At 38.3% G+C, this 138,135-nt stretch overlaps 7 protein-coding genes and 1 pseudogene across 11 annotated transcripts in view; 4 read left to right on the top strand and 4 right to left on the bottom strand.

Annotated features, from left to right (window-relative positions):
• bsnd.L (barttin CLCNK-type chloride channel accessory beta subunit L homeolog) overlaps positions 1-5,048 on the bottom strand; it is an 8,028-nt gene extending 2,980 nt beyond the window's left edge. The window contains exons 1-3 of the mRNA XM_018258467.2: positions 4,872-5,048; positions 1,629-1,717; positions 1-73 (exon numbers count right to left, since the gene is read on the bottom strand). The exon at positions 1-73 is cut by the window's left edge and continues 179 nt beyond it. Of these exons, the coding sequence (XP_018113956.2) occupies positions 1-73; positions 1,629-1,717; positions 4,872-5,048 (339 nt within the window). The remainder of the gene's footprint in view (positions 74-1,628; positions 1,718-4,871) is intronic.
• An 11,467-nt stretch (positions 5,049-16,515) lies between these two features.
• dhcr24.L (24-dehydrocholesterol reductase L homeolog) lies at positions 16,516-35,673 on the top strand. Its single transcript, NM_001092790.1, is given in 10 exon segments — positions 16,516-16,592; positions 22,329-22,577; positions 23,239-23,394; positions 24,582-24,687; positions 26,317-26,435; positions 26,522-26,785; positions 27,774-27,917; positions 31,564-31,761; positions 32,873-33,051; positions 35,209-35,673. Coding segments are annotated over 9 exon segments (1,551 nt in total). The 5' UTR covers positions 16,516-16,592; positions 22,329-22,346; the 3' UTR covers positions 35,363-35,673.
• A 3,762-nt stretch (positions 35,674-39,435) lies between these two features.
• On the bottom strand, positions 39,436-56,065 carry lexm.L (lymphocyte expansion molecule L homeolog). The gene is made up of 10 exons (XM_018258464.2): positions 55,575-56,065; positions 53,949-54,036; positions 46,346-46,516; positions 45,995-46,117; positions 45,115-45,252; positions 44,902-45,045; positions 43,275-43,430; positions 40,601-40,729; positions 39,842-39,972; positions 39,436-39,659 (listed from the first exon to the last, which is right to left on the bottom strand). The coding sequence occupies exons 1-10, from the start codon at positions 55,622-55,624 to the stop codon at positions 39,575-39,577; spliced, it is 1,215 nt and encodes a 404-aa protein (XP_018113953.1). The 5' UTR covers positions 55,625-56,065; the 3' UTR covers positions 39,436-39,574.
• A 4,120-nt stretch (positions 56,066-60,185) lies between these two features.
• ttc22.L (tetratricopeptide repeat domain 22 L homeolog) lies at positions 60,186-72,279 on the top strand. Of its 2 annotated transcripts, XM_018258463.2 has the most exons (7): positions 60,197-60,837; positions 62,609-62,664; positions 64,301-64,413; positions 64,665-64,783; positions 68,452-68,613; positions 69,007-69,159; positions 71,702-72,279. In XM_018258463.2, the coding sequence occupies exons 1-7, from the start codon at positions 60,274-60,276 to the stop codon at positions 72,230-72,232; spliced, it is 1,698 nt and encodes a 565-aa protein (XP_018113952.1). In that variant the 5' UTR covers positions 60,197-60,273; the 3' UTR covers positions 72,233-72,279. The 2 variants fall into 2 exon arrangements, with proteins under 2 accessions (XP_041446417.1, XP_018113952.1); XM_041590483.1 differs by lacking the exon at positions 69,007-69,159 and having other exon boundaries at positions 60,186-60,837.
• Positions 72,280-75,869: 3,590 nt separating this feature from the next.
• On the bottom strand, positions 75,870-78,521 carry pars2.L (prolyl-tRNA synthetase 2, mitochondrial L homeolog). 2 transcript variants are annotated; one of them, XM_018256434.2, is made up of 2 exons: positions 78,410-78,521; positions 75,870-77,361 (listed from the first exon to the last, which is right to left on the bottom strand). In XM_018256434.2, the coding sequence occupies exon 2, from the start codon at positions 77,339-77,341 to the stop codon at positions 75,941-75,943; it is 1,401 nt and encodes a 466-aa protein (XP_018111923.1). In that variant the 5' UTR covers positions 77,342-77,361; positions 78,410-78,521; the 3' UTR covers positions 75,870-75,940.
• On the top strand, positions 78,499-87,314 carry ttc4.L (tetratricopeptide repeat domain 4 L homeolog). 3 transcript variants are annotated; one of them, XM_018256667.2, is made up of 11 exons: positions 78,499-78,625; positions 80,517-80,661; positions 81,070-81,181; positions 81,597-81,758; positions 83,103-83,180; positions 83,636-83,760; positions 84,316-84,402; positions 85,022-85,233; positions 85,350-85,431; positions 85,814-85,896; positions 86,472-87,314. In XM_018256667.2, the coding sequence occupies exons 2-11, from the start codon at positions 80,557-80,559 to the stop codon at positions 86,578-86,580; spliced, it is 1,155 nt and encodes a 384-aa protein (XP_018112156.1). In that variant the 5' UTR covers positions 78,499-78,625; positions 80,517-80,556; the 3' UTR covers positions 86,581-87,314.
• Positions 87,315-91,333: 4,019 nt separating this feature from the next.
• LOC121403154 lies at positions 91,334-97,947 on the top strand (annotated as a pseudogene).
• A 664-nt stretch (positions 97,948-98,611) lies between these two features.
• LOC108714336 (acyl-coenzyme A thioesterase 11) lies at positions 98,612-119,791 on the bottom strand. The gene is made up of 16 exons (XM_018258460.2): positions 119,536-119,791; positions 115,085-115,232; positions 114,537-114,606; positions 113,365-113,425; positions 111,010-111,111; positions 110,599-110,734; positions 109,498-109,657; positions 107,566-107,685; positions 104,478-104,622; positions 103,787-103,842; positions 103,402-103,468; positions 103,222-103,305; positions 101,860-101,993; positions 101,036-101,167; positions 100,698-100,824; positions 98,612-100,332 (listed from the first exon to the last, which is right to left on the bottom strand). The coding sequence occupies exons 1-16, from the start codon at positions 119,635-119,637 to the stop codon at positions 100,189-100,191; spliced, it is 1,788 nt and encodes a 595-aa protein (XP_018113949.1). The 5' UTR covers positions 119,638-119,791; the 3' UTR covers positions 98,612-100,188.
• Between the last annotated feature and the right edge of the window lie 18,344 nt (positions 119,792-138,135).

The raw sequence follows: 138,135 nt of genomic DNA, 5'->3' as shown, positions 1-138,135 counted from the left end.
AATCTGATCGTAGGATGGCAAGCCAGTTTCATAGACTTCAGCTTCTTTACTGCTAGTATATTGAGTACTAGAACTAAAGCAGAAATAAAGGAGACAATTAGAATTTTACATTTTAATCAATAAATAATTTATTATTATATCTTGTGGTTGCTACTATAGACACCTTGTTTCTCTCCCCTACAATATGCTTTATGCTTGTCTCATGAAGAATTCTTGCCTTATGTAAATTATGCTATGCAGCACACTATCTTCAAGTCCATGTAGTGGCATTCTGTGTGGTTCCTAGTACCACTATCAGCCCTTCAACTTGTAGTGTTCAGCCTTACACAAAGGAGTCTATTTATCATGCTGTATAAAAAGTGGAGTGAAACATTACTGGTGATTTGCTCATACCAACCAATCAGATTTTTGCTTTCTTTTTCTAACTGTTGAAATCTAATTGTGATTGGTTGCATGACAAATAGGCAGAAAAGTATCATAGGAGAGCAAAACAGAAAAGTATCATATGAAAAACACCTATTTTTTATTTAATGACTGCTGCAGAACAGCAGAGTATTTCAGGAAAAGAGAATCATAAACAGTATTGATTAACTGTGGAATGTTTTGCATTATATCTGCACATAATGCTTCATCGATGATAACTGTAAGTCTCCCTTTGTAGGCCTAGTCCAATAGCAGCCCTAGAACAGTAGACTAGAGTCCTGCACGGGTCCATTTTTTGGAACTGCTACCCGACCCGCAAGTACCTTATACAGACCCGCGACCCGGTGACCATCAATAATCAGGAAGTGCTGTCATTGTAAACCGGAGTGACATCACCAGAAGTAGACATGCTCAGAAAAAAGGAGTAAAAAATCAATATTGAGAAGACCCGCGTCCCGACCCGCGTCTATACCCACACGTGGAACTTCTACCTGCAACCCGCAGGGTACCGCAGGTTTTTGTGGGTAACCCACAGGTACCCGACCCACTGCAGGACTCTACAGTAGACAGCTGGTAAAGCAGGCATACATATGAACCACAAGGGATCACTTGAAAACCAACACAGCGTGCCTGGCCTTAGAGTGACTAGTGGAGAATTAAGAGGAGGAACATTTTTTTGAAGTACTGTACATCTTGTGAATGGTCTAGCAAAGGAAACAGTAGCTGGCAGCTACTCAGCATCTGACCTATAACCCCAGAGTAACATATAAGATATGCAGATAAAGACCCAACTATACAAGTCTATACTACTTGTGACTAATTAGTGATTTCACCATAGTGAATAACAGTGTTTCAAAACTTTACAATGCAGACAAATGTTTTTTCAGGGAGTCTGATTCAAGGGATATCGGAATCACACAACCCAACCACTTCCTGCATGACTTCTTTGACCTATTTGTCCCTGATCATTAATGATATATTTTCTTTCAAAGGAGATGGTTTTAGTGATATGATAAAATCGTATTATTCTTTTATTTAAAGATTTACTTAGCAGATATGAATAAGGAGCATATTTTCCATTTTATACAATGTAATAATGTCTGACCTTGAATTAAAAAAAGACTTGATGAGTGATGAGCTATCCAAGTACAATGTTACAAGTCATGCACAGTGACAATGGCAGCATTGAGAGCCTTGGGACGTACCATTGCTTGTCAGGGATAAAGTCATTTGGGAGCACTGGAGACTTCTCTGTAAAGGAATCATCTTCCATATCAATTGGAGTAAAGGTTATCTGTAAAATAATGTAATAAAGTAAGAATGTATGATCGTATATACGCAAATACATTATTTTCAATGATTTTGAAGTTGTCAACATTAATGCAAATTAAATCAGTATTTGTCTGTCTCTTTCTGCACTGCTGGTTCTGACTTTAAAACAATATGGCAAAATTCAGTTTTCCTCCAACCAAAACTCCATTTTCCAGGTCTGTTAATCAGCTGGTATCTGCTACATCTATACTTCACACTATATAATACTTATTCTTGCAAGCCTTAACTGGCCAAGGTGCCAAATAATTATGTAAAGCAATATAAATATAATAGTTTTATTAGTATACCACCTGTATTAAAAATCACACCCTAAACCACAAAAACAGGGCAATGAGATAAGGAAACCGCTCAATTTGCAGTATTTAATGTGTATGCAAAATATAAAATGTGTTCCAATTAGGACAGTCAAAATGGTGTACAGCAGCACAGAGGATATAAAGGAACAGAGATACAGATTTTAATGACAATAAAATGTACATTTAACTAAAAACACTAGTATTTTCCATTTAAAGAGCAGTTATTATTAATAGAAGGTATTATTCTAAAATGTCACAAAATTATTTAAGAGATGCATTTCCTTACGCTATATGGAAGAACTCATAGGAGCATATTATATACATTATTCAGGGTATATAACAATAACATATTAATGTAGTTGAACACTTTGAAAATAGCAGGTTACAAATATTGCAGCAGAGATCAGGTCAATATTTTGCAATGGCATTTAGGGGGTTACTTATTAAGGATCGAATAGTGTTTTCCATGAAAATACAAGTCTGCAAGTTTATTTTTTTGTGGTCACAAAAATTCACATTAAAGGGTTTAAAAAAAATTTGAATTTGTATACCTTAACCCTAAAAATAGCTTGAATCCAAAAATACACCATCTGAAACCTGTCAAGGTCATGGTGGAGTCAATGGCAGAGGTGCCCTTTTTTTCCTGCTGAAAACTCCATTCATGAGTTTTCGGGTTGTTAACCCCAAACTCGCTGATTCAAGTTTTTTCGTAAATAAAACTAAAATTCGACCTTTGATAAATAACCTCCTTAGTGTAGGTTTTTTTTTGTCTTTTAGAAACTTTAGGGCCTTTAGGTTACATACTTCAACTCCCCCAGTCTTGAGGCTTTTTTAGTTAATTAGTTAGTTAGACATGTGTCTTTTTCAACCTCATCTACTACGTAACTTATGTAACTATATTTTGTCAAGTGGATGATAAGATCAGTTCAGTGCTCAGTCGTTTTTAGGGAAATCTATGCATGCAAATCTTTCCCTGCTGGCATCCACTTCCCATTTTCCCATTCACTGCCAGTGGCAGATGCTTGTGCTGGTAGGCAGGTGTTGCCTGGAAATACAAACTTATACTTCCTACCGGCAAAAGTTAATGGGAATCAGTTATAAGTGGAGTAGGATGTGTGGTTCCTAGAAATCATCTGAAGAGACATAGGGGCAAATTCACTTACCTCCGGAAATTCGCCAGCTACGGCTTTGCTCACATTGCCACACTTCGCCAGGTGAAAATTCGCCGGGACAATGCTAATTCACTAAAATGTAAATTTGCGTCCAGGGCGCCGAACGATGGCAACGTTTCGCTAGCATTAATTTAGGCAAGCAAAGCGAAGTTGCGCTAGCATTAGCTAATTTGCATACGGCGGGAAGTTAAATTTCAATGGACGTATATGTTGCAGCAAATACATTACACTACACAAGCCCAGGGAACTTTAATAAAATAAAATAGAGTTGTTATAATACCCTACACATGAGCCCAGTGTATAGTTTATGTGCCATATGTAAGGAAATATAGGGGGGAAGCCGGGTACTTAGAAAAATTTTAATTTTTTTTGAGGAACTCCTATCTACTCTATTGCACTTTGCCTGGTCTGAGGTGGAAAAGTAGCTAGAAATAGCGATAGAGTCTATCTTCTTTGCTGGTGAATTTTCGCCAGTGTTAGTCCCCTAGTGTCCTTGTGCCTCTGACAGAACAAATATTCTTCTATAAATTGAGTGGTAGTTCAGCCAAAAAAGACCTATGAGTACCAAAAGGCATGTTATGGGTTGCAATATTGGCTTAAAGGAGTATTAACTTTTTATAAAATATGGACACTTGTGGGGTAATTTGCAGTTGGTCTTCTTCATTTCTCTATTTTTTGTAGGCTTTAAGGGAAGATTTTATTTCTATTCAAGCCCCCTTATTCATCTTTCAATGTGATATGGTTAACTGGTCCTTAAAAAACAAATAATGGCTTAAATTCCAAAGAGAGATTTGGAAATTGTCTTATAAAACTGTCTTTATTCTAAGAAAAGTTCATTTTCAGAGAGTCATCAGCTTTAGCATTTTACATTTACTGCAAGGAAAAGTGATCAGCTATTTCCCCCCACTGGATCATTGTGATTCATCCCAGATCTCTAACTGGTTTAAATCACAGAAAATACAACAAGAGGAGTGTTTTTTCAGTCACTTCCGTTAACTTAGGGCTAGTCCACATGGGGAGATAGCGACGCGTTTGCGGTCGCGGCGACAAAGCGCCGCGACAGTCGCCGCGACCGGCGCAGGCGACAGTTTTGTATGGGCGCCTATGTAAAAACGCCTGTGCTAACCACACGAGGCGATGCGCTTTTCAACAGTCGCCTGAAAAAGCCTGGCGAGGCATTTTCAGGCGACTGTTGAAAAGCGCATCGCCTTGTGTGGTTAGCACAGGCGTTTTTACATAGGCGCCCATACAAAACTGTCGCCTGCGCCGGTCGCGGCGACTGTCGCGGCGCTTTGTCGCCGCGACCGCAAACGCGTCGCTATCTCCCCGTGTGGAATAGCCCTTAAGGTCTTATTATCATCATTAGATACTGAATAATCTATTCCATGTACATTTCACCTTTACTGCAGATTTTAACGTTTTAATTCCCCCATTGCAGTCAGTACAGATATACAGTAGTTTTCTTGGTAATCAGTCATACATAAAAGACTGAGGGCAAAAAGCTCTTTAGTCCTCAAAACTTCAGCAAAACTTTATTTTGCTATAGTGACATTGTAGCCCATTCATGTTTTTGCCTTCAAGATACACCACTAACTGGAAAATGAGCCTGATTTCCTGGTTCTTACATACACATTGCATTGAGACCTACCTTTGGGTAACACTGACAGATACTCCAAGTGATTCCAATAAAGATCATAAGGACCCCCATAGAACAAAATGTAATGTACACCTGGGGCTTATCTACACTCATAATGAACATGCCAATCATCACCAAAAAGAAACCCAGGATAATTAGTCCATAGCGAAATGTTTTATCTTCTGCCATAGTTGTTGTGTTGCAGGAAGCTGAAATTAAAATGGTGTCCCAAGCAGCGCCTGTCAAACAAACAGCTGCACATTGAAGAGCATCAGGTGAGGCGTAGAAGCAGAAATATGCAGCTCTGCTTGTCATATACTCAGTTTTCAGCATTTATTCAGCTTGTGATTTTCCCTAAACAGGCTCAGCCCAATCCTGCCCAAGGTCGATTAAGCCAGTTCCAAAGGTATTCCAATGTATGCAAATGGAATCCCTACATTTCCACCTCATTGAAGCTGGACTGCACACCTCTGTTTAACCTTCCCTGGAGGTAAAAATACTTAGCAATATCTACACATCACACAGGGAACCACTGAATCTGCTCTGTTTAAAATTAAATCACCTCATAAACCTTCTGTTGAGTTTAAACCATGTTCACCTGTTCACTAGCCATCTGAGGTTTCTCAGTTTGAATTCTATATATTTGCTGGTATGTATGTATGTAGTATTTATGAAATCATTTTTATTACACAGCACATTTATAAAAAGCATGTTTAATGTGTTTTTATTTTATAAATCCATGTGACATCCATTCACAAAAAAAGATACTATTTAAAATGCTTTGATACACAACTTGATTTATCTTTGTGCACATTTTGGAAGCTTTTATACCTACCCTGTCTTCCCATAACCCCCATGCATATAGACAAAAACATATAGAAACCGTCATTTGTAAATTGACATTTGTGGTAAGCTCTTATAGCATTTTTCCAATTTCCTTCCAAGTAGAAGGGGTATTAGTTCTAAACAGAATACACTGTATATAATACAGAATTGCTAATTTGAATATGCACATCATATATGATGGTATAAGGCCATAGTTGCATACTAGTAATATTTAATACAATTCTGGTTGTGCCACATTCCCAAATCCCCTCAAATTCTGAATGAATTATTGAACTCGAATAGAATAAACATTTTCATTAGAATAAACAAAACAGCAAGCGACAACAGAGGCTGATATGCATGGAGCATTACCTGGGGAAGAGTGTGAAGATGAATTGGAAGAAAAAATAGTGAAGTGGAGAAAGGACTGATGAACTGTGATATAATAATGTGGTCCAGAAATATTTATTGGACAGGAACTTTTCCCTAGCCCAGATAATAAAATACAGATTTTGCATCGCTAAGTATCTTCTTTTCACCTTAATTAAATAAGAGTATTCCTGAATATACTCTGGTCTGTGGTCACCAGTGTCGGACTGGCCCACCGGGATACCAGGAAAACTCCCGGTGGACCCAGGTGTCAGTGGGCCCTCCTGCTTCTAATCTTTAGACCTATTTCATGGTCATTCCCTATTTCTTTATGGGAATAAAGAGGCTTAATAATGGAAGAATAGAGGATAGTATGTAGAGAAAAGAGACTAGGAGAATAAAGAGGTTGAGTGAGGAGAGGAGATATAATAGTTTGGAAAGTGGGCCCTCAACCTAAGGTTTTCTGGTGGGCCTCTGGTATCCCAGTACGACACTGGTGGTCACAATGTTTTTACTTTTTCTAATAACCTTAAAGGGGTTGTTCACCTTTGAGATAACTTTTGTATGTATGGATGTATGTAGAGAGTGATATTTTGAGACAATTTGCAATTTGTTTCATTTTTTATTATTTAAGGTTTTTGAGTTATTTAGCTTTTTATTCAGCAGCTCTTCAATTTGCATCTTAACCAATCTGGTAACTAGGGTCCAAATTATCCTAGCAACCATGCATTGATTTGAATAAGAGACTGGAATATGAATAGAAGAGAGTCTGAATAGATAGATGAGTAATAAAAAGTAACAATACATTTGTAGCCTTACAGAGCATTTGTTTTTTTAGAAGGGAGTCAGTGACGCCCATTTGAAAGTTGCAAAGAGTCAGAAGCAAAAGGCAAATCACTATAAAACTACAAAAAAAACAATTGAAAAGTTGCTTAGAATTGGCCATTGTATAACATAATAAAAGTTACCTTAAAGGTGAACCACCCCTTTAATTTTGTAACCACAGTTTTAACTTTTTATGTATCTCTGATTTGTTCAAAGCTCAAATAAAAACATTTTGGAAAAAAAAACAATTTGCTTGGCTGATTTATTTTCAAACTTAATGAAACAATGTAATCAAACAAACTGCATTATTATAGGGCTGCTTAATAGGATGACACTTTATAAACAACTAGAATGCGGTCGGACGGCATACCGCCCCTGAAAATTTGCACATACCTCCCAACATTTTAGAATTAAAAAGAGGGATAAAAAAATTTGGCACGCCCATTTTTGTGGCCACACCCCTAATTATCATGTTCATTTTACAAAATTTGTCAGGTTATGAAAGTTTGAACATATTTCTGGTTTTTTTTTCCAGTTATTAAAGCTTTTCCGAAGGGGCCTCCTTATCTAAATTGTTACAATTACTTATTTGCTTATCTCAAAATTGTTACAAAGTATTTTAGTTGAGCCTGGTGGCTGTTCTGGGCTCTCTGCCAAAAGTCAATTAAATTAGAAACTTTGTTTCTTTTTCTGGCTGTTCAGTGCAGAGAAAGTTGGGACTTTTCAGAACAAACACAGGACTGTGGGTTGAGATGTCAGAAGCGGGCTGTCCCGCTGAAAACAGGACAGTTGGGAGGTATGACTATTTATTTTATTATTTGGGCCGATGTACTTGAAATGCCAGGACCTATTATGACTTTCAGTACATACATGGTACATGTTGGCATAGCCCACTGCTCAAGAGAACCAAGTGACTGATGGGTTTATAGCTGGGACTCCCAGGGGGGAGGGCCCTGCTAACATTGGGTGCACTAGTCAACCTGGCTGGTCACCTCATGCGTGCCTGTGTAAATAAGCTGGTGCGCATGTAAACAACAGGCATGCATGCTAGTTGCCAATGGGATGGGAAATCCAAATTTTGGGCATTAAACGGACAAAGTCATGCTCTAGGACAGTGGTCCCCAACGAGTAGCTCGCGAGCTACAAGTTACTCATCAACCCCTTGGATGTTGCTCCCAGTGGCCTCAAAGCAGGAGCTTATTTTTGAATTCCAGGATTAGAGGCAAGTTTTGGTTTCATAAAAACCAGGTGTACTGCCTAACAAAGCCTTGTGTAGGCTACCAGTCCACATAGGGGTTACCAAACAGTCAATCACAGCCTTTATTTGACATTCCCATGGACTTTCTCATGCTTGTGTTGCTCTCCAACTCTTTTTACATTTAAATGTAGTTCACAAGAAAAAAGGTTGGGGACTCCTGCTCTAGGACTAGGCTGCATATGAGAAACGTGCCTAGCACCCCCCCCCCCAAGTTTTGCACCCTAGGTTGTTGTATTACTGATACCAGATAAGCAGGTAAGGCTAGCCATACATGCCCAGATTTGGTCTTGCAGTTTGGTTGATTAGGGGCCTGTTTAGACTGCAAACCCTGCTATTCTGGTGAAAATAGAATTATTGGTCCCAATGGAAAATTCTCATTGGTCAAGTTAAACAAATGGAACAATATAAAAGGTGGCCATACACGTGTATAGTCTCTCACAAGATTTTTGTCCATTTGGCATGAGGTTTCCATATGGTCTGTGTATAGCCACTATAAGCATACAGATTGAAAATTACATTTTTCTTAAATGGTAATATGCTAGTGTTATACTGTGCATCTGATGTTGTGTTCTGATTTAACGAAGAACCAGAACATTGTTTTGTTTTTTAATCAAGCACTAATAAGCCAAGTAAACACCAGATTGTAATGTCTAAATCCCATTAACCTTTTATCAAAGATCATTGAGTCCCTCCACAAAGGGTTGTTTTTGGTCCTTTCACATTTTGTGTTCATGGGGCCCATTGTGCCCTAGAGATCATTGCAAGCCACTCAGGGTTTCCACCCCTGCCATTGTAGTAGGAACATGCACCTTTATCTTGTGTGATAAGACCAGTGGGATATTGACAAAGAGGTACCTGAATGACCTATTTATAGAGACAACGTTGCAGTTGACAGGAAACAAAAGTCTACAATGATTGCAAAATACTGTAAATAAAGTGTAAATGTCACACAATTTGCTTTGTATATTGTGGACAACATGAAGCAATTGGATGTGCCAACAGACTCAGGCCATTAAAAACAAATCTATAAACATTTAACTTATATTTATAACTTATATTTATTAAGCCTGCCAGCAGAAGGTAGGCGCTTTAAGCAGGTACCCATGCTAACCTAAATTGCACTTAGTTTAGAATTTGCATTTCTAATGTATAAGTTGGCATTTGGTTTAATCCCTTGTTAAAAAAAAATAACCATTGGAGGCCAGTGTTCCCTCACACAAGTAAATAAATTGCAGGCCAAGCCCCCCCCCCCCACACACACACAATTAAAAATCCATTGGTGGCTAGAGCTCTCCCTACAATTAAAAAAAAGTCCATTGGTGGCCAGAACCCCCATCCATATGTAAAAAAAATCCATTGGTGGCCACCCCCCCCCCTCTTTCACACACATTAAAAAAAAAAAAAGCCCATTGGTGTTCATTGGAACTTAACTTGAAATTTGTCCTTGGTGATGGAAGCTTCTTGTTGCAGCTTTCTGTCTCTGCAGTGGATTCAACAGCTCACGTTCTGTAACTTCGGCTTCTGTCAGAGGATTCAGCTTGTTTGGCGGATTCAGCTCCCTTCGGCTGCTTCTTCAGCTCAAATGCAGGTTCAAGGGGGGCCCAGATAATCCTGGAAGAGCAGCATACTAGGCCTTTTTTTAAAGTTATAATTTACCAGACTCCACATGACTGTCCCACCTGTGCCCCTGTGACGCCCTGAACATCAGTAAAAGTTTTCCAAATAAAAATAGTTTAAGAAGTCCATAAATACATAATATGTCCTTTAGCATTTACTTGTTCTTATTTTCTAAATGCTCTAAACCTGACACTATTTTTAGCTCAATAATTCTCTCAGAAATCGCTAATGACCTGTTTTGTTTTCAGCTCCTTGGTATGTAGCCACGGACTAATAATTAATCAGCTTGTATCTTTATATAGCAGAAATAAAATTGGCGTGGTGCCTTGTGGGAATGCCTAATGGACAGTTCACACGCATCGCCTGGTACTGTTAAAGGGGTGCTTCGCCTTTATGTTATCTTTTGGTATATTATAGAATTTGGCCTTCATTTTTTCTTTTTTATAATTTTTTAATTATTTGCCCTCTACATCTAACTCTTTCCATCTTTCAACTTGTGTTACTGACCCAAACTAAAAAAGGAATGCTCGGTAAGGCAAGAAATGTATTGTTATTGCTACTTTTTATTACTGATCTTTTTCTTCAGACCCTCTCATATTTATGTTCCAGTCTCTTATTCAGATCAATGTATGGTTGTTAGGGTTATTTGAATACTAGCAACCAGATTGCTGAAATTTCAGACTGGAAAGCTGCTGAATAAAAAGCTAAATAACTCAAAAACCACAAATGATAATAAAATGAAAACCAACTACAAATTGTCTCAGATTATCATGCTCAACAGCATACAAAAATTTCATTCAAAAGAGTACAATCTCTATAAGAATAAGGAGTCCCTTAGGGCTCTTACAGACGAGCGTTTGAAGCTGCGCTCCGTTTTTACGCGTTCAGCCGCAGGGGAGCGCAGGAGTAGACACAGTTTTTTCAATGGGGCTGTACTCACACAGGCGCACGTAGGGGCCGAACGCAGGAAAAATGCAGCATGTTGCATCTCAACCTGCGTTCGGCACCTACATGCGCCTATGCGAGTACAGCCCCATTGAAAAAAACTGAATGCGTCTACTCCTGCGCTCCCCTGCGGCTGAATGCATAAAAACGGAATGCAGGGGAGCACATAAGAACGCACGTCTGTAAGAGCCCATAAGAATGTTTCTTAACATTTACTGAAAGGGTTTCAGATAAAATCACAAAATCAGCCTTGCATCCCAACATTTGTTCTAAAGTTAGCTTAACATATGGGAAAGAGCATTTATCAACCAATGTATTGTTTCTTTCCCATTGTGTGTGGCCATGCTGGGGCACTTAAATGCTCATAATGAGTTAGTGTTCCAGCTTGCTTAATATACACATGCCTATGACATGAAAATCATTAACTCATTATGCATATGCCTTTGGCCCAGTATGGGCTCCAGGTAAAGGGGACATAGCGTATGAGTGAAATCCATATACAGGTATGGGATCCGTTATCCGGAAACCCGTTATCCAGAAAGCTCCGAACCTCTCATAGGCTCTATTTTATACAAATAATTCTGATTTTTAAAATGATTTCCTTTTTCTCTGTAATAATAAAACAGTACATTGTACTTAATCCAAACAAATATACAATTAATGCTCATTGGAAGCAAAACCAACCTATTGGATTTATTTAATATTTACATAATTTTCTAGTAGACTTAAGGTCTGAAGATCCAAATTACTGAAAGATCTGTAACCAGAAAACCTCAGGTTCTGAACCTTCTGGATAACAGGTCTCATACCTGTATATTGAAATTGCTCATTAGAGGAGTGAAAGTCGGATATAATCACGATAGTACCATAAAAGCTGGCTTAAGTGTTTAGGAGTGGTGAGTTTAATGAGTGGTATGAATCACCTGAGTAAAGATGTTAAAACAGAATTGTATATAACTGGCAGGTAATATTTCAGCCTCCCAGTGCCAGATTTCACTGTGCACACAGGAAAGATTTCAACCAAAAAACATCAATGTTTGCATTTTCTTGCTAAAATTTGCCCGGTTGCAGTTGGATTGCATTAACTCCTTTCAGTTCATATATAGGTCAGATGCAGGACAGACTGTTCTGTTGGAGAAATGTACTATGTGACAATATCCTTAGGGATGGGTTCTCCAACATGATATAAATGACCATTTATATCATGTTGGAACCACCACTCCTTTATGCCTCTTTCAAATGAAACACTTTTGCAATTTTCTGTTTTTAGATGTTTCAGAAACATTAGCAGTTTTAGACTGCTAATACCAAGCTTTTGGTTTACAGCTCTCTTCGAAGACAAACACTAGTGCCAGCAACCCTGTCTATGTGGTACCTGCGTAGTCAGTTAAGACTAGAGTGATTGACACCCTCGCTTTGAAAGAGGGTTGTTGAGTTAAAAGGTAAAAACTGGCAATATTTTAGAAATCTCTAAAAACAAAAAATATACAGTAAATTGCAGTGCTCAGAAAAACACTCTCAGTAAGTTTATATCAATTATATTTTTGGGTTTAGATCCCTTTTAAGAAGCGCTTTCAGTAAGTTTATATCAATTAAATTTTGGGGTTTAGAGCCCCCTTAAGTATGTTTTGATATAAGCTTTCCTTTAAAGGAGTTGTTCACCATCAAACAACTAGTTGTTTTCAGACAGTTCACCAGAAATAACAACTTTTTGCAGTTACTTTCTATGTGTCACCGTTTTTCTAATATTGAAGTGTAAAGTGTAATTTTTCACCTTCTAATGCAGCTCTAAATTGAGTCTAAATTGAGTCTACACTAGAATTACTGAGCTGTCAGACAGAAACACCAGACACAGGAACGTTCAACTTTGATTTTGGAAAAACAGTAAAAAATAGATAATGGAAAGTAATTTAAAAATGTCTTTATTTCTGGGGAACAATCTGAAAACAGATTGAACTGAAAAAATTGTTTGGAAGGTGAACAACCCCTTTAATAAATATGCAGAGACACATGCTGCTATTTCAGGAGATTAGTAGGCCAGCGACAAATCGCCTCTTCTTCGGGTAACTAATCTCCCCGAACTGCCTTCCCGTCGGCTAGAATGTAAATCGCCGGCGGGATGGCACTCGGAACGCTTACTTTTCCGAAGCCGTCCGAAGTTGCCTCATGAGGAAACTTCCGGTCGACTTCGAAAAGCTGAAGTGATGCGAGTGCCATCCCACTGGCGATTTTCATTCTAGCCGATGGGAAGGCTTTTGGGGGAGATTAGTCGCCCGAAGAAGAGACAATTAGTTGCTGGGCGACTAAATCTCCTCAAATCTTCCTGTGTGTCTCTGCCTATGGACACACAGGCTGTTTTCAGAGGCTGTTTCCAGCCTGAGTAATTTTGCAGGCTGAGAGAAGCAGATCTGCTCAGTGCCCCTGCTCCATTGATTTGAACCCCATCAGCCTGTGTGCAGCCATAAACAGGCTGAGATCAGCCCAAATATGGAGGCTGAAAACAACCGCTGAAAAGCCTGTGTGTCCATAGCCTAACAGAGAACTAAACCATAAAACTGAATATGTTTAAAAATACCATCCTCATACAGTGAGATGTTCCACAATGATCATATTTACATAAGTGCAAAAGCTGACATTTGGGGGGTTGTTTATCAAAGGTCGAGTGTTAGAGTTTTTTTTAATGAACTCAAAACGTGAATGGTTTCTTATTTAAGAAAAAACTCGAATGTGAAAAACCTGATTCTGAGAGTTCAAATCCCACAACCCAAAAACTTGTTCGAGTTTTCAGCAAAAAAAACCTTGAATCACTCAAATCATTGGAGCAAAACCTCTGAAAAAAACTCTACCATCAAGCAGGCTATTAACATCTTCAAATGGTTCAAGGGACGTCTGCCATCGACTTCTACATGACCTCGATGGTGTATTTTCTGATTTGAGCTATTTCCAGGGTCGGGCATAATAAATCTTTTCTTTTTTTAAAACCTTAATTCAAGTTTTTTTAACACAAAAATGTGTTTTGGCCAAAAAACATAACTCAAAAACTCAAATATACGTGGAAATCACAACTTGAACCTTAATAAATCTGACCCTTGTTGTACTTTCACCAAAATTCTCCAAAACATTTGCAATTTACTAAGATGATAATACAACAATTTTTAACAAATTAACTTTGCATAGACAAACATAAATATAGGGAAATTTTAGGTGGGTGCATTCCTAGCTTTTTTTTTTTTTATTAAAAGGAAACTTTTTGTTTTGAATCAAAATTATACAATAAACCAAAAAAACAAAACAAACATATTATACATAGATTTCAGGTATATCCCTAGCTATTTTTCTATTTTTAATTGTTTAATTGAGTCTGTCTAATGCTGAAATCATTTCAGGCATTTGAATAACAGGGTGGTGAAATTACATAATGCATTTTTACTAGCAACATTTTGCGCTTGCAATGGTAAAATTACAATATTTACAAAATGAGCAATGTGAAAATACAACTGAGTTGCATCTTAGTAAGTTTGCTCCATAATATCAGCCTTCGTTTGTACACGTCATTTCCACTGCAACCACTGTTAATGACACCTACTGGACTTTCAGTGCAAATGCATTCAATTTGTATTGAACTGTAAGTGCTGTCACATTAATGTGTCAGCTGCAATTGTATCTCCCCTGGTGTGTCAGCTGCAATTGTATCTCCCCTGGTGACGCAGTGATAATGAAGTGGTTTTTTTTTCAATAGTTGTTGTTGTCATTTTTTATGTGTTACAAAAAATGTGTTCAAACAATCAAATCGTGAATCTGCATAATAAGTTCCCACACTGTCAAATGTCACAAAGAATTGTATCGTGATCAAGTACAATTACAAATAAAACAATCATACAAAACAAAATAGTATAACTGCTTGGTTCGCAATTCTTTGTTACCATTTTCCCTGAAAAGTTTGCATACAATCCAGGGGCTATTTATGGGTTAGTTATGGAGACCAGATATTATTAAACAGCTTTTACCTGTCCTTAAAGGGTTTGTTCACCTTAGAGTTAACATTAAGTTTTATGTAGAGAGGGATATTCTGAGCCAATTTACAATTGGTTTTAATTTTTTATTATTTGTGGGTTTTTAGTTATTCAGCAGCTCTCCAGTTTGCAATTTCATCAATCTGGTTGCTAGGGCCCAAATGACCCTAGCAACCAAGCACTGATACGAATAAGAGACTGGATTATGAATAAGAGAGGCCTGAATAGGACGAGTAATAAAAAGTAGTAATAGCAATAAAAGTGCAGCCTTACAGAGCATTTGCTTTTAGATGGGGTCAGTGACCCCCGTTTGAAAGCTGTCAGAAGAAGGCAAATAAATCAAAAACGATAAATAATGAAGACCAACTGAAAAGTTGCTTAGAATTTGCAATTATATAACATACTACAAATTAACACAAAGATGAACTACCTCTTTAAGTGTAGAGGTTAGTTTCTCAATCACCATTATATTATGAGAAAATGATGGTGATTAGTTTAAGTTGAGAGTTGGTGAAGCCTTCAATTGGCTTGATTAAAAGGGCATCATAGTGGTCCTTTCTCAGTAGGAAGGCATATCCAGATTTCATTGTATAAACCCATATACACAGTGGCTCAGCAGTGGGACAATCCAACCAAATATGCCCCATTGAGCCCATTACATTACAACCTCTGATGCAGTTTAGGGAGAGACAAGGAAACCATTTGGCTTATTTAACTGGGACTAAGTAGCACCGTAATAATAGCCTTAAATGAGGTTTCCTGAGTGAGAGCTTGTTTTCATTATTTTAATTGCATATATGTTGCTAAAACCTTCAGCTTTTTAGCTTTTTAGTAGAATGCACAACTCAGCTCACTACCAATTCATTCATACTAGTATTTATCGCTTTCTATTTGGGTGTAAGCGGTACCAAACCCAGCCCTGGGTGCATACCTCCCAACTGTCCCTTTTTCAGAGGGACAGTCCCTCTTTTTACAGCTCAACCTGCAGTCCCTCATTTGTACTGGAAAGTCCCTATTTTCTCTGCACTGAACAGCCAGAAAAAGAAATAACGTTTCTCACTTAATTGGCTTTTAGCAGAGAGCACAGAACAGCTAACAGGTGCAAATAAGATACTTTGTAACAATTTTGAGACACAAAAAAACGGTTTAGATAAGGAGAAGTATTTTCAAACTTTCATAACCTGCCAAATTTTGTAAAATGAACGGGGCGTGGTCAAAACATTTTGCTGTTCTACGTGTGAAAAACATTTTTGTCCCTCTTTTTTACTTCCAAAATGTTGGGAGGTATGTGGGTGCCACTGAGGTGAAATCTCTGACAAGAATTAGCTGTACTACACACATTTTAGAGCATCCCCCGGGCCCCGCCGTTTACCAATTAACTAAGGCGCATGCGCACACCTTACTCCATTGTCAAGAGCAAACCTAAGGGGTCCCCACGTTCATTCATGTTATAACTGTACAGCCACGCTCTAGGTTCCATATAGTATGTGCAAATATAACCCCCTACTCTAACGCCCATATGCATTAAGATCGAGAAGTTCAACCAAGGAGGAAAAAACATTTTCCAGCACCACCTCCAAGCAGCTGATTGGTCAGTCTGTCTAGACCCCCGCTTTCCACTCTGTTCCGATACAAAGCTCTGATTGTGATTGGCTCCCTGCACTTAACTCACCACCTGAGGTCAGAGCCACTGTCCTTGTTCCTACCCAATAATACACAGGGGGCGGGCTTAAATCGAGGTGGGCGGGGGTTTGTTGTTTCTACTCGGCTTATGGGCGATAGCTCAACTGACAGAAGCCGGGTAGTGTGGTCGCTACACTGGTAAGGAAGCCGGAGAGACCACTGGAGCGGAACTGACAGGAGACAAGCATTTCTCATTGTGTGAGTGTGACGTACTACATATTGTAATTGCCATTTCAGAAAAATATTCGATTTCATATCGTAGGAATACCATTTGGTACATGTGTGTACAAGCTATTTGTAAGAAATCCTGTTGTGCTTTGCAGCAACCATTCCAATGTGACAGAAGCTGCACATGTAATAATGAGTGTCCTCATCCCTGGCATATAATGTATACATTGCATGGTGATTGTATAGGCAGCACTGTGCCCCTTGCACAATATAGGGATGTTAGGATTCACTGACAATCTCCATGACTGTATAAAGGGACACAGGGCAAGTGCTACATCACGGGACTCAGAGGTGACTTGTAATTCCCTCATATTTAATAGGAGTGGTACAATATTACTTATAATAAACACAAACTTCAATGGAAAATGTGACAATCACTGAGCAATGTTTAAAACTGGTGATCACTGAGCATAGCTTATATAGTGAATAAAGTGCCCCCTCTTGTAAACTATAAGGATATTATGGAGTTCATGAAACTCATAGGGGACATCTAATATTCTTATATTTTGCAACATTTATTATAATACACAAGTTTCAGAGAGTCATGTGACATACATGACATCACTAAGCTCCATTTATAACTAAGCACTGTTTATATAGTGAATAAAGTTCCCCCTCTTGTAAATTATAAGGATATTATAAGTTACCGAGGCGTTTCATGACCATATAGAAACACGAGGCTGAAGGCCGAGTGTTTTTATACAGGTCATGGAACTCCGAGGTAACTTCTATTATCCTGATATTTTGCAACAGGGTGTACTTTATTTATTATAATACACAAGTTTCAGTGAGTCTTGTGACAGAAATGTCATCACTACTCACCGTTTATAAGGATATAATTTACAGGATATTCATGGCTTTTGTGTATTATATACTTATAATACACAAAAGCCATGAATATCCTGTAAATTATATCCTTATAAACGGTGAGTTCTGATGTCATCAGTTATAAACGGTGAGTTCTGATGTCATTTCTGTCACATGACTCACTGAAATTTGTGTATTATAATAAATAAAGTACCCCCAGTTGTAAAATATGAGGATATTAGAAGTTACCTCGGAGTTCCATGACCTGTATATGGTCATGAAACTCCTCGGTAACTTATAATATCTTTATATTTTACAAGAGGGGGTACTTTATTCACTATATAATACACAAAAGCCATGAATATCTTGTAAATTATATTCTTATAAACGGTGAGTTCTGATGTCATCAGTTCTAAACGGTGAGTTCTGATGTCATTTCTGTCACATGACTCACTGAAATGTGTGTATTATAATAAAGTACTCCCAGTTGCAAAATATGAGGATATTAGAAGTTACCTCTGAGTTCCATGACCTATATAAAAACACTCGGCCTTCGGCCTCGTGTTTTTATATGGGCATAAAACTCCTCGGTTACTTATAATATGCTTATATTTTATAAGAGGGGTTACTTTATTCCCTATATAATTTACAGGATATTCATGGCTCTTGTGTATTATAAGAATATCTATTTTATAGGGTATATGTAGCTTTTGTGCTGTTATGGAATAATGTTACTATTGAGACAGAAACAAATGCCAGGAATACTTACATCATTTTGTAAGGGTCACTTGATAATGGGTGGAGACTCTAACATTTGCTTGCAGGCCAAATTGGATAAAACATTTAAGGATCCTTCACATTCAATGGCGGACACTGTTTGTGCTACAAAGATACGAACTATACTCCGCATGTTATTGGTGATAGACGCATGGCGAGAGCGTTGGCCTACAACTAAAGATTATACTTATTTCTCTAATCCACACAAAACTTATTCCCGTATAGATCATATCTTTGTGGCGCAGACGTTATTGCCGAATATTACTTCTGCTAAAATTGTGCCACTCGCTTGGTCGGATCATTCTGTAGTACTAGTGGATTTATCATCACTGATAAGCAAACCTACAGAATTTCGATGGCGATTGAACAATGCTTTACTCGCTACGCCTCAGTTGCGATCCCAAATTGAAGGTAACATTCAGCAATATTTTGCATTGAATCAGGGTACGGTGTCATCTCCAATTACACTGTGGGAGGCCCATAAATCTGTATTGCGGGGTGACTTTATAAGTATGGCTGCAGCTCGCAAAAAAACAAAACAAGCTAAAATCCAGGAATTGGAAAATAAATTATTGATCTTGGAGAAACAAAATAAAATTATAGTCTCTCCTAAGTTGCAAACAAGTATCTTGGATGTTAAAAGGGAATTGGACTTGCTCTATTCGCAGGATATTGACAATGTACGTCAATGGCAACTTAATAGGCGTTATCGCAAAGGGAATAAACCAGATACTCCCCTAGCACGCACCTTACACTCAGTAATGACCCCACATTCTCCACTATATAAAATTCGAACCAAATCTGGTTCAATTACTGGCAACCCGAAAACAATTTTACGAGAATTTGTTGCTTTCTACTCCAAAATCTATCAGGATCCATCCACTTTTACTGTGCCACATGCAGATAGTTTGTTTTCGGCTGTAAACTTGCCTACTTTGACTCCTGACCAGCGTCTCTTAATGGACAATAATGTTACTGTGGAAGAAACTTTACTGGCAATTAAATTACTCCCTAGTTCTAAAACTCCGGGACCCGATGGCTTTTCAATTATGTATTATAAAAAATTTGCCCCAATCTTGGCTCCGCATTTTACTAATTTATTTAATAAATTAATGGACGGAGGTAAACTGCACTCTGATTCAATATTGGCGCAGATTGCTTTGCTCCCCAAACCTAATAAAGACTCATTAGATTGTGGTAACTACCGTCCCATTTCCATATTAAACAATGATATAAAAATTTTTGGGAAAATACTAGCTACACGCCTGAACTCCTTCTTAGCTACCTTAATCCATCCTGATCAAGTGGGATTTGTCCCTAATAGAGATGGTGGGGATAACGTTCGACGTTTATTACAATTGCTATACACCCTTAACTCCTCCCACACCCCAGCAGTACTATTAGCGCTGGATATTCAAAAGGCCTTTGATTCCGTCTCTTGGGAATATTTATATTATATTTTGCGCAAATGGAACTTTGGGGATAAGTTTCTTTCATCAATTCAGGCACTATATAACACTCCACAAGCCTTTCTTAAATGGGGTCCTTTTGCCTCTGATAAGATTACCCTCCACAGAGGGACGAGACAGGGATGTCCCCTCTCCCCACTTTTATTTATTCTGGCAATTGAACCTCTAGCAATACTGATTAGGCAGGACTCAAAGATTACTGGTACGACAATAGCCCATCACACTCACAAACAAATGCTTTTTGCTGATGACTTATTGCTGACCCTAACGAAACCGCTGACATCTCTCCCGCATTTGTTTAATGTTCTCCATCACTTTGGGCGGGTATCTGGACTGGTGATTAATTCGACTAAGTCTGAAGCCCTTCCTTTGAATATTTCTCCCTCCCAAGAAAAATTACTTAAGCTTAATTTTGATCTGCAGTGGAAAGTCAAACAGTTAAGTTATGTAGGGGTGCAAATTACTTCAAATCTCGAAGGTTTATATCAAGCTAATTATCCTCCACTTTGGATGGATATTACTAAGTCTCTTGCGGCCTGGTCTAAACTACATATCTCATGGTTCGGAAGGATAAATGCAATTAAGATGGTTCTTTTACCTAAACTATTATATTTTTTCCGAGTTCTGCCTATTGAAATTGCAAAATCACAATTATACAAAATACAACAAAAATTTGCGAATTTTATTTGGGCCGGGAAAAAATCACGTTTGGCCCGAAATACCTCTTTTTTACCCAGGAATAGGGGTGGCCTGAGTGTCCCTAACATTTTTTTCTATTATCAAGCGGCGCAAATTGCGCCGTTAATTCATTTTTATAGACCTATCCTCCCATTATGGGCTCAAATAGAAACCGCACAACTCAAGCCGATTAACCCTGCAGTGTTACCTTGGATTTCCAAATGTAAACGGCCCGTCGCTTCCACCCCAATTTTGAAAATGGCGCTGGCTGTATGGGACCAAGTAATATTAAGAACTCCATTAAAATCACCCCATTGTCCGGCTATGCCTGTTCTTGGCAACCCTGTTTTTCGACCAGGTCTACAAGGTACTGATTTTCATTGGTGGCACTCTCACAACATGCTATATGTCACTCAGTTTTTTGGCTTGCAAGGCCTCAGGAAATGGTCCACTATAGTCGACCAGTATAATCCTCCACGAGCGGAAAGCTTTCGCTATGTTCAGATCCAGCATTTTCTGACTGAAGTGACTAAAGGATGTGCTGATATCCTATCCTCTTCCGCTTGGGAACAAATGTATGTTAAGTTCCCTTGTAGTGGGGGTATAATATCTATGTTATATAAGGACATTTTAAATTCAGCAATTACTTCCCCTCCACAATATACTACTCAGTGGGGACGGGATCTGGGTAATATAATAGACGATGCCTCCTGGCAACAAACGTGGGTGAATACAGCCAAATCCTCCATAAATACATTGGCGCAGGAAACTCTATACAAGGTGATCTCTAGATGGTACTTGGTTCCTACCAAACTGCATAAATATTATCCCGCTGTCAGTCCCCTCTGTTTCCGAAATTGTGGAATGGACGGCACTATGTTACATGTTTGGTGGCAGTGCAGACAGGCGTTCAGATTTTGGTCCAGGATATTCACATTGATAGATTCAATACTGGGAGTTAGGCTTCGAAAAGATCCTAAGATGGTCTTACTCAATACCAATATTCCACTTTCGGATAAATATCATCGCAAGTTGATACAGTTTGTTTTTGTAGCAGCGAAACAAACTATTGCTGCCTCATGGAAAAAAACTTCTATTCCTATAGTTATGTTTCGCTTAAAAATGAATTGGATAATGGTAAATGAAAGATTATTGAGTATATCTACTGATACCTATTCCACCTTTACTAAGATCTGGACTCCCTGGATGCACTATGCCAGTATACGCTAAACTTTGTCTAGTGCAGGTTTTTTCCATCTTCCAATGTCTCTGTACCACTCTGTACCTGGTTTATCAAGTGATTTATACTAAATTGAAACCTATATGATGGAACTTAAGGCAGTTTCAAACCTGAACTAAGAGCTAATTGTTGACAATTTAATGAATACGGACACGGTTGCTTCGGTATATTGTTTAGTTCTCTTTTTATTTTGTTTTTTTATTCAACATATACTCTTTACTTATACTACATGATGTTTTCTGATATGTCGCTATGTGGAGTGTCCGGAGCCGTTGCTCTTCCTTCACTCTCAAGACATTTGTATGTTATGCTTATGATCCCCTCTGCGTAGGAGGATACACATTTTCTATATCTACGAATGCATAAAAAAAACTTTGTTATGAGAAAAGTATATGCTGTTTTTGCAACCAATAAAAAGATTTGAAAGAGAGACAGAAACAAATGCCTCTTTGCATCTTAACTGTCTTGAGATTATTCAGACACTGTTGTCAATGTGTCAGGCCTGTCGGCAGAACACACCAGCGAATGAGACTGTTTTGTGTATTTTAGTATATTAGCAGTTTAAAAGCTGCTTCTATCTTAATAAAAGTAGGAAAAGTAATGTGATTTTACAAGAGCACTGAGCAATTATACATTAATTTGTTTTGAGGGTTTACATATCCTTTAATGTCATCATGCCCTGTACTATATTGCAATGCTTTGGAAATGCAGTTTAACCCTATCATTATATTGCAGGGGTCCACCAACATTGCAATGGACCTGCTTCTGTATGTGGCCGGTTTGCTGATCTTCTTATTGCTATGGATTAAAGCAAAAGGCTTTGAGTATGTCATTGTCCACCACAGATGGATATTCGTCTGCCTTTTTTTGCTTCCTCTCTCCGTTGTCTTTGACATTTACTATTATGCACGGGCCTGGCTGGTGTTTAAAATGTGCAGTGCTCCTAAACTACATGACCGCCGGGTAAAAGAGATTCAAGACCAGGTAAATATAAGATATATTTACTACTACTGACAATTTTGGGCATTGTAGGCATTGATTATATCTGATTGACAACTAAGACAAATATTGCTAAGGTGGATAATAATTGTCTATTAACCAGTAATATAAACTGGGTTGTAATCTAATAATGCATCATCTAAAGGCCTTTCTTTTTACATGTCATTTATTTATGGGGGTTGTATAAGACTCAGCTTCAAATTACATTTCTTTAGGGGTTACCAGCAAGTTATCCCTGTTCTGCAAGCTCAGGTTTTGTCATATTTTCTGGGTGAACATAATGGGTTTAGTTGGAAGGTTAGACTTGCTTTTATTCCATGATGATGCAGACACTGCTGTATCACTGTGTACAATATATGGGTGCATGTCTGCACTGTGGCTTGTATTGTACGGTAGCTTTGGTAGCACCTTGTAATGAAGTACTATAAAGACAGGTTAAGAGCTAAGCCCCTTCTCCTATCTAAGACTGTTTTTTTGGTTATGGATTAGTGGTTGCTCTTCAGCTCTATGTGAAACCCCCATTGGCATGCATCAACTAACTATGTGACGACTAACACTCCTGCTGCTCCTAATGTGGTACATATTGGTTTATTTCTCTTTTAAAAAAGATTTAAAAAATCTGCAATCCTCCATGTCTGTTTCTCAGGTGCGTCAGTGGAAAGCAGAAGGAGGTAAGAAATTCATGTGCACAGGGAGGCCAGGATGGCTAACAGTGTCACTCCGGGTTGGAAAATACAAGAATACTCATAAAAATATAATGATCAACCTAATGGATATCCTTGAGGTGGACACCAAGAGGCAGGTACACACTATCTATTTACCCCAAATTACTTATTTGTCTTCTATGTATACTTATATAATTTTTATATTATATATAAATAAATACTTTTATATAGTTTAGCCACTTTCAGCCGCACTGGTGTAAAATTTCAATCAGTCTCGATGTGGATGAGACTATATATATATATATATATATATATATATATATTATATATATAATGTATTTTCAAACTCTTAACCTTTTTTAACCTTTTTTTAAATTCAAGTTTTGAATAGTAAAATATAATTGAATGTTTTCTCATACAGTATATTCAATATTTTTCATAAATAGTGTGAAGAACATACCTGGTGGTCTAGTGGGGGGACGGCAGTCGCGTCGTGCGGTCTCTGTTAGGCCACATGCACCCTAAAGGGGCTAACTAATTTTATTTTATTTAAGTAAATTAAAATCTCTTTATTTGTAATACCATTGTAGCCAATTTATTTGCATGTGTGTGAGATGGTACAGCAGATTTTTTTTGAATCCTGAAAGATATATATCTATCATTGGCAAACAGTATAATTTGATTTCTTGAGCTTAAAGGAACAGTAACACTAAAAAAAGAAAGTGTTTTAAAAGAATGACAATAATGTATTGTTACCCTGCACTGGTCACATTTTTCTATTTGCTTCAGAAGCACAACTATATGTAAAGAAGCTGCTGTGTAGCCATGATGGCAACCATTCAAGCACAGGATACATAGTATATAACCGATACATTCTGAAGGATCCCATTGTATAATATAGAGCTTATCTGTTATCTGCTGCATATCCTGTGCCTTTTTCAGCTTTCAATGGCAGCCCCCATGGCTACACAGCAGCTTGTTTATATAAACTGTAGTAGTCGTTCTGAAGTAAACACACCAGTTTTACCAGTGCAGAGCAACAGTACATTATATTCTCATTCCTTTGAAACACTTTCATTTTTTGGTGTTACTGTTCCTTTAAACCCCCTGCAGCCATTTATGGGCTGCCCTATAGGCACATAATGGTCCCAATAAAAATATTTACTTCTTTTTTAGCTAAAAGGTTTTTGGAATATTAACGGCTTTCTATTTTTTAGGTATTAGATGCAAATATTACATTTGTTTACATTAACTGTCCTGAAAACATAATTTATTGCTTTTTTTATACTTTATTCAGTGTTTCAATTTGCTCTAATTTTACTAGGTTGTCCGCGTGGAACCACTGGTTAACATGGGTCAGGTGACCGCATTACTTAATTCAATTGGCTGGACTCTTCCAGTTGTGCCAGAACTCGATGACTTGACAGTTGGTAAGAGCGATGAATTCACTCATAATATTTATGCTTTTACTTTACAGTGAAAAGAGTTGATTCCTAAATACAAATAATCTTTTATATGAGGGAGAATATAACCCTTGATTTTAATTTAAGAACATTAGAAATATTAAGCCTAAAGGCTTTTATATAGGTCAAGGATACATTAATGTTCAGTTGTTTAGAAACAAACAGCTAGTTGCTATGGGTTACTAGACAAAGACAAACTTTGAGCCTTTTATTACATTATTTTGTATATTTCAGGTTAGGGTAAGTAATGGTTTTGATAGCAGTTGCATTGCAGAGGTAGTTTTAAAAATTGTTTAAACTTGAACTACAATGGCAGTTACTGCACAAATTCCTTCAAAATTGGCAAATTTTGGTTTTCTTGTCCACAACTGGGAATTGCACACTTAAATGTATAGAAATGCGCAGATGTCTAATTGTTTGTATGTTTTACTGAACATTTTAATTGGAGATGCAAATTTTTTGTGATTTGCAGTAGATTGAATCTTTCATGAAGAATATGGTGAATCCTGAACGGAACCTTATTTTGCATTTGCAAATTAGCATAGGGGGGAAATCTACATGCAGTTTCCTTAATTGTGTGACCTAAACTCTAGTGATTTTAAGGATAGGACTACACAGACGTTTTTGGTGCGATTTGACGCTCTGCGGCAAAACGTTGGCGTCAAATCGCATGCGACGGAAATAAGGTAATAGATAGAAATGTCGGATGAAGTCGCAGCGTTGATCCGACGCGACACGACTATGGGATGCAGATGCATCAATGCTGCGACTTCATCCGACAATGCATTCACTTACCTTTTTTCCGTCGCATGCAATTTGACATCAGCGTTTTGTCATTTCATATATATGTCAATATCATATAATGTATAATGTGTGTGTATTATGATTATTCCAGTGATATTATTTTCACTATTGCTAACTGCCAGCAGTTTCTGTCTTAAACAGGACTTCACTGTTCTCTGGAGATTTGCCTTTTTTCATTTCCCCCCCATAGCCTATTCATGTAACAATTCAGTAGTCTATGGGGCATATTTATCAAAGAGTGAAGTCAGAGATCGCCACAGTCCTCTAGATTGAAATTCTACCACAAGAGTATTTATCAATGGGTGAAAGGGAAGGTTCATCCTTTGCTAAATACGCCTTTCAAAATCCCATAGAAATGAATGGAGAGTGGCAGAATTTCAATCTAGAGGACTGTGGCGATCTCTAACTTCACTCTTTGATAAATATGCCTCTATGTGAACTCTATACCTTTATTTATTCACATGACTAGATGGATCAGTGAATCTAGTGCCCGAAGAAAAAGCGATTTGTCGCTGGGTGACTAATCTCCAGAAATAGTAGCGTGTGTCTCTGCTCTTACCCTTGCTGAACACTACTATAACTACTATAGCTGGCAATTTTATTAAACAGTAATTCGAGGAAAAATACAAACTAAGGATGTAACAGGATTAGAAGTAAAAGGCTCAGCTTGTATAGTGAAGATAATTTATAAGCCAACATTCCATCCATTGTTTTGAACCTATGCTATATGTGCCCTATGTCTGCACCATTATTGTGTTTTACCTGTAAAAATATCTTTTTTTTTTTTTGCAGGTGGCTTGATTATGGGAACAGGTATTGAATCTTCATCCCATAACTTCGGCCTCTTTCAGCATATTTGTTTAGCATATGAACTTGTCCTGGCTGATGGAAGCCTTGTGAGATGTACTCCAGTAAGAAAAATCTTTTTCTCTATTACACATTTATTGAACACATTTATTCCTATGATTCTTGATTGTTCCTGTGTATTTTTTTTCAGACAGAAAATTCAGATCTTTTTTATGCTGTCCCCTGGTCCTGTGGCACGCTTGGATTTTTAGTTGCTGCAGAAATTAAGATTGTTCCTGCTAAGAAATATGTCAAACTGCACTACACACCAGTGAAAGGTTTGGAAAAGATATGTGAAAAATTTTCCAGAGAGTCCAAGAATAAGGAGAACTACTTTGTGGAAGGATTAGTTTATTCTGAGGATGAAGCTGTAATAATGACTGGTGTCCTTACTGATGACGCACAGGCAGGTCAGGTAAGAACCTCTGCTAGAAGCTGTGCATGCCTGCTTTATGTATTTATTGCGAATATACACCCATGTGTATCTTGTTGTATGGGTACACTTTAGATTTTGTGGGTAAAATGTGTTGTCTTCTGTAGTCTGGCACACAGAGTGAGGAATAGAAGTAGGCAAATAAGTTAAAGAGGTGGTTAACTTTTAGCATGTTGCAGAATCGCTAATTCTAAGCAACCTATTCACATTATTGCCGGTGGCAAAGCTTTCACAAGAGATTAGTCGCCTGCAGAAGCAGAGATTTATCTTGGTGTGCCATTGCCTTTAAAGGAGAACTAAACCCTTAAAATGAATATGGCTAAACATGCCATATTTTATATACTGAACTTATTGCACCAGCCTACAGTTTCAACTTCTCAATGGCAGCAATAATCCAGGACTTCAAACCTGTCACAAAGGGTCACCATCTTGGAAAATGTCTGTGACACTCGCATGCTCAGTGGGCTCTGAGCAGCTGTTGAGAAGCTAAGCTTAGGGGTCGTCATAAATTATCAAGCAGAAAATCAGGTTGGCCTGTAATATAAGCTGATGTTACAAGGCTTATTATTATTAAATTCTGATGCTTGTTGCACTGATTTCTGTGCTGCCATGTAGTAATTATCTGTATTAATTACTAATCATTGTGAGTGGGTCCCTAAGCTCAGTAAGTGACAGCAGCACAGAGCATGTGCAGTGAATCAGCAGAAAAGAAGATGGGGAGCTAATGGGGCATCCTTGAAGACACAGATCTTTATTATTATTAATAATGTGTATTAATATGTATTTATATAGCGCCAACATATTTTGTAGCGATGTAAAGTAAATGTGTTACTGCTAAAGGGCTGTGGTTGCCTTGGGCTGGTACAGAAGCACAAAATATAATGTACAACATTTTTAACCTACTTCTTTAGTTAGGCTTCAGTTGTCCTTTAATGGATACATGTAAACAATTTATTTGTAATATTAATAGGTGAACCAAATTGGACAATATTGGAAGCCCTGGTTTTTCCGCCACGTTGAATCCTACTTAAAAAATAATCGAGATGGAACCGAGTACATTCCTTTACGGCATTACTATCACCGACACACCAAAAGCATCTTTTGGGAACTGCAGGTACACATGAATTATATTTATAAATGTATAAATCATTGCAAATTGTTGCCAAGGCTACAGTTGGAGGCTAAATATTACAATGTTGCCAGATGTGTCTAATATACAAATGTATATTTTCATAGCCCCGAGCACAAATGTATTTACAGGTGGCCAGGTACCAGATGAATTAGGTCTTTAAATGCTCGTCCATATTTGCAAGTTGTTTGAAATCTGTAGTTGCATCAGCATAGTAGCTAGGTATGGTATCAGTGGCCATTGCAAAGGAAATAAGGCAGTGACCGAGGCTTCTCAAACCTAGATAGAAATATCCTTTTCCACTTTTGCAACATTATTTAGCTGTGGTATGTCTTTCCTGGTGTAGCTTCTCAAACTTAATATGTAAATCCCTATATGGCACATAGATAAAAAAAAAATCCTCACTATAAAATAAATATATTTGCATTAATATATGGCTAAGATGTTAGCCGTTTTACTTTCAAGGTCCCACAAGGCCAGGGCCTCAATGCAAGTGTAAAGTCACAAGAGGCTCATTTATAAACACTGGGCAAATTTGCACCTGGGCAGTAACCTATGGCAACCAATCAAATGTTTTCTTTCTTTGTTCAACCTGCAGCTGCCTGTAAAAAGCCAGTCACTGATTGGTTGCTATGGTTAACTGCCCAGATGCAAATTTGCCCAGTGTTTATAAATGAGCCCCTATGTGTTAATTTTTATCGTATTAAAGGACATTTTTTATCGTATTAAAGGACATGTAAAGTCTACATTTTCCTACCACGTATATAATTTGGGCACATCTCCCCCACCTAAATGGCATTATTTGTACTGCTTATACCCCCTCCATTTGCCAGTGTTATTACATTTCTCTAAAACAAATGGCAGCTTTCACCCGGGGGGTCATTTTCCCTCAGACACATCATCAGTGCATTTATATCTGCAAACAGCACATATGTGATGTAAATTTCATGCAATTGAAAAATGCAGGCTTAAACTGGCAGACTTTACTATGATGACAAGTCCTGCTTGGATTGAGCACTGTAATGGTTACTCTGAGCTCAGGTGAGGGGTTAGTATTTAAAAATAGGAGCAGACAGCTAGAGCAGAGTTTCTATGGGAACCAACCATGCCATCTCTTCATTGGCTGCTAAACTGGAGGGTTTGTTTATTAATCTTAGTTGAGAAGAACTGAGCATGCTCATGAGCCAACAGCCAAAGCAATTTTCCAAGGGAGGGGGCAGAGTGGGTTACAGGAGGAGAAAGACTTCTAAGGGATTAAGGAGATGCTGCAGCTTTACTTTTAACCTTTGAACGACCAGAGTGGCAGTTATTAAGAGATTTCAAAGAGGCTGTTCACGGATTAAATTTATGTGTGGGGGTTTACATGTCCTTTAACACTTTCATCTAGATTTAATATATGGTACATAGTATCGGTTTATTTTACTCTGATTATATTATTGAAATTTATAGCACTGCTCCTATTAGTACTGTGTCTATCTATCATTATGGAGATTGATCAAAAAGCATGTTTTTTCTGCCGGTGTAATGTATCCTCTATTAAAGGACTCAAAACAGTAATAAGTGGTAAGAATACATTACTAGAAAAAAGAAAAATTCTAGATTTGAGACAGATGGGCGTTAGTGGGGTTAAATATGAATCTGGGATATATCAGTCCCGATGTTATACTACCTTCCATTCATAGGCCACCTACTCCGTATAATGTCTTGCTGGTTTCTTATGTTCTTATTTTTAGTTATTTTTCAGTATCCATTCTTGAATCATCAGGAGTTATAATTAAAGGGACATTTCATTTTAAATTAATTTTTAGTATGTTATAGAATGTTCTTTTCTTCTTAGCAACTTTTCAATTGGTCTTACATTTTTTTATAGTTTTTGATTTACAACATATGTGCAATCTTAAGAGCAGATTTATCAAAAGGAGAGTTTAGATTTCAATAAATAAATGCTCATCCACGTTTTATTCATTCCAATGGGATTATTAGAAGCATATTTATCAATGGGTGAAAGTTAGAACTCAACATACATATGCTCCCAAAAATCCCATAGGAATGAATAGAAAGTGGGCAAGTTTTTATTTATGAAAATCTAAAGTCACATTTTGATAAACCTGTCCCTTAGTCTACCTTTTCCCAACTCTCTAATTAGGACTAGTAACCTCAGCAAGTTAAAAAAAAAAATGAAACATATGAGGCTACAATTTCCTTGTTACATGTATGTAAAGACAGTTATATGTCAATTGAACTAAGAATTGTCCAACTGATGGGCCCAGATTTTACAACTTGGACATCCATGTAGATACCCAAATAGCCTTGTTCCAGAATGATTTAAGTGAGGAGGAAAAACAAAATGGAAGATGGAGTCTGAACAGATTTCTTAGAATACAGGTATGGGATCTGTAATCCGGAAACCCCTTATCCAGAAAGCTCCAAATTATGGCAAGGCTATCTCCCATAGACAACATTTTATCCAAATAATACAATTATTTACAATGATTTCCTTTTTCTCTGTAATAATAAAACAGTACCTTGTTCTTAAAGTGGACCCGTCACCCAAAAAAATTCAAAATCCTATTTTATCACATTAGTCAAGCAAAATGAACTTTAATTACACTATATAAATTATTTAAATTTTGTTTCCTTCAGAGTGGAAACTCATAATTATAGCAAGCAGGCAGGAGCCATTTTGTGCACACTGTTATTAAGACAAGCCTTGCATCATCTAAAAATCTTGTTTGTGCACCAGAATGGGGGACCTGAAGTCCATCCCCATGCACTGGCTACACAATTAAACGGTGAAGAGAACGGGGGAATGTGGGGAGAGCAGTGATATCTAGGAAGTGCTGAATGGAAAGTGAAAGCAATTGTCTGCCCCGCCTCTATGCCTAAGCATAGAGGCGGGGCAGACAATATTTGATTGACAGCTGAGATTTTTAAATGAGTTTACAACAGCTATGAATGCTTTAATAAAAAAAATTATATTGGATTTCATGTTTAATTTGAAAAGGACTTTTATTATACAGATTTTTGTGTCTGGGTGACAGGTCCACTTTAATCCCACCTAAAGTATAATTAATCCTTATTGGAGGCTAAACAAGCCTATTGGGTTCATTTAATGTTTACATGATTTTTAGATGAGATTTAAGGTATGAAGTTCCAAATTACAGAAAGATCCATTATCTGGAAAATGAGGTCCCAAGCATTCTGGATAACAGGTCCCATACCTGTATAAGTATATCATTCTCTCCTCATTATCAGTCTGTTTTCTGATTACAAGGGTAAATAGACCATCTTAAAATCTAGACTGGAGACATAATAATAATGAAAACATATTTATAAAGTGGCAACATATTCTGCAGCATTGTATAACAGAAGGGTGTATACATCGATCAAATAGTTAAGATACAAAAATACAACGGATAGCTAATAGAAGAGATGAAGAGGGCCCTGTTCAATACAGCTAACAATGTTTGGTAAAACATTAATATCTAGGTAGAAAAAAAAAACACTAATTAGATGACCTGTGTAAACAAGATTTTTTTCAGTGTTAAAAATGTTTTGCATGAGTTATTATTATGCATGTTTGCTTACTTATAATTGAGTTTTCTTTTTTTTTTTTCTTTTTAAAAAAAAGGACATTATTCCATTTGGCAACCACCCAGTGTTTCGATACTGCTTTGGTTGGATGGTGCCTCCGAAAATCTCCCTGCTAAAACTGACACAAGGAGAGACAATCAGGAAACTGTATGAACAGCATCACGTGGTCCAGGACATGCTTGTTCCAATGAATTGCCTGCAGAAAGCCATTACAGCTTTCCACAAAGAGATCAGTGTAGGTTTATTTTTTCTTACTTACTGAGATAAGTCCATTTTGTATTCATGTTTCCTGCAGTGTAACAAAACTTTATATTTTATTGTGTGTAGTTAATGTGTGTACTTTCATTATTGTGTTTGCAAGTTTTAGTTAATTGTTGTAACTAGTGGAATCTCCTTGTTCAGGAGGAAGGGGAATCCCAATGGGAGAATTACAGTTGAACACCTATTTTACTTTTTTCAGGGGAGCTGAAAAAAGTGTGTAAAATTTGGGAGAATGTAAAATAAGGGAAATGCATTATATATTGATGGAACCACGATAAAATGGTGTAAGATAAAGGAAAATCAGGGTATGTAAGGTTTTACTGTATTAAAATCAGAATAATTTTACTTGAAGAAATAAATGTGGTTAGGAAGCAGCAGAAAAATATCACACACTACAACAGGTCTGGACTAAGAATCAAAATAGGCCCGGGCATATCAGGTACACAGGGGCCCAAGCAGCCCCCCACCAGCCCAATAAATAGTGTTTTTGGCATCTTATAGCAGCCCCTCTGGCATTTGCCAGAACCCACACATTGCCAGTCCTGGTTAAATAATTAAGTGGATGATAAGGGAATCCAGAGGTATAAAAGAAAATAAGCTTGCAAAAGACAAATGTATATAAATATTAATATAAAAACATGTAGATGGCAGAAAAATAAGTTCTAAACACAGAATATACAAGAAATAAAATAACTTGTCAAATAAAAAAACAAAAGGTAATTATATACAGATTGAGGACAGACCTAGCATAGCATTGCCTTTAGGCAGAGAAACCAAGTAGACCCTCAAAGCTACCAGTCTGCCAAGTTAAAAATGAAGGACAGACGGTTGTATAAAGAACTAGGGGTGTGTAATGAGATGAAGAAATGGTTTATTCATTTATAAAGGTAGTTTTTTAGGTAGTTTTATGCCAAAATCCAATGCTGCTGTTTGTAGTGTCTGTATTTGGAGGCAAGTTAGACTTGTAGACTGGAGGTCATATGAAACGCACCTTGAGTTATAGATTCTGAATGTACTCTGAGGGAGAGGAGACTTTTTTGGCTTTATTTGCCAATCTGATTTGATTGTGTTTTTATTGCATACAGGTGTATCCATTGTGGATTTGCCCCTTCATATTACCTAGCCACCCAGGTATGGTACATCCAAAAGGAAATGAAGCTGAGCTCTATGTAGATATTGGAGCATATGGGGAGCCAAAAACAAAACACTTTGATGCCAAAGGTTCTATGCGACGTTTAGAAAAGTTTGTCAGAGATGTCCATGGGTAAGAGCACTTTTATGTTTTTAAGGAGAAGAACTTATCACTATGCCTTTATAAAACAACCCTAAACATTTGAAAAAACAATTCCTGCCTTCCCTAGTCTGTGACTCATTTTTGAAGGAGAACTAAAGCTTAACTAAAGATGTAGGCTAGAAATGTTGTACATTATGTTTTAGGCTTCTGTAGTAGCTGAAGCCAACCACAACCCTTTAGCAGTAAAGATCTGTGTCTCCAAAGATGCCCCAGTAGCTCCCCATCTTCTTTTCTGCTAAATCACTGCACATGCTCAGTTACTGAGCTGAGGGACCCACTCACAATATACAGTACACATAGAGTATAAATGTCACAACAGCTGCTCAGAGCTCACTGAGCATGTGAGTGTTGCAGACATTTTCCAAGATGGTGACTCCTTGTGACAAGTTTGAAGTCCTGGATCATTGCTGCTATTGAGAAGGCTGATGCAATAAGGTCATTATATAAAATGCCATTTTTAGCCATATTAATTTTTAGGGTTTAGTTCTCCTTTAAACAGTGCTGTCTTAGGAGTGATGTTAACTTGGGGTCAGAGAAAAATCCACAAAGGCTGGTGCAATGTTTACATTTGTCCTGAAGCCTATTGGGATTTTGCCCCACCCTACATCCACAAGCTACACTTCTTATACCCAGAGGTTTAATGTACCTTGTGTTAAACTACAAATGTATTTTCTAACATGATTGTACTAAGCCAGAATTTCCATAGCTTACGGCTAGGGTCACATCACACATCAGGACTGTGTACTTGATCATAAATGAGCTAACATAAATGCAAAACGTTCCTATTGGCTTTTTAAAAAATATTTTTATGAGACTTAGGGGGTTATTTATCAAGGTCCGAATTTATCTCAATATCGGCTGCTACAAACTCCGATCTAACCTGCTCGGGTTTTTAACGCTTATTTATTATTACATTTTCCGAAAATTTGCTTCTGGGAAAAGCTCAGATTTTCACGATTTTTTTGTGAATTTTCCCCGAAACCTCAGAATTTTTCGTAGTTTTCACTCAAAAGCTCCGAAAACATCGTGAAATTGCCCGAAACCCCAGACTGTTCCCATTGACTTTTATGCAACCTCGACAGGTTTGAAATGCCGTGTTTTTATATTCTGGCTTTTTAGCCCTCGGGGTTTAATAAATTCAGAAAAATTTATGATTTTATATATAAAAAAAAAAAAAATCAAATTTTTCGGATTTCGGGTATTCGGAACTTAGTAAATAACCCCCTTAATGTATGGTGATTCACATTATGGAGAAGCCCCTTGTCAGGAACACCCCAGATAACAGTTATTTAGGATAATAGATCCCATACCTGTACCACTATTTTGTAACATATCCCCTGCATCTGAGCATGGTACAGGGATGGGATCCATTATCCAGAAACCAGTTTTCCAGAAAGCTCTGAATTATGGGAAGGCCTTCTCCCATAGACTCCATTTTAATCAAATAGGTATAATATATTTTACATTTTGAATTTTCTCTGTAATAACAAAACAGTACATTGTACATGATCTACATGAACTAATATATAATTAAATCTTTATTTCTGGCACAACTGTCCGATTGGGTTTATTTAGGGGATTATTTATCAAAGGTTGAATTTTACAGTTTTTTAAGTCTCGAATAAACTCACCACTCGAATGGTTTCTAATTTAAGACAAAACTTGTTTTAGCGAGTTTGGGGTTACCAACCCAAAAACTCAAAATGATCGAGTTTTCTGCGGAAAAGAAAAACTTGAATCTCTCAAATTGAACGAGTTTTCTAGCTAAACCCTCCATCATTAAATGATTCAAGGGACCTCTGCCATTTACTCCTACATGACCTCAACAGGTTTTAGATTCAAGCTATTTATAGGGTCGGGTATAATAAATCTCGAAAAATGCAAATTTTTTTTATAAAAAGTAAAAAAAAAAAATATATCGATTTTTGACTCCACAATAACCTTAAAAACTATCACCTAAATACCTGTACAACAGCAGCTAAAATACAAAAGCAAAATATAATTATGGCTTTAAGCAACAAGGGAATTTAGAAATCCTTGTTACTTAATATAAGTAATGTCACCTTTAGAAAATCTGTAACACTATTATTGTGTTATTACCATACCATAGCTGACATATTTTCTTAGTTTTCAGATGCTGTATGCAGACTGTTACATGAGTCGTGAGGAATTCTGGGATATGTTTGATGGAACTTTGTACCAAAAGCTACGAGGAAAATTAAATTGCAGCAATGCATTTCCAGAAGTGTATGATAAAATCTGCAAAGCAGCACGTCACTGAGACACAAGCAAACTGCTTGTAACAGAAACTTGACTCTGATAGGGAGCATTACAACCAAATATGAACACGGCTTCTTTCCAGCAAACACATTTCCCACCAATTGTGGCAGTCTACACTGGAGACATTTTCCTACTCTGGACAATACAAATAGCTATGGATCACAGGAACCTATAAGCTATTGCTATTTTAGTCATGAATGTGATATTTTATTTGAGGCTGTGTGTGAAGCACAGTGTGACACAAGATATGTGTGTGTTTTGGTGCTGAGAAAGCAAGTTTGTGTACTTTTTCATTAAATGGCTTTAATTGTATGTTGTGATACTGTGCTTAAATAGAAACCTAATATGACCAATGGAAAAGTATAAAAATGTGTCGATTTTAACGTGGCTACCAAGGATTCTATCATATACTCAATCCAGTCATTCAACATTGTTTTAGTATTGCTAATTTGAAGCAACTAACAGTACATATTTCACTCCTGCTTACGGCTCACTACCTACAGAAGCTAAGTACAGTATATTCTTTTAACAACCAATGTAAGCCTTGACAATAACATCAATACATCCTCCAGTTATGTCATGCACATTAAAGGGGTTGTTCACATTCAAATGTACTTTGAGTATGAGGTAGAGAGTAATATTCTGAGCCATTTTGCAATTGGTCTTCATTTTTTATTATTTGTGGTTTTTGAGCTATTTTGCTTTTTATTCAGCAGCTCTCCGGTTTGCAGCATTTCAGCAATCCAGTTGCTAGGGTCTACATTACTCTAGCAACCATGCATTGATATGAATAAGAGACTGGAATATGTATAGGAGAGGTCCTGAATAGAAATATGAGTAATACAAAGTAGCTATAACTATAAATTTGTAGAATGGGAGAGGCATTTGAAAGCTGGAACGAGTCAGAAGAAGAAGAAGGCAAACAATTCAAAAACTATAATAAAGAAAAAATGAAGGCCAATTGAAAAGTTGCTTAGAATTAGCCATTCTATAACATACTCAAAGTTAACTTGAAGGAGAATTCAACCTGTAATAAAAAAAAAACATACCCCCCTGAACAATATAGGTCTGTATAAAAAGATATTGCAAAAAAAATATGTTGCTTAAATATTCATTTTTGGGGGTAAAGTTTTCTTTTAAGAGCAAACATCTTCTTGGTTGTTATGGATTACTCTACCTGGGAAAATGAAGTGCCTTTTTTACATATGGGGGCTAGTGCATGCTCTGCCTCTTAATATGGTATAATAATTCATTGTATAGCCAGGGATATCAGTACAGCTAATATATTGTACAAAAGATTTAGGGAGAGAGCTGGATTAGGAAAGAAAGCCACCTCAGGGTAAGCATGCATGGTTTGTTCTAATTACAGTCTGCTTGCAGAGAAAATGCCAGGTGTAGTATTACAGGTAGCAGTGTTCTGTACTAGAAATTTTTTTGCTAATCCTTAGTTAATTAGTTAAATACAATTATTTAAATATGATTACAGCAACAGAAACAGATCTGAGCTGTTTGATAGGAATTCAATTATCTGGATTGCACTAAGCTAAACAATTGTGTCACACTGCAGGTAGACTGTACTAGCACCTGTAACAAGTAGGGTTACCACCCGGCCAGTATTTTGCTGGCCTAGCCAGCAAAACACCTGCCAAGGCCGGGCCTTATTACAAATTTACCGGCAATGTAGCTGCCGGTAAATTTGTAATACCCCTAAAAAGGGTATTACCTTAAAAAGGCCTGCCTCCAATCCCCTATAAACTTATCTTAAACTTAGCTTTTATCCTCCATCTTCAAATCTCCGCATCAATGCCCGCCCCTTTTGACATCATACTCCGCCCTTTTTGTTCCTGCCCCCACCAGCCGGTAAAAAATATAGGAAAAGCTGGCAACCCTAATAACAAGAGCTTACAGATAGCTGCATCTTTGTTCACCTGCTGCACTGCAAAATATTTGTATTAATTTCTGCTTCCCATACAAATGCAAAGAATTACTTGATCACTCAAATGTTTTTGAAAGATCTAGCTTGGTAAATCATAGAATTTTGTATGCCTTCTCATTACAAGGCAGAAAAACAGCCCAAGGGTATAAATACAGAAAACAAGGAATTTGATAGCCAAGGAAGAACTATCTACTCCACCCAAATTTTAAAACATTGATTTCCAAAAATGGCTTTCATTTTTTTTACATAGAAATATAAATGGATCAGATATCATTCATGATTATATCTTAAAGGGATTATGTCATGATTTTTATTTCTAAATTACACTGTTTACACTGCAAATAATTCACTATACAGTATAAAATTTCATTCCTGAACCAGCAAGTGTATTTTTTTTAGTTGTAATATTTGGTGTGTAGGCAGCCATCTCAGGTAATATTGCCTGGTCATGTGCTTTCAGAAAGAGCCAGTGCTGCACTATGGAACTGCTTTCTGAAATACTATTGTTTCTCCAACTCAATAGGGTTGCAGTGGGACATGGATTTTTACTATGGAATGCTGTTTTCAGATCTACTAGGCAGCTGTTATCTTGTGTTAGGGGGCTGTTATCTGGTTACCTTCCCAATGTTCTGTTTTTAGGCTCCTGGGGGGGGTGATATCACTCCAACTTGCAGTACAGCAGTAAAGAGTGAAGTTTATCACAGCACAAGTCACATGACCGGGGGCAGCTGGAAAACTGATAACATGTCTAGCCCCATGTCAGATTTCAAAATTAAATATAAAACAAAATCTCTTTGCTCTTTTGACAAATGGATTTCAGTGCAGAATTATGCTGGAGCAGCACTATTAACCGATGCATTTAAAAAAACATTTTTCCCATGACAGTGTCCCTTTAAGAACTATTACATTTAAATGGTCTCAAATAAATAAATAATGTGAAGGTGCTGGCTAGACAAATATAAACTTTAAATGTAAAAAAAAAAAAAAACAACAACGTGGGCACCCCACTGTAATTCTAGTTGCTTACCTTCTACCCCATTCTAGTACTCCTCTTCATCCAAAAAAACACATCAGCCAGGGGGTACTGGACTTGGGAGCGCACATTCAAGGCACAGAACTTTTTTCAAGATTTCTCTAATGTGCATGCACCTGGGAAGGCTGAAAAATGGTGGCATGGTATTTAGCAAAGAGTTCCCCAGGCCTGTTTAAAAAAAGCAGAGGCCTCAAGTAGGCAGTAAGAATCTAAAAACACTGGGGGGTTACTAACAACTTGGCACTAGTGATGTGCGAGTCAGCAATCCATTATTATTTATATACCCACTGATTGCCTGTCCCACGCCCTCTTGCAACATCAGCAGACACAAGTCTATAAATAAGCCAACAGCAGGTATCACTAGGGGGATACTAAGGTCCAGGCAGGGTGGGTCTGTGGCAGACTTCATCTGCCAAAGATGCTTTTTCTCTTTATTTTACCATAACTTATTTCAGAACATACTTTAAAATAGTAAAATACTTATACCCACAGGTAGACTCATATACAGATTTTGCCTCCCCCAGCCAAATAAAATAAATAGGCAGTGAGATCAAATGACTTAGAGAATCTGTACAATTAAATCATTCCTGAGGAAAAGCATTGCTTACATTGTGTAAAGGTAAACAAAATCAATATAGTTAAAGGGACAGGAACACTAAAAATTAAAGTGCTTTAAAATAATTAAAACATAATGTAAGGTTTCCCTGCACTGGTAAAACTAGTGTGTTTCCTTCAGAAAAACTACTATAATTTATATAAACAAGCCATGGGACAGCCATTCAAAGCACAGGCTACATAGCAGATAACAGAAGCATACTGCTGAATACCATTGTATTATTTTATAGAGCGTATCTTTTATCTGCTTAGTAACCTCTGCATTTTCTTCTTTTTCAGCCTTAATGGCTGCCCCATGGCTACACAGCAGCCTATTTATATAAACTATAGTAGTCTTTCTAAAGCAAACACATTACTTTTACCAATGTAGGGCAACAGTACATTATATTTTAATCACTCTAAAATGCTTTTATTTTTTGGTGTTACTGTTCCTTTAATTAATATCTTCTAAATGGATCAGAATTAACAGCTGTAATAGTCAGTGATTCACAGGTTTGAAATAATCCTTTTATTTTTAATTTAATTTTTAAACCACTGTTTCAATTTTCATAATTAAATTACTGCCTTAAAAAGAATTAGTACTTGCAAGGATTGATTTATTCATTTTATTTTCACTAGGCTCCTCTGTATTATGCGGAGGACGGATGTACTGCAACACTGCTAGAAAGCAATGCCTTATTTGTTACGGAGCCGCTTTTCTGTTGGAGACGTTCTCTAGAATAGGAATAAAGCACAGGTCAGAATGGATTAATCTTACTGCACAATGTGTAACAGACAGACAAAGCTTTCTCTACCTGGTTTCACTGGCTGAGGACATTTTTATTGTTACTATGAGATTGAGGTGCAGTGAGTTTATGTTTACTATTTTTTTCTTAAAAGAAAGAGGCAGTACTCACTCTAAAACCTTGTCTCTTACTGGGTTAGACAGATAACGTTCTGTTTTAGAAAGAAATGAAGACCGTAAAGGAGTCGCTGTCTTCCCACGTATATGCTTAGCAACATCATAGCGACCTACCCCAACAGGATTCTGAAAGCAAAAAGCACAAGAGTTATTTATAAATATAATGCTTGTAAAAATGTACCAAGCAAAGAGTCTTATCACAACACAGATTTAACACTGAAAAATTATATTGAAAAAAGGCTAATTGTTAAGTTATTAGTAATCATTGTGAACTATGATCTGCATACAAAGATGCATCTTAGCAGCAAACTTTGATTTCAAATTCAAGTCCGATCAATGGAAGCAATTAGGGTATTACTTGGCAAACATCAAACCGACGTCGCCCCCATGGGTGGAATTAAAGAGAGAGAATAGCTAGGATATTCTTAGATGACATTATGCCCACACTAGACATGGATGAGTAACTAGACAGGATGAGTAATAAAATTAGCCACTGATTTGCGGCAAATAATCTAGGGATCAGGATCACATATACTGCTTGTGTTGCTTGTTATATCTGTCTGCTAAGCCTGGCATTGATGACAGAAATGATAGCAGTGCTTGTGCCTAGCAAGAGAATGCACCTGCTCCACACAAGCACTGAGATCAATTATTTCTATTTTTTACCTCCCTTTTAAAGCCAATAACATTTTAAATAATACAAATAAAACATGAAAGGGTGTCAGTTTTAAAGGATTGAATATTGGATACATACATTACTTCCAAAGAGGAGTCTGCAAGATTTCTTTTCAAACCGTTTCGCACTTGATAGGAAGGGAACAGCTGAATGCCTCTTTGGTTCATAAAATGGTTTGGGGTCATAGAATCCAGGCCCAGGATTACCCTGTAAAGTAAAGTAGTGGGTAAAAGTCTAACATAAAGGTTTTATAACTACACGGGGCATGTACACAGGTAAACCTACTGGAAATTCTGGGCCATTGCACCCTCTGGGTCAGACGAACACAGCTCAGAAACACTCACTTACTAATTACCCAGCAATAATACCCGGCAGACCTATTGCTGCACCGCCAGGGTGAGAGTGACTGTACAGTAAGGGGCAGATTTATCAAGTGAATTCCAGGGAATTTTCGAAGTAAAAAAAATTCGAAATTCAAAGTAATTTTTTGGATACTTCGACCATCGAATAAGATACTACGACTTTGACTCGAAGTAAAATAGTTAGAATATTCAATAATCGAAGTACTGTCTCTTTAAAAAAACTTCGACTTCAATACTTTGCCAAATTAAACCTGCCGAAGTGCTATATTAGCCTATGGGGACCTTCTAGAGCAGTTTTCTAAGCTTTTTGAAGTCGAAGAAAATCGTTCGATTGATCGCTGAAATCCTTAGAATCGTTCGATTAGGATTTAATCGTCCGATCGAACGATTTTACTTCGACCGCAAATGGCCAAATTCGATGAAAAAAAAAACCTTCGACTTCGATATTCGAAGTCGAAGTAATTACATTCGATGGTCGAATTTCGAAGTATTTTCAAAATATTCGACCCTTGATAAATCTGCCCCTAAGTGTACAGTGGGGCAAATTCAAGCCTTTTGCCATCTGCAGAGCTGGAAATTGTGTAGATGGCACTGAGTTATACAGGCAGTGGTATAACTATTGCCCATAAAATACTGTAGGACTAATTTATAAATGCACATCTTCAATGAATAAAACTGCAAGTATCCAAACAGTTTTCACAAAGGTTTCTGCATCTATATAATACTCCTTGCAACTTGTGCCTAGCACCAATACTCCAGTTCAGCCTGTGATAAGTGGCACATATACGGTAAGAACATAAGTTCTTAACTGCACAATTGCAGTTGCCAGTAGCTGCCAATCAACAATTAGTTTGAACAGTGTATTGCACTGGCCAATATACTGTTCAAAACTCACTTGGCTCATGCAGGTTTGATAATCCTGTTTGTCTATGTGGGCCAACAGTATGATTTGATCTCTGGCCCCGGGCTACCTTGACAAATCAGTGGATCTAGAAGTGTACAGTATGGCGAGCTTTAGAAAATGAAAGCAAAGAGGTGACTGGTAGTTACTGGCAACTGCACTTTGCAAGTTAGAACCTATGTTAGTAAATGGGCTCGGTGCAAAGTATAGCACTGATGTAAGGGAGCAGTAGAATTTAAATAGAAGACCCTCCCTGTCTTCTAATACTAGAAACTATTCCATTGGGTTTCATTTAAAAAGGCACACTTTATTCAACAACTAGATAGTGCCATATTATAAGACACTAACCCCAATGATTAATATATATTTAATAAATTACCCCCTCTTATAAATCATAAGGATATTATAAGTTATCGAGGAGTTTCATGACCTATAGGCCGAGGCCGAATGTTTTTATACAGGTCATGGAACTCTGAGGTAACTTCTAATATCCTCATATTTTGCAACAGGGGTACTTTATTTATTATAATAGACAAATTTCAGCGAGTCATGTGACATAATATAATACACAAGTTTCAGCTAGTCATATGCCACATAAACTGCTTCATGGTACCCACATTATGTTGCTGAAGCATTATTGCAGCCACTCTGCACACACTAAAACACATTTTGGAACTATAGGAGAACTAAAGAAGTAGCTATAAATTACATTATGTTTTGGCTTCTATACCAGCCCAAGGCAACCACAGTCCCTTAGCAGTAGATCTGTGTCTCCAAAGATGCTCCAGTAGCTCCCCATCTTCTTTTCTGCTGATTCACTGCACATGCTCTGTGCTGCTGTCACCTAGGGACCCAGTCACAATTTACAGTACACATAGAATAGAAATGTCACAATATAAGGCTGATTAGTAATTACAGATAATTACTATGTCAGTACAGAAACCAGTGCAACTAGTATCAGAATTTAATAATCAGCCCTGTAACATCGGTTTATATTACAGACAAACCTCATTTTCTGCTTGATAATTTGTGACAACCCCTAAGCTTAGCTTTTCAACAGCTGCTCAGAGCCCACTGAGTATGTGAGTGTCACAGACACTTTCCAAGTTGGTGACCCCCTGTGACAAGTTTGAAGTTCTGGATCATTGCTGCTACTGACAAGCTGAAACTTTAGGCAGGTGCAATAAGTTCACTATAAAGAATATGACATTTTTAGCCATACTAATTTTTAGGGTTTAGTTCTCCTCAAAAGACTTTTTCAAAATACACAGAATTTTACCATTGCATGAAGTTGAACAAGAATATTTGTATAAATCTTACATGTTATGGTTGCGTGGCAATACCAGAGGCACACCCATTCTTGCTTACATTAGCAAAAACACTCTTGTGAACATATTTAAATATGTGATAATATTTAAAAACACACTATTAACTTGTTAAAAACATGGGCTGCTGTAGCCAGAAGGAGCGTGAAATATATAAAACTAACAATTGTTTTAGGCCTGTTGATTAATATTCGTTCGGTGGGGACTTCTGGATACTGAGTGAGCTTTCCAAACACCCCATGTTTTTTTCTTTGATGACTTCCCAAGTCTTCAGTAAATGACTTGAATTTATAAGCTCCAGGCTCTGGTCCTCTGTTTTTCTGGGAAGAAAAATATAATAATCTCAATCAAAAGCAAAATCATTACCCCACAAAATACTGGTTTAACTGTGCAAGGTCTGACAGGTTGGAAAAGGGAAATTTATAGATGGAGCACATCTGACAAGTCTCTATTCTGATATGCCTATACTATAAACATCACATTTTGATAAGCTTTTTTTTATTTTATTTTTTTACACAACACCATTATTTCTACTGGAATTAAGTTTGCAAGCAATAGGTTTCAAAACAGGGATTGTTTTTATAAATCTAGGAAAAGTGACAACTTGGAACCTAAATTTTGCAACTGCTCCCATCGTCACAATTTGTTAGAAAAGGCAGTTGCCTGATGAAGTTCTGGTGATGTGACCTACGCAATTTATGGAACGTCCGCAAAAACGTCCTAGAAACTTACGTAACTTGCGTATCAAGCAAAATACAATGCAGAGAAGCTTGAAAGGGCAGGCAGGGGCAAACTACACTGACCACAGATGAATTAAAAAACTTAAGGTAAATTCCATTGACCCACAATGAACTGACTGACTTATTAGCTAATTCATTTGAACTATTTTATATTAACTGCTTCTTATAAAGCAACATCAGCTGTTTACATTGGGATCTATTTACGGAAATATAGGAGTGTCTCCAAAATGAAAAAATTACTAGTAAGTGGGACCCAAAGCAAGATCTTTGGGCTCCTAAACATATGCAATTTACGTAACTTAAGGGAAAACCACCAAACGAGAGGATCTCTATGTGTAAGGCCACCTTAAGAGTGGTTACGGGTAAGGTTTGTGGTGGGGTGGAATTAATTAAATTGTTGGTAGAATGCCAGTAGTTATTAAATTGATGCTGTCTATATGATAAGTACCAGTGGGGCATCACTTCTGCAATCAAAGTCAGTCTTCAGGACATGAAAGTCTGAATTCTAAAAGGTAACTTTAAAACTAAACAGGAAAGGAAGATCTATGAATTCAAATGTATGGAGTTATTTAACACATTAAGACAGGGCCTTAATTTAGGTTGAGGTGTCATGTCACACTGTGTGACCTGACTGAATCCAGACTCGTGGACTATATACAACCCACTCTAATTCATTTTATTATCTCTACAATTGATCTGTATCTATCTGTAATGTCCTAATTTATTGCCCATGAATACCCTTCACTGATCTAACAGTATATATGCTGTGCCTTTCTAGCTTTCATTTGTATTTTGCCTGACAAAGGGGCCTTGGTGCTCCGAAAGCTTGCAATGTATTTTTGTTAGCCAATATAGGTATCATTTCTACAATACTTTTTGTATTTTTTTGTTTTTTCTATTTGTTATTTTGGCTACTGGCTAACACGGAACCACAGTTTCTATTTTGTGCTTAGTTCTTAATACAACCTTTTTAATAAATTGAAAACAAATTATCTACAATTACAGACAATTATACAGTTAATTATTAGCTGTATACAGGAAATATACATACAGGTTCTGCAAAATGTCCATACAGAATAGGTTGATCTCGTGATGCAGAGAAAAGGTCATATGGTCCTCTATTACCAACTACATGAGCCAAGGTTTCGTTTATGGAACTTTTTAAATTATAGGTTCCAGGTCCCAGTCCACAGCCCTGAAATTAGAAAATCTAATTTAGAAAAATATCAGGTTTCCTAAAACTGCTGAAAACTCAGTTACTTACTGTAATAGGCAATGAGCGTCCTTCCCCAGGAGCAGTATCCATAATGCCTTTGGAACTGGCAGATTTAGAGGCTCTTTCCTCTAGTATTGAATATGGATTTCCCCCTTTCCCATAACTTCCAGGTCCTGGGGTACAAAACTGCAGGGAAGTTGAAAAGGATCATTACTAAAAAATAAAAGCTCTAAATATAATAACAAAAGAATAGAAATCTCACCAATCCAACATAAGATACTAAACTGCATGTTTTTCATAAGATTTGTCCAAAATATACCTATAATAAAGACCTTGTGTTTATTCACATTGAGGGGAAACTGTCACAGTTTTATGGAAAAGTAAAAAGATAAAGCAATATTATTTTGGCAAAAAATGTTCCTAGGGACTGCGATGATGCTCACATCGCTAGAGAGCTTTTTGTGCAGACAGCCATGTTTGATCACATTATGAGTATGTGTGTTGCATCACAGGTATAATGAGAGAACTGGGGCTAATAATTAGTTGCAAAATAGCTGGCTTATTGTTTGTTTGGAGAATTTATGTGGAGTATAGCCAATAACTCTGGTGGGGAAAATATGAGCAACCAGTAAGCACTTGGCTTTGATTAGCCTGCTACAAGCTAAAAAGTAAATGCAAGTTTTCTATGGATAAAATCAATGGTGTAAAGAACATCTGTGTTAGGAAACCATCCCACATTTGCACAACATATATGTAGAGTATTTAAAACATCCCTTTAGACTGGTTAGCAGTTAGGCAAGCTTGTTAGACCAAAAAGGTGACAAAATTGATGAACGTGTGTCTTTTTTCAACCTAAATTTATTATGTTACTATCTTTGAACTGTTGTTTTAGAGTTCCTCTTTAAGAACTGTTGCATTTAGTCTGTACCTGCTCATCCTTTTTGAACCGAACTTCCCTAGTGCCGCACACCCCACTTGTGCAAGAAGGCTTTTCCTCTAGGAGATCCAAGAATGATTTTATGTTGTATCGCCCAGGACCCAGGTTCTGCTTCTGAGAAAAAAAAAAGAGAACAAAAGTCTTCTTAGGAGCATAACTACTAATTGACCAGCTAAGCATTGCCTAAAATGCATGACCCACAGGTGCAGCTGTATTTAATAGAAGACATAATTTGCATCAGAGGAAAAATATCAGCTGCTGAACCCCCTTAGGTCAGTGGGTCCAAAGCACATTTTTCTTTCGCTCCTGATATGCTGGCCTTGCAAATATGCGTCATCTCACCAATAACCGGTTTCTTTCATATGTTTCTTTGTAAAGAAGGTGTGGCATTGCAGTCAATTTCTCCGTTTCTTGCGCTCTTTTCCAGGCAGGAGCTGATGCATTTTTCTCCAGGACAGAAGGGCTGAAATCACTAAGAGCAGCATTGTAAGTTCCTGGTCCCAACCTTCTCTCCTGAAAACATTAAACATTAGATCAGTTAAGTATACATAAATCCAAGACAACTTACTGAAACAATATTTTATGGGTTTTTTTTTAACAATTCTTTTATTGCATCTCATTGTACATATAGATACATTGTAAGTACAGATCAAGGATTTCCACTTGTACAGTACAGTAAATGCAAATTAACCAACAAAAGAAAACACAAAACAATAACATTACGGTGTCATCATTCATTTATACATTTATCCACTGGCTCCCCTTACCTAACATGTCTCTTTTTTGGTTTTTTTTTTTTTGTTCCTTTCTCTTTTTTCTCTTTCCTCTTTTCTTTTTTGTACTATTAAAAAAAAACAAAAAAAAAAAAACCCCACCAGGAGTTTAATTATATACTTTTAATTACCTATGTGTTGGGGGGTAAGATTGTGTGAGAGGGCAGTAGTGTAGTTCATGGGTTCATGCTATTATCCTCCAGGTCTATCCATATTGACCAGACTTTCTCGAACTTCTGAGGACAACCTCTCCTTATATAAGTAAGTTTGTATAGTGGTATAGCTTTATCAATCATATTTTCCCAAGTTGCAACCTTCGGGCCCTCTGCGGACTTCCAATGTATTGCTATTGTTTTCTTGGCATACATACAAAGTATACTAACTAGGGTTCTTTGGGCCCTCCTAGGTGAAAGGTCCTCCACCTGATTGAGTAAAATCACCATAGGGTCAAGTGGGAGGGTCAAGTCAGTTTTTTCTAGTATAATTCTTGCTATTGCCTTCCAGAAGTGTTGTGATCTGGGACAGCTCCATATTAGGTGGAAAAAATCAGCTGGGGAGTGTTGACACCTGGGACACTCTTGTCCAATAGCAGGGTTCATTTTATGTAGCCTCTGTGGTGTAAAGTAGGTACGGTGGAGATACTTTAATTGTGTTAGTCTATCCCTGCTGCTAATAATCCCATCAAAGGTAGCTTCCAACACTTCCTCCCATATTTCTAAGGTAAGTTGTGGGATATCACAATGCCATTTTTCATATAGTTTGGTTAGAGAGGTACTTCCAGCCATTAACAGTTTGTTATAAAACATTGATAGAGGTTTTTTAAGTTCTTCATTGTGGACCATAGTTTCAATCAGGCTTGACGATGTATCAATATTGGAGACAGCCTGAAACTGGGTCCCCACCGCATGTCTAAGCTGAAAATATCGAAAAAGCATTTTATTGGGGAGGGAAAACTTTTGTTTCAGCTCCTGAAAGGATAGTAATGTGCCCTCTAGTATAATGTCTGAAATGTACTTAATATTGTACCGTGCCCACAGTTGGGGGTCTGGGATTGTTTTCAGGTGTGTAAGGATTGGGTTACCCCACAAGGGAGTATACTGAGAGCAGTGTGGTTGAGATTTCGGAAAGTGTTTTATAGCCAATTTCCATGCCTTAACTATAGTTATCATTGGCAGAGTGGCCTTATTAGTATAGGCCGTACCCCTATATAGAATATTTTAAGTTCTTCTAGAGATCCCAGGACCTTAGCTTCAAGCAAAGTGGCCGCATTAGTTAGCGAGGGTGAGGTCCATCTCCAAGCTACGACTAGCTGTGCTGCTATATAGTACATGTATGGATTTGGCGCCGCTAGCCCCCCTTTTACAGTTGGTAGTTGCAAGGTTTGTAGCGAAATTCTGGGTTGTTCCCCATTCCAGTATAGGGTTAGCATAAGTCCTTTGAGCCTATGAAAGGTTGTGTGGGGTATAGTTACGGGTGATTGGCGAAAAATATATGTCAGTTTGGGCAAGACTATCATTTTAAAAAGGTTGATTCGCCCAGCTAGAGTAAGTGGAAGAAGTCTCCAGTTATTAATCTTCTGATTTAAGTATTCAAGTATGGGGTTCACATTAAGTTCTGTAAACTTCCCCATGTCAGGATGAATCCATACTCCTAAGTATTTGAAACTGTTCACCCAGTTTAGTTCCCGTGCCTGCGTAGGGAGAATTGGAGGGAGTGGGTCTATTGGGAGAATTACAGATTTAGTCCAATTAATTTTAAGACCTGAAAAAGAAGTATGGTCATTAATAATATTCAAAGCGTTTATCAGGGACTGATTTGGGTCAGCTAAGTACAAGAGAGTGTCGTCAGCGTACATTGAGATTAGTTCTGTCATGTCGCCTAACTGTAACCCCTTCACTCCCTGTGAGGATTTAATGCGGCATGCCAATGGCTCCATCGCCAGAGCAAATAACAGAGGCGACAATGGGCAACCCTGTCTCGTTCCACGGCCTATTGGAAAGAATTGTGATAGTTTGGAATTAGTGCGGACTTTGGCTATTGGTAAGGTATATAGTGCTCGAATCCAGGTTATAAACGTTCGAGGTATTCCCATCTGCCTTAGGGTAACCCATAGATATTCCCACTCTACAGAGTCGAACGCTTTTTCATTATCCAATGAAACAATCACTCTGCTACCATGATTGTCATGTTTGATGGATAAATTAGTAAAGAGCCTTCTGAGGTTTGTGTCAGTCGATCTTCCCAACATAAAACCAGTTTGATCAGGGGAAATTATATCTGCCATAGAGTCAGCTAGTCTCATAGCAAGTATTTTCGCTAAGATTTTTGCATCAACATTAATAAGTGAAATTGGCCTGTAAGAGGCACATATTAATGGGTCCTTTCCTGGTTTGGGTATGAGGACTATTAAGGTTTCTCTCATAGATTTTGGGAGAGGATTCCCTTTGATTACACCATTGTATAATTTGGTAAGGGGGTGTGCTAACTTGTGTACATGCTGCTTGTACCATTCCGCTGGCAACCCATCTAAGCCTGGTGTTTTCCCCGCTGGAAGAGCCGCTATAGCGGCTTCAACTTCCGCTATGGTGATGTCCTGTGCTAATTGTTGGGAAATCTGTTCAGAAAATGCATTAGGTTGGATAGTGTCTAAATATCCCTGAAGATCATCTGTTGTTATTTGTAATTTGGAAGTATACAGGTCCGAGTAAAACTGTTCAAAGGCCTGGTTTATTTCCTCCGGGGAGGAGGCAAGGTCACCGTTAGGTAGTTTAATTGCTGGTATAGAGGTAGACGACAGTTCCTCTCTGGTTAACATCGCCAGTAGCTTGCCTGTTCTATCTCCGTGTTCAAATATATTGGCTTTTTGAAAAAGCATATGTTTTTTGGTTACCTCTATTTGTGCTAGGTTAAGAACTTCTTGGCATTGTTGCCATTCCTGTTTGTTCTGTTCTGTAGGGTCAGCTACATACCTGGCCTCCTTGTCTGTCACCATTTTTGTTTTCTGGGAGATATCTGCCGCTACATTTAGATTATGCGCCTTGATGTGGCTTATAAATTCACCTCGAATGTATGCCTTCAGTGCATCCCAAGAGACATCAGGAGGGGTCTCTTCTAAGTTAGTGGCCAGGTACGTGTCTATACTATTCTGGATATGTTCTCCCAAGTCTCTGTGATTTGCCCAATATGGACTTAGTCTCCAAAGTCTATCTTGGGGGGTAGTCGAGGTCATCAGAGTAACGAGTACAGGGGAATGGTCCGATATACCCCTGGTCAGTATTTCAACATTTTGTATCAATTTATTAGTTTCCTCACAGCCTAGAGCTAAGTCTATTCTGGATAAGGCATTGTAGCCAGCTGAATAACATGTGTATTGTTGTACCCTGGGATTACGTTCTCTCCACAAGTCATGCAAACCATATAGGGAGACCCACTTGACAAAGGCTGGCGTATTGGTTTTGGAAAGTTTGTGTTTGTCCATCTCCGCATCCATAATGGCATTGAAATCTCCCATTATTAAGATGGGTGATGCTGGGAGATTTAGGATTTTATTCATTATTGTATAAAGCGTCCCATCTTGGAATGGAGGCGGAATATAAACATTTACAAGAATGACCTTTTTCCCAGTAAGTGTGCCATGTATTATGAGAAATCTGCCCTCTGCATCTGAAATAACCTTATGAGCAGTAAAGGAACATGTTTTGCTTATGAGGATTGAAACTCCTCTGGAGTAACTAGTATGTATGGAGTGATACATGGAGCCTATCCATGGTCTTTTAAGAGATAGGGGTTTGCTACCTATCAAGTGGGTCTCCTGTAACATAATTATTTGTGGTTTAACCCTCCTTATAAAATCAAAAACAAGTCTCCGTTTAATAGCATTACCCATTCCCCTCACATTCCATGAGATTATTTTATCTGTAGCCATAGTCCTGCTGAAACAATGTTTTGTACCCAAGGGGCACTACAGCATGACATGCAATAAGGTTTTGTTGAGATAAATCAGACACCGTAGTAAGAATAACATAACAACTGAGTCCCTTCCCTTCCCACCCCACCCACTGCAAGAAACAAAAAACCATGAGTGAGTCTACACCCCTAACAATATCCCTTAAACTCAAATTGGGGGGTTAGTGCCCTTCTGATTTCGTCAAGCAGGCACAGCACTTGTCATCTGCCTTAAGTGCCAACTCCGGGGACAACTTATATTTAAGTAGTACCCTTTTTTTTTTTTTTTTTTGTATTCTGAAGTATATACTTTAACTATTTTTTTTTTCCCCCAACATTTTCTTACTTTTGTCTTACCCTCCTGTATCTTGTCTTGTCTCCCCCCTTCCCCATATCACCTCCACCCTGGATATAGTCCTGCGTAGATCAGTAGCATAAGTCAGTTCTTTACCAAAATATCAGAGGGTGGAGAAAGGTGTCTTCAGAGCAGTTACCAGTATTCTGGGGGGGGTACAGCAGTGCAGTATTCCCGTTAGTTTCTAGTTACGTGGTCTCAGTTCTAGCCAGGATATTAACTCTTCTGGTGATCCAAAGAAATGTGCTTTACCATTGTCTGTGACTCGCAGTCGCGCTGGAAACATCATGGCGTATGGTAGATTCCGCTGTCGAAGTTGTAGTTTGGCCTCCGAGAATTTTGCCCTTTGCTTTCTCACCTCCGCCGAGAAGTCTGGATAAATGGATACTCTTTGGTTTTCAAAGATAAGCTCGCGTGCTCTCCTTGCTTCCGCAAGGGCTGTGTCTCTGTCCCTGTAATTGAGAAGCCTGGCAATCAGGGGTCTTGGCGGTGCGCCTGGCGGTGGTGGTCTACCAGGAATCCTGTGCGCCCTTTCGACCGTGAATGCCTGTGAAAAGACTGCTTGGCCAAATGTAGTAGTAAGCCACTGTTCAATAAATTTCTCGGGAGAAGTGCCCTCTGCTTTTTCAGGGACGCCCAGTATGCGGATATTATTACGCCTAAGGCGGTTTTCAAGATCATCAGCTTTTTCTTGCAAGGCCTGGATCTGTTTATCAGTATTATTTAGGCGTCCAGGTAGAGTGTGCACAGTATCTTCCAGCTCCCCTATTCTTCTCTCCGCTTCCCCTGTGCGTTCTCTTATTTTTTGAACGTCATGCTTAAGAATCCCAAAGTCAGTTTTAAGTTCATCAATTTTAGTTATAAGTGCAGTATGATTATTAGTAATGGCTTGAAATACCTCTGTCAGCGTTGGTGCAGCTGATGTGGTAGGTATCATGGGCTGGGCAGGCTCCTCACCCATATCTGCGCCATTGGATTGTACCGTGTGCATCGTGGCTGCTGGCAGCCCTCTGGTACTGGCACGCTGAGGTAGTGGGAGTCGTGCAAACTGTTCTAATTTACTAGCAGCCGCTTCCCCTGCACTTTTTGTTAATGCTGCCGCCGCCTCGCGCCCTTTGCTGGTATCGGCGCCATTTTGTGACATCCTGGCAGGCCTGACGTTTGTCTTTTTGCTGGCGGTTCTGCGTCCTCTCCGCATTGACTAAGACCGCGGGCTGTTCCCAAGACTCCCCTGGGACTTACTGCGGGTAGCGGATCCTCTTTACTGCGGGGAAATAGTATTTTAGAGCAGGATTACGGGCCCCCGGAGCGGAGCTCTGCAGATATGCGTCCTACTCCTTCCTCATTCCGGCCACGCCCCATATTTTATGTTTTTAGGCGATATAGTTTTGACAAATACCAAGCCTGCAATATGCGGGAGAAATGCGTGTCAGGTGCATTTTAGATTAGCTAGGCAGGGGGACCGAACCATTATATATTTCTATAGGCCACTGCTTCACAGCGGAAACGGGTGGGAAGCTCTGTGGGTGAAGGGGTGGGCGATCGACGGAGCCTCTTTCTGGGGTAGAATTTAATGCAAACTTTGATGGGAGCCTACTTAGAATACTAAAATTCAGTTCTATTAATTGAACAGTGGGTCAACTTTTGATACCACCAAGTTATATTATCTCCTTCTATGGAAATGGGAGGGTGCGCCTAAGGGTGAAGAGGTGGTGGAAATACCTAGGCTGGAAAGTGATGGTTGAATGTGAAGTTTAATCTATGACTCTGATTGGCAGGTTGTGTGCAACCAATTCGTGTAATTGCCACTTTACTTACCTGTCTCTTCGTACCAGGAAACTGGGAAGGTGTAAACTAGGGTGAAGGGGTGGCTGACCAATTGAGACTCATAAGTGAACTTATGCCAAGTTTGGCAGGTGGGTTGGATACCCGTTTTCTACAGACTACGATATATTTATCTTTATTATCTTTATTGCCACCACATTACCACTGTAGTGTTTCACTACAGATTTAATGAATCAGCCCAATATTCATCTTATGCTTTGCATTTATCGCCTAACCCAATTTGGGTTCTTTGTCTCCCTGTTCCTAACTTTATTTTAAATGTTCTTTTGGACTCACGATTTTATCTAATTTATTAGTAAAAGTTAAGTTTTAATTTTGTTCCCTGAGTTATCGGGTTCTTCGATGGGGTGGTGCAATTTCAAGTTTTAACTCTTTCTTTCTTTTGAATTACTATTTATCTCCTTAACCCTGCACACCATCTACTGTTTCTCTCAATTTAGGTGGTGCTCCCTTATTTATGTTTGATTGTGTTCATAAATTAGCCTTATAGTCAATATATATATATATATATATATATATATATATATATATATATATACATACACATATATATATATATATATATATATATATACACATATATATACACACATACATTTCATAGATGATTAAAAAAAATCTTAATTTAATAAAATCTCTCGAAAAGCAATATTTGTACTGTATTTTAATTATATATATATATATATTTTTTTTTTTTTTTTTTTTTTTGCTTCAAAGCTACACAGTTAATAAAGTTTGTAAAATATGTTGTATATAAAGGTGGGCATGCGCATACACTACGCTGTCTCACACTAGCATGATGTAAAAGACCCGAATACCTGACTAAGTATATCCTAAGACTAAGTATATCCTCCTGGGCTTGTTATTATGGAAATTTGGATTTAGCCACCCTCAAAAGTTAATTTACAGCAATAATCAGAGGTACTGCATTAGTATATGCCTGCAGCCTACCCCTCACTATAACAATTATGTAACCTTTTAGGAGAGGTATTTTGAATGATCTGTTGTGCATTCAAATTTTACTCACTAGCTCTGAGGTGGCCTTTCTACAGTAGGGCACTTCTGTGTACGAACCAGTCTTCTTACTGTCTGGGTGAGCTGCCGACACATCAAATCTAATGGATAATAGGTGAAAAATAAACAATATGTATTTTTACATTAGATGATTGTTTGGCTTTCAGCCTTTAATCACAGAATCCCTAGGCATTTGCCACAAACATTATAAACAAGTCACAATAAGAAAAGTAATCAAGAAATCTCTAGACACAGGCCACATAAACAAAGCAGACAAATAACTACGTAACGTGTGGATTCCCACAAAACCCATGGTAATACAAACAAATGGTATAGGTTAAGATAATTAAATGGTTACTTATGAAACACCCATCTGTAAAATATAATGGCAGAGTAACTAGGAGTGAAATAGGTCATTAGTTATAAAGAGTATCTATTAATCCTTTAAAGGGCACTTATTACGTGAAAATAGTTTTTGTCACCGTGGGCTAATAAAACCTGCATTCTGGTTGAGCAAACAACAGTTTTTCTTTCAGCAAATGCCCCTTGTGAACACTATAGCCTCTGCAACAGGAGGGAGAGCTGATGTGGGAGGCCATGATGCAAAACACAAATGTGTTTCGCATCATGAAGAGCAAGTGTACCAGTTAGTTTATGTGCATGCGTGATATGAAGGATCATACAAGCACCATCCTGGTGAAGAGGGGCCAGAGTACTTGCAAGAGGCATTTCAATTTCCCCTAAACAGAATAATGCAGTATTTATTAGGCCATAACATTGGTGGAGGAAACACTTTTCCATACTAGGTGTATATTCACAATAATTATGATAGGTAGCTTTTTGTAAACATTTCCCTGGTTTTGTTGCAGATTTTATTCCCAAAAGAAGCCATGGAGACAAGAAGAAAAACATTGCTTTACAGGTCAATCAATTACCATGATCACACAGTTCTGCATACACTATACAGTACAGGTATAGGATCCCTTATCCGGAAACCCGATATTCAGAAAGCTCTGAATTACGGAACGACTCCATTTTATCCAAATTTTTAAAAACGATTTCCTTTTTGTCTGTAATAATAAAACAGTAGCTTGTAGTTGATCCCAACTAAGATACAATTAATCCTTATTGGAAGCAAAACCTTGGGTTTATTTAATGTTAGGAATTTCTAGTAGGCTTAAGGCATGAAGACCCAAATTACATAAACATCCGTTATCCGGAAAACCCCAGGTCCCGAGCATTCTGGATAACAGGTCCCATACCTGTATATACATTTTGTATACTCACACTGTATCATAAAATATAAAGTCCACACACTGCATTTTTGCAACAAACACAAGCTAAATATGATCAATAAGCCATTGGCTCCTTCTAGAATACTAGGGGCTTTAGGATTCGTCGTACAGACATCCTTGAAACGGCCAGTCAACACCAACTAATTTATTCGCCATTAAGAACAAACCCAGACGTGTGTCACTGACATCTTTGCGCTCAGGGCTCCAGTCTTGGAGACACTGATGTCACTGTACAAAGATACTATGCTCGGAACTGCATAAGCACCAGTGCTAGTAATCCACCGGGCCTTATTTGTGTCGGGCCTACTGTACCCTCCTATTTACTTGTGCCCTGCTGAAGGTACCTGGCACTTTGCGAGCCGAATGGAGCACCGCTGAACTTCTTCTCCGCCATTGTAAGCTCGGTTGCTATAGTGACGGGCACGCCACTCACCTGCGAGAGGCAAGGTTTGATCACGTGACCGGGGGTAAAGCCGGGAATTGTACACCTCAACTTACATTTTTGTTTTCATTAAATACCAGTTATAATGGAACAGTAAAGATCTGAGCTCTCCAGTCAATGCGTTCCTACTGAGCACATGACGTCACCAGGGAAGCTAATAAATAAGAAGCTGTGAGGCAGATGTAGTCACCCTAACGCAAGGGTCAACGAATCCTATAACATAAATTTGATAATCAGGCTTGTCTAAAATTGAAAATAAATAATGCTACAAATAAACGCCTGCTTTATTTTTTTGCAGACTAAGCGAGGTCCTGTTGTACTCGTTCCCTGTTATTTCTTCATCCATTTCTTCTTCAACAAGCTGACCGGTTCCTACTGATGAACAGCAGCCCCACAGCACGATCAGACAACCCATGATCCCATCTTATTCGGGAGTCAGATTTAAAGGACAAGTAACATCGAAAAATGGATTTGGTTTAAAGTAAAAAATATAATGCAGTGTTGCCCTGCACTGGTAAAAGTGATTCGGAAACACTACTGTTGTTTATATAAATAAGATGCTGTGTAGCAATGAGGGCAGCTATTCAAAGGAAGAAAAGGTTTAGTTACACAGCAGATAAGCTCTGTAGAACACAATGGTGTTATCTGTTATCCACTATTTAACCTGTGCCATAAAGCCTTTTTTCAATTTCCACCATTGCTACACAGCAGCTTGTTTATATGAACTATATTAGTGTTTCTGAAGCAAACACATCATTTTTACCAGTGCAATATTTTTATTACTTTAAAACACTTTCATTTTTTGGTGTTACTGTTCCTTTAACTCCCTCCACACCTGGGAGCTCACAGGAACTAGGGTTGCTGGTTTATAAAATCAGCTAAGGCTGGGGTCGGTATCAGGCCCGGACTGGCAATCTTTGGCTTCTGGCAAATGCCAGAGGGGCTGCTGTATGGTTCCATAGAAAGTTACCATATAGTCCTCTGAGTACTTGGAATGGCAGGGCCTATTTTGACTTCCAGTCCAGGCAGTGTCAGACTGGCCCACCGTGATACCAGGAAAACTCCCGGTGGGCCCAGGTGTCAGTGGGCCCTCACGATGCTAAACTTTTGTCCTATTTCATGGGAATTCCATATTTCTATGAGAATAAAGAGGTGAAATATATTAAATAATAGATTATAATTTGTAAAGAAAAGACAGTAGGAGAATAGAGGTTGATTGAGGAGATAAAGAATAATAGTACTGAGAGTGGCCCCTGTCTAATGTTTTATGGTGGGCACCTGGTCTAAGGTTTTTTGGTGGGCCCCTGATGTCCCAGTGCCACACTGAGTCCAGGTCTGGTCGGTATAACAAATTTACCAGAAATGTACGTGCTGGTAAATTTGTAAGAACTAGTCCTCCACCCCTAGCACACTGGGGCTCATTTATCAACACTGGCCTAATTTGCCCACGGCCAGTTACCTATAGCAACCAATCAGTGATTAGCTGTTTAAAGCCAACTGCAAGTAGAACAATGAATGCAGCAATTTGATTGGTTGCCATGGATTACTGCCCATGGGCAAATTTGCCCAGTGTTGATAAATGACCCCCAGTGCCTGTAAACCAAGCTAAGAATTGAGAGAATGTCACAACACCTTCCAGGTGCCCCAGGGCTGAAACTAGGAGTAAACAGAAGAGGCACATTCCTAGGGCACAACAGAGGGGGGACATGACATGTATCTTTCCTGCCTACTGGCTCTCTGGAACAACTGGAGGGAGTACACACAATAAACACATAATAGTGATGGGTGCTTGTGAGGGGGTTGGTTGGCAGCTGGTGATATCACTCCTCTGCCCCACCTCAGAAAGTCAAAAAAATAGGAAAAACTGGTAAACAGGGAAGACACACATGGAGATAAGTCAAGTGATACACAGCTGCATGATATTAGCACATTGCTAGTCCTATTTGTGCCACCAGACTTCACATACACTTTAGCATCCTTTAGGGCTCTTACACATGAGCGTTCTGACCTGCGCTCCCCTGCGTTCCGTTTTTTGGCGTTCAGCCGCAGGGGAGCGCAGGAATAGACACAAGTCATTATTTAAAATGGGGCTGTACTCACTCAGGCGCGTGTAGGCGCCGAACGCAGGTTCAGACGCAACATGCTGCATTTTTCCTGCGTTCCGCGCCTACACGCGCCTGAGTGAGTACAGCCCCATTTGAAATAATGACTTGCGTCTATTCCTGCGCTCCCCTGCGGCTGAACGCCAAAAAACGGAACGCAGGGGAGCGCAGGTCAGAACGCTCATGTGTAAGAGCCCTTACAAGTGTACCACACACCTGATAGGTATGTGTGAATCCACCAGAACCCAGCACTCCCCTCCCCCATTCACCTGTAGAACCCACCCATCATAAAGGAAGTGGGGCAGGACAAGTAAACACCTATAAATACAGGCTGTCAGAGGCAGAAACAGGGCATAGTAAGGGAAAATATGAAAGAGTTTTCTGGAACCCACCCATGGCCCACACATAATGTATGCCTGGTACATACTTTCTCCAGATTTAATCTATTACTTATGCAAAAGGTGGCTCTAAAATGTTGGAGTTAAATACTTATGCAAACAACATATATATTTATACATTTTTTCCTTTTTGTCACATAAAGTAAGTAAAGCGTCTCATTGCTTTAATGTAAAAATCACAGAAAGGAAAATACAGTAAAATGATGGGTGAAAAGATGGAGCACTTTTGCAAGGTACTGTATATATTCTTAAACCATTGTTTCATGAAAGATGTCCCTTTATCATTTTGTTTAGAAAGACAGGCGAGGGAGGATTTACTCTTTTGAATCCTCTGAATACCTCCATTATTGTCGAGAAGTGTATTCTTTGTGATTTTTGGCAGTAGCTTTAGGGCAAGTATATCTGGTAAAACATGTTTTGCTTTTCTGAACACTACAATGATTTTGGGTTCTGTTTGAAAGTAAATTATTCATATCAGCCCTTTATTTGCCATCAGATCTCATTTTGTTTGCAATGGCAGTCAAGTCTGAAGTTATAAATCTCAATTAATAAGCATTGTATGAGTGAGAACAAACTTATTGGTTAACTGGAGGTTCACTTTCCATGCAAACATTGTAGTCATTGTGTAATCCAATATAACCATTTTAGAGGACTTTTTTTACCTCATTGACGGTGCATACTTCACATATTACAAACAAGCCACCCCTCCAAAATCAAAGTAAGATCCTAACTGGTTTTCTATGTTGTTGTACAGGCTTTTTTTCACCTTTCAGTTCCCATACTACAGGATGCCACACCCTGACATAAAATTTACAGGTTCAAGAGCTTCATTACTATGGGACATAAAAAGGAATAATAAGGAATCAACTAACCATAGGTGACATACAGTATCTGTGCCCTTGCAAGGATTGACAGGACACAAAACAATAAATAAAAATTTAAAAATGCAGGGGTTTGAGGTCATAATATAGAGCTCTTTAAGTTAAAGGGAAAATATACACTACTTTTTTTGACATGAGTTCATTCAGATGAGCTTACATAAAAAAGGTGCATAAATACTATCTTGAAATGCCAACAGACATACTGGGACATTAAGTCACTATGCTTTCCATAGTGGGTGGTGCACATATTCTCTGTAAAGCAGAGGGACTTCAAGTTCTAGAATCCATCACTTCACAATGGAACAAAGTGAGGGAGAGTTTGCATGGCACTGTTGGGCTCATTTATGAACACTGGGAAAATCTGCACCTAGACAGCAACCAACAACAACTAATCATGGGTTAGCTTTCTTTCAACCAACTGCAGGTAGAACAATGAAAGCAAACATCTGATTTGTAGCCATAAGTTACTGCCTGGGAGAAGATTTGCCCATTGTTTATAAATCATACCGTGAGCCAAATGGGTGGTTGGGAAATGATTTTGTACAGAAACAGACATGTTTTCATTTCAATCTGTGGGGTCATTTATATTGGAAGTTCAGTTCAGTGTTTATGCGCCTTTATTACTTATATGTATTCATGTTGAATAGTGCGGTATATTTTCCCTTGGATGAAAGTGAGGAGCTTAACATTTCTGCTTAATTCAAAAGTTTACAATGTTTACTCAATATCACAATCTTTTTTTTTACTGTAAAATAATTATTTAACTTTTACGTGCTAAAAATAACATTAAAAAAATGCTAAAAATAACATATTTGGCTTTTCTAAAATAACCTTGAGGAGAAAACATGCCACCATTCAAGGGGTCAGCCCGTAAACAAAACTATGTTCTGTATTTCATACTCCTAGTAACAATGACTGTTGCAAGCGTGGGACCTGTGGCTCAACTATACTAGTTCTGGCAATCAGTCAAGAGAAGAAGATGATTATTCGTCATGTGTAAAATCCGCAGCACATACTGTATGCATGAAACTCCAAGACAATAAAATCATAAGCAAAATGCAGTGACACGCACACTTTTACACTCCAATACCTGGGTGGGGAGAACATTCTCTGCTGCCACCTTTCCCTCCCGAAACTCCTCCCAAGTGACTCAAACCAGAATTACAGGTACAAAGTCACTCAGAGCAGGAAAGGCAATAGGAACACTTTCTTTCCCAGTTATGGATGAGACACCTGATGTGGATATTGAGACTCTTATAGATGAGTTCGAATACATACCTGGACATTTCCATTTGGAAATGAACTTAAATTTTGAGTCGTGCACTCCAGTGGAGTTTAGGAGGAGAGACATCAAATTGAAAAGGGATTCCTTGCAGTTCCAGCTGGAGGCTGACTCCAGTTTTCAGCAGTTTGCTGTCAAGAATTTACTGGGTGTCTTTTTCTTTTACCTGGATGAATTTCACAGCGCGAGAGACATTTTTCTATCAGTTAGTCAACATGATCCAAACAACTTAAATGCCTGGGCTAACCTGGCATATGTGTATGATAGACTGAATATGGAGGATAAAGCCTCACAGTGTACTGATAAACTGTCTCATCTCATGGGTCTAGAAGGGGAAGAGGGGGAAAGCAAAGACGTCAGACTAAGGGCTGCACGGTGCCTGGCAGAGCAGGGTTATTCCCACGCCTTCGACATTGGACTTCTAAATGAAGAGGACAGCATTGAGAAATTGAGCAGTGGAATTGGCCTCTATGATAAAGCCCTGGCATTTGGAAAACACGAGGTAAGTTTGTTGCTTATGACATAGAAGAATTCTGTAGAAGAATTCTGTAGTATCCTCGCATTATGTGACCTCACACCTCAGAGGACATCCTAATTAGGCTTTAAAAGCAAATGCATTCATTAAGAAACTACACTTGCATATAATACCATTATATATTATTATAAACTACTACCATCAGTCAAGCAGTATCAACAAGAACTTAAAATAGGCCTAAGAGCTTAACTCACTGTAGTGTCCAGACATAATAATGAGGTTATATGAAGGCTTACGGGTGATTCAAGAAAAATCTGAAATAATATTACCATTACCAACCATGATTAATATAATTATATATTTTTGCTCTATACTGACGTGAGATCCAGCAGAAGTTGTACTTTATCTTTACCTTCACATTGTTTGTATAACTCAAGCAGTTCCTGTACATTGTGTTCATGGTGCATGACAAATTCTGCGGCACCACATACACTGTATGATAGACCTAGCACAGGTACATGCAATACATATTGTTCACAGATCAGTTTCGGTACTCGTAATCTACACATTTCCACTACTCTCAAAAAATGCAGCAGTGAAACATATACTGTACAATGTCCAGTAGTGGTACATCAACCGTAATTGCCTATACTGCCTGTGGAAGACCCCATAGTTTCATAGCATACTGTAGGTTCATTATTATATATTTGCATTGACAGCTGCCACATGTACTGTAAAATGAGTACTTTAGCAGTGTTGACAGTAGGCAGATACACCTGTCACTATGGAAAAAACATGTTTACTCTTTAATGGCCTTTTGAAGAGAAGGAGGAAGTTTAAAAAGAAAAAAAAATCAAATATTAATTGATGGTATATTTACAAAGTGAGTCAGCATTTGAGCAGTGGGACAAAGGGGACATAATTGTGTTTCTTGTAATATTGCTTATCTGAATAAGTGAAAGCAAAGCCATCTGACCTTGAAGTAAACTTTCCCCTCATATAAAATGGCAGCAAGGCTGGAGTTAGGGAAGAAGAGACCCATAGCACTGCATAAGGGCTAAGCCCTTCACATTGCACAAGAAGAATTAAAATTGTGAATATCTAATTGCAACTTTATCTGTTAAACTTAAACTCTGAACAATCCCTAACCGTTGTATTGCAGTGTGCTTGCAAATTTGTAGAAATTATGCAGTTGGTGGTGATAGGAGGCTTGTGTAGTTTGGGTAAAATCTTCACGGTACCCCACTGTCACAGCCTGCAAGAGCTTGGAGACCCACAGCCAATAAGATACCAGAAGATCAGACTTGTTATGTTATACTAACACTTAGATACAGTACATGGCACATACCTGTGTAGGATTTCTTACTCCTTCATAAGGAGTTTCCCCAGTCTGCTGAAAAAACAAACAATACAGGGCACTAATTTTTACATACAGAATCTGTGACGATTAATATAAACATATACTAAAACTGTTGCTAGTTATATGGCAACACCTACTCACATAAATTAGGGATGCACAATGAGACAAGCCGTCATGTCTTAATTCAGTTTATTACAAAATCAACAACTAAATATTTGGCCAAATACCAAACTGAATCCAACAATCCAGTATTATCTGTGACTGTTAACAAAACAGTGCTAAAAGTATCTCAATGTGTCCAGTGTCCTAAGGGCACCTGAACACTAATTTGCATATATTTATTTGCACAATCTTCAATACAATAGAGCTGGTTGGATGCTTTGCAGTTTCAGCATTTGATTATGTCAGGAGTACTACTCATAACAATTCATCTTTCAGATTCCTGTGGAAGAAAAACGAAGTTGGTTTTTCACAATGGCAACTCTGTGTATGAGGTATGTTCCATTTCACTTGTTATTAATCAGCAGTCATAGAACCTGCTGGAGCCTACAAGTTAAATGCTACCCGTCACTCCTGGTAACTCAGAAATGTGCTGGTGACAATTGATTCACTAATGAATATGTAAAGGTAATACTACATAGATGTACCTTGCCTTCTTCTACAGTATGCTTTGCACAAGTTCAAGAATAGGCCAAATCTTTTCATTTTGTTTATAAAAATATCTCTTATTACTGACTTAACACTACAGAAGGCGCATGAGTGCCTCATATACTTGCAACTTCCTCATGCATCAGAGTTGGAATAATCTAGAACAGCCATTCCTCTCCTCAGTGCAAGAGGGGACCATGTGCTCTATAAAACAAATGGTCCTTTGCTCTTTGCAGGCATAATATACCAGCTGCAAACAACTAACTCTCTTCCTCTGGCGCTACCATAGTTGTGTGTGTGCTGCTGTGCTCCCTTTACTGTCTAGAGACAATCTTTTAAATTCACATATTTGTTGTTATGGTAATACCTATTATGCAACATCATTTGGGGTGGTGATTTCCACTCACACACACTGTGCCACCCACACCAAGGTGCCTCCCTGGAATAATAAATAAATAGGAACTAATTATACAAAACATAAGGAACTGTTAGGGAGAGTAAGACAAAGCACACATTATTTTCCTCATTTCTGTCAATATGTTTGTGTGCCACCCCCATGAAGAGCAACATGGAGCTCAGAGACCTGCAGCAATTTATTTAGGAAGAAAGGCAAAGTGAAAAGTACAAAGAACTGGCGGATTGTGCTAGTTGTTTACACTTTACTCACTGCCTTCCCAATTGTAATTAGGCTATATTATATTTTTGAAGGAGTATTCACCAGGTCCAGACTGGCAATCTGTAGAAACTGGCAAATGCAAGAGGAGCTCCTGTAAGATTACATAGACATTATTTATTGGGCCTGTGTGGAACTGGTTGGGCCTCTGTGTACTTGAAATGCCAGGGCCTGTTTTGAATTTCAGTCTGGAGCTAAGATCTACAGCACTGAAGATCTGTATCTCTCTGTAGTGTATGTACCCTCTGCTGGGCCCTCACCCCATAGATGTTTCACCCTGTCACTGTGGTGGGGCCAGGACTGGTCTTCTGATTCACATCATATGCTCATGGCTGCTGTTAGTAGCTACTACCAATTTGCAATATACAGTATATACTGTAAAAATACAAGGCTAATTAATTCACATCCATACTACAACATAAACAAGTGTATTCTTCATCAGAATATACTAATCAGTCCAGCAGTATCAAAAAAACCTCACTTTCTACTTGATTTCTGACATTGAAAGATGGTCAGAATCCAAAATGGCAAGCTCCTGTGAACACATTTGTAGGCCTAGCATTATAGGGCTGCTGAAACTCACTTCTAGTATACTATGTACAGAATATAAAATTCTGAATCTCCAGCCATATGATTTTTTAGGGGGATTTAGTTCATGTTTATAATTGTACTCCTGTGTTCATGTATCAATCTGACAAACCGTGAAGAGGGATATATAGTTTTCAAACCTGCAAGAGATGTTTAATTTATATATGACATTAATTTTAATGTGGAGATATGAAATGGATATTGCTTTCTCTTTATTTCAGGCTGGATGGAATACTAATGAATAGCTCTAAGGTGGACAAAAGGCTACAGTTTTTTAACAAAACTCTGATGCTGCTTCGTGAAGTTGTAAAATCCTCAAATGCTCATTATAAAGGTAATATATATTTTGTACAAATTGGAGATTTTTTTTTTTCTTTATCAAGCAATGCACAGGATGCATCAACTCTTTTTTACACTAAATGATATGTATGTTGACACTACATATATAAGCAATAACAATAATGCAGGCTTAGAACATGCTGGTTCATAACTGTGTGAACAGATTTTATAAGGAAATATTTGCATCAAATTGTCGTTTGTCATAGTCTTTAATTGACTGACTTCTCCGTGACTTTGTTTCTATAGCTTTGGCCTGGTGTTATCTTGGAGTGATGCTGGAAAGACAAAACACTTTTTCCACTACTCCAATGGGAATACATGACTGCGGCTATTCAGGAACTGACCCTCTGGGTTGTTTTGGAAAGGTATGATGTACTCCAAATATCCCAATTGTGCTGCACTCTTATCATTTTACTCAATTAACTCTATGTAAAAGGACTGATCAATCCACAACAAATAATATATAATTGTGTGGATACACTTACTAAATATGTACATACATGTATACACATACATAATTCCTTCATAAATTTAAAGCACTTAAGGTATTTAAAAAAATGTCATTGAAATTAATTTTGCTAAAAATTCCTAGTGACCTGGATACTCATCATTAGCTTGTACCTTCTCTCTTATACACTGGGCTACTCTTATTTCTCCTTCTATACCTTCCTGAAAGAATCCTGCTTTTACTCTCTGATCTCTTGCACCTTTTCCATTCTTTCTACTGTCTAATATTTTAGTACAGCAAGTTTCTGGGTGTCTCCCTGAAAGGAAAGTTGACACAGGATTATTTTTTATGTTTACAATCTCATTTGCTTTTAAATGCTGTTGTAAATAACCATTTTATTACACAGTTAGACTCTTTAAATTGCATGTTATTATTGAGCTGTGAACTGCTTTCCTCTGAATTTATTTGCCCTGGCAACTTACCTATAGTCTTGTGTAATTGCTATGAGTTGTGTACTCGCTTGCTGTAAACTTGCCAAATTTAGGACCTTCCCTAGTATTATCTTGTGCAATGTCTGTATGGGTATAGGATTTATTATCTGTAATGTTTGGGTCCTGTGATTTTCTGAACAAGTGATGTTTCTGTAATTTCAATAACCATACCTTAAGTGTACTAAAGAAATCATATAAACATTAAGGGGCACATTTATCAATAGTCGAAGTGAATTTGATGGAATTTTTGAAGTAAAAAAATTCGAAATTCTAAGTAATTTTTTTGGATACTTCGACCATCGAATAGGATACTATGACTTCGAATTTGACTCAAAGTAAAATCATTCAAATATTCGATAATCGAAGTACTGTCTCTTTAAAAAAAACTTTGACTTCAATACTTCGCCAAATTAAACCTGCAGAAGTGCTATGTCAGCCTTTAAGGACCTTCTAGAGCATTTTTATAAGTTTTTGGAAGTTGACGTAAAATCGTTCGTTCGATCGCCGAAATCCTTCGAATCGTTCGATTCGAAGGTTTTAATCGTTTGATCGAACGATTTTACTTCGACTGCAGGATACCCAGATTTGATGAAAAAAACTTTGACTTAGATATTCAAAGTCGAAGTATTTCAATTTGATGGTCGAATTTCGAAGTATTTTTAACTTCGAAATTCGATTTTTGATAAATCTGCCCCTACATAAACCCAATAGGATTTATTTGCCACCAATATTGATTAATTCAGCTTAGTTAGGATCAAGTACAAGGGCTGTTTTTTTAATTACAGAGAAAAAGGAAATCATTTTTAAAAATTAGAATTATCTGGACGTACCAGATATGGGATCCCATACCTATATTTATATCTAAGTGAGAAGTGCAAGACTGCATTGGCTGAAGCATTTACCATAAACAGCCTAAAAAAATATCTAGCAAGTGTCTTTGCTATGACAGTGTGGTAGCACCCACTAAAATGTACAAATGCAAATACTGTACATATTTTCTGTGTAAGACAAAAGTGTTTATAAAGGGATAGTAAGTTGGTGTGAGTCATTTGATTGTTGGGAAACAGGTTCACTGAATTTAGGAAAGCGAGTGAAACTGCCCTTACTTTGGATGATTTTCTTGTTTGACAAGGTGGCTAAATGAGAGCATGATTGCCTGAATAATGTTTATCTGATTGTTAGTATACAGTTGTATTAAAGGAGAACGAAAGGCTTCGTACACTTGGGGGTGTCAAATGTTAGGCAACCCCAAGTGATTGTATTGACTTACTGCACCGGCCCGTGGTTAGTCCAGTGAGCATTCTTGCTGGTAGGAAGGCATTTCAGGGAGATTAGTCGCCTGCATTAGTTTAGATTTATCACAGGCAACTTAGTCTCCCCGTGTGCCACCACCCTTACTGTAATGGCTGAATCTGTATTAGGCAGATTTCACCTGCAGTAGCTAAGTTATTAGTGCTGTCTCACGACATCTGTTTAACCATGTCCTTGAGTTCAGAACCACAATGTAACATTCTGGGAGCAATTTCTTATGAGCTTGTCTTTGTGTGCTGTGACCATGAAAAGTCTAGAAACAGCCTGTTATTCCATTGTTCGGATTTCTGACTCGTTGTCAGTTCAGAATCCACGGAGCTCTTGTCAAATATACGTTATCTTTTTACCTCAAGTGGTCTCTGGTAAGTGAATTTCCACGACATTACCATCAAGCCATTTGTAATTAGGTACAGGGGAGTGGGCCAATTATGGGGACTGTGGAAATAGTAATTAAGAAGAGGGAGCTTTAAATGGGACCTATATGAACAAATAACATTTTTCTTTTTTTTTTAAAGGTAAGTTTTATTGTTTTTACAACATAAAAAAAAACAACCCAAAACAGAAGTAATAGGCAGTTCTCATTTATGATTGGTTACAATGACTGCAGTTGGTGCAGTGTCATGCCTTTAACAAGTTATTGATTCTAACAACTGTTAATGCCTATGTGAGATACAAAGCAGATAATGTAGGTCATGAGTGGTCCAGGGAATCTAGGTCACACCAGGCCCCCCGCAATTTGTCAAATTTCTCTTTGTTGCCCCTCTTGTTTTATATGTCAGTTTGATCAGTGGAAGAGCTCCATCTTCCAGCCGGGTATGGTAGGAGGGGTATCCCCATCCAGTGCATGATCACTGTTTTTTTTTTACATGAGGGAGCGCAAGTGGGTTCTAGCCGTGTTAGTGGGTATTCGATCATCAATCACTCCCAATAAGCAGACCACCGGATCAACTACCTGTGATGTGCCCAGTTCAATAACACATATGTTATTTGTTCATACATATCATTACCTTGGCCCAGAATGTCTTTACCTGGGGGCAGGACCAGATCATATGAATAAAATTGGCACCTGGGGATTTGAACAAATAACATTTTAGTTAAAATTTAGTTTGAAGTTAATTAAATAAACCAATCTATTTATGTGATTTTTATGGGAACTGTTTCTTATACCTTATTGTCTGTTCATTTTATTCATCTTTACAATTTGCTGTGCTGCTCTTTTCATTATATGGGAGTGACTGCATCCTCTGGCTACCTTTTCTTCTATTTCTGTTGTGTATCAAATGTCTGGATCTTTTTCTCAATTTTCCATTGCTCTACAGTGATGGCCACTTAATGCTTATTGCATAATTAAAATATTTTGTGGGGGTGGTACATTGTATTTTTCAGTGGGTCCATAATATGATGTAAATGCTTTTATGTATTACTGTTAGATCACTTGGAAACCTTTTTTTTTATCCTTGAGGCAAAGTAATCAGATCAATCAAGAGACACATCCAATAAATGCACTTGATTACCCTGATTTAGTCAGGCTGACTAGTGGTGATCTGCACCATTCCTCTCTAGGATTGCATGACAATTTGAGCCCAGATTCACTTTAATATTTAGGTCCATAAAAATAAAGTGACTGTGCAGTCTCAGTTGGATCCAGTTTGTATGCTGCGAGTATCTAATTTGCAGAGCACTTAAAGGCTACATTAGGCATAGATAGCTTTACATAAACGGTCTAGCTAGTCCAGTATACAACTTTAGCATGCTTTCATAACATCCTCTCTATTACAAATAGGCTTTAGAGTTTGCAAAAGACGACCCTCTGATACTCAACCGCCTCGCCAAAATTTGCCATTTACTGGGGAAGCAAGAATTGGCCATTGGGACATGTAATATGGCACTTGATCTACTTCAGGATCCAAAGCTAAACTGGCAAGCTTACCTAACACGTGCTCAGGTAAAGAACGTACTTCATGGAAAATAGGGTATTACGCTGCAAAAGGATATAAAATAGCAGCAGTCGGAAAAAAATTGTAATGATTGTGAAGCGATAAAGCAGAACAAGCAATACTTCAGGAACTCTGCTCTTGCAAAAGTGCTACAGAGATAGCATTCTGTCACAGATCCACTTATAATGAGTTAGTATCTTAGTAATGGATCAGTTCAGAACTGTTAGAATACACAGTATACAGCTGTCTGTGTTCAAACCTTTGTTTTTTTTCCAGTGCTTTTCTGCTTTATTGAACATTAGATATTACTTTCAGGAACAAATATAAAGATTATGATTGATTATAGCATTTCTTGACATTTTTTGGCATTATATTAATCTCACTTACCACTTTCTGTTCAGATCTATTTAAACATGTATATACGAGATTTTGAACGTGCCAAGATCGGGTCAGGAGGTCTGCCAGACAGAAAGCACCTGACTAATGCCAAATCTGACTTAGATAACATCATAGACATCTATCCTTGTCTAAAAACATTCATAGACATGGCTCAGGTAAGATTCAGAATTACTGATTAAGAACTGATAACAATTAGGGATGCACCAAATCCAGGATTTGGTTTGGAATTCGGCCAGTCTTTTTCAGCAGGATTCGGCCGAATCCATGAATGTGGCTGAACCAAATCTGAATCCTAATTTGCCTATGTAAATTAGGAGTGGGAAGGGAAATCGTCTCTAAACAAGGAAGTAAAACTGTCTTTTCCCACCTCTAATTTGCATATGCAAATTAGGGTTCAGATTTGGTTCAGTATTCAGCCGAATCTTTCACAAAGGATTCAGGAATTCAGCCGAATCCCAAATAGTGGATTCAGTGCATCTATAATTACAATACCCTCTTCATATGATCCTACCTAATTAAGCCCATCGTTTAGTGAATCTTAGTGGAACACCACCACAAAGGACATATTTCCCAGGCAGACGTACAGATTATGGTATAGTGATGGGCAAATCTGACCTGTTTCACAAAAATTTACAAAATCATGAAAATTTGCCAAAATGCATTGAAGTCTAAGGGCAACAAATTTTATTTTGATGCGCAAGGCGGCGCACCTATTTTTTTCTTTTCAGAGTAGGACTACACGGACATTTTCAGCGTGATTCGTCACGCTGTGACAAAACGCTGGCGACAAATCACATGCAATGGAAATAAGGTAAGAGATAGAAATGTCGGATGAAGTTGCAGCGTTAATCCGACGCGACACAGGGTGCAGCGACTTCATCTGACAATGCATTCACTTACCTTATTTCCGTTGCATGCGATTTGTCACCGGAGTTTTGTCGCATCGCGTCTGATCGCATCGAAAATGTCGGTGTAGTCCGACCCTTAGCACACCAATTTTTTTTAACTCATTGGAGTCTATGGGCGTCAATTTTGCAGCAAAACTTGGGAAACATTTTGCTCATCACTAATAATGCATATAAAGACAAAACCTAAAGCATTTTTTAATTTGCCTTGGAAAGAAAAGAATTAAAAAGCTTCAAGGGCGTGCATCCACACATTTACTGCTTTCTGTGTACACCTTTATACAGTTGCTCATGAAACCTTTCAAATCCAGAGGAGCCCCTTATGTCATCTGGGAACATTTATAATTAAATCTCCCTCCCCATTTAAAAAAAAAAAAAATCGGAATAAACAAAAACGATCAACCTGTTACCAAATAAACACACTTTTCCCATTACCAAAGTTGTAGCTTCTTAGACTACATAAACAATATTGAGTCAGGAAATGTCTAAATATCCAGCAGACAGACCTGCAAAAAATTATCGCCCATTGATTTGTCCAATCCACTTCATGTATGGGGTATGAGTTCACCTAAAAAAATCCTTTATACCAACTAGTCCAAAGTCATTGGCAAGCATATAACAAAGGGATGATATAGTGTAGTATATTATCGAATTAGTGACATATATAGAGTATTCATCTGATCCCAACACTACTGGAATATGTCCTTGTAGACACCGTGGAATGTGCTGTTTAGATTTAAATTCACAACATGGAGATCTCAGGTGGGTACTTATGTTTAACTATTAGCTTGCATATATCAGAGAGCCAGTAAAAGATTGCTAGTGATTTCTTCATGCTGCTAAGGAACATGCAAAATGCAAATTAAGGGGCAGATTTATCAAAGGTCGAATTTCGAATTGATTTTTTTTACTTTAATAAAATCAGAAGTACTCACAACTCGAATGGGAGGTTATTTATGAAAACATTCAAACACCTAAAATTAGATTGAATGGGAACGACCCGAAAGTTGAATTTGTGTTCGTAAAACTTTTAAAGGAGAAAGAAAGTCTTCGTTCACTTAGGGGTGCCAAATTTTAGGCACCCCAAGTGCTTGTATTGACTTACCTGAAACTCTGGGCTTGTGCTTCTATCAGCAGAAAACTGCACCGGCCCGGGGTACTTCCAGTAAGCACCACAGAGCGATCCACTTCCGTCTTCCTCTTTCTTCACGCGGCTGCGCAGTAGAATGCAAAAGCCGAACTTTAAAAAGTCGGCTATTTTGTTCAACTGTGCATGCATCTTTCCCCCGGGAAATTTGAAGAAAGATGAAGCCGGAAGAGGATCGATCCTTGGTGCTCGCTGGAATAACCCCAGACCGGTGCCATTTTCTGCTGATAGGAGCACTGGCCCGGGGTTTAAGGTAAGTAAATACAATCAATTGCGTGTGCCTAACAATTTGGCACCCCCAAACGCAAGATGACTTTCCTTTACAGATAAAACTTTTGTTTAAAATGACACAATTGTAGTGATTCAATAGGCATATAGAGTCCTCCTTTAATCCACCCATGCTGTTAAAAAGGTGCCAAATAGAGGAGCTGATTCCAGCCAGCATTGTTTCCTCTATCGTGTGTCTCCTCAGGGGCCAATTGGGGATGATGTTGATAATAATATACTACACTATATCATCCCTTTTTTATATGCTTGCTCCCCTGAGTTTTATTTAGTGCTGGCTTACATCTATTCAAGTTCTATGGTTTCACCTTTCATACAAACATGCATGTCAGTCACAAAAGTGCTTGTTTTCTCTTTAAGGTATTGTATTATATGGGAGTGGATGCTGTAAAGGAAACATTTCAAGTTGATGAAGATGCCCTTAATAATGCTTTGGTATGCATTGCAAAAGCCACAGAGTTTGAACTTGGAGACACCCTTCCGGAAATCCAGCTACTCAAGGGAAAGTGCCTTAGAGTTAAAAGTGAAGACCTTAATGCAATGGAGTGTTTTAAAAAGGCAATACACCTGGACAACAGAGGCTCACAGGGTACAGAGAGTTTCAGGTGCTTAATAGAAACACTCCTTAACTTGTACAACCAAAATAAAATAAACGAGGAGTGTCTGGCGCAGGAGGTGGAGAAGTGGACAAAAGAGGCAGAGGGGAAATACACATCAGATAGCATTCATCAAGAGCTGCAGGTTATATATCGAAACAACACTTCAGAAATTGTAGAACTCTCTAAAGCAATGATAGCAATGGGTAAAATGGATTTGGTAAAGCTTTTGTTTCAGGCTGTGAAGGTGAATGCAAGAAAGCCAAAACTCAGCAGCCGTTCATCTTCTTTTTAAACTGCAAAGACACTTGCTCAACTTAAATTAAAGAGGTTCTCATCTGGTGTTTTCGAGCTTTTGGAATTATTAATGCTAATAATTAATTTTTTTTTTAAAAAAACCAAGATATTTTAAGTTAAAAAACTGGTTAATTTAGAAGAAATGCCTTTACCTATAAACATTTGTGTATGTGATGCAGAAAATAACACATTAAGTCTAATGTTTCTGTGTTCCATGGCTGTATAGATGTAGGAACAACAGAAAAAACAATCCCTAGCTCACTCCCCTAGAGTCTACCATTGGAGTATTGTATCGCAGCCCATGGAAACCAACACACTAACATGTTTAACCAATATGCACTGTGCCCATTTTTTTGCACTTTGCACCCTGCCTTCCACTTGGCAAGAGTCCTTGGGGCAAATTCACTAAGACGCGAAGCGCCGAACGCTAGCGTTAGTTCGCTAGCGTTTGGCATTTTCGCTACTGCGCAAATTCACTAACGAATGCTGGCGTAGTTTCGCTAGTGTTACTTCGCAACCTTACGCCAGGTGAATCTTCGCTAGCGACGAAACTACGCAAATTCACTAACTTGCGCAGTGTACTGAACGATACCTTTTACGCTAGACTTCCTTTGCCACCTCAGACCTGGCGAAGCGCAATAGAGTAGATACGGATTGTTTAAAAAAAAGTCAATTTTTTTTTTCTAAGTCCCAAAAAAACGCTGGCGTGTTTTCTACATGATGGCTGATAGGCTGAAAAAGATCAAAATTTTTTTGGGGCTCCCCTTCCTCCCCCCTACATTTCCTGACTCATGGCAACTTACCTACACATGTGTAGGGCAAAATAAAAATTTTATTTGCTGATTTGAAGGTTTTCTAGGCATTTGTAGTGCAGATACGTGTTCCTCCATTGAAATTTGAATTTCACGCCATATGCAAATTAGCCTTCGCTAGCGTAACTTCGCTTTATATAGCGAATCAACGCTAGCGCAACTTCGCAACCTTACGCTACCCCTGTGCGCAACTTTGGATTTTAGTGAATTTGCGGAGCCCTGGCGAAATTACGCCTGGCGAAGTGCGGCGAAGTTGCGCCTGGCGCAACTTTGCATCTTAGTGAATTTGCCCCCTTGTCTTTTTCTTGAAATATGGATGTCCTTCAAAAGTCACCTTTCACTGCATGGAATCTGACACAAAGTAGAATGCCTGTCTGTAAATCAGTCACTGACATGCCTGTGACAGGTAGTTGTATAAGCATGTTTAGTTGTTTAGAGTAGATGTTCCTTAAGCCAGAGTTGAAGGCACTGTATTGGATAAAGCATTAACTGCAGGGGTAAATGTTTTAAAAGTTCTAAGTTTCTAAAAGTTCTGAAGTACTGCCAGAAAGCATCACTGAAATACTGTTTTACTTAAATCATAAGACAGTGCTGTCCAACTGGTGGCCTGTGGCCTCCCCTTGTGTGGCCCTCCGTTGAAATCTAGTTACTTAGATTGCTTACCTTTGTGTAAATTTCAAAAGGTATCAGAACTGAGATTAACTAGCCCCTGCATTGTTCACACCCCAGATTCAGGCTGTAAAAGCCCTGCAATGTTCACATCTAATATTCAGGCTGTAAAAGCCCTGCATTGTTCACAGCTTCAGGCTGCAAAAAAACCTGCATTGTTCGCAATTGTAATCCCAAGTATTATTCACACTTTTAGAACACTGTATTGTTCACACCTGTAAGGACCTCTATTGTTCACACCTGTCTCCTACCGTGCTCTACCCTACCTGTGTGCGCGCCATACTCTGCCTGTGTGTGCCATACTTTGTCTGCCCTATGCTCCCTGTGTGTGCCATACTCTGTGCGTGAGTCAAGCTCTGTCTGTGGGAGGTGAACCTGGTGAGGGTTTGTTAGCATTTGGAAATACTTGTTAGGGGATCCCCAAGGTGATTAATCATGTGCTGGCGATTGCTGTTCTATCCACAGGGGAGGAGGAGTCCTATGGATTTAAGGGTATGTCTAATTATGACTTAATAAACTTTTTTTAACATATGAGTGATGAGTGATATCCCTGCAGGAACCCCAACCATTTTTTTTTTGTGTGCTACCACCATTAATGTGGGTGTGGTCTTAACACATTTTGTGATAACATGGGTGTGGTTTAAAGTGGGTGAGGTTTAAAAAGGGGGAGTAGGTCATGCTGTCTTCCATTATCAACCCTCCATCAGAAAAATTCTGGCCCTCAGTACCACAGAAGCTGGACAGCACTGTCATAATTTTGTGACTGTTTCCAATTGTCCTTAGCTGGCAAAACTATAAACCCCCAAGTCTGAAAAGCATTTACTAAATGGTTTATTCAGGAGGCAATTGGGCAAATTTGTGCCTAGACAGGAACCCATAGCAACCAATTAGTGATTAGCTTTTTTAAGATAGCTGCAGGTAGAACAATAACAGCGACAATTTTGATTGGCTACCATGAAATACTCGGTGTTGATACGTGAACGCCTATTAAAGGAGCAGTATATCCCATCCTCACCAAGAGTTCAATGAATAGGTTACATTTCGCCTACTTTTTTATTTACAAAAAAAATGTTTTTTCTTAAACTCAGTAGGGAAGGCAAAACTAATCCATGTGTGGTCATCACTAGGTAGATAATGATATTTATCAGTGCACAGATAAACAAATACATTCTGAAGTTGAATTATCTGCAAACTGGTAATCAAATGATCTACCTTGCAAGGCCCAAATATGGATTAACTTTGGATCTGCCATAGGATGGATCTGCCATATTTAGTTCAATAAATAACCAGTTGTCTTTGTGATAAAAACAACAGGCAAAAAGTATGTTCAGCACAAGTCCTATTCACTGAACTTGGGTTGAAAAGGGGTTATACTGCCCCTGTAAAAAACAGAAGGCAGTGGCACTGGCAACTATAAAACAACTGTACCTGCGAAACAGTGAATAGCTATGTAAATGCCACATCAAAAATAATGCACTGTTGTGCCATTAATTAGCACTTGTATGTGTGGTTACCTTTCTTAAAAAGCAAAAATACAGCATTACCTGAAATTACCCTTGCCATAATAAATTATATAAGGAGTTTCAATTTAGGCTGAAAATAATAAAGTTACACTTTTAATGGTGCTCCCTATAGATAATTTCTGGTCCATTCAAATACATTTAGGCAGTGGCATATCCAAATGGTCACCCACCAGAAGCACAGTAAGATATAGATAGCCAATCACAGTCCTGTCTTCACACAGGGAAAGATATACTTCAGTTCCCATTAGGTTAAACTAGCTGCTGGCTGGCATCGGACAGTAGAAAGCAGGCAGCTGTAAGGGGGCCTGCTTGGGAAAGGGTCCAACAAGAATTGGAATAGTTAAGTGGCATTATAAAGCTTTCTGATGCATTTCAATTAAAGCAGGGCAAAAGGCATATTTTAACTGCTTTTACCTTTAGAAGTGCATAATGCAATAGCAAATAAATTGTTCAATATAGTGTATATTTCCCGTACAATTTATATAATACCAGAGCACTCTGTGTGATCATTGCTCTAGAAGATTCCTTTGTAGACATATTCCATCAATACAAACTTCCTTTAAAAATTTGACATTTTTTTGTATTTAAATCTCAAATCAGGAAAATTTGGAATCCGGACTCATCCACCATGTAGTGTCATATGAATTGTCTTTATTTGTACCTAAATAAAAAAACAATAAATGTGACATTTGTTGCAATAATTTAGATTACTTCTACTCTCCGTAAAAAGTCAATTACACCTTCTCTAGACAAAAAGTGCACTTCATCTGTGTTATGACTCCTTACTTCAAACAAAGATGGGGTCTCTAAAGCCTTCTTGCCAATAACAATGACATATGGATAACCCATCATATGGGCTTCTTTAACCCGTTTACCAATAGTCAGATAACTCCTATCATCCAAAACAGTCTCATCTCTGAGCCCACAAACTGACTGTATAATATCATCATAAAGTGTTTCTGCAACAGATATGGCTTCTATTTCTTTGCTTCCTTTCTTTGGGGAAATCAGACAAACTTGATAAGGAGCAATAAGTCCAGGCCAATGAATATCATCTTCATTGCTGAGAACTTCCAAGGAAGCTGCCAGTAGTCTTGAAACACCAATCCCATAACAACCCATTTCTGCTAAAAAAGGTGTTTTCTGAGAATCATAGCAATTAGCCTTAAAAACATGGGAATATTTAGTGCCAAGATAGAAAGTATGTCCTATCTCAATGCCTTTAGTCTCTTTTAACTGCCCTGTGCACACTGGACAGTTCTTTTCATCATGCAGTAATAGCTCTACATTGGCAGAGAAGTCACAGCTCCCACACACCAGTAACCTGTCCTCCCCAATATTTGCAGGCAAGTGGAATTCATGGGACATTTTTCCACCAATATTGCCTGTATCTGCTTGAACTTTCACAAAATGAACTCCCAGTGCCCTAAAAATGTTTGAGTAGGCATCACACACATTTCTATATGTTTCATATGCCGATTCTTCTGATATATCAAAGGTATACATATCTTTCATGTAAAACTCTCTGCCACGTAGCAAACCAAAGCACGGCCTTTGCTCATCTCGAAACTTTCTTGTTATCTGGTAAAGAAGCAAAGGAAGTTCTTTGTTGTTAATGCCACCCTCTGAAGCAACAAGGTGTGTGACAAGCTCTTCATGAGTAGGACCCAAGCAGTATTCCTGGTTATGTCTATCCTTCAAACGGAAAAGTTCTTTTCCCATTAAATCCCACCGTCCACTCTGCCTCCACAGTGCAGCCGAGCCTAAGGTTGGCATGTCAATCTTCTGTCCACCAATGTCCTGCATTTCTTTGTCAATCAAACGGATCAGCTTCTCCATGGCACGCACAGTGTATGGTAGGTAGTGAAAACATCCAGGGTTGGAGGGACGGATTAAACCTGCCTTGATCATGAGCTTCTGGCTCTTACTTGTGGGCTCATTGGGCTTGGATTCCGTTTCAGAGGATTTTACCTCCCAAAGACTCCTAGGCTGGTATAGCCGAGACAACAAGCGACGTTTCCCTTTAGCTGAAACATGATGATTCCTGCATGTGACTATGTGAGGCAGCGATACTCTGCAGCATGCTCTCAACAACCACACCATGGCAAGTATTTGGGGTTTTCCTTAATGGAGAAGATGACAAATACAAAATTATTTCAATCCCTGTACAAACCCCCTACAATGTCTTCAGACACTTTGTCTATTATAATACTTGACCTAAACATGTCAGATACAGGATTTCAAGAAAAGCAATTTTCATTTTTGTCGATGTGCTTCTGACTTGCATCCATAACCATTAAAATTAAATCATGAATACCTTAGGGGTCATTTATCTTCCACACTATAGTGTGCAAAGTGTTATTTTGGATTAAATGGCGATGTTTTTACAGCATAATGCAGTGTTCTTGCCATAATTTCAGTGTCACTGCTGTTATGAGCTGAAGTTGCATCAGACCCAATTGAAGTATCTGTGCTTGGATAGGCTTGCCATTATTTACACTGTTTGACATGACAGTGGTGCTTGCAGCATGTGATGGAGGCTGCTGTGGGAACCTTGGAGCTACCACCTGTAATGTCCTATATTCTTATTAAAGGACAAGGAAATGTTTAGTCAATGGGCAGTGTCAACTTTATTTTTTAGAAATATCACTAGGGGGTGTCTAACAAATTACCCCTTTCCCATTCCATTGACTGCGGAGCTTGACCCCTTGTATGGGACAAACATTGTATTGGACAGTGATATCCAGTTTCCCCTCTCATTTCACCCAAAATTTTCCAAAAAGTAATACATTTCTAAAGCAGACATTATTTAGTGTTTGAGAAAATGTCAGTGATGAGCCTGTAAACTATTGCAATCACTAAAGTATTGCTTTATGGAGATCTAGTAAGAGAACAGTGTAGCATATTAAACAAATTGATCAACATAACAGCTATATAAAAAAATATATTCAGATTTACAACCTATAATTTTAACCCCACGGTTTTGTAAACCAATCATTGACTGGCAAAGTCATATAGTACTATGTGGTTCCAAAACTGTGAGGCTGTCTTCGTATCAGTAAGTGGGATGAACATAATGGGGACCAGATGAGAGAGAAGAAAGTCAGGGCAGAAGATTTAGGACAGGAAGCAGATTTTGTAGGTGATCAGCTCGATTTTCAGTAGACGTACAGACAGCAGAAAACTCATACCGCCCAATACTCTCGTTTTTCAGCCTGAAGTCCCGGAACGCTGTTTAAAAAGCCCCACAGCGCCGAAACTTCTTGTTCTTTGACTCCTTCCGGGCGCCTAATAATGACGTCACATGTCGCATCTCGGAAGACGAATATGAACGCAGTGACGTTGCACGTGGCCGTTTTGGGTTGAGTATATCAGTGGCGCAGAAGGGTAAGTTACTATTGGCACGTGTTTATCTATGCCGGGGAATGTTGCTGGTGTCTTGTCGCAATGGTCATTTTGTCTGCTCGTAGGTCCTCTTTTGGGTCATGGAGGGAAAAAAAAGAGACTTTATTCTTTTAAATGCCAGCCATGCTTGCTGCCTCCAGAGCCCACTCTCCTAATGTTTCACCAACACTAATCTTTCATTAGTTGGGTGGGTGGTTGCAGATAATATCCCAGCAGCTGTCACTGGGCTCTGCCTGTAATAGTTAATCAGAAGTCATTTATTTTGCTTACAGCTTCTACTTGTGCCAGAAGATACTCTTAATAAAAATGTATTCGCTAGGGATCTCAACGAGTTAACCCACAATAGTTATTCCTTTAGGCTCACATTCCTGACCCTGATTGAGATTTCCCAATTAGCGGATATTTTTACAGGGGCTCATTTATCAACAATGGGCAAATTTGCCCAAGGGCAGTTACCTATAGCAAACAATCGGTGATTAGCTTTTTAAAGCCAGCTACAAGTAGAACAACTACCTCAATTTTTGCTTAGGAAAATAAAAAAAAGAGAACGCTTTATTTTCTTAGTGTTTATAAGTAATACCCGCCACCAGAAGAGCCTCAGGTCTTTTACCAACAATGAATGACTTGGTCTTGGTCAAACACTGGGAGCTGCTGCTTTGAGGGCAGCGGGCATGGCTGGCAGCCATCACAAAAAAACAAAACAAAAGTATTTTTTCCCCTGACAAAAGTAAGAGCTGCAAGCAGAGACAATTAAAATTGTAATGCTCCTCCATCCCCTTAATAATGCGTTGGATTCCTGTCAATATACCAATAGATTGATAGTACTTATAACAAGAGGGGGCAAACTTTTTCCCCCGCAGTCCTTATTCAATTATCTATCTGCAGCTAATGCACTATGCTGCGCCTATGCCTCTTCTGTGTTAATGTCAGGGGTCCCCGACCTTTTGAACCCATGCGCAACATTCAGAAGTAAAAGGAATTGGGGAGCAACACTAGCATGAAAAATGTTCCTGGGGTGCCAAATAAGGGCTGTGATTGGCTATTTAATAGCCCCTGTGTGGATTGTCAACCTACATTGAGGCTCTGTTTGGCAGTGTACCTGGTTTTTATACAACCAAAACTTGCCTGGAATTCAGTAGCTGCTTTGAGGCCACTGGGAGCAACACCCAAGGGGTTGGAGAGCAACATGTTGCTCACAAGCTACTGGTTGGGGATCACTGGGTTAGACCATTGTTAGCCCATTCCTGAACTATGTGGTGATCTGCTTCTTACAGTCAGCTGTATACAGATGTTTCTCTTGCCCATCACTATGGTTACACATACATATCAAGCCATGGACGATATCCCACAGACTGATGCATGTTTTGTAGTCTATAATTAACTTATATCAGGACTGAAAGAAGCTTTATCTAACATGGTTTATATTTCATCTGCGAGCACCTCAATTGTGCCGTCAACTTCAGTACAGTTACAGCCCTCTAGCTGTGCATGTGTGAGAGATGAGGTATCTGCCTGTGGAAATGGTTCCATATGAAGGGTCAGAGTTTGAATTAGTATATAGGTGAACAGGGCGCTTGCAATATGCCAGCATTTGTTGTGCCTGACATTCCATTGTTTGCATGGCTCTGTAGAGGGTATTTAGCTCCATTTTGGGCATTGTGGTTAAAGTTAACACCTGTCTCAAAAACATGTTTTGTAGCAGGAATAATGTGTTTGCATAGTACTTAGAATTTAGGATAGTAGGATTGTTCAATTAAATCAACAATGATATTAATCTGGGAGTTTCCCCACTGACGATGGATTAGTCAGAAAGAAAGTTACTAGTCTCTGTGTACTGATTTTTCTTTTTAATATTTGCACGTTCTGTGTACAGATAATAAACTTTCGTGCAGAAATCGTGAAAACCACTGATCATGGATCCAAAAGACCAAGAGGAAGATCTTAATATGGAACAATTTATGGAAAAATTTAAAACTCAGAAATACAAGGGTGCATTTAATGAAGACTCCTGGGAGGAGGTAAACCAACACTAGCATGTATATTGCTCAAATATTTTGTTAGTGTTCTACTTACTGAGCACTTCATTGTTGTATGGTAATAGAACTGTCAAAACAGACACATGCAGAATGTTCAGTTCCTAAATGCTACTCTGTAAATATGATTAATTCATGAATTAAACTGGATACATGTTCTATATATAAAAGTTATTGCTGATATTGCAAATGACATTAGTTTAAAATCTGACATTATAAGCTGGTTGGTGGTAGACCTCATTTGAGAACCTCTTCTGTAGAGAAAAATAAATTGTTCTTCACTACCACTGAGTATAACGTAATGAAGATTTTGCTGCTGTCACCCTTTTGGTTTATGATTTTAAAGTGTTGTTCTCTGAGTTAATAAAAGGTATTTTTTTTTATGTGGTTAAGGAGTTTGACAAGATCCCGATGTTCATGAAAAAAGCTCCTTCTGAAATTGACCCCAAAAAAGCACCTGAGCTGGCTTGTCTTCAGTCCATTTTGTTTGATGGAGACCCTGAAGGTATTGTGAATCATTAATTTTCTTGATGTTTGTCTGTCAGTTAGCTAGATCTGAATTTTGGGAATTATATGAAAAATATACTAATAAAGAAATAATATAATAAAACAAAACAGAGGCTTATTCTGGGCATGAGGGGAGCAATTGGCACGATTGAATGGCTCAAGCAGCAAGAAGGGGCATATGGAGCAAGCAGCACTGGGGTCAGGGACAAGATTGCAGGGTGAGAATACTACTTGGCCAGCTCTGTTTAACTTTTACTATTGATGTTTGTGCCTGCCTTAACCCTGTGGGTTTACCTGTGGTTCAGCCTGAGAAACCGTTTTCTATGAAAGGGTAATATATTTTTTTTCCTGTTTTGCCATTAATGTGGTGACAGTTAATTGGTGTTGTATTGAAATGAATGTTTGTGTTGCAGAGCAGGCAAAGTCCTATAAAGATGAGGGCAATGAGTATTTTAAAGAAAAAGATTACAATAAAGCAATCACATCATATACAGAAGGCATTAAGAAGAACTGCAAAGACCAAGAATTGGATGCCATACTGTACACCAACAGGGCGGCAGCACAATTTTATTTAGGTAAGGGAGATGCCATAGTACATAAAAGAAAATGTCCTTTTTTGTATGGTGCAAATGCAATTTAATACAGTACAGATTTTGAATCAACTATGTATTCTTATTCATACTAATAGTAATGTACAATTTGCTTCTCTATCGAAAACCTTTTTTATTCCAGATTTTTCATTGCACACCATGTTTATCCACATTTGTTTAGAATTGGAACTTCCCTTAAATATGGAATATATATTGTTTACCCTGTATTTTGATATTTATTTTAATGAGTTGGATCCGATCATGCTTATTTGAATGGGTTGTTCACCTTCCAAACACTTTTTTTTCCAGTTTAGTTGTTTTCAGATTATTTCCCAGAGATAAAAACTTTTTTCAATTACTTGCCATTGCAAAGTTTAAAGTTTAATGTCCCTGTCTGTGGTGTTTGAGTCTGGCAGCTCAGTAATTCAGGTGCAGATTCTTAACTGTTATAATTTTGCAACATTTAGTTGATACATTTCTCTGCAGCATCTCTGGATTATTAGCAACTATTGTATCAATTCCAAATGATGCCTGTAAACCCAGAGATTCTGCTCAGCAGGAACAAAGATAAGAAATTTATCAATTAAATGTATCAATTTAGAACAGTTCACAGGGTTGGCGACCCCCTCTCCCAGAGCTGTTTTAGAAGGTGAAAAAAGACACTTTACACTTCAATATTAGAAAAAGATGACACAGAAAATATAAAGTAATTGGAAAAAGTCGTTATTTCTAATGATCTATTGGAAAACAACTAGTTGTTTGAAGGTGAACAACCCCTTTAAATACATGTTTTAGTCAAATGTGCTTCCTTCTTGGAGAATTCCTTACCCATTGCAAGAAGTACAACATTCCCTGCTTATATTCTGTGCCCATATGACTTTGTTGCTACAACAGCCTGTTTCCTTCTTGGAAGGCTTTCCACTTGATATTGGAACATGACTGCTAAGAATTTCTTCCATTCACACTCTATAGCATTAGTGAGGTGCTGATGCTGAGAGGTAGGGCCTGGTTTGCACATCTGCGTACCAATTTGTTTCAAACGTGTTTCATAAAATTCAGGTCAAGTTCAGGCCATCCAATTTTTTCCATACCAGACTCCATAGATTATAATTAAAGCATTGCTTTGAGCATTGTAATTCTGAAATAGAAAAGAGCCTTCGCTGAACAGTAAGAAGCACACAGTTCTCTAGGATGTTACTGTATGTTACTGTATGTTTTAACATTAAGAGTTAACAAAAACCGTGAAAGACCACTCTGCACCATTATGTCACCCACTTTATTATATTAATTAGCCACAGTTAATTACATACATGATTTTTTTTTCTGCAGGTAATTACAGATCTGCTCTTAATGATGCAACTGCAGCAAGAAAACTGAAGCCTGATCATTTAAAAGCAGTGATAAGAGGTAGGGAAATGTAATATTTAGAAATGTTACTGTCGTCAGTCACTTCTGAGCTGTGGTACACTTAGGTGCATATTTATAATGTGTAAAAAAGAGTGGTAGCCATTTATAAAGGCATGTATTTATAAACCTGTGTAATGTGATTGTGTAGCCATGTGCACAATTGATAGTGGTAAAAAAAAAGCAAATAAAGGAAAAAAAAATAAATACTATGTATGTGTGTGTATCTATCTATCTATCTATCGATCTATCTATCTATCTATCTATCTATCTATCTATCTATATATATATATATATATATATATATATATATATATATACACACACACATTAGATTAGACATGGGTGCTGCACTGCAAACTGCTAATATGTTGCTTAGGCTAGAATTATATACGTAAACAGTCTGTTATGCAAGTGACTAAATAACTCCTACAGAGATAATCATTCATATTTTGCAGGTGCCTTGTGCTGTGTGGAAATAAAGAACTACACTGAAGCTTTGAAGTGGTGTGATGAAGGCCTAAAGTTCAATCCAAATGAGAAGAAACTGTTAGAAACTAGAGCAAAAGCTGATAAACTGTTGGTAAGGCATAGCAGCAAAACATTGGAGTCAGCTTTTATTATTATTATTATTATTATTAGTAGTAGTAGTAGTAGTAGTAGTAGTATTAGTATTGTTATTATTATTGTTTGCTTATAATTACATATTGTCAAATGCTTGTTATATAGATTCCATTGTACTTTGACTGTGATTAAAATACAGTGGCGCAGCACAGCTGACTTTCCTAAAAATGCCCCTGTTGATTGGGTCTTGTGCTGCTGATATAAACATCTGCGGTGCAGCTCTTCATTCAATCTATGCTGAAGTTTCACAGGAAATTGGTTCCTCATAGGGAAGTAAATTATTAGCAATTGTTGCTGCTGATACCTTCATTAGATTTTCTGTTTGTCTTTGTTCAACAACTTTCTTGTAAACAATTTTTCTACAAAAGATACACAAAGATAACTTGAGTTAGAGGACTTGATATACCAGGGTATGAAAAAGTAACTATTTTACATTTATTATCTCTAAACTGTGACTAAACTTTCATAACCCATGTCTTTTATTTGTATTAGTCATTTTTGTTTTTCCTTGTAGAGAGCTGCAGAACGAGATGTTAGAAAGATGAGGCAAGCTGAGAAGAAGAAGAAGGCTCAAAAAGAAGCCCTGCGTTGTGCCTTTAAGGTAACCATCTGCAGTGTGATTCTCTCACTGAATGCAAATTTTCAAATCGGAACCTAGACACCTTCTCAAGCAAGTATGTGGCTGTGTATACTGGACTTACCTCCACTGCTACACTGGTAGCAGAACACGTGCACCTCATTAGTGTAGTGGTGTGATTTATAATAGGGAGCAGCCTGTGCCGCGGAAACAATCTTCTGTGTAAGGACATGTTTATGTTCTCACTAATATCAAGAAAAGCAAATACTGTACAGAGATAAGGAAAATGCCATGTATAAGCTGTACTTGTACTATCTAATAGGAAGTGTGTATAAAGAAAAAATGCTTTGAGACCTTCATGGTTAAAGAGCGGTTCATTCTCCTTAGAGACCGTTTTTATTCATTAGAATCATATTCTGGAAAGGTGCTCCTCTTCACTGAAAAATGCACCAGCCCAGGATATAAGATTAACAAATGACCACTGTCTGTGATTAAACCTTGTCTTTAAAATATGATATTCACAGTGTTTTATTGTTTCTGAATTTGTAGTTTCCTTACATTTGTATGCAGTGTTCACAATGCGCTTTTAAACAGTTTTATGCATATTATCGGAGTCCTAGTAATATATTGCAATTTACTGCAGGACAGAAGGATCAGATTTCATCAGCAGGCTCTAGGTGAGGAAGAAGAGCAAGAGGAGGGGACAATATTGCCATTTGATGCAGTAAGCTCTGAGAATGCCACCGGGGCACAAGTATATCTAGATGAGAATGGCCGACTGAACTGGCCTGTACTTTTCTTGTATCCAGAGCACAGACAGACAGACTTTATATCTGCTTTCCATGAGGACTCTAGGTAATGTGCTTCATGGTCACTAAGTGGAATAATAATCAGTAACTGTGGTATTCCTACTGTTGCTGAGCTACAACTGCCAGCACCCAAACAATGTCTTTTGTCTTGTTTTACCTCAGGTTGATTGATCATCTAAATGCAATGTTTGCAGAATCGCCTCCTTGGGATGAAGATCAGAAATATCATTCTCAAAGTCTGGAGGTGAGTGCCGTACTTGTGAAGACTTCTTTTATATTATGCTGCAATTTTTACAGTTCTAGAATGGCTAATTCTAAGCAACTTTTCAATTGGCCTACATTTTCTTTTTTTATAGTTTTTTGAATTATATGTCTTCTAACGCTTTTCAGCTTTTCAAATGTCTGCCTCTGATCATTGGTGCTTGAGTCATATACATGTGTTTTTGTATAATACTTTATATATGCTTATGTTTTATATAAACACTTAATATAAAGGCACATATAAGAAAACAATTTGCTTTTCTTATTTTGGCAATAGTAATGGAATTGACAGAAGTAATCAAAGCGTAAGCATCCCCTTTAAGCCTAATGGGACTCATAGTGACTAATAATCTCTTGCTTGGCAGATTTACTTTGAAGATGAAGAGTCCCAGTCCTTCTATCAGGTGAATCCTGAAGCAACTTTACTTGAGGCAATGCAGCACAGGAGGTGAGAATATAGTACACCTACATAACTTTTGAACAATAGTTAATTCAAAGCTGCTGGGCATGTGAGGTATTTTACATAAGTTTGCATTTGAAATAATTAACATTTTTTTATGCATCTGTAGGGTTCTCGTGATATAAAATGTCTGAATCTTGTACTAGACCACAAAAGTTAAAGGAGAATGAAAGCTCCAATCAATAGGGGGGGGTTGTAATGACTTACTTGCACCAGGGTGAAGAAAGAAGTAAAGAAAAGGATCGCTTGCTCACTAGTGCCCCAGGCTGGTGCAGTTTTCTGAGCACTAGCCTGGGGTATTATATAAGTCATTACAATGCTTGGAGATGCCCTAACATTTTGTCCCCCCCCCCCATCGATTGGATGTTTCTTTCTCCTTTAAGGTTGTATAGCCTTTGTGCAGCCATCACTGGTACTAGTTGTAGTTTGTCATTACTCATTACTGAGATGTACTAGGCCACTGCTTATAGAATCACACAGTATGTCTATTTCTGGTCTACTGCATTACACATTGCAATTTGAGAATATAATTGCTCCTGTTAATTATGATTTGTTGTCTGCAGATTCCGAGTGAAAGCTGGAACACCATCCTTTTTACTCTTTGTGACACAATCGCCATTCTGTATTAACTATTTCTCCAGTAAGAGAGTTTATAGACTGCCTTCTGCATAGGGCTGAAGTAACAAATACTCTAAAGAACATGTGCGATGCATCTTATTTTGTAAAGAACATTTTAGACCGTGTTCGTTTTATTAAGTGGAGCTGAATGGAAACAGTCTTCTTGGATCTCCTGTATTCAAATTTGGATGTAAACTCGATGCTGGCTGCTCACATGACAAGTGTTGCATACTGTATTTCCTATGCTACAAATTAATCATCTGATCTGTGTAAATTATACCTGGCTACTGTTTTCCATATTTTTTTTCAACCAGTTGGTCTTTATCAGTTCAACTAATTCTAAAATATGCTGGGCTGCATTTATAACAGACTAGTGCCCAGGGATGTTATAACACGTGACGGACGTTTCTGATGCCTCGTCTTTTTTTATTTTATAGTGCTTTGTGCAGGAAGCTAAATATACTGAGCTGGCTGATGTTTTATACTTCCTTGCTGCTCACTTGACTTGCATGCAGTACAGAGAGGAAATCAAATTATAGTACAAGAAGCACTGACAAAGCTAGTTTTTTAGGGACTTTACCTAATATAACAGCTGTAGCAGGTAAGTGGAGATGCTGCTGACGGTGCTGTGATTAAAGGCAGTGATTACTTTTACAGCTCTGCATATATATAAAAAAAAAAATGCAATCACTGTATTCAAGGAAGAGGTTGATAAGATAATGAATATACTAAGAAATGTGACCCATAAATTAAATGAAACATATTTTAATAAAAATATATCCTCGGTGTTGTTTTTTTCCTGTGTATTTATTTTACTGCTTATGCAGTTTTATGCTCCTGTTTTTCCCTTTGCCTTTTATCTTTTCTGTTGTTACCCTTCTTTTTTATAGACTTGGCCTAGGTTTTAGTGCAGATGTACATGAGAAATGAATTATTTTATAGTGCTGTATACCCCTTTTAGGTACTGGTTCTTGGACTGAGCAAATTACGTCTTGCTGGAAGAGCAGACTTGTCTATGAATTATGTGAAAGTCCAGGCAGTGGCAAGCAGCAGACAACCAGATATTTTTGAACTTGAATTCAACATCCCATCAGTGGGAATGCCAATAGTAGTTTGGTTGTGATTTCTCTTCAGCTTCAAAATACTCAACAGAGCATTTTCAGGCATATATTTCACTCACAACTTTGTTTTTCTGGGCATTTGCCATTCAAGTCAGTTGGAGCTCTATTAGGCACTCATTGAGACTTTTATAGTCCTCCTATACATAAATTAACACTAAACCTATAGGCCAGTGCTTAGTGTCGAATATAAAGCTGGAGCTGGTCATGTTTACTTGATGGGTTGTGTGACAAACTGTTACAGGGAAACTATCAGGAAAACAAACATAAGGTTTAAGATTAATTTTATGGAGAAACTTTCAGTTAAAAATTCTGTGCTGTTTCTGAATAATTCCGTAGTGCTGTGCAACTGGGAGTGATACAGGAATGCAACCCCAACTCATACAAACAATCTTATTTCTCATTGTGTCTCCATAAAGTGAAACTTGAGGTTAAAAAAAGACATTGATCAAATTCAACCATTTGGTCCAAGTAAAAGCTGACAAACTACTAGTTGATCCAGAGGAAGGTATACATTAGAAGGCTGCATACGAGTGAGAAATAATAGTTTTGGCAGAGTTAAAGGGTAGAGTTAAAGGGTAGAGGTACCTGGCTCCTCTGTAATCTTGCGTATGTGTTGCACAGAATTGTCTGCACATGCAAAGGGGGCAGGCCCTGTCTGTTTGGGAGATCTTTTTTAATTGTAGAATTTTTTCTATGAATATATTTAGGGTTTTTTATGTAACTGTTTAGTAACTAAGGAGAAATTTATTGTGTGGTTATTTATTAGAGGTTTAGTCTATAATATTGTCACTAGAGGGCACTTTTTCCTTATGTATAAGATTATGAATACAGTAAGAATGTGTGATTTCACTATTAACAGTGCAAAAGTACATAAATACTGTAACTTTATTTCCTACTGAGGACCAAATATCCAGTTTATTTGTGATCTATGTTTATCTATGTTCTGTCACAAGTATCCCTTTTCTCAATGTCAAAATTTTCCTTGCTTTTCTGTGCTCTCCTATGCAAACTCTGGCTGCCCTTACGGTCTTTCCCACATATGCTTTTCCACGTGGGCATTTTTGCTAGTGATGCACATAGCAGTACAAGGGCAAAATCTCATAATTTAATTGTATAACATTTAGAGGGTTGATCTCACTTCTCAGAATAATGCTATTACAACACTGACAATATCATCAGGCATACCTACCTGTCTGCCTGAGGTTTGCCAAAATCACTACGCAAGTATACATAGTGAGTAAATCAGATAAAACCAATTACCCAAATTCTTGGTCCACTGATATGACATAAGCAATTGTACCCTAAACAATATGCCATATCCTTTATTTTTCTATAAAATCTCCCAAGTGCTTGTATATCATTAATTTAGAGATTACATTGAAGGGAGTAACAAAGGGGAGCTTCTGTTGATTTATTTTAATCACTTCCAATAGTTCTTGTCATTACGAAAACACAAATTGTGCATGAAATCTCAATCTGCCATTCTCTCACTTCACATACTTTCTCTAGTAGATTTAATTATTTTAACTCATAAAAACTGTATGGATGTTTCTATTTATTAAGCATGCTAAATTGGAACATATACCTAGAGGATTATAGATCAAGAATCAACCGGCTTTACTAAAATATAATGGTGAACGTCTGGATAAATGGCAGCAGATTAGCAAGTTTGGACTTGATTTATCTTATTCAATATCTGCAATAAAATATTGCAGATAAACTTTGCAGAAAATTGCCAAACTTCATGCAGAGCTCAAGGACTTTCTAAAAATTAAAGATATATATAATTATATGAATGCTAAAATGGCAACATTGAGGGAGGCTGGAGAGAGGCAGAAATGGAAGCCTAATTAAAAATCCATACAAAATCAAAAAGGAAGGTCATTTGAAAAGATGCTCAGAAAAAGTTTATTGAAACTTTAAACTGTACTTATAGTGCAGCGGGTGCCAGGAAGAAGGGCTGCTCAGTAGCTAATATTAGGACAGTGGCTGGAATTGCTGTATTCCAGGCTGTGTGCATTGCCATTGCTGCCTTGTGTGTAACTCTTGGTTGGACCCCTAGCAAAGGTAAGATTTGTACCCCATGCTTCTTAATTATAACTCCATCCACATCTGCATCTACTAAGCAATCCAATAAATATTCATCTTCCAACTTTAGGGGCAAAGCTGTACCTAGTAATTGTTTGGTACTATATTAGTAAATCGGTTATGTTCTGAGATCTTGCCTCGGCAATCGTAAAGGTAGAAATCACTTTTTTTCCATTCTCAAGTGATGTAGCATGGGGTATTTAGGAATTTAAAGCATCAAAGTATATACTTCATTCTTGGAAGATCTCAGACTGGGCAGCTAAGGTGTAATACAGCACAAAGGTTTTCACCATGTATTTACTGCTATACCTGCATGGATTGTGTACTCCATAATGCAATTGTAGAGGGCAGCATAATAATTTGTTTTTCTAACTCTGGCTCTTGAACTGAACTGTAATAAAAAATAACTATAAAAAATAAATAATGAAAACCAATTGAAAAGTTGCTTAGAATTGGCCATTCTATAACATAATAAAAGTTACCTTAAAGGTGAACCACCCCTTTAAAATAAACCATTTTAGTTGACCTTTCCATGTATTGTGGTTCCACAAAACCCTGTTTAAATTGTGCTTTGTGTTTCTTGTATTCTGCTCTAGATCCCAAGCCTTCATTCAGTACTGGGGATGATATGTTGGACTTGGAATATTTGATGTACCAAGGGGAGATCAAATCAAAGGTTGGGCTGTTGGTTACCTGGTACCATGCAGCAAACAGCAAGAGCGAGATGGAGGAAGCACTAAATAGTATGTATCTTCTTTATTTTCTGGGGTTGGAGCATACAGTATAATTTTATTGATACTGGATGAATTTAGATCACCCCTAGGGCCCTGCCCTAATCTATACTTAGCACAGAGTATTGCAATATACCTTTCCCATGCCCTCCAGGTAAGCACTGTTACAGTCCTTAATACATTCTGTATTTTGTATTTATTCCTTCTCTGCTTCTCTCCTTTCCTTCTCTCTTCTAGTGGATTTGGTATGGTATTCTACTAATCTCAGGGTCCGACTGGGGGGGGCCCACTGGGACTGCTGTCCAGGGCCCCCGGCTCCCTACTGTTAGGCGCCGCTCAGGAGAACACACATGAATGCGCACTGGCGCGCATGCGCTAACGGCAGCCGCGCATGCACAACCATGCATATCAGAAGAGGGCTCTGGCCCGGCAGGGGCCCATGAGGGTCCGACACTGACTCATCTTATGTGGTGAATACAGGCAAAAACAAAAATGATCGATTTGGCGTGGTTGGCATTTTGTCATTGGCACGAAAATGCCTTTTAAGTGGACAACTTAATCACACATTTATCATGAGAGCGAAGGTTTTACCTGAAGTATTTAATGGGCATACATTTCAGATTATGTTCCTTGTGTTTATGTAATCCTTTTCAGGAATTCCACAAATAACCAATTTATATGCTTCATTACAGATTTTTGAAATTCGTGCAAAACAAGTTTCCAGACGTCACACTATCCCCTGGTTGGGTCACTCTGTATCTGCCACCCATTATTTCTAACAGAACTTATACCAGAGAAATGATCCAACAGATGTACGATCTATTGAAGGACTTACCCCAAAAAATTACCTACCCGGCTCAGGCAGTCATGACTCGCTCAGCATGGTCTCACTTCAACTGGCTCCTGCAGCAGTCTGACCGGTAATTTCAGCACTGGGAGATACCATATTCATTTGTCAAGTGACGTAAAGTAAGATTCTACATTCCAGCAGGCAGGAGTTCCCTCTTGAATTCATGTAATTGAGGCCTGCTTTACATTATTGCCCTTCATTTTTTGACTATAGCTAGGTTAAGATTAAAACTGACAAGTTATGGTTGCACAGCAAGAGATCTTCCATATTTCTTGAAACAATCAAATTTCTTTTATTGTGTACATCTTATCCATCCAACGTTTCGTCCCACCTTAGGTCCTTTTTTAAGAATTTTCTTTGGGAAGAGAGAGGTCATGCCAAATAAAGAAAATAAAGAGGAAAGCAGGTATAATCTTTCTCCCCCAAAGAAAATACTTTCTCTTTTATATATATTGTTGTATCACCAAATTTTATTGAGCCATCACTTGTGCATCCAATATTTCGGCCCTCATTAGGGCCTTTATCAAGGATAAATATATACACCTTTTTTTGGGCCACTAGGCTGCTGCTTTGGTCCAGAGTGCATAAAAGCAGCTCTCAATAGTATAAAGCAGAGCTAATGTTATAATTCCCCTTTAAGCTAGACCAGCATGCATATAAACTCAATAATCTTTGATCTTTGCCATAAAAAAACACTATGCTTCCACATTAAGTAATGTGTTCTGTGGAGCTACATTTTTTGCAGTCCATAGTGCATGTAGTTACTGATGTTTATATAAGCAAATAGATAGAGAAAAAAATTCTTTAAAAGTAACGCTGAGATAAAAACTTAATCTGCAGGTTACATGTAAGGCTTTATATATATATATCTCATTATTACATATGCTTTATTCCTGGAGTAAAACAAGTTTCCTTGGATAATCGATGGACAATGAGAACTGTAATAGCTCACTTTGTAATGTATTTATGGTTTCGGCAGCATCAAAGAAATTCTTACCATGGAAACTAGTGTGTAAAAGCTGAGTTTTTTGCTTGAAATGTTATGGTGGCCAGGGTGCAAGCAAACATGGCCGCAGTGAAAAACATGGCAGATACCATGGAGGAATGTGTTGATACGCATTGCTTCAGTCCATTAGCAGATGGGTTACTAATTTTTTTTCAGGCTCTGGTTAGAGTGAGCTCCCTCTCTCTCTGTAGAGGAAGCAGAACCTGCGGCTGCAGGGGGGTCCAGGAGGTATAGGGGGCCCTAATTAATGAGTAATTTTAATATATATTGGTAAAACAGGACAACCTCTGGAGAGTTTGGGGTCCCTATATCTACTTTCAAAAAGAAAAAGTGTATTATAAGGCAATAAATATATTTCCCCTCTGGCATGCAGATAAAGCGCAGTGATCCCCAACCAGTAGCTCGTGAGCAACATGTTGCTCTCCAACCCCTTGGATGTTCCTTCCAGTGGCCTCAAAGCAGGAGCTTATTTTTGAATTCCAGGCTTGGAGGCAAGTTTTGGTTGTATAAAAACCAGGTGCACTGCCAAACAGAGCCTCAATATAGGTTGACAATCCACATAGGGCCTACCAAATGGCCAATCACAGCACTTATTTGGCACCCAAGAACATTTTTCATGCTTTTGTTGCTCCCCAACTCCTTTTATTTCTGAATGTTGCTCACGGGTTCAAAAGGTTGGGGATCCCTGCTCTATGGCAAGGGAAATCAGATCCACTTACTCTGGAGGACCTTTTGTTTATCCGGGACAGCAGCAATCCAGAGAAGATTTATTATGATATTTTTGAACCGCTGTTATCTGAGTTCAAGCAAGCAGCATGTAAGTATCAACAGGTGATAAGGAGATTGGGTTAATAAGTGATATTCATTTCTTAGTGGTGTCCCTTTATCAGCTGTAACATCACTCGTCCTCTGCCCTTATTCCATGCAGATTCTGCAGCACACACACACAATGGATCGGAGGAAAAATATTTTTTTAATTAAATAAAAAGTAACAACAGTGAGTTTCCGAAGTGCTTTTACAAGATCCAACACTGTACAATCAAAAAGCAAACAAGTGAATCCCTACAGCATTAGCTGCATTGGCACAGTGAGCATACCAGTGCAAGACCAAAAAAATGCCTTTGAAGCATACAGTAATACTCATAGCTGTTCAATGATTACAAATAAATGATCCCCTATTAACTGCTGTATATGGGAGTTTCTGATGCGCAAGGAACAAAGCTACATAAGCATTTCCCCTGTACGTATGATGCATGGGGCCTCTTCACAGCAATTTAATTTGGCATAATGGTATTTATCTCACTGCAAAATTATTTTTTTTTTTCCCCGTAAATCGAAAAGGTCACATAAAATATAATTCCCTCCAAGTACATTCACTTACAGTGGTATTGGATATAAGAATAGTACATTAATCTGGTAGATAATCTGAGGCATTCCTGGGAGAGAACACACTCTACAAATATATAAAATCCACTGTGCAGCTGTCAGGGTGCACGTCCGGCCAAGGTGGGAGTCAGTCAGACGGGGAATATAATCCAAAAAGAATGAATCAGCAAAACAAAAAATCCAAGAATAAGTACTAAACAATAATAAAAAAAAGGAAGGGGAAGGGGAGAAGAAAGGAAAGTCAGGAACTTGGACACCATAAGGTTCCAAACTACTTCTTGCAAATAGCTTACTAGTAGAAAAAGGCATTACGTTTGCATTAGTATTACAGCCTAACAGCCTCTGACTACATACATTATCAATAAAGTGTCCCGTACTAAACGTTTCCATCTATGCCCTAATGTTGACTATTCTAATTAGCTTGTTTGGCAGAGGTATCTCTCTTTTATGTCTTCTTATGAAGTAGAGTCGAGATATTGTAGCCAAGGGCGCCAGGTAGCCCAATGATTTAACATTGCCTTATGAGATTCTGGATGTGTTTCCTCAAATACAGTATGCCTATCTCCTCCATTTCCTTTATTCACTCGGTTAACATAAGTGAGATGTCACTTTATCATTTGCGGGGGATCAGAATTTTAGCCGCATTTAGAGCAACTTGTGTCAAGGATTTTTTGTATGACAATATGGAGTCCATATTGTGGTGACCAAATGATACATTTTCTGCCAACATAGTTTGTCACCATCTCAACAATCTTTATGAAAGTACCGTATATACTCGAGTATAAGCCGAGTTTTTCAGCCCCCAAAATATCCTGAAAAACTCTACCTCGGCTTATACTCGGGTCAAGTGCAAAAACGGTCGCCGACGCCTTAGAATAGTAGCCGGCGCCTTAGAATAGTAGCCGGCGCCTAAGAATATTCGCCGGCGCTTAGAATAGTCATCCAAAAACTAGATTGAAACTTACCAGAAGCTGCTGCATTTCTCACCCTCGGCTTATACTTGAGTCAATAAGCTTTCCCAGTTTTTCGAGGTAAAATTAGGTACCTCGGCTTATACTCGGGACGGCTTATACTCGAGTATATACGGTATACCAAATAACCTAAATATACCGCCTGCTGTGTCTCTTTCTTTTTGTAACTCAGTGAATACAAACAGAAAACGTCTATTTTACCCCGAGGGAAGCATACAGCTCTATTTTCAGCCAGAAGATTTTGATGGGCTTCTGGTTAACTGGTATGAAGCAGATATCTCATCTGAAAAGGAATTTTTTAGCAGTGAGTATTGACCCAGAAAGAAACCAAAACCTATCAAAGTACAGTCATAGATGTACAGTCATAGTATTTGGTCAAGATTATGTGTCAATATATATATATAACATTTTTACACAGATATACATGATTCCCAACCCTGGGAGGAACTTGCATGGATCATTTCCCACCCCTTAAACAGTCAGTCATTCAACCCCTGTGTCCCCTTGTTCTATGTTAATGTGATAGATCCTGGGGCTTGAAGTCTCACTGCTTTTCAAACAATCTGTGCTCTACCCACAATGGAAAGCAGATGGACTTCAAAACCCGGAATCCATCACTTCGATATGGAACAAGGGGACAGAAGGGTTGCATTACACTATGAGCCTAAGACATGTTGGGAAATAGTACAGGCTCAGATTGGCATTTTTCAATCTGGATGTCAGATCAGTTCATTGATTAATCTTTAGACTTTCTAATTGGCACAAATGCAATAACCCTGTATGTATGTAGACAACTTGCTGTGCCTGCAAATGCTTTGGAGTGAAAAAATAAAAGCCCCTTAAGAAAAATATCTTCTAGCCTTAAGGGATGTCATTGTGTTCCCTTGAAAGATCTACGCATGAATAGGAATATAAGCTATATATAAGCATGGTCTCTATATAATATATATATATATATGTGTGTGGCTGTTATATATATATATATATATTGATCATTTCCCCCTTAAGTTTTATATTTTATCACCAAGATAAACAATCCCAGTTTGGCCAGAACTTTTTTGTTGAACTATACAGTATATATATATATATATATAATTTTTTTTCCTTGTTAGGCAATTCTGGAATGGTTACTCTGAAAATTAGCGTGCAAGATTCCAGCTCTTTCCCGCAAGTGGCCTTCCCCAAATCACCTACTCAGTTCCCACTGGAACTGGAAGATTACATGAATATCATATTGGCCAGTCCCAATCCTTGGGGAGTTTTCCTTAAAACAGAGAATCAAGATGCTCTGAACAAAACACTCAATGTCCTGAGTAGGATTTATGATCGTAAAGCTCTGAATGTCCCTGTGTGGATAAGCATGGAAGTGTCTTATGGAAATTTCAGCATGGAAGCATACATTCAGGGAAAGGACTTTCTCAACACCATTAATGATATATTCCCTTATGTAACAATTGCCCCAAGTTGGCCTGCGCCAGTGCTGGATTCAGGATACACAGAGATACTGGTGCAAGACATGCTCATGCTTTGTGAGGGACTCTGGCAAGAAGTGTCCTTCCAGCTGAATACTGTAGCCTTGGGGAAAGAATGGCTGAGTTCAGTGAAACTCCTGCAGGCTTCTCCTACAGTATGTACTCACTTACCATAGAACACAACTCAGAACAAGGGTTATACAGGATTTATGGCCATGAGATCACATGAAGAAAACAGAATTTATTACAGATTACAGCAAGATTATCGAGACATGTTCTTGGCAAATGTTTTTACTTCATAGAGTTACCAGAGCATGATTGTAAAACTTTATACAGGTAGGAGATCTGTTATATGGAATGTTTGGGGCCAGGGGCATTCTGGATATTTGGAGCTATACCATATTTTTTTTTATAAAACGCTATAGGATTATTTTGCCACGAAAATGTATTTATGCAGCATGGTCACCATCAAGCACAAGGTGCTGTTTTGTTATTGCAGAGAAAAAGGACTCATTAAAAATGAAGAATTGTTTGCTTAAGTAAGCTTTTTCATTCCTGTATTTTGGAGCTTTCGGGATAACCGGTCTCCAGATAATAGATCCCCTTTTAACATAGATAATGGTCTAATGGTTTATAAGTAATCATGGTAGTATGCTGATACTTACTTCCTGTACATCCATGGCTGATCAGTTATGCAGCATTTGTGTGTTATAGGTGTATAGATTTAAAGTGACTTGGAATCACTAAAGGTCAACTAAGATATTACTTAAAAGGCACAATAAGCACTAAAATGTTCCAACTTTACTGGTTGCTATTATACCTACAGGAAACATGTCTATGTGTTGATTACAAATCCTATAATAGTTTTTGAGGGGATCAGAAGGCCTGACAACAGTGATAGATATATAGAAAGTACAAGGGAAATAACTATGTGTTTAAGTAAAAGTATTTACATTATACAAATGAAGGGACAACCGTTTATGGAGAAATACTATCACTTTAGTGAAGTTACATCTAAAGCTGATGCTGTATTTTTTAATTTTTTCATATAGAGAGAGAGAGAGAGAACAAACCAAAAAGGTCCGATTAGGTTTAATAGTGTAGACCGACATTTTGGATACAATGGTATCTATGTGCAAAATTAAAACTCCTTTTATTGTGTACATAAATCCGACGTTTCGGCCCCCATTGGGGCCTTTTTCAAGGATGATAACTTTGTAACCTGCACCCGAATTTAACTGAGAGATTCCGGATTTGAGTGCGGCTGCTTCAAGTTTTCTATAGAATATATATGGACTTTAAACTCTTTAAGGATACGAATATGTTTATTCATTTAATTAATATAGAGGGAGCCCCAGTGCAGACCTTCCACCTCTGCTCAAAAACACGATACATTTTGCAACATAGATAACAATATAAATGTCATGGTAATGGAAAAGGAAGTTAAGAACATTGTTGCACAGTATCTATAGCCTACATCACTGTTCTGCCTCCAGTCTTTATATACATTTTTATTCCATAAACAAAAAATATTTAATCAGCAACAGATTTTGTTTTAGAATTGCACTATATTTGCCATCTTTAAAACAAAGCCCAACTTGTGGTTGATTGAACATTACATAAAATAATGTAATAGAATAGAATAGCAGCTAAATATTCACAAATGCAGACTAAGGGGACATTATGGGGCCAATTCATTAACTTCGAGTGAAGGATTCGAAGTAAAAAAACTTCGAATTTTTTTGGCTACTTCGACCATCGAATGGGCTACTTCGACCTTCGACTACGAATCGAACGATTCAAACGAAAAATCGTTCGACTATTTGACCAATCGATAGTCAAGTACAGTCTCTTTAAGAAAAAACTTCGAACCCTAGTTCGCCACCTAAAAGCTACCGAACCCAATGTTAGCCTATGGGGAAGGTCCCCATAGGCTTGGCTAAGTTTTTTTTAGTCGAAGGATAATCCTTCGATCGTTGGATTAAAATCCTTCGAATCGTTCGATTTGAAGGATTATTCCTTCGATCGCAGTATTTGTGCAAAATCCTTCGACTTCGATGTCGAAGGATTTTAATTCCCAGTCGAATATCGAGGGTTAATTAACCCTCGATATTCGACCCTTGATGAATTTGCCCCTATGTGTAACTTTATTTTGGGCATTTTTATTTTCTATTAACTGCAACCAACACTGGGTAGTTGGTAGATTTCTATAGCATAGTATCCAGAAATTAGCTCTGATCTGTCTACTGCAGAGGGTTGTGGGTAACAGTTACAGCATTAGTGTTATCTGCATTGAAACATTACTACATAGAAGCCCAGGCTTACTCACCATTTATAACTGATGACATCACTAGTCATCTTTTATGAGGATATAATTTACAAGATATTCATGGCTTTTGTGTATTATACACACACACACACACACACTCTCATGTATAAATGAAGAGCCCTTTGAAAGTATTTTTCCACATATAAAAACTGTTTACTATTCCAAATTTGTGAGGTTATAAAATGTTTGTGCAACTTAGGGCTGTCTATTCATCCTGGCCAAAAGAAGTCTGCATGTTGTTATACTGCTTGCTGGGTTAATTATTTACACCATCTACAAAAGGTAGTGCAATGTAAAATAAACAACGCTTACAAGTTTTGAAAATGCATCCAGTCCAGCTGAATGTGAAAGGAAGAACATTAGAAACCTGCCATTGTAGGAAATTAAATGAATATTCAGCCAGCAAAGCCAGTTAAAGGCTCTCCATCAACTGCAGCAGCTTAGTGCAAGATAGTGTATAATTCTGTAATAAGAGAAACCTTTCTGCAGCGACATTCTTTGCCAATAAAAATGTCATTTTTACATAAGGGCTGGTTTTAGGGTAGGGTAGGTATTTGCCCTGGGATGCTCCAACTCCCAGAATTCAACCAGCACTCAAAGGTTCTCAGGGGATGATGGAAGTTCTATTTCAACAGCAGCTGGATGGTTGGCCATCTCTTATTATTTGTTTCCCCTATTCAAAGCAGGGTTGGCCAGGGGGCATTACTTTCCTTCTCTGCCCTCTTCTGGAAGCACATCATCTTCAATTAAAAGCATGCCTTCATTTCCATTTTACTTTGCAGCACTGTGTTGCCCATTCTTCAGAACCATCAATTCAGTCTAGTAAAAAACCTTAGCAAGATTATGTTAAGTAAACATTTTCACTGACGTGTATAATTCATGGACCAGGAATAAAATTGTCCCTTTTGGTTTGTACATTTATGTGTGCAACTGGTTGCACCGGTCTTTGGCTTCCTGAACTCCAGAGTACTTTCTCAACTTATTGCTACAGCCTTGATTCCCAGCATGCATCAGGTGCTTGCGGATCATACCAGTAACTTTTATTGCTACTTGTCCTATCACTTTTAAAAAGTGTCTGGCCAAGAAAGCATGAAATCCCCTTATCAGTAGTGTCTAACAGTAAGTATTAAATTAACCAAGCCACTTTGCCAGGTTGACCTTTTGAATTCTGCACTTCTTTTCCATTCCCAACATGCCATATATATAATCTAGTTATGAATCAATGTATCATTTTTGTTCATACAAACAAAAGGGAGAGAAACATGGACTTTTTCTGAATTATTCTTATGCTTAATGACCATCAAGTTAAAATTTCTTGATGAAAGTGTCAAAATGATGTCAGTACCAGCCTGTCATCTAAAAGTTACACCAGAACAATGGCAAACTGAACAGCTGGGGCATTCAATGTATCGGAAGACATATCTTGGTTATTTTATCTGTTGTTTCAATACAAGGCAATATCATTCATTTAGAGTTATTCACACTCCCCGTAGCTAAATGCAGTTCCATCCACCACTCAGTAAACCTATAAGGATGAAATCCATTTTCAAAGTGCAGTGTGTGCTAACATTAAGAGCTACGTACTATGTGTATCATACTGTAGGACTGGATTGTACCTAAAATAAAAACAGTCGGTCTCCTGGTAAAGTATTGCAGCGTTGTGCTTTTTTTTTTTAAAGTGATTTCAGCTTCCCTAAGCCCAGACATTTTAGACAAAAGTCTTGCTTCTTGTGTTCTCAATTAGGAACCGCTCACATGCTTGGAACGAATTGTAGAAATCTGATGAAAGCCCAGCAATATTGGTTGTTATGTACTGCACAATTCCAGGAGTAAACTGGTTGTAGTAGGAAATCTGAAAAACAAAGTATGAAACAGCTTTCTTAAGAACTAATTAAGAACTACTACTACTACTGATCAGATGCATATTCTTTAATGCTTGCTCACTGACACTGCTCGTAACTGCACTGCAGCGTGTAAGCCAATCAACTGCTCTGTAATTGTATCCAGGACCTACCAGCACAAGTGCTATGTACAAACAGAGGAAACATTTGGAGAGGAAGCCCACCTTCTGTTTGGACACATGTGCATTAAGACTAAGCAAGTATTTTTCATACCAAAAATCCCAGAATCATGGTTACTATATTTCTATATTTTTATAAGCAGCAATACATTAAACTGGACTTACAGACTAAAAGGGGCATCTCCTTGACCCCCTACCTTTGTCATATGTTCTTTCTCGGGCCAGACACAAAATCCAGCGCAGAGTGTCTCCCCTCGGGTATATTCTTTACATGGAGGGTAAGCAGGGAGGATAACTGACCGAAAGGCTACAACATAAGGGTCCCTGAAAAGAGGCAAGCATTTTCTCAACACCATATCACACATATTTTTTATTATTTGAAAGTATGAAACTATATATATATATATATATATATATATATATATATATATATATATATATATATATATATATATATATATATATATATATATATATATATATATATATATATATATATATATATATAAAAAATCAGTTCAGTCTGGTGACTTACCCAACATCACAAGGCTGCCTTCTTGATGCCAGAATAATAAAATCCTGCAAACGCTTCTCAGAGGAACGCATTGTGCTGATCACATGATAAATGGCATCATCAGCATTAACCTGCTGCAGCAGTTGACATTCCCTAGAAAATAAGTATAAAAACATTTATTTGCCACAGGTGTATTTCTTCAATAGTTTATTCCTTAATCTTACATACAACAGAAAACTTTATTCTAAGCAACTTTGCAATATACATTAATTACAAATTTTATATGTTTTTTTTAAGGTTTTGTATATGTATCACTAAAGCAGTGTTTGTTTGTCCCTTTTTATTCTCTGCCCTGATGTTTAAGACTGTTGATACAATGTAAGTGACCTGTCTTTGCAGGGGAACTCTGACTGTTGCAACATTGTTTAAAAAGTAACAACTGGGAGTTAAGCCAATGCTGCTTTCAATGAATTGTTTTTACAAATAACTTTAAAGGGGTTATTCACCTTTGAGATAACTTTTAGTATGTAGACAGTGATATTCTTTATATTATTAAAGGTTTTTGAGTTATTTAGCTTTATATTCAGCAGCTCTTCAATTTGGAAAATTGCTCTGAGGGGAGAGAAAATGCATTACTTTAAAAGGCCAGTCCCTGAATCAGCTTTATGCCATGAGAGTTTTCATTTCAGTAACCTTCCTCACTTGCTAAATAAGCTTCCTTTTCATTCATAAAACTATGCAATGTATTTATGTACTGCTTAAGGAAGGGCATTTCAAAATCTGACAATTAAAACTGACAATTAAAAAATCATATTCTTCTAGATTCTTATTTTCTCACAACTCACTGATAGGTGGCATCCCACTGGTTTCTACGGCTTAAGTCCGAGAGTAGTTCAAACACTTCTCTGGCATCAATAGAAACTCTCATTTCAACCTTGAAGGACAAATAACCATCTTCTTCCAATGTGTACAGACGAACCTGACAACAAACAGGGTTAAAGTTTTAAAAACTCAGTCCTAATCTTTCACTACTATTGTTGCCCAACCATAAATGATGACTTCATAGTGTTTGGTGCAGGTGAACTACTACAAAGGATCTTAGGAACTGGGGAGTTGGGGGGAAAAATTATGCTCTCTATTGTTATTATTACAAGGCCAGAGGCCTGGGGCACCGCAAATAAACGGGCGGCATGCCACTTCTACATTTTTTTAGGAAAGCTTTAGACTTTTGCAGCTAGAATTTACTGCGCGCAAATCCCCAAAAAAAAGAGCAGAAGTGAGCAGCAAGGGGCGGATGCACCGTCAATGGGGACTTGGCCTTGAGGCACCTATATATATATATATATATATATATATATATATATATATATATATATATATATATATATATATATATATATATATATATATATACACACACACACATATACAGACCAATTTAAAAAAATGCATCTTTTAGAGATTATTTAGAAGCAGAAAAAAATTGGAAGAAAGTTGGACAGAACATGGGAGGGTATTGCAGAGAAAAGCAAAGTCTGGAACGTGTGTGAGGCGGTAACGTGAGAAGAGTTGAGGAGCAGGTAGAGGAGAGTAACAGGTAGTTTTGTGAATACCTGGAGAAAAGTTTACAGATGTAGGGTAAGTCCACACTGGGCGTTTTGGGGAGATTTGGTCGCCTGGCGACTAATCGCCTCGTCTTTGCGGTGACCAGTCTCCCGAAACGCCTTCCCTGACTCTGCACCGGCTTAAAATGAAAAAACGCTGGCGCTAAATCACATGCGCCGGTTAGTCTTCCGGAAAGAAAAACGGCGAAGAGTCAGGGAAGGCGCTTGGGGAGACTGGTCGCCGCAAAGACGAGGCAATTAGTCGCCCGGCGACCAAATCTCCCCAAAACGCCCAGTGTGGACTTACCCATAGGGTCTGGGGAGAAGAGTGAACTCAGGATTTTATCAGAATTGAATTCTGAAAGGTAGTGGTGTAGAGGCAGCTAGAGGATGAGTGCGTTGGAAGGTATACAGGCCTAGCAACAGGATTTATTATAGGCTGCAGAGGTCTCTGGAGGGAAAGGCCAGTTAACCATCTAATAAATACAACCAATATGCACAATTTGTGGAGTCTTTATATAAATGGGCATATACATGATGGCATGTAAGTACTTTAAGTAAGTAATTTTTATAATTCTGCATTAGGGAAAAAATTATAATTACCGTGTTTATTTCAGATGCTAATACCCAGTCAGTTTTGGACACCAGCATTTTCAAGGCAGAAACATTGTTGTAACTCAGATATACCTGTAAGGATATGAGTAAAGACTGTTACCTTCTGTTAATACAATATATTACATGGCTTAGGTCTCTACATACTATACTACTGGGGTAGCAACATACCTGGTTACTTGGATCCCATGGAACAGACAGTGGGACTTCTGATTGCTTACAGGAGGTCACATATTTTCTGTTAAAAAAGGATGGAGACAATTAAAGTAATCTTGATATTCCCCACACCTGGGAAAGAAAGCGATGTTCAGGTGTATGTATAGCCAACTTGCATGTAGCCCTTTATTAAAAACTATAGTAATCAATGGCATCATTACTGGCCATTGCATAAAGTATGGATCTATAGATCATATCTATATAGTCATATCCATATATTAGAATGTTAATCTACAGATTTACACATGATGCAAAACTTGCAGATGCAAATTCCATTCTATCAGATAAAGAATACAGATTTAAAAGTGCATATCATCAACACACAAATGTAAATGCTCACCGGTCCAGTCTGATCTTTCTGCGAGCAAGTGCTTCCTTGTACCTTCTTTGTCCATCCTGTGAAAAATAATGAATATTTATCAGCACGAGGCATCAGTCTAATTCTGAATAGATAAATATAAATACATATCACATTAAGAGTACATATGTGGTTACTAAAAGACCATAAGAAAAATGCGGATATTGCTGGGCTCTCTATGCTGAAGGGTCTTTGTTAAGGACAGACCAACCTGTTTATTACAAGTGTACTGGATTGAATCAGCATGGTCTTTGAACTGTTAAGCTGGCCATAGACGCAAAGATCTGATCGTATGAATCTCATCTCCCGACCTGCCACTAACTATTCCGATCAAATAAAGTGCAAAAGAACAGATCAGCCGATGTTTTGCCCGACAGCAATCGTACGAAAGTTATGTCCAACCAAAGCTAGTGACAAGTCTCCCTCTGAAAATCGTACGATCGGCAATACATGCAGAGATATTATCAGCAGCCACAGAAATCTTTTAACCTGTCCGATCGACCAAACCACGATCTCCGTCGGGACTCTCCACACACAGTCCAAAAATCGTACGAATCCTCGATTCGTACGATCAGATCTTTGCGTCTATGGCCAGCTTAACTCTTTAGCAGTGCCTGCATTAACGTGTTCATTTAATTTTAACAAACGAAGATATATAGTAAAGCTTACCCACCCCTTCATCTGGTTTTATGCGAGGTAAAACACATGGATGATTTTTTTCATCCAGAACCATAAAGGTCATAAATGCGCTGTTGATATGTCGCCTGGGCACATTCATCTCATGACAGAATGCCTCTGCACAAACGCCAACTTCCATACTGCAACACATGGGGAGAAAAAAGCATTAACAGTCCTGTATGGTGCATAATTCTCTTTCTTTATGTTCTTTCATGCAGGTACTTATTGTAGGTCATGAAACAGCAAAATAATATACATTATCATGCAGAGAATCAGACATCAAAATTAGGGATGGGCGAATTTTTTCGCCTTGTGTCGCAGCGGAAATGACACCCATAGACTTGTATGGCGGTGTGTGTCAAAAAAAAAAAAAAGACGCGCGACAAAAAAATTTTGGCGAATTTTTGGCGAAACGAAACGGCTCAGATTCGCCCATCCCTAATCAAAATTAGTAATAAAGTGCCAACATGAAAGGTAGGCTGTTAGGTTGTGATTGTTCATCACAAATATTTTCTGTGTTGACTAGTCTAAAATGTCCTCTGTATTGCTGAGCCTACTTGGGAATCTCTTACTATTTGCTATACTCTTACTTTATGGTAGGGGCACACTGGGCAATTCGGGGAGATTTAGTCGCCTGGTGACTAATCGCCTTGTCTTTGTGTCAACCAATCTCCCCGAACACCTTCCCTCTGTTTTGCGCCGGCTATAAAGAAAAGTCGCCTTCGCTAAAGCACGCGCGATGCTTCGTATTCCGAAGTCGCCCAAAGTTTAATGTAGATTACCCAGTACAGTATCTAATCCATCAACACCAATCACACTGATATGACATTTTAACCGGTGGGGAGATTGATCACCATGAATGCCTGTGTTGATGGAAGCAACAATTGTATTTGTTATGAAGTTTATCTAATTTGGTTGGACTGTACTGGATAGCTGGATTCAAATATGAGGGCAGTTTCCAAAATGCAACAGAATGAAATGTTAGAACAGGGCAAGCACTTAATTAAATGGCATGCCAGTGGGTGCTAACGACTAAAGCAATAAACACATAAATGCATTTCTTCAAGCTAATGCATTAAATAGTTACTTCAGACCATAAATCCTGAGAAACAATGTAATTTCAACATCTTACCTTGCAGCATCGCTTTGGATCAAGGGGAAGACTTCATGTGCCTAAACCTTCGCAAACGTTAGCCTGCACATAACCATACCTACTTCAGCGGCCTCTATGATCATCTACTTTAGAAGCCCAGAGATTTCTTGCAGTGATAGATTTAGGTTTATTGGCAGTCTGATATTGAAAGCAGCCTCAACACTGACTGCAGAGATATTATGTTAAAACTTTAAGAGAATCTGTTTTCTATGCAATTAAAGTGGACCTGTCATCCAGACATAAAAAGCTGTATAATCAAAGTCCTTTTCAAAATAAAAATGAAATTCTAATTCTTTTTTTTTTATAAAAGTGTTCATAGCTGTTGTAAACTCATTTAAAAATGCCTTAGGCATAGAGGCGGGGCAAGCAATTACTTTCACTTTCCATTCAGCAGTTACTAGATATCACTGCACTCCCCACATTCCCCCAGTTCTCTTAACCATTTAATTGTGTAACCAGTGCATGCGGATGGACATCAGGTCCCCCATTCTGGTGCACAATCAAGACTCTGAGATGATGGAAGACTTGCCTTAATAACAGTGTCCAAATGGCTCCTGCCTGCTTGCTATAATTATGATTTTTTTTGGGTGAAGGGTCTCCTTTAAAGGAGAAGGAAAGCTACTGAGGCATTTTATTGCCAATAGATTAGCTGCAATTATGCTTGCGGCACTTCGTTTTCCGAAGTCACCCGAAGTTGCCTCACGAGGAAACTTCGGGCGACTTTGGAAAACAAAGTGCCACGAGTGCCATCCCACTGGCGATTTTTCATTATAGTCGGCGGGAAAGTAGTTCAGGGAGATTGTCGCCCTGAAGAAGAGGAGATTTGTTGCTGGGGCGACTAATCCCCCCGAATCTGCCCTTGTGCCCTTACCCTTATGGTTAATGTCACACACGGTGGGTATTTGTTTACAAGGTAATCAAAGTAGCATGCAACATAAAATGTGTGTACATTGTCATGTCATCTTTTCTAGATCTGTACCTTAAAGGGATACTGTCATGGGAAAACATGTTTTTTTGAAAACGCATCAGTTAATAGTGCTGCTCCAGCAGAATTCTGCACTGAAATCCATTTTTCAAAAGAGCAAACAGATTTTGTTATATTCAATTTTGAAATCTGACATGGGGCTAGACATATTGTCGATTTTCCAGCTGCCTCCAGTCATGTGACATGTGCTCTGATAAACTTCAATCACTCTTTACTGCTGTACTGCAAGTTGGAGTAATATCGCCCCCTCCCTTTCCCCCTCACCAGCAGCCTAACAACAGAACAATAGTAAGGTAACAAGATAGCAGCTCCCTAAGACAAGATAACAGCTCCCTGGAAGATCTAAGAACAGCACTAAATAGTAAAAGCCAAGTCCCACTGAGACACATTCAGTTACATTAAGTAGGAGAAATAACAGCCTGCCAGAAAGTAATTCCATCCTAAAGTGAAGACACAAGTCACATGACTTGGGGCAGCTGGGAAATTAACAAAATGTCTAGCCCCATGTCAGATTTTAAAATTGAATATAAAAAAATCTGTTTGCTCTTTTTAGAAATGGATTTCAGTGCAGAATTCTGCTGGAGCAGCACTATTAACGGATGTGTTTTGGAAAAAACACGTTTTTCCATGACAGTATCCCTTTAAAAAAGAAGTAGAAATGTGGATCAAGTGATATTTATTTACAAAGACACATGGGTCACTTTCATTTTATATAATTACAGGACCTTTTAGATGTTTTTTTAGAAGTAATTTGGGATTGCAAATTTGATTTCCTTTTATTAATTATTAAGAAATTCTACATAGAACCACGCAAGGAATTGGTCAGTGTAGATAACTTACCCAGGGTTTATTCGATCTGCTGTGTGACAATCTGTGATATATATATGTTTATCAAAGACAGATTTACAATCTTTAGAGCGGACATAATTTCAAAGGTGATCTTACCTGTCTTTGAAAGCGTTGTTCACAATGGCCTTTAAAATGAGCCTGTCGCCAACCTGGGAAGGCCCCCGAAAGTGGAACATCTCTATGACCTTGAGAGTAGGATGGGTGTGACATAGACGGCTGTTTGAAAAGAAGAATAACTTGATATGCAGATGGTCTGGTCAAAGATGAAAGATATGATACCATCTAAACATTTTCAGTCTTTAACCATCATCATATGGGAAACCTTTATTCTAAAGGTTTCTAGAAGTATATTAAACAGATGCAGACCATTTTTAGTGATCTTCAGAATTGTTCTAGTTCGAGTTATGTTCTAGTTCGAGTTATGTTTCAGAGATTCAAAGCTAAAAATCATTGGTTTATTAACCAACAATCAAAATTATTCAACAATATAATGAGTAAAGCATAGACTTATATCAGCTAAAATCAGTACTTAGCAATGTCACGTGACTCAATGAAACGTGTGTGCTAAAGAATACTGTCCCTTCTACTGTAAAATATAAGAATATTATAATTTACCTCCTAGTTCATACTGTTAAATGTATTAATGGAACTTTAATGTGAGTCTTTAGATTTATTTCTACTAGATATTATATTTCATGACCAGGATAGTATATTTTATGACCAGGATTGAAGACAATCTTCATAGACCTATGTTAAAGGTATATATATCAGAATACAAACTGTTAACTTTTGCACAAAAACACGGTTTAATAACATGCAAAGGAGTGTAGTTTGGGAACACTTTACTGTTACAAATGTTATTGGCACTTTTAATGTTTGCATTACAGAATGTATTTCTTGGATCTTTCCATATATTCTTTCTGAAAAGAACAGAAGCCCTATCTTGCTTTATGGCAGATATTCTAGATATACTGTCAGAAACAGAACCACTGTCCCACAACACAGGTCAGTTTCACTTTGCTGAATGGGTGCTTGGAATGCTCATTTAACAATGAGTGAAATGTGAAGAGTAGGCTTAGTAGAATCAAATTAAACAGATAGATTGAAATTATATATACATTTAAGAAATGTATTAGCCTTTTAAAGAAGGCAAGTTATATGGTTACAGTACCTCTCTTTCAGTTGATTCAATCCAACCTATTTAGTTTTATTCTAATACAATTTAATTCTATTTCTATTTCAGAAAGGACTACTTTCACCTTGTGGCTTCTCTGTATTCTACAGTTACTTAACTGGAACTATTGGTCTAAAGATGGACATACGATAACCACAGAAAAAGACTCCATAACTCTGCACCAACAAAATATAAAAAGGTGATCTTTATTAAAAAATAATGCCATAATTCATGGTATTCAAACTTTTGAAAACAAACAAAAAAAAAATCACTCCCCCCTATAATCACACTGCAGACCCAAGATCAATTTATTGAATGTATAACAAATTGGCTATAATGTTTCTGCAGTGAGAAAGTGAGGTGTTTATTTTTAATAATGTTTAATTATTAATAATTGTTTTTACATAATTGTGTACCATGAATCATGACAATGTTAGAGCAGAGTTATGGAGTCTTTTTCTGTGGTTATGTTTGGTCTAGACCAAATGCACAATATCTGTAAGGGTTTTATTACAGTGCTCTCTCTCTCTTGTTTTGCTAAAGATGGAAATACACCAACTGAGTGGATCTGATCAGTAGGGACAATGAACTATATCTCCTTAACTTTAAAAGTTTATGTGCAGAGAGGGAACAATGACAAATTACGTTTTCAGTCTCGACAGACCAACAGTGATAAAGCTAAATGGTGGTAAAGGTGTGTTTCAAACTATAAGTTATGCACTTATATTTAACTGCCTTATTATTATTAACTAGAAGTTACTCTCTGTATATATCAGGCTACTTGTCACCTCTAAACCTAAACAGGAAGCTCTGTGTTGTAGTAAATCAATTTATTAAAGTTTCAGGATATCAACCTGGCAGCTATAGTGGCAACATTGACCATCCAGGCCATGATTTGCCCGCCAAATGTGTTTCCCTGATGGTTTGCATGCGGAGGCAGCACCAGTTCCACGCTCTCTACCCGGGTCGCTTGGGCAAGCACCTCCCCATTCACATTTCCTTCCCGGCTTCGTTCTGCAACAAAATGGATGACTGGTCAAGTCAGTTCTCATTTGCCTGTCCAACATCCATTCCAAAACCAGGGATATTGGTATAAAAATATTACAGTACACAATTGAAGCACTCTGTGTGCAAAATCAAATGCATGGGTGCCAGTACAGAAATACTTAAAGAGTATTACTGCACTCACGGGACTATAAATAAAAAAAAGGCTTATTGAAAAGAATCCAATGTTCATACATACAACCTGTGAGTGTAGTAGTAGAAATATATATATATATATATATATATATATATATATATATATATATATATATATATATATATATATATACACATACATATATACATACATACATATACACACACAATCCAAAGGGTTACCAGCACTCTTGACAAAATCAATTTGTATGCCTGGATGCAGAAACATCAATATTTACATCATACTTCACTTAATCACCTAGAATTCCTTCTCTACCCCACTCTGCCCCCTCCCTCAGGAATTTACTTTGACTGTTGGCTAATGAGCATGCTCAGTTCTTCTCATCTCAGATTAGTAAACACAGCCTCCAGTCTAACAACCAATGAACAGATAGCATTGCTGGTTCCCATAGAAACTAGTTGTCGGATCCTATTTTTTTCTCCTCACCACCTTTCCTGAGCTCAGCTTAACCATTACATTGTTCAACCCCAGCAGAACGTTTTATCAAAGTATGTTGTGTCTGTGTAAACTGGCATTCTGCATTGCATGAACTTTACAGCATACAAGTCCTGTTTGCAGATGTCAATGTTACTGATGATGTCTCAGAGCCGGGTGAAAGCTGCTATTTGTTTTAGGAAAATGTGATGGCACTGGCAAATAGAATATATGCCCAAATTATATACATGATAGGAAAATATAGTCTTTACATGTCCTTTAAAGAAAATATCAGTTATCTACAAAGTGAAGACTGTACCATCCTGAAGGGTGCACTTGACAAGCAGGTCTTTGATTATGTCAGTATGGACAAGTCTCATGCGCCTTCTTTCAGCAGCAATACTGTGTTCCAACTTTTCATCTTCAGTTACTGGGGTGAGGGGACGGAGCTTTACCTGCACACCAAACCAAGTGATCAATACGGAACATTAAAATAATACACTCTCTTTAGGAAATGAAGCAAAAATTTTAGTTGGAAAGAAACCATAATAAATAAAATTGTACATAGCAACAAACATTATACATTACAAACTTTTGTGTAGCCCACAGAATATATTCTAGATATTTGCAAATCTTATGGGTTATTAGGGAATTCCTGTCAACCTAAGGCTTTCTACCAAAAATAAAAAAAAAAGTTTCCTCTAGGCTGGTCCGCCTGTATGTTTCTCACCTTGCCCTTGGCTTGTGCTTGTGCTACAAATGTGGCGAATGCTTGACACACTTTCCATTCCTTTCCACTGCATAAATCTTCTGAATTAACCTGGATCCCAACCTAGAAATGGAAAACAGAAGAAGTGTAGAAAACGCTAGAGTAAACAGATTTGACATATTCATAGGGTACCAAACATAGGTAGCTTTAATATTCCTCAAAATATTAATAAAGCATTCTAATTTTCATGGCTCTGCAATAAATAAAATTCACTGTCTCTGAGGTTTGTGTCACAAAAAATCACCAACAGTAACTGACCCAACCTAGCTACATAGTTCAAAATTTAATAAACACAGAGCCCAAATGGTTCAAAAAAATCTTCCCACTCCAAGCTATCAAAGTTCGTCATTTCTACAAAGTAACCAAGAATCAACTCATTGCATGCAATTTGCATCATCTTATCTCCCACGTGCTCTAGAATTTGAGATTTGAGTTTTTCCTCCCCCCGAAAACTAGATCAATTTAAATATGAGTTTTACCCCAAATTCACAGATTCAAGTTTCCCCATTCGAGTTTTTTCATGAATCAGGAAACGTTTAAGTTGTGAGATTATTCAAGGTATAAAACCTCACAAACCTCTAAAACTCGACCTTTGATAAATAAAACTAAATAAATAAAATAATAGCGTGCAGTTATATGTCACAAAAGATAACTCCCCGAAACAATATATATACTGTAAGTTCTTACTTCATAATTCACATTGGGCAAATAGTTCTTTCTGCTCATAAACATTAGAAAGTGCAAATCTTTGCTATAGGTAGAAGTTTGTATAAAATCAGAATCTGCAGCTTTTTATTCCAGACAAGCTCTAAATCATAAAATGATAACATTGTAATTATGAATACTAAAGGTATTCATATGATGATTGATTTGATATCCCATGTGTATGATTATTCAAAGTATGTGGCATGTACAATGATAATTTTCATGGCAAAAACTGTGGCCACAATGTGCCAGCTGTCCACAATTTGCCAACCCATAAACTCTTTTATCATGTGATGTCATACTGCAGCCAGAAGAGATGGTTTTGGCTACTATTAAATGTGACAATTTGAGATTTGTGCTGCTAATATATGCACCAAGTCTCCACTGCCTGCTTAACTGTAGTGTCACTAGGGCCCAGTATACACAGGCAAATTTCTGTGCTTGAAATGCACGTTCAAGGTTTCATTTGAGCACCAGCCCAATAAAGGTTCAGTTATTTACTTTGAGGGGATTAACGTTGGATGCTCAGTACACAAGTGTTTCAAACACATTGGGACCTCAGACTATGCACCCAAATACATTTGATCCAGGTACTATACTTTAACTGTTCATAAATGTACCTAAAACTCCTTCTTAAGACCTGCCAAGTGCATATTTAACGTACTGCTCAAACACAACGTACAGTAAACACTCATTTCGAGAACAGAAAACTGATGCACATATGAAGTTTTGGTGTGGGGGTGGGGAGGGGCCTTGACTGAGGTTTTACAGTAGGCTCCGGGTACACCAATCAACACTGCATAAAAATATATCTAGTCTATCAATAACAAACTGCAGTCATAGTTTGCCATTTCCACAGAGCCAACAACACTTTGCCATTAACACACAGCAGAAGTGACCATTTGGCTAATTTTTTAGTATTACAGGTTCCAAGTTTTTATATATTCATTACTCTGTCAGTAAAGTGTGACCTTAATGTGGGTAAATGCAAGTAGAGCACCACAAGTGGAACCTTCTGCAGTCCTATGGTTATACATGGGTTTCATATCTTATGCCCATATCTTATGAACCAAGGGGGATCTATGGAACTATAGAATACATAAACAGCTCCTCCAATTGCCCTTAAGAGTGCTTATTGTCTCTTGCTGATTTGTTACTATGCCTTACAATTCCCGATGCAAACTTAGCAAATTTATTACATTACCACTTTAAGGAAATTTAACACTAACATTTTTTATGCTAAAAGCCACTGTAACCTACTCCAATTACGGCTCTGTCCTGCAGAAAGTTTATTATATTTTATGCTTTAAAAACCCTGCTTCAGGATGTACACTGTCTTCCCAATAAGGTGAAAGGACAACTTATATAAAAGCATATATTTGATGCTTTTGATAAAGCATCAAATAAAGCATAAAGCATCAAATTTAATAAATGTTCTGCAGGATAGAGCTGTACTTGGAGCAGGGTACAGTGGATTTTTAACTCGAAAAGTGTGTTACTGTTCCTTTAAATAATTTTGTCTCACAATGCAGTTTGACTTTGCACATGTGCTTTTAAAAGACATAGGTAGGCTATAAAAATGATTGAAAGGAATTCTCTAGAGATACAAACCTCCATACTAGAGTTAAAAGCGCGGTTCACTTTTGTCTTCAAGTTAACAACTTGACCCACACTAAAAAATAAAACACAATTTATTAGATTGGTGGAACATACCACTAGCATCTCTAATCTTCCCTGGATTTATGGTGGCCTAACTGGACAAGGGGGAGAATTAGCAAATAAGTCAGTTGCACTCCTGACCCCCTGAGATAGTAGTTGATAAGTTGAAGGGGTGGTTCACCTTTGAGTTAACTTTTAATATGTTATAAAATGGCCAATTGTAAGCCACTTTTTAATGGTCTTCATGTTTTATTTTTTTAATTACTTGCACCTTCTTCTAACTCTTTCCAGCTTTCAAATGGGTCACTGACCCCATCTGAAAACAAATGCTCTGTAAAGCTACTCTTCTTTCCATTCAGGCCCTCTCCTATTCATATTCCAGCCTCCTATTCAAATCAATGCATGGTTGCTAGGTTAATTCAGACCCTAACAACCAGTTTTCTGAAATTGCAAATTGGAGAGCTGCTGCATAGCAAAATAATTCAAAAACCACAAACAATACAAATTGAAAAAACAGTTGCAAATTGTCTCAGTATATCACTCTCTACATCATACTAAAAGTTAATTCAAAGGTGAACAACCCCTTTTATATGTACATGCAGAACAATACAAGAGACAAAAGAAAGCTTGCTGAGAGATGACTATAAAGGTGTTTATATTAGTGTAATGCAGCAAAATATAGGGTCATTTTCCCTGGGTTTTGGAATGGATTGTTGTTATGTTATTATAATGTACCAACTGTAATCACAGTATAAATTGTCATGAGAGTGAGTGCATGGCGGGCATTCTGCCTGTGTCATCAACTTCATAAAATATTAAGTTAGAAAAACCACAAGAAGTAAAAATGCCTGCCTTATGATTTCAGATTTTACATCTTGACAAAAGTGATGGAAGCTCTGAAAAACTCACAAAGGGGACAGGGAAAATAAATCTTGCAAAACAGCAAACATGTCCCAATTAGTCTATTTATTGCTGGAGAGATCTTGAAGATCTCTCCAGCAATACCTTGGAGACCAATGCAGCAGAAATATATAAATGTATTCAAACTCCATCCATATACGCTAAGGACCTAAAACTGAAAACAATATCTGGTCTCTTGTACAGTGTTATAATGATAATATTACCTGATCGTATGCTCAAAATAGATGTCATCCATAGATGCAGTGACACAGGGACAGCCGGCATGTCTCTCAGCTAAAATTCAATGGGACAGCAATCAGTACTTTGCACAATACATTTACATGAATTGAAGGGTTTCCTCTACAGGTGTGTAAATATCAGGGGGCAAAGGACCAAACTGCACCATGGCATGTCGCCAGCTGCAGTTCTTCAGTTGGCTGGTGAGCCAAATGCAACATTACCCCATAGGTAATGATATTTGTGTTTTATGTATTATTTTTTTCGTGCTTTGTGGGAATCCGTTTCTATTTTACGGCTACTAACAAAACAGTCACAACAAATGATGATGGGAGGAGGTTATATACTGCAATCTAATTAACTACCTCACAAGGGCCAAACATAGAGAAGCCTACATTTTTCTATTGGCCCTATTTAGCTCAAGGACTAACAAAAACCATAGGTTTTATGTGTTTTTTCATTAACTCTTTTTAAACAAGGAAGTATATTTTCTCTTGAAAATGTTAATTTATTCTGAAATAGCCAACTTTCTCACCAGACAGGCAGGCTGCAGTGTCAATCCATTTGAGTAGTTGTCCAGTACTGAGCTGGCTCCTATGGTTGGCATGACAGGGCAAAACCATCTGACTCATGTGCACCTCAGTGGGATTACGAATGTCAGCGTTTCCTGCCATGACAGAAGCCTGAAAAGAAATCAACTTATATACAGTTACACTGGGATACAAATACAGTCATATGAAAAAGTTTGGGAACCCCTCTTAATTCTTTGGAGTTTTGTTTATCATTGGCTGAGCTTTCAAAGTAGCTTTTAATATATAACATGCCTTATGGAAAGTATTTCAGCAGTGACATAAGGTTTATTGGATTAACAGAAAATATGCATCATTACATAATTAGACAGATGCATAAATTTGGGCACCCCAACAGAGATATTACATCAATACTTAGTTGAGCCTCCTTTTGCAAATGTAACAGCCTCTAGACATCTCCTATAGCCTTTGATGAGTGTATTCTGGATGGCGGTATTTTTGACGATTCGTCCATACAAAAGCTCTCCAGTTAAGTTAAATTTGATGGCTGCCGAGCATGGATTTTCCATGATATTCAAGTCGGGGTACTGTGACGGCCATTCCAGAATACTGTACTTCTTCCTCTGCATAAATGCCTTTGTAGATTTCCAAGTGTGTTTAGGGTCATTGTCTTGTTGGAATATCCAACCCCTGTGTAACTTCAACTTTGTGACTAATGCTTGAACATTATCCTGAAGAATTTGTTGATATTGGGTTAAATTAATCCAACCCTTGACTTTAACAAGGGCCCCAGTTCCTGAACTGGCCACACAGCCCCACAGCATGATGGAACCACCACCAAATTTGACAGTAGATTGCATTCCAAGAAAAACACCTGCTGTGTTCTTCTTCTGCCATGCAAAGCGCTTTTTGTTATGACCAAATAACCCAATTTTTGTATCATCAGTCCAAAGCACTTTGTTCCAAAATGACTGTGGCTTGTCTAAATGAGCTTTTGCATACAACAAAAAACTCTGTTTGTGGCGTGAGTGCACAAAGGGCTTCTTTCTCATCACCCTGCCATACAAATGTTCTTTGTGCAAATTGCACTGAATTGTAGAACGATGTACAGATACACCTTCTGCAGCAAGATGTTCTTGAAGGTCTTTGGAGGTGATCTTTGGGTTATCTGTAACCATTCTCACAATCCTCCGCATATGCCACTCCTGTATTTTTCTTTGCCTGCCAGACCTGGGTTTTACAGCAACTGTGCCTGTGGCCTTCCATTTCCTGAATGTTTACTGACAGTTTAAACCTCTGCAATAGCTTTTTGTAGCCTTCCCCTAAACCATGATACTGAAAATTTTTGTTTTCAGATCTTTTGAGAGTTGCTTTGAGGATCCCATGCTGTCACTCTTCAGAGAAGAGTCAAACAGAAGCACAACTTGCAATTGGCCACCTTAAATACCTTTTCTCATCATTGGACACACCTGACTATGAAGTTCAAGGCTTAACGAGCTAATCCAACCAATTAAGTGTTGCCAATAATCTGTATTGAGCAATTACATGCATTCAAATTAGCAAAATTACACAAATTTTTGCACAGCCAGTTTTTCACATTTGATTTCATTTCATACACCTGAATACTGCTTCACTAAAAATCCTTGTTCAAAATACACCCCAGTACTAGGATGTTCCTGGGAAATGAAAGTGTAGTAAATTATTATGAAGGCTGAGAGGGGTTCCCGAATTTTTTCATATGACTGTAAATTAACAAATACAGTGCACTACATTAATGGAAGTTTGAGGGGCTCGCCTACTAAAAGGAGATGAAAGTAAGGATAAAGATGGGTGAAAGAACCCTGAATTTACTGCCTAACCAATAGCAGTAGTTATTTACATGACTCAACATCTGTATACACTTTAGGACAAGTTGTGCATATTAGATTAACTTAAACCTTTTCAAATTCAAAGCAACTTTTCAATTGACCTGCATTTCTTTTTTTATTATTTGCCTTCTTCTTCTGACTTTTCCCAGCTTGCACAAGGGGGTCACTGACCCCAAAACAAATGCTCTGTAAGACTACACATTTATTGTTATTGCTACTTTTATTACTTATCTTGCTATTCAGGCCCTCTCCTATTCATATCCTAGTCTCTTATTCAAATCAGTTAATGGTTGCTATGGTAATTTGGACCTTTGCTGAAATTGCAAACTGAAGAGCTGCTGATCCCCTACAAATGGGATATCTAATGGAAGCTCTGTTGACAGCTAGGCTGCTGCATACTGAATATGTAATGAAAGGTCCCTTTACAGGGAAAGGTAAGCCCTATTTACTAGGGGTTGTCTAAATTTTAGGCACCCCCCCCCCATCAAGCAGAATCTCTAGGTTTGTTCCCCAGCCATTAGTGCTGTACAAAAAAACATACTGATTACATACACAAAACTCATTGCTAATACAAGATTTAAAGAGAGCCCTGAACAAAAGAGCTTACGATCTACAAGATACCTTTCAGATTTAGATTTGCACACATGCAGTAGAGTAAAATTGCAGAACTTTGTGCTACTGCACATAGCTAAATCTTAATATATGTCTGACTGGGAACCAGGTAAGATTGTGTCGTTGCACTGCAGTTAAAATTTCCCTGGCTGATGTCCTTTAAAAAGAGGAATTTTTCTCTCATATTGTGCTGAGATGCAAATACAGTCATTAAAGGGGAAGTAAAGTCTAAAATAGAATAAGGCTAGAAATGCTGTATTTTGTATACTAAATATTAACATGAACTTACTGCACCACAAGCCTAATCAAACAAATGATTTACGCTTTCAAAGTTGGCCACAGGGGGTCACCATCTTGTAACTTTGTTAAACATCTCTGCAAGACTGTGCACATGCTCAGTGTGGTCTGGGCTGCTTAGGGATCGTCATAAATTATCAAACAGCACAAGTCAAATAATTTTTGCCAGAAGCTGATACAGCAAGACTGGTTAATAATCAGAATAGGCAGACTGCACTGGGCCCTGTGTTGTCATGTAATCTAATGTAGATTTTATAGTTTTTGTATTGTTTAATATAAACTTTCTCCAACTCTCCAGAACCAGTGGCTGCAGCAAAATAATCCTCTAAATAGAATCCCAGATTATCTGTTTAAATCTGGCTCCATGATCTTTGTCCCTGCAGCTGTTGGAAACAGTGTCGGACTGGTCCGCTCTACCACTATAATAATTTTGGAAAAACGGTTTTTGGAGATGCGCATCGCCGCTCGCGCATGCGCACCGAGAAGCGCCGCTCGTGCATGGCGCCGTTCGAGTGGCGCATACACACAGTCGCGAGACTTCGGCTCGTCGCAGTAGGGGGGCCCTGGACCAGCAGTCCCGGTGGGCCCGGGCCCCCCAGTCCGACCCTGGTTGGAAATAGTAAAGGGGATGTAAAGGCGAAAATAAAATCTCTACACAGACTGCTCTACAGGGAAAAAAACAAAGCTGCTTGAGTTCTGCATGGCTGGGAAGTAAGACGGGAGCTCCCCCTGCTGTTCATAAGTATGATTGTTTCCCTGCAGAGCTGTTAGGGACCATCTGACAATTCCTATCCACAGCTGTAAATGAAGGGAGAATTTCACTGCATACGGTCAGGTTTCTTATAAAAAGAAACACTTTTTTTTTTATAAAAGTATATTGGAGATAGGTTTCTTTTACATTTACATATGCCCTTACATATGCCCTTTAATAAGTAGGGGTAGATCCTGCAATAGCAGGGGAGTCAATGAGCAGTTTTATGAAAAATGCCTAATTCCTGGCCAGTATTTTACCGCCGTGTCCAGTAAAAATTATGTTTGACCCCAATGTTAACAAAATGGGATAAAAATCTAAATATACAGGAAGGCTGGTATTTTTTTGGCCCAGTAAGTTTTAGTTAAGCCACTGAGAAGTAAATAATAATGACAGGCACAGAGGACGTTGCACTGTCTATAAGAATTCGTGTCAGTCAGTCAGAGGCAGGACTCACAGCACTGAGCAGCTGATAAGTGAATAGAGACAGTGACACTGGGCAGTGCTATTGTACAGAAGAGACTAAGTGTAGGGGTGTAGTACAACTTCCAAAATACCTCAGCAACAGTTGGAGGGGGCCGGGTCGGCACTCCCCTTCCAGCTTGAGTGAAGTGCTACACTAGCGACGAACTGGAGAAAGAAGTTACGCTACAAATCAATACCAGTGCAAATGAGAGCAGCAGAGGTTATATGTTGTACCTGAGTGTGAGGCGGAGAAGTGGCCGACAAGCAGAGCTGTCCTGTGACACCAAACAGAGCCCTCCACCTGCTGTCTGACCTCAGCGCGAAACTCCGCCCCCCTCGCACTTCCTTATTCCAGCAGGAGAAGCGTCTATCGCCCCTTAAAGAGACACGTACTACGTTCTTTGCTTTTATATTATTGTCTCTGTGCTGGCCCGGCGCCGGCGGGACGTGACCCTATACTTACTGACACTGGCCACACGCTAGCTACCATCCACGAGTAAACATCTAACAGGGCATCTTTATTCACGGCATTGTCTGTTAGTGAGTTTGTACTTCTCCCACGCATTTCTCAGGCAGGCGGGGAACACGAGAGATTATACTCTCTGCAATCAGGGCCGGCCTTAGGCAAATAGGAGGAGGAGGCCCTTTGCAGTTCTACGCCGTGCACTTCGGTACCAACTGGAACTATTTTGGCAGCGCAGCAGCATAACTGCATGTCATTAAGGATTTTGTTTTTGTTTTAGATGGAGCAAATTTGTCACACAGGTGAATGTGCAACGCAGAAACTTGTCTCAAAGCTAAAGCCCTAGTTCGGCTGCTGGAGCATATGATAGGCTACACAGTGAACTTTGATCTTTCCCCCAGCCAATCGGAGAAGAGTATGGGATTGTAGGCAGCTCCTCCTGTGTTATTTACTTGCCTGCAAGATACATTTGAGCGAAAGAAGAGAAAAGCAGATAAAAGTGGGGAAAATTAGAGCTAGGTAGTGAAAGATCATGATAAAATAAGAAACAAAGAAGAAATATATAGTGAATAAAGTACACCCTCTTGTAAAATATATAGTGAATAAATACCCCCTATTGTAAAATATAAGGATATTATAAGTCACCAAGGCGTTACGAAGGAACTCAGAGGTGACTTCTAATATCCTCATATTTTACAATAGGGGGTACTTTATTTATTATAATACACAAGTTTCAGTGAGTCATGTGACTAAAATGACATCACTACTCACCGTTTATAACTGATGACATCACTACTCACCGTTTATAACTGATGACATCACTACTCACCGTTTATAATAATATCATTTACAAGATATTCATGGCTTTTGTGTATTATATAGTGAAAAAAGTACCCCTCTTGTAAATTATAAGGATATTATAAGTTACCGAGGAGCTTCATAACCACATAAAAACATACATACAGGTCATGGAACTCCGAGGTAACTTCTAATATCCTCATATTTTGCAACAGGGGTACTTTATTTATTATAATAAACAAGTTTCAGTGAGTCATGTGACAGAAATTACATCAGAACTCACCGTTTATAACTGATGACATCAGAACTCACCGTTGATGAGGATATAATTTACAAGATATTCATGGCTTTTGTGTATTATAAGGATAGCATTTACAGGATATTCTTGTGTATTATACAGTAAATAGAATTAATAATGGATGGAGGGCACACCAAAATTTTCAAAAAATGATAAGAGGTGCAGAAACAAATGTTACCCCTACTGCAGGTAACCTGTATCAATATTAGGGGGCACATTTACAAAGCTCGAGTGAAGGATTCGAATTAAAAAAACTTCGAATTTCGAAGTGTTTTTTTGGCTACTTCGACCATCGAATGGGCTACTTCGACCTTCGACTACGACTACGAATCGAACGATTCGAACTAAAAATCGTTCGACTATTCGACCATTCGATAATCGAAGTACTGTCTCTTTAAGAAAAACTTCGACCCCCTAGTTCGGCAGCTAAAAGCTACCGAACTCAATGTTAGCCTATGGGGAAGGTCCCCATAGGCTTGCCTGCGTTTTTTTGATCGAAGGATATTCCTTCGATCATTGGATTAAAATCCTTCGAATCGTTCGTTCGCAGGATTTGCGCTAAATCGTTCGACTTCGATATTCGAAGTCGAACGATTTTAGTTCCTGGTCGAATATCGAGGGTTAATTAACCCTCGATATTCAACCCTTAGTAAATCTGCCCCTAAATGTCTGTATGTTCGCACACTCAACACAAAATGCAATTCAGAGAAAGAGTGGTTTGAAAAAATAATTTTTACTTTTACTTTTATGCAGAGAAAGGCATTTTACATAGATAACGCCATACAACACATGGCACAATTTATACAATATTAAAAAAATCGTATAGAATATAACCCACTCATTAGTAATACATAACAAGCAAGAAACAAGCAAGGAGCGGATACACCTACCAGGAAAATGAGAATGGCCCCAACGTTTCGGCACCAAGGCCTTTGTCAAGGGGATTCTGATGTTTACCAGGTTTAGTGGAGGTATATATACCCTAATCAATCACTATCTGGGTGCTTCGTTCGCATGCGTCCTACACTTCCGGGTATGTGACGTCACTTCCGCCTACGTCACTTCCGCCGATGTATCGTCTGACTTGGTGACGTGGCGCTATATTCTCATTGATACTACCCGCATTCAAACAGGAAGCACATGTATCTGTTTATCTCGTTGCTAAGCAATACCTGCCACATATAGCGCTATTGTTTACATCATCCCAACAGATACCTTAATGTAGCGACCCAGAAAATCACCGGATCCTGGACAATATCGTTCGATATATTTCATAAAAATATCACTTATATGGCTCAAAAAAAGTGCTATAGTGCAATATTAAATCACAGACAATGTGCAATTAAAAATCATATGACCAATATTAAAGATATACACACAGAGTCATATGACACTTCCCTATCATTTCTTATCCCATAATATATCTAATAACCATACACATAAGTGAAATTTAAAAATAAAAATAGTCTACAGTTAATAATATGCTATAATACATAGGCCAATCGTACGTATATATTAAAGTGACTACGTGCTCAGCATCATGTGTAATATCGTACCAAATCCTACCTCATAGTTCATATGATGGCCATATTCATGAATATCTTAGTGAGTACAAAATATAAATAACAACATCAAAATATTTATATAAGTAAATATGAATATGATATACTTAAAGTGACAGTGCCCATATTATTCATATAGTAAAAGATCACCATGCCATATTTATAGAGATTAACATCTGTGTATATATAAAATAATTTCAAGGAATAACTTCCATCAATATTGTCTCATAGGGACTTTTTTCATATGGTGTGGGGACTTTTTTCATATGGTGTGGGATTGTCCAGTGATAAAGATATATTGGAGGGCGGTTGTGCAACTCATTGCAGATAAGACTGACCTCTTCGTGCCACTAGAACCTAGAATAATTTTACTAAGTCAGGTAGAGGACGTCTCTCCGAGGAGGGCTCACCGCACATTACTGTCCATACTCTGTATGTATGCTAAAAAAGTGATTGCAATCAACTGGAAATCTAGCGGAGGGCCTAATGTTCAAGAATGGGTACAGATCATAGAAAAATCCTTACCGTTGTACAAACTTACGTATATGAAAAGGGGTTGTCCTGAGAAATTTGCTAAGATATGGGGCTTGTGGATTGAAGAAGACCCTGATCTGGATCCACCTTGACTCATTAACAGCACACATTGTGCTCCTGTTATCCATTGTTTGTACATTTTATATGGATGGGATGTGGGAATGTCATAGGCCTAACTATTGGTTCACTACCTCTTACACAGACTGCTCTTACTATGGTTGGGAGACAAAGGTATGCGGGACAAAGTCGGGATGGGATTAGTACTATGTGTTTAAATTGAGTCATGATGGGAAACAATGGCAGTATTCGATACTTGTTACAGTTACACTTATGGTTAACTTGATGTGCTGTGATAGAACTGCATGGGTCTAATTCTAAAGCTATGGCAAAGAAATCACAATCAAATGCAGGAATAAGGCAAGAATTTATAGAATGACAATGACACCGTGTAATTGTTTTTTAGTTTATGTTTTATTTTGTAACAAAATGCTTGCATGGAACGTGTACAAAATGGTACAAAAAATTGTATTTGTAACAGTGATGTTGGTTGCATGTACAATTGTTTCAATAAAAGAATTGTTAACAAAAAAAAAAAAAAATATTGTCTCATAGGATCTGTAAAAATAGTGACATAAAGAGAAAATTAAAAACTCATTTAAAAACATCAGACAAAACAAAACACAAACTCATTTCACAACAGGCTGAGGTCATTCAGTACCAAAATAGTAATCTTTGAAAGAATAATATCACCAAAAGGGGTTCTCAATTATCTCTAGTCGTTCGAAAAAAGATTATTGTGTGCAATTAGTATCAAAAGAATAAGGATAGCTCCCTGTCCTCATTAAGACCATTGGGAGAAAGGGCCTGCAACTTATATATCCACTTCAATTCCCGCTGTTTGAGTAACATTTCTCTATTACCCCCCCGAATTGGCATTTTCACCCTCTCAATCCCCATGAATCTCAGTTGGTTCACTTGGTGGTGTGCTTCCATGAAGTGTCTCGCCAAGGGAGACGCAATTTTCCCAAGTCTCACATCACTTCTATGCTCCCCAATTCTGATGCTTAGGGATCTGGTGGTCTCACCTATATATACTTTACCACACGGGCACTTCACCATATATACAACATGGTCTGATTGACAATTAATGTAGTCCACTACTTCAAAACTTCTGCCAGTCATCGGGTGATAAAATTTATCTGTTCGCATCAAAAAGTTGCAATTGACACAATGCCCACACCTAAACATTCCTTTGGTGTTGCTCAACCAAGTACCTTGTTTCTTTTGGGGTTCACTTAGTGCATGGACCAATTGATCCCTCATTAGATATATTATGGGATAAGAAATGATAGGGAAGTGTCATATGACTCTGTGTGTATATCTTTAATATTGGTCATATGATTTTTAATTGCACATTGTCTGTGATTTAATATTGCACTATAGCACTTTTTTTGAGCCATATAAGTGATATTTTTATGAAATATATCGAACGATATTGTCCAGGATCCGGTGATTTTCTGGGTCGCTACATTAAGGTATCTGTTGGGATGATGTAAACAATAGCGCTATATGCGGCAGGTATTGCTTAGCAACGAGATAAACAGATACATGTGCTTCCTGTTTGAATGCGGGTAGTATCAATGAGAATATAGCGCCACGTCACCAAGTCAGACGATACATCGGCGGAAGTGACGTAGGCGGAAGTGACGTCACATACCCGGAAGTGTAGGACGCATGCGAACGAAGCACCCAGATAGTGATTGATTAGGGTATATATACCTCCACTAAACCTGGTAAACATCAGAATCCCCTTGACAAAGGCCTTGGTGCCGAAACGTTGGGGCCATTCTCATTTTCCTGGTAGGTGTATCCGCTCCTTGCTTGTTTCTTGCTTGTTATGTATTACTAATGAGTGGGTTATATTCTATACGATTTTTTTAATATTGTATAAATTGTGCCATGTGTTGTATGGCGTTATCTATGTAAAATGCCTTTCTCTGCATAAAAGTAAAAGTAAAAATTATTTTTTCAAACCACTCTTTCTCTGAATTGCATTTTGTGTTGAGTGTGCGAACATACAGACATTTAATATTATACAGTAAATAATGGACAAAAAGCTAAATGATGGCATAGAAAGATTCAAAGTACAAGTTAAGTGAAATATGAAGTGAGCATGACGAACACGGTAAATAACATGGGGAATAGGAGAGAGACTCATTTGATAGAAGAGAAGAAATGGCACAAAAAAAGTGTTGGGCAGAAGAGCAAGGAAGTGGAGTATGAAAAATGGAGACTGAGCAGGAGAGATCAAATAAATTCATGATTGTGCTATTCTAAGCACTCTTGCAATTCACTTTTTTTTTTTTAAATTCCCAGATATTAATGGATACATGTACTGCTAATAAAAATTAATTTTGTTACAACAGCGCCACGTGCTGGTCAGTTTCTCACCTCCAATCAGTCAAGGAAGTTGTCAGTAGAAAGAGGCCTGGTCTGATGTTCTTCTGGTTTGGAAAAAAATTTAGAAACCTTTCTGAAATCTTTCCTAACCAGAAGAACATCAGTGCTTCCTCTTTCTTTCTCCTGACATCTTCCTTCACTACTTGTAGCTCAGAATGGTTGGAAACTGACCAACAGGTGGTGCTGTTATAACAACATTTATTTAAATTAACAGTACAAGTATCCTTATAGCCTTCCTAATAAAAACAAAAAAAAATAATGAATGTAAATCACAAAAGGGCTTAGTATATATATGCCTAGGTGCTGGAACAAAAATTCATATCTATAAAGCAAAAAAACTTCCGCACACATAGGTCTTGATAAGTGAAAAAAACTGGTAGATTTATTTCAACGTTTTGGCTTACAAACTCAAGCCGTCATCATGAAGGGGATGGAATTAAAACAAAAAAAGTAATGAATGTAAATCACAAAAGGGCTTAGTATAGCACTCTCATAAATTTTACAATAACTTGTTTCAAAGGTTTACTTATCTTTTAAAGCAAAAGACAGACATATGAGCTGAACCGGAAGTAGTAGTAGTATATATATATATATATATACTTCCTGATGATGGCTTAAGTGAATACCCAAAACGTTGAAATAAACACCAGCTTGATTTTGCACCGTTGACAAGTCTTGTGAGTGCGTTTTTTTTGTTCTATGTATAGTTTATGTACTTATAACCAGCAGGCAGGCATTATTGTTTGTTTTGTGTGCGCCAGCCTTTGGACTTTGTGTATATATATATATATATATATATATATATATATATATATATATATATATATAGACAAAAAACAAAAAATAAGCTGTTCGCACCCAATAGATAGCAATATACCAGGTGCTGCCACAGTGTCGAATATTTAACAGTCCATGGATAGTTAGCAGCGCACACTGGAATTTTAAAAAATTAATTAATTTATTTAAATTTTAAAAGAGCATAATACATGCATCGACGTTTCGGTCCTGGTCTTGGACCGTTATCAAGATACAACATGTGATTAAAACAAAAACTTTATACTCTTCTTTGGGCCTGAACAGGAAATGAAGTCACTGAAAAAATCACTAACACATAGAACCGGCCGGTTGTCACAGTATCAATAATCAATTTATTCAGTGACTTCATTTCCTGTTCAGGGTCATAGAAGAGTATAAAGTTTTTGTTTTAATCACATTTTGTATCTTGATAACAGTCCAAGACCAGGACCGAAACGTCGATGCATGTATTATGTATTATTTTTTAAAATTCCAGTGTGCGCTGCTAACTATCCATGGACTGTTATATATATATATATATATATATATATATATATATATATATATATATATATATATAAATAACCAAAGGAATGGTGCACTCCTTAGACAAAATTAATACCTGGGTGCCAGCATGGGAAATAAGCAGTGAACAAGGATTGCGGCACTCATAGGGTTTTAGTGAAAAGACAAAAAAATGTTTTATTATTAAGCCACAACTTTTCGATCCCCCACAGGGATCTTCGTCGTTTATGCTCCTGACGAAGATCCCTGTGGGGGATCGAAACTTTGAGGCTTAATAATAAAACATTTTTTGTTTTTTTCACTAAAACCCTGTGAGTGCCGCAATCCTTGTTCACACACACACACACATATATATATATATATATATATATATATATACACACACACACATATATATATATACTGTATATATATTGTGAGAGAAATGCTGGATTAGAGGTGGAAGGTGTTTATATTTCTCCCAGATTTCTCTCTTATATATACTAAGCTCCAGGGAAAGTATGTCAGCAGTGAAAGAGTGTTCTTTCACTGCATTTGGCTTTTGGAAAAGCCGGTAAAAAGGGCCCTGGAGTGAATGGAAGTGAGCGGGTGGGACTTCCATTCACCAGGCTATCCAGGTTTTGGTGAAGCCTGGCTAATTAGTGGCCTCGTTAGACTTCAGGGGAAACCCCTTTAAACAGTGTGTCTCAGAGTTACTCTCTCTCTCTCTTCCTGGGGAACTGCCTGCATGCAGTAAGGGGAGAGCCGGACACAGTGAGTAACCAAACAAACAACTGTTTTTTGTAGAGTTGGATGCTAGATCCTCTCTATTGTATAGAGAGGGAGCGACTGTATGTTATTTAGAGCCGGACAGGCTAGGATTTCTTTTTATGTTTTGTTTTCCAATATGCTCCTGTGTGCCGGTTATGTGTGAATAAAGCTGATTGCGGTCAGCCTAAAACTCAATGCTGAGTGTGAACTGTGGTTTTCTGAGACCAATCCGATCCCTGCAATCTACCTAAACCCCCCGAGACGGCACCGTTTGGACGAGTGACGTTACATATGGTGGAGGATGCGGGCAATTAAAAAAAAAAAATAATAATTTTTTTTTTTGTTTGGTTTTTTTTTTTTTTTTTGAAGATTTAAAGGGCCAGAAACCCAGTTCCAGCTGTGCATTATAAAGTGTTTTGCTGCAAGGCATTATGGACGACGTTCTCAAGGCCCTGATACAGGCTACGGCTGCTCAGCAAGAGGCCACCAGAGTCCAGCAGCAACAGCTGATCGCAAACCGAGAGGAGCAGCGACAAGACCGGGAGCTCCTCAAAGAGGTAGTGCAGCAGCTAGCTGCAAGGAGTGCTGCAGCACCCCCTACAGAAACTGCTAAACCAACTGCTATACGGGCTAGCTACTATCTGCAAAAGCTGACAAGTGATGATGTTGAAGCTTACCTTTCCACATTTGAGAGGACAGCAGAGCGAGAGGACTGGCCTAAAGAGCAGTGGGCAGGCCTGGTGGCACCTTTTCTCTCTGGGGAACCACAAAAAGCCTATTTTGATCTGGATCATGTTGCCGCTAAAGATTATGACAAACTAAAAGCTGAGATTTTGGCCCGGCTGGGGGTCACCCTCTCGGTCCGTGCCCAGCGTGTTCATCAGTGGATGTTTATGGCAGAAAAGCCTCCACGCTCCCAGATGCATGACCTAATTCATCTAACTAAAAAGTGGTTGCAGCCGGAGACCCTAACAGGGCCACAGATCGTGGAGCGGATAGTGATGGACCGGTACCTTAGGTCTCTGCCTTCACCTTTGCGCAAATGGGTAAGCCATGCAGACCCAACAACTGCAGACCAGCTTGTGGAAATGGTAGAGAGGTACCTTTCTGCCGAAGAGCTACTCAGTTTTCAACAAGTGGAGCACACCCTAGCTCCCAAAGGGAAACTTCCTGGCATATCCAGCAAACTCCCTGCATGGAAAAAGGGACCTACGACCGATAAGAGCATGCTCCAACGTGGAGAATCTACAGGCACTAGACCCAGAGACTACCAAAATGTGCCAGGAGGGACCCCTCCTCGCAGAGGACCCAATAAAGACTTGGTGCGGTGTTACCGGTGCCATATGCTGGGACACTTTGCTGCCAACTGCAGCCTAACTGATGAACCTATGCAGTGTGATACTGCCTTAACAAAGAGACGTACGTCACTGTATGCTCAGGTTGTATGTACTGCCCTTCCAAAGACAGGGAAGGATAAGTACCTGTGTGATGTTGTTGTGGAAGGAAAGCTAGTAAATGCATTATTAGATTCTGGTAGCCAGGTTACCCTGATGAAATCTTTGTTGATTGAAACGCCTCAGTATGGGCCTGAGACGGTAGGGGTCACATGTATTCATGGGGATACTCGCGAGTATGCTATGGCTGAAGTGGAAATCAAAACTGCCTACGGGACATTAAGGTACCCCGTAGGGTTGGTTCCCACTTTACCACATGACATAATTTTGGGGAGGAACTTCCCCCATTTCTGGAAATTGTGGGAAACTGACAAGGTTATGGACCAATCCTACTCAAAGGGAAGCCGCCCTGATTCCGGTAATAAAGTGTCTGAGGGTGTACCGGAGGGTGAGGTTACGACAGATTTTCCCTTTTCTGTATTAGCAGGGGAATCTGATGAGGTAGACCCGTTGGAGGAAGACAATGACATGCCTGACTTGGAGATTAGGAGGGATAATTTTGCTTCAGAGCAGTTAAAGGATCCCACACTGTCTAGAGCAAGGGCCAATGTAAAATGATAGATGGGAAATCTATAGATTCTGACTCTAGACCCTCTTGTCCCTACTTAGCCCTCCAAAATGACCTACTATATCAGGTAGTAGAAAAGGGAAATGACCGGGTAGAGCAGCTGGTTGTCCCAAAACCATACCGGCGTATGGTACTTGACCTCGCACATAAACATGTGATGGGCGGACATTTAGGTGTAGAGAAGACCAAAGAGCGAATTTTGCAACGGTTTTTCTGGCCAGGAATACATGGTGAAGTCGAGCAATACTGTAGTTCCTGTCCAGACTGTCAGTATTCGGCTCCTAAGCCGCATTTTCGGAGCCCTTTGGTCCCTCTCCCTGTGATAGAGACACCATTTGAGAGGATAGCCATGGATTTGGTGGGCCCAATAGTAAAGTCTGCACGGGGACACCAACATATATTAGTAATAATGGATTATGCTACCCGATACCCCGAGGCCATTCCTCTACGTAATACCTCCTCTAAATCCATTGCTAGAGAGTTGGTACATGTCTTTAGCAGGGTAGGAATCCCAAAGGAAATACTCACTGACCAAGGCACCCCGTTTATGTCCCGGGTCATGAAGGATCTGTGCAAGCTGTTTAAAGTAGTCCAACTTCGCACTTCAGTATACCACCCCCAGACTGATGGATTAGTGGAAAGGTTCAATAAAACGCTCAAAAATATGCTTAAGAAGGTGGTAGACAAGGATGGGAAAAATTGGGATTACCTGTTACCCTATTTGATGTTTGCCATAAGGGAGGTCCCTCAATCCTCTACGGGATACTCACCGTTTGAGTTGCTATATGGTAGGCACCCTAGGGGCTTGTTGGACATAGCAAAGGAGACTTGGGAGGGACAACCCACCCCCTTTAAAAGTGTCATTGAGCATGTATGCCAAATGCAGGACAGGATCACCGCGGTGATGCCCATAGTAAGAGAGCACATGGAGCAGGCGCAAGAAGCTCAACAGAGGGTGTATAATAGGGGTGCCAGAGTACGCAATTTTTCCCCTGGTGATCGTGTACTTGTGTTAATACCCACGGTAGAAAGCAAATTTTTGGCAAAGTGGCAAGGACCCTTTGAGATCCTTGAAAAGATTGGTGAAGTAAATTATAAGGTTCGCCAACCAGGTAAAAGAAAACCCGAGCAAATTTACCATGTCAATCTTATAAAACCCTGGAAAGAAAGAATGTCATTGTTCACCAAACCTACTTCATCTCTAAGGGCAGAACCCTTAGTGCCAGAGGTTAACGTATCAGACTCCTTGTCAGACACTCAGAGGAAAGAAGTACAGACCTTTGTAACCCAGAATAGGGATGTTTTTTCTGAGAAACCTGGACGAACCTCTTTGGTAAAGCATGACATCATAACTGAACCTGGGGTAAAGGTTAACGTAAAACCTTATAGGGTGCCTGAAGCTAGACGAGAAGCCATATCTCAGGAAGTTAAAAAGATGTTAGAGTTGGGAGTCATTGAGGAGTCGCATAGCGAGTGGTCCAGTCCCATTGTTTTAATACCTAAACCGGATGGGAGCTGGCGCTTCTGTAACGACTTTCGAAAATTAAATACGGTCTCCAAATTTGATGCCTACCCTATGCCTCGTGTGGACGAGTTAATTGAGAGATTAGGGACGGCTAGATACCTGACAACCTTAGATTTGACCAAGGGCTATTGGCAGATTCCCCTGACGGATCAAGCCAAAGAGAAAACTGCTTTTAGTACTCCTGAAGGTCTGTTCCAGTATGTAGTGTTGCCGTTTGGGTTACATGGAGCCCCGGCAACCTTCCAACGTACCATGGACCAAATCTTAAGGCCCCATAGGCACTACGCAGCAGCGTACCTTGATGACGTCGTTATCCATAGCTCGGATTGGCAATCCCATCTACCTAGGGTACAGGCCGTGCTTGATTCCATACGAATGGCCGGTTTGACGGCTAACCCAAAAAAATGTAGCATAGGCCTGGAAGAAGCCAAGTATTTGGGGTATAACATTGGTAGAGGACTAGTTAAGCCTCAGCTTAACAAGGTGCAGGCCATTCAAGAATGGCCTAGACCAGTCACAAAAAAACAGGTTCGAGCTTTTTTGGGGATCACTGGTTACTATAGACGGTTCATAGCTAACTTTGCTACTATAGCTGTCCCTCTGACTGACCTTACAAAAGGGACCAAGTCCATAATGATCAAGTGGAACTCTGAGGCAGAGCAGGCCTTTCAGACCCTGAAAAAAGCCTTATGTAGCCAACCAGTACTGATAACCCCAGACTTCACACAGACATTTATTGTACAGACTGATGCATCCGATGTGGGGGTCGGAGCAGTACTATCCCAAATCAGAGAAGGTGCAGAGCATCCTATAGTTTTCCTGAGTAAAAAGCTGAACATCCATGAGAGAAACTATGCTACAGTAGAGAAGGAATGCTTAGCAGTGAAGTGGACTCTGGAGGAGCTTAGATACTATCTGTTAGGCCACCAGTTTACATTAATTACTGACCACGCCCCCCTTAAATGGATGTGTGAAAATCGTGAAAAGAATAGAAGGGTGACAAGATGGTTCCTGGCTCTTCAGAACTACAAGTTCACAGTGGAGCATAGGCCGGGGTCCCAGCTGGGAAATGCAGATGCCTTATCCCGGGTACACTGTCTTGAGGCTAATTGTGTTCCGACCCCTACGTCGAAACAGAGGGGGAGGGTGTGTGAGAGAAATGCTGGATTAGAGGTGGAAGGTGTTTATATTTCTCCCAGATTTCTCTCTTATATATACTAAGCTCCAGGGAAAGTATGTCAGCAGTGAAAGAGTGTTCTTTCACTGCATTTGGCTTTTGGAAAAGCCGGTAAAAAGGGCCCTGGAGTGAATGGAAGTGAGCGGGTGGGACTTCCATTCACCAGGCTATCCAGGTTTTGGTGAAGCCTGGCTAATTAGTGGCCTCGTTAGACTTCAGGGGAAACCCCTTTAAACAGTGTGTCTCAGAGTTACTCTCTCTCTCTCTTCCTGGGGAACTGCCTGCATGCAGTAAGGGGAGAGCCGGACACAGTGAGTAACCAAACAAACAACTGTTTTTTGTAGAGTTGGATGCTAGATCCTCTCTATTGTATAGAGAGGGAGCGACTGTATGTTATTTAGAGCCGGACAGGCTAGGATTTCTTTTTATGTTTTGTTTTCCAATATGCTCCTGTGTGCCGGTTATGTGTGAATAAAGCTGATTGCGGTCAGCCTAAAACTCAATGCTGAGTGTGAACTGTGGTTTTCTGAGACCAATCCGATCCCTGCAATCTACCTAAACCCCCCGAGACGGCACCGTTTGGACGAGTGACGTTACAATATATATATATATATATATATATATATATATATATATATATATATATATATATATATATATATATACACATATATATATATATAACAATATAATTAGACAAAACAAAATTTCATACAATTTTTGATAGGTGTATATTGATGATCCCTACTGATATGATTGTTCTATAGATATTGATTAGTTTATCAAGCAGGCAGGTTTGAAAATTTTAGTCAGGTTGGCTTAAATAAGGACCAGTAACTCCAAAACACCATAAAATGGTTTCTATACAAATTGTTTTTACACATTTAAATATAATGTATTGTTCATCAGCACTGGTAAACGTTGCATGTTTGCTTCAGAAACACTACTATAGTTTACATAATTTAAGATGGCCATACACTAATGTAACCACTACAATTATAAAGCATTTACTGTATAAATATATTGGCAATATAGTATGATGGTTTTTGATCAGGTGGTCATGTGTCCAACTGTGATGCAGTTGAGAAACATCTCATAAAAGAGAAAGAGGGCTGGTCTGTTTCTTTTGGTTAGAAAAAACATTAGCAACCTCCGATAACTTTTGTCATGTCTTTAGTAAACAGAAGAAAATCAGACCAGTCCTCTTTCTCTCTTGTCTTGACTGGATCATGGTTGGAAACTGCTCAGCAGGTGGCGCTATTGTAACACAATACATTCATATTAACAGTACATGTACAGCATATCTTTGAAATCTTAAAAAAATTAAATAAATTACAAAAATGCTAAGAATAGCTATGTGTATATCAATTAAATTTTACATGAACTTATTTTAAAGGTTTACTTATCCTTTAAATGGATTCTTGAGCGCTGCATGGGTAAAGGGCTTGATAAAGGGAGAGGAGTATCTTGAAATGTTGCTATATGTATATGTTTGTTGAACTTACACATTTTTGTTTGTGTGTGTGTGAGTGTAGGAGCTACACGTGGGAGCTGCTTTGCAATTCACCTGCTGAATTTACTGCCTGAAAGTTGGATTCTTTTCTGCTTTGTTATTCACCTGTGGGATTCTCTAAGAGACCAGCCTGTTTAGCCTTCATGTGTACTGGACGCTAAAACAACTAAGGTAAGCACATTTATGCTTTAGTTGGACGTTTTGTTGCTGAATGCAAGCTATAATCTGTTGCCATTTTTCTGCTGCTGGAAAGGCTTTTTTGAGTGGAAAAATAAACAGTGCAAAAATCCTGGTGTAATGGTTTGTTTGACATTTTCAGTGTAACTTTGTCTTGGTCAAGGCTCCCCTTGGATACAGATTTAGGAAAACATTGTTGTATTAGACATTCGGTTATAGTTCCAAGACTGTCTAGGAAAGTTTTCCCCCAAATCTCACACTAATTTACCTTCCATCTAGAATTTAATGGTAGGACTACATGGACGATTTCGGTGCGTTCCGACGTGCTGCGCAAAAACGCAGGCATCATGTCGGATGCAACAGAAATAAGGTAAATAATAGAAATGTCGGATGAAGTCGCAGCGTTGATCCGATGCAACACGACTGTCGGATGCGGACGCAGCCATATTCAGGATGCAGATGCAGATGTCTATAAGAAGGCAAGCAAAGCATACTTCCAGTGGGTAAATAAGCATGAAAGAAAATATGATCAAATAAAAACATTTCAGATCCATGCTTATGATTTCTTAAAAATTATCTTTATATATAAATATACTGGTGAGGCTAGTTCAAATGAATTCACATTCTTAAAACAAATACATACAACAGAAAACCTTGCTCTCACAGTCCTCACAAACATTTATCCACTACTTGTCTGTTCAGGGTTAGTTTGCACATTTCTTAAGTAGTTTGCACAGTCAATGTTAGTATAATCGTTCAATCTTCCAATGTTTTCTCCATAACAATAACTTCTGGTATTCAACAGTACACAGACATCTGCAACCAATAATAAAAAAGATAGCGGCAATAGTGTGTTACTGATAATATTAGCCATCTAGTACCTCTAGGTTATATTCACATGTGCATCTCTATGCCGTGCCTTTAACAATGTTTTTGGCACCTCAGTATGTACTCCGGATTCAAACCAGCACTGTCTCGTGACGGGGCACTATCCTTTTGTACCTGATAAATTGCTCACCTCCAGCTGAAACTCCTGGACTGAGGTTCTTACCTTATGTAGGTTGCAGAAGAAGCTAGCAGGTTTGGTCTATCTTTGCCTCTAATGCAGTAAACCACAATGTTGTTCCTTCAGGCAGCGTCTTTGTATAGTCTGCATTACAGGACAAAAGATAATGCAGGAAGTGTCTGCAAGATGCTGGTAGTTCATCTTCAGATCAACTCTCTAAAATTAGGGATTGGATGCAGAACACTTTTAAAAATCCATGACAAACATGGTGGATTAAGTCATGTGCTATTTTAAGAGACCGTATTCTTCCTTCAACCAATACAGAGGTCCATTCTAGATTCCCTGGGGAGTGGGGACAAAATATATCCCAGTGTATCTAAAGGTGAACTTCAGAACAGGAAGGTGAACTGGAAGATGATTCTTCTTTCAATCTAGAGTACATGAGCCTCTCATCAAAATCATGTTCCTGGTTAGAGGCAGAATTGTACATTTGTACCTGGACAGGGTACTTCTACACCCTACTCATCACTCCTGAATCAGAAAATTGCTGTCTGTAGGATAGCTATATACTCTATACATGTGATACAGACTTACCTCACCCTGTCCACTATTCCCTCTAACTGTGTTCAGACGTGCACACATAAAAACCTGGAATCCACATTTGAAATGAAATATGTGCATCGTGGTTGATTTTCATAAATATGTAATGAAATTACAAATTACAAAATTTTTTGCAATGGGGAGTAAAAACAAAGGTTGCAGTGTATGCAAATCCAACTGTGCATCAGCATCAGAACAGGTAATTTGAGTATGTAGTATTGTGAGTATTATAAAAACTTCTTCTGAAACAAAAAAAAATCTTGACAAAGGCTAAAATGACTGCTATGTGGTTGCATTTTCTTCAGTGCAATTCTAATATACAGTATGGTATTACCCATTTGCAGCAGCCCAGTTATGCTACTAGCATATTTCGGCTAATTTATACCTTATTAACACTTGGCAAATTTGCAAGTAGGCGTTAACCTATAGCAGCCAATCTGTGAAAAGCTTTTTTCAGTTAGCTGCAAGTGGAACAGTGAAAGCAAACAGCTAATTGGTTGCCTTGAGTTGCTGCCCAGATATAAATTTATAATTATATATAAATATATAATGAGCCTGACTGCACTGCAATGAAGTGGCACAGTAAAAATGAGTAGAAATATATATGTGTGCTAGTGTAAGCAGGTAAAGTGTTATATTATAGGAATTATGCTCAGATTGTAGTAGTTATTATTAATACAATGCAGAATTGGTTGTATTATACTCATAATACTTATCATTGATGTTTCTGAAACTGGTTCAATCCAGTAGTACAATCGGGCCAATCCTGGCAATCTGTTGATAATAGCAACAGTAGTCACCACATATTGGGCTTCTGTGTACTGGAAATGCCTTGAAATTAACTTGAAATTTGCATCCTACTCCAAACCTGTTTATAATCCAGTATTTTCTGAAAATGCCCATTTTATAACAGGCATTAGGGCCTCTTTAGTCCAACAGTATGAGATTATTTATATGGCATCAGTCATGAGGACATTAGGGAGATAATGGAGACTAACAACACATCACCGCTTGGGTGCCACAATTCTGTCACCAAGAGTGGGCGCCCCTAGGCCACTGCTGTTCGTCACCCTGTCCCCTCCTCTTTATTCATTCAAATTTTCATCAATGGGACCGAAGCAATAGGGATTGGCGCATTTAAATAATTTAAAAAAATGATTGTATCTCAAGCGATACCCCAGTGTTTTTGAATTAATGTGGGTGTGGTTGGGCAGCATGCCGCCCCCTAAAATCCTGCCACCCTAGGCCCGGGCCTTGGTGGCCTTTCCACAAATCCAGGCCTGCCTGCACAATACTGTTACCAAGAAAAGCAGTAAAGTGGTGCATTGTGTGATGATGCTACAAACATATACATTATTCATTTCTGTAAACAGTGGTGGTTCAGAAGTGCCTCTAGAATTAAGGAGACGTCTCTGGGGATTTCTCTTCCAATAAAATACCTCTGTATTGACTTCCTTTATATGCTGTACTGACATACCACATACAAATTGTATGGAACATGCATGGCCTTTTTAGTCCCAGTGTATAAGATTATTCATATGGCACCAGTAATGGAGAGATCAACAAAAATATAAAAACTAACAACACATCACTCCTTGGGCGCAACAATTTGGTCACCAAGAAACACTGACTGCACTGCAATAAAGTAGTACAGGTATAAGATATGTTATCCAGAAACCCGCCATCCATATATCCAGACCATCTATCTTAGACTCCATTATAATCCAAATATTTAAAAATAATTTCCTTTTTTTCTGTAATAATAAAACAGTACCTTGTGCTTGATCCCAGCTGAGATATAATGAATCCTCATTGAAGGCAAAACAATCCTATTGGGTTGAATTCATGTTTAAATCATATTTTAGCAGACTGAAGGAGCAGAGACCCAATTATGGAAAGATCATGTATCCTTAAAACCCCAGAGCATTCTGAATAACAGGTCCCCTACCTGTACAGTGCATTATGAGCAGAAACATAGCAAACAATTACCAATATTTGAGAATTAAGTGGCGCCGCGTCCAAGATAGCAGTGCCCCTGAACCACGTGATGATGTCACACGTCCGGCATGAAATTCAAAATACTTCCTATCTGCCTGCATTTGGACTTCTGCCTGGATATTGACCACGATTAAGCCTGATCCTATTTGTACCGCAAACTTGGACTTTAACCCCTAAGGCTTCCTCCTTGGTCATGACTACTCTCGATGGGAGCCGATAGGATCCCCTGACAGAAATATAGCCAGACTACTGTAGTTATTAGTAATTAAACTGGTACAATGCAAAAATCATTTGCAGTATTTGGGGGAATATATCCATATTATATATAGTTTTTATGGATTAAACTGGTACAAATACAGTGCAGCATAATGTGAAATATACCATACATATTACTACTGTTTATAAATTAATTTATATGGTGGTTAACCCCTGTGTACAAGTAATGTGTTATTTATATTAGACCTTTGATCAATTGTAAATGAGTATTTATTGCTTATTGTTGTTATTATTGTAGTTAAACAATGAGCATAGAACATATACAGAAGGATATAAAAACCCCTCTGGCATTGGCCACAGATTAGTGTTTGCTTACTGGGAGGGGTGTTTCCCCTCTACATATAAAGAGCTTAGGGTTGCCATCTTTTTTGGAAAAAAATACTGGCCTTTCTATATATTTATCATTTTCCTCTATTAATAACATTGGGATCAACCAGCCAGGCCGGTAAAATACAGGCCAGGTGGCAACCCTAAATGAGCTCCTTCCTACACTTCTGTGGTGTCAGTCTAATTAAAGAAGCAACTAATTATACAGAGGGAAATGCTTTATTCCAGCAAACAGTGAAGGGTCAATATATGTTATG

This window comes from Xenopus laevis, chromosome 4L, assembly GCF_017654675.1.
Source record: "Xenopus laevis strain J_2021 chromosome 4L, Xenopus_laevis_v10.1, whole genome shotgun sequence".
Classification (NCBI taxonomy): Eukaryota; Metazoa; Chordata; class Amphibia; order Anura; family Pipidae; genus Xenopus; species Xenopus laevis.
This window is presented reverse-complemented; position numbering and strand designations above follow the sequence as displayed.

Excerpts from the sequence above, each read along its gene's own strand:
- ttc4.L (XM_018256667.2), top strand. The coding sequence starts at position 80,557 with ATGGATCCAAAAGACCAAGAGGAAGATCTTAATATGGAACAATTTATG. Across the intron at positions 84,403-85,021 it reads CCCTGCGTTGTGCCTTTAAG|GACAGAAGGATCAGATTTCA; the intron begins GTAACCATCTGC and ends AATTTACTGCAG. Across the intron at positions 85,234-85,349 it reads GCTTTCCATGAGGACTCTAG|GTTGATTGATCATCTAAATG; the intron begins GTAATGTGCTTC and ends GTTTTACCTCAG.
- lexm.L (XM_018258464.2), bottom strand. The coding sequence starts at position 55,624 with ATGGCGGAGAAGAAGTTCAGCGGTGCTCCATTCGGCTCGCAAAGTGCC. Across the intron at positions 40,730-43,274 it reads TCAACAGGCCTAAAACAATT|GGTAATCCTGGGCCTGGATT; the intron begins GTTAGTTTTATA and ends TTTACTTTACAG. Across the intron at positions 39,660-39,841 it reads GTAAGAGACAAGGTTTTAGA|AGAACGTCTCCAACAGAAAA; the intron begins GTGAGTACTGCC and ends TTCCTATTCTAG.
- pars2.L (XM_018256434.2), bottom strand. The coding sequence starts at position 77,341 with ATGGTGTGGTTGTTGAGAGCATGCTGCAGAGTATCGCTGCCTCACATA.
- LOC108714336 (XM_018258460.2), bottom strand. The coding sequence starts at position 119,637 with ATGCGTGGGAGAAGTACAAACTCACTAACAGACAATGCCGTGAATAAA. Across the intron at positions 101,994-103,221 it reads TAGCATCTGAAATAAACACG|GTTCGTCTGTACACATTGGA; the intron begins GTAATTATAATT and ends GTTTGTTGTCAG. Across the intron at positions 100,825-101,035 it reads AGGCAGCCTTGTGATGTTGG|GGACCCTTATGTTGTAGCCT; the intron begins GTAAGTCACCAG and ends GCCTCTTTTCAG.
- ttc22.L (XM_018258463.2), top strand. The coding sequence starts at position 60,274 with ATGGATGAGACACCTGATGTGGATATTGAGACTCTTATAGATGAGTTC. Across the intron at positions 64,414-64,664 it reads CTCAAATGCTCATTATAAAG|CTTTGGCCTGGTGTTATCTT; the intron begins GTAATATATATT and ends TTGTTTCTATAG. Across the intron at positions 69,160-71,701 it reads CATTCATAGACATGGCTCAG|GTATTGTATTATATGGGAGT; the intron begins GTAAGATTCAGA and ends TTTCTCTTTAAG.